The sequence below is a fragment of the Dasypus novemcinctus genome, chromosome 4 (assembly GCF_030445035.2).
Source record: "Dasypus novemcinctus isolate mDasNov1 chromosome 4, mDasNov1.1.hap2, whole genome shotgun sequence".
In the NCBI taxonomy this organism is placed as follows: Eukaryota; Metazoa; Chordata; class Mammalia; order Cingulata; family Dasypodidae; genus Dasypus; species Dasypus novemcinctus.
The window spans coordinates 107,394,284-107,538,462 of NC_080676.1; the positions used below are offsets into that span (position 1 = coordinate 107,394,284).

At 35.8% G+C, this 144,179-nt stretch overlaps 1 pseudogene; it reads left to right on the forward strand.

Annotated features, from left to right (window-relative positions):
- The first annotated feature begins 10,711 nt into the window (after positions 1–10,711).
- Positions 10,712–101,885, forward strand: LOC101427238 (ubiquitin-conjugating enzyme E2 Q2 pseudogene; annotated as a pseudogene).
- The last annotated feature ends 42,294 nt before the right edge of the window (positions 101,886–144,179 follow it).

The window sequence follows — 144,179 nt, forward strand, 5'->3', positions numbered from 1 at the left end:
TCTGGTATAGGCTTTTGATTTCAGGTGAATACCAATGAGACTTTTTTTTTTAAAGTTCAATATAGATGTTCCATCGATAATTGAAAATTAAATCTGGAGCAAAAAGAGCGAGCACACAAAGAAATCTAGTCAAATAATCATAATGATTAGCTCTTAAACTTTTCTTGCTCACCAATAATCCCTTCATCAGGAAGAAAGACCAAAGTCTGAGAAATTGGAAGAGTAGAAAGAGCTGGGGAGAAAACCCTCCAACATCAGAGCATTAGAGTAAAGTAACCCATCATATAAAAATTGTAAGAAAACGTAAACAAATATTTGATTATTTGAGGAAAAACTGAGTCACATTGGCTCAGATATGAAGCCACCTCCAAGTGCATCCAATAGCAATTTTATAAATATTCACATCTCAAAGAATCTAAGCATAGCATAAAGCTTCCTGCTAATTTATCTATGCTATATAAAAAATCATGTCAATAATTACATAATTTTACAGCTCCAAGAAAGTTGTTATCATAGCCCTATTATCTCTTTGTTCTCCACTGCTGCCTCCTCCCCTCTGCTTCTCACTTCTAGCAAACGGTCTCTTTTTCTTCTTTTGGCAACTTCCCTAGCCTGCCTCCCAGATATAGTTTTCCCAGAGTCAGCTAGTTCCCCTTTAGAACAGATCTCCTCTGGCCTGACTTTATAAAAGAAACAAGCCAAATCCAAAAGCTGAGAGGTTTCAAAATCAAATCACAGGAAGGCCTCTTCCTTTTAATAGGGGGGAGAGAGAGAGAGAGAGAAACATAGACAGAGACAGAGAGACAGAGAGAGAGACAGAGAGAGAGAGCTACAATAATGCTACATGTCTTGAGTTCTTTTGCCATTGTGAGACCTTAGTGGAAGGAGATTCATAGTAAATAGCAAGAGAAACAAGGAAATCTTCAAGAACCTACTACTTTCATCAAATGGTAAGGAAAAGAATGGTGTCCACATCGAAATGGAAAAATGTAATGTTCCCAGATTTTTTGAACTTCTTAAAAGCAACCGAGAGACATTGTATGTCCTCCCATGGCCCACTGGGTGGACTGTGGGAGAGTGTGGGCTATGATGCGGACCATTGACCATGAGGTGCAGCGGTGCTCATAGATGTATTCACCAAATGCAATGAATGTCTCGTGATGATGGAGGAGGTTGTTGTTATGGGGGGAGGAGCGGGGGGAGGGGAGTGGTGGGTATATGGGGACCTCATATTTTTCGAATGTAATATTAAAAAAATAAATAAAGACAAAAAGAGAGCAACCGATAAACAGATGTTGAGTTGTGAACATTTAATATTACAATATAAGAACATTTTACTTTTTTAAAGAGTAATTTTTGTGGTATGGTGTCAAATATGTTTCAAAAAACCAAGGGTGCAGAAAAGAGAGGCAGTGAAATGTATGCTTATACCATATATATGCTCAGCAAAATCAAGGTGACAATTGTTCAAGTTGGGTGATATGTCTATACATTATATTTCCTTCATTTATTTTTGAACTTTTCCAGGATAGTTTTAAAACTATTTAATAAAGTACATTTTTTACATTTTTCAAGATATAATCTCAGAAAAGGACAAAGTTCTTTAAGTTAAATAAATTCTGCTTATAAAACATTCATTAGAGTTCACTATGGAAAATTAAACCTCAAGGTCTCAGGGAGGCCTTGCAGCCATGCTGTCAGTCAGCCATGTTGTCTGTTGAGTTTTTTTGTCTGTTGGCCATGTTGTCTCTCTGCCATGTTGTGGCTCATCTTCTCCTCATTTCCCTGACTAACCTGCCTCAACTCACCCCTCAAAGAGTTCCCACTCTTATTCTTAGTGGGGTGCTAAGGGTCATTGGTCATTCTTCTGTAGTTACTTCCTGCTTGTTAAGGCGGTAGTCTCTGTCTGAGAGGGCATTAACCTCTCTGGCTATTCTACTGAGGTTGAGGAAAGAAGGGTCCAACACTTTGGTTGAAATGGCTGAAATCCCCCTGTGACTAATACCTTCTTCTGGAATGCATTGAGTTTTGAAGAAATAAACTTAGAATTTTGAAGATACATAAGCCTACTAAAAGTATAAAGAAGACAGTGGTAAGTGGGCCTACATGGGGGCCAGATATGACATACTGGACCATGAGAGTGAGAAAGAACAGGTGCCTTCAGAAGCCGCATCCTCTCAAAGTTGATGGGAAAAGGCATTCTTTCTTGAGTTCTTTTATGCTGTCAGTTAATTCTAGGGAGGGATTGTGGTAGATCTGCTAGGTTTGGGTGTAAATTGTTAACTCCAGTTTTCACTATGGTGGTTATATTTAGGTCAGCTTACAGAGGTAGGAAGAGAGGCACTGTCCTAGGCATAAACTCACAAAACAGGATAGGTAACAAGACAGGCATATGGCAAGCAAATTAAAGATCATACTTAAGAGAGCCATTGCTTTATCTTAAAGGCACATTCACTAATTATTTAGAAAATGAATTAAATTTATCAGGACTTTTAACATGTTCAATATCCCTCTGCATATGATCTAGAAGAGATATCATCATAATCATCAGCCATAAAGATAAAGTAATTAATACTAACCAATGTCCAAGTTCCTCTTTTAGCTTCAATTAATGGATCTAAGCACCAGATTTGCAGTACCATACATGTTATCTCTCCATGGTAGCAGGCCATAATGCCAATTGCATTTAAGTTCTACTTACTTCACCCTAGTAATTATTCCTCCACTTGGTGTCCCCTTTGCACAGGTGGCATGCATCAGCACCATTGACTCAAGCTCGTATTTTAAAAATTGAATATTATAAGCATTTTTCTAAGCTAGTTCTCTCTTCAACAGCATTATTTTTAATGATTCTGTTTGCAAATAAAACTATTTTTGGTGCTGTAAAATATTGTTTCCCATTCTTACATTAGAAGTAAATTTCCCAAATTTTTTCTGCAGAAAATTTTTTGGTATTTAGGATTGAATCCTAATAGCATAGATTTCTGAGAGCTATGACAAGGATAAAGGAGAGGGATGTTTTCAATTTTTTGATGAATATGCTTTCCAAAATGCTTGAACCAAATGACACTTCAGTAACACATGGGAGTATATTTCATCTTTTTTTTTTGCAAGTATCTGCTTGTTGTTGATTTTTAAAAATAGGAATACATGCTGTAGCAGTTTGAAATGGTTATGAATCCCCAAAATAGATATTTGATTATGTTTGTAATCTGGTCTATACCTGCATGTGATTGAGTTATGTTTAGGGCTTTGATTGGGCCATGTCATTAGGGTGTTGAGTGCCTGCCCCTTGGTGGGTAGGAACTCACAGATAAAAGGCATGGTGGCAAAGGACAGAGTTGAGGGTTTTTGATGTTGGAGTTTTGATGTTGGAGTTTGATGCTGAAGCCTTAACCTGGAGCCCTGGGAAGTAAGCTCACATTGGAGAGAGTAGCCAACTGCCCCAGGAAGAGAGGAATGCTGAGTCCAGGAGGAAACAAACCCTGGGAGGAAAGGAACCCTGAAGCCAGAGAGAAGCAAGACCTTGGAAGGGAGGAACCCAGGAAGGCTGAACCCTCGCAGAAGTAAGCAGCCATCTTGCTCCAAATTGTGAAAATAGACTTTGGTGAGGGAAGTAACTTATGAATTAAGGCCTGGTATCTCTCAGCTCCTTCCCCAAATAAATACTCTTTATAAAACCAACCAATTTCTGGTATTTTGCATCAACACCCCTTTGGCTGACTAATACACCTGCACATGGTTTTTTAAATTCTTTGGTAGTGTTCTTCCTTTCAGTGAAAAGTCCCCCTCCCATTCTAGTCTCCAAAGGCTACTCGTTTTTTAATTATTATTTTAAAGATGCTTTAGATTATATAAATGGCATCCCATAATTAATATAGGGGGGGTTACCATAAGTAATATAGGGAGGTTACCATATGTTCCACACTCTCTCCCTCACTTTTACTCATTAACAATGTCTTTTATTCATGTGGTACATTTGTTACAATTGATGAACCCATATTGAAGAACTGCTACTAACCATAGATTATAGTTTATATTACAGTTTACACTTTGCACTGTACATTTTATATGTTTTGACAATATATGTAATGACCTGTAACCATCATTTCAATGCCATTCAGAACAATACCAATGTCCCAAAAATGCCCCATGCTACACCTATTCTCCCCACTCCCTCCCCTCAGAACTGCTGCTGACCACTGCCTTTATGTCAGTGTTATAAGTTCTTCCATTATTAGAATAATAGTAAGTCTGCTTTATTCCATAGTTGCATTACCACATTATGTTTGTTCATTCCTTAATCCTGAGGATTTTAGGATGTGATGTCCACTCTGTTTCTGACTGTGTCCCATGGGACAGATGGCTGGAATTGTAAGACTATCATTTTTATCAGTTAAAGTACATTGAAAATTTTAAGTTGTATATATGTTACTGGAATTAAAATTTAAAAACAAATAAACACAGGACTGTACAACAGAAACAATGAACCCTATAGTGACCAATGGACAATAGATAATAGTACTATTATAAAAATCTTCCTTCATGAAATGTAACAAATATACCACACTAATGTAATGTGTTAATAAAAGGGTAGAAAATGGAACTATGAATCTAATATATGATTTTTCTGTAAACCTACAACTTCTCTAAAAAATGTTTTAATTACAAAAAAAAAAATGGTGCTGGAAAACCTAGATATCCATTTTCAATAAAGGAGGACCCTACTAAATACCATCTGCAAAAATAATCTCAAAATGGGTCAAATACCAAACTATTAATTTAAGGTTAGAATTTTCAAGCTCCTGGAAGAAAACATATGAAAGTATCTTCAGGGACTTGTGTTAGGCAATGGTTTCTTAGAATTTACATCCAAAGTGGAAGAAACAAAAGAAAATAATAGATTAATGCAACCTCATTCTATCAGTCAGCCAAAGGGGTGCTGATGCAAAGTACCAGAATTCAGTTGGCTTTCATAAGGTGTATTTATTTGATGTAGAAGCTTACAGTTAGAAGGCCCTAAAGAGTCCAACTCAAGGTACCATAAAAGGTATTTTCTCACCAATGTTCATTGCCACATGTTCATGCAAGATGGTGGGCAATTTCTGCCAACGTTCAGTTTTCCTCTTCCCTCTTAAGACACCATGGGCCCAGCTTCTCCCAATATCAGCTGTATACTGTCATAGGGCTAATCTCTCTTCCTCTGGGGCTCATTCTATCTAGACTCAGCTGCTCTGTTCTCTTCACAAGATCAGCTGTACACTATCAGGATCATTTCCCTTCCTGGGGACTCTTCCATGCTTAATGATCAATGTCTTTTTCTGTATACTTTCCCTGTGAGAGTCTGTTTTATCATCCCAAGGGAACTGGGACTCAACTAATGAGTCACACTTTAATGATGTGGATGTGGTTGAATCAAAGCCCTAACCTTACCATAATTTAATCAGACATCTCAGCTGAATCTAATGCAATCAAAGAGTATCATGCCCAGAGAAACAGACCTATTTACAAATATAATCAATATCTCTTTTTGGAATTCATAAGTAATACCAAACTGTCATGCTCATCAAATGTATTTTTGAATAAAATGAAAAAGGGAAAAGAATGTTTAATTATATTCATATCTCATAAAACCAAACCCATATTCTTTTTTGACCTTTAGCACTAATAATTCTTTGCTTTTGCTACCAAAACTTTACAGTATTGTTAACTAAAGTCTATAAATTGCACTACTTGTATTTTTCCAATGTATCACCACATTCATAATACCTTGTAGTTGAAGAACATTTCTATATTAACCACAACCCTCTTTTACCACCAAAATTACATTTATATTTATATTTTCCCTATCTTACCCTCTTGCTGTCCTCCAATTGAATTAACTTCCATAGACTACTTGGCTCATCCATTAACACAACTATAAATCAATTTAGTTTGTTATACTTATTGGAACATGCTACTATCAACTCCACCCATTACCAAATATTAACAATTGACCTTACTACAAGCTGTGTACATCCAGGGTCAGCTTTCTCTTCTTAACCCACATTCTGTCTCTCACCAAACTACATTCCAAAATCCAACTCCATAATACTTCTCATTATATTTAGTTCGTATCAGTGAAACCATACACTATTTGTCCTTTTGTGTCTGACTATTTCACTCAACATAATGTCCTCAAGTTTCCTTCATTTTGTCATGTTCTTACCCAACTGCTTTGTTCTTAGACCTGACTAGTATTTCATTATATGTATATATCATATCTTATTTATCCATTCATTGGTTGGTGGACATTTAGATTCTTTCCATTTTTTAGCAATTGTGAATAATGCTGCTATGAATATCAGTGTGCAAATATCAGTTTTCATCCTTCCTTTTGTTCTTCTAAATATATTCTTAGTAGTGGGATTTTGTGATAACCTCATTAAAGTTAAAATCTTTATTACCTCAGAAGATTTTATCATGAAATAAAAAGACAACCTACACAATGGGAGAAAATATTTGGAAACCACTTATTGATAAAGGAATCATATCACATGCAGTGTATGTATGTATATATATATATATATATATATATATATATATATATATAAATTATTCAACTTTTTCTTCAAAGAATCGAACAGACATATCTCCAAAGAAATAAACAGATAGCTAGAAAGCACATGAATGGATGCTGAACATCATTGGCTACCAGGTAAATGCAAATTGAAACCTAGATGAGATACCATTTCACAGCCATTTAAATGGCTTGTTATTAAGGAAAAAAAATGAACATAAAGTGTTGGAGATCATGCAGAGAAATAGAGAAGCTCATTCATTGCTGGTGGCAATGAAAATCGTGCAGCCACTGTGGAATACAAATTGGCAGTTCCTCAGAAAATTAAGTATGGAACTATCTTATGACCCTACTATCACGTCACTACCAGGTATACATACAAAATAATTTAAAGCATGGACTGGAACAGATATTTGCACACCAAAGTTTATAGCAGTTTTTAGAACAATTGGCAAAAGATGGAAGCAAACCATGCGTCCATTAACCAATGAATGGATAAACAAAATGTGGTATATACATACTATGTAATATTATTCAAACCTAAAAAGTAATAAAGTTCTAATATATGCAACATTATGGATGAACCTTGAATATATTGTGAATGAAACACTACAGACATAAAAGGACAAACCTGTGTATGATCTCACTGATATGAAACAATTAGAATGACCAAATTTACAGAGTCAGAATCTAGAATATAGTTTACCAGAGGCGGGGTAGGAAGAGTGAATGGGATGTTAAGGCTTACAATGGACAGGGTTCCTATTTAGAATGATGGAAGTGCTTTGTTAATGGATGGCGAGGATGGGAACATAGCATTTTGAACACAATTAACAGAACTATATTATAGATTTGAATGTAACTAACAGGGTAAATGTTAGATTTGTATATATGATAACAGAATAACAATTTTAAAATTCAACTCATCCTGCAGTAGGCCCATAGTCCATGCTTCAGATCATGTACTTCCCTCATTTTCTTTTTCTTCATAAAATCTTTACCACCTTGCCTTTACTCCCTCCTCCCCACCTAAAAATAAGTGTATGGAATTATACTACACAAACAGGGAGCCTTAAGATAAAGTATAGTTTAATTAGTAGTACGGTTGGAAAAAATATACTATTATCAACTGTAAGAATGTTCCACACTAATGCAAGTTCCTATTGTTGGGTTTTATAAGGAATATTGTAATTTATGCATAATTGTTCTGTACCCACAGCATTTCGAATAAAGAAAAAAAAATATTCCCAAATACTCTTTTCCTCTGTAATATAGGAAACATCCATTACTTAATGTGTAATGACTCCCTAGGGCCACTAATCTCACATCTTAATTTGTTTGGTTAATTAACTAGCTTGATTTTCCTGAATAGTCATCATCTGTGCCCACTTTGTTTCCTTACATTCTTCGCTTCTACATACCATCCCAAAGCCAGGACTTTTTCTTTGTGCTTCTCTGAATGTCACTTCCGTTCTTTGTTTTGTGTCTTTTGCCTTATCTATAATACTTTTATCACGTCTCTCCACTGGGAGGGGAAATGGACCTTGCACAGCCTGTCACCTTTCCCATGGTTAACCCCGTGCTCAGAACCAGGTATGTCAGTCTGGCAGGATAGAGCAAATTCCCAAGGTAGATAAGGAGACTGAAGCAATAGTCCATACTGTATTCTCTGGAGCATATGTAAATATTCACTGGAGAGAGTCTGAATCTGGTGGGTATGTTTTATGACATTCAGTTTACTCACTGGTGGTATGTGTGTCCCTGATGGGGAGGGATTGGGATTCCTCTACTATGGTACTCACACAAAGAAAGGTGTGCTGCACATGAACTTCTACTACATTCAGCTACAGATTGAGACCTGCTGGCTATGGGGAAATAATAACACCCTTAGTGAAGCTGACTTCACTCTGTCTCTTCTCTATGTGCAAAATGCATATTTCCACAGGGCATTGTGTTTTATTTTTCTTTTGCTGGTGGCCCTTACACCTGAATTGGAATAGACTAATATCTCTCTGTATGCTTCCTCTTCTCACTGACAATTTGGCACAGTTGGCATGGTCACAAAAAAAGCATGGTATATAATGATATGAGTGTAAGGGATCATCAGTTTCTTAAACCTTGGGTTGTGCTGGTTCTCCAGGCAAGGATGGTCTAGCTGAGGTGATGGTGTAAATCTGGACACATGGGAATAGTTGGGATATGAGCAGTTTCATTGTTAACAGGGATGAATTGGAGCAGTGGATAAAGGCAAAGATAAAGAGGAGGGTTTCAGGAAGAGTAAGAAAACTATGCCCCAGCTCATGACTGCCTGAGTTCTCAAGTGATGCAGACAGCTCCAGAAGAGAACCTAGGACCTCTCTGCAGGGAGTTCTCCCTCATCTGGGTTGGTGATGGCCGCCGGCTTGTACCTCTATTCACTCAATGCACAACTACCAATGTTGTTGCTGCAAATCAAACTGGTAAAATGAGGTCTTTTTCCAAGATAAAATATGAAAAAGGGGAGAGTTATGTGGCTTGGTTGGTCTATCTGTTCAATGGAGGGACACTGCAGACTCAGAATTCTAGGGTGCAATTTGAGAAAGTTAACTTCTGACCCTTTGCTTCATAAGTGATAACTGACAAAATAGAGATATAAACACTCATGCCTCTTTTAGTGTGGTTTATTGGGAATACAAAGATTAACAAGAGGAAAGACAAAGAGGGTCAGGGACAACTTGCTAGTGAATGTAGCTTTAGTTACTAAAGCAAGGAATACATAAAGCAGAAATTGATGGGATTTCTATGATAAAACTCTGCCATAGTTATGGGACAGAAGTGGGTTTCTCTAAGCAAGGTGTTAAAGCCCTGTTACTAACCATAATGAACAGGAGGAAGAAGTCTCCAAAGATTGGAAAGATCTGTGCACTCTGAGTCCCATAACAGAGGAAGAGGGAACCAACAACTGGTAAGGCCTTCCTGCTACCTGACCAGGGCAATGAGGAAGACAATTCCAACCATGAATCTGATGTGATGGATAGGGAGGATAACTCCCCTCACCTGTACCCAGAAATTCTCCCTTGAAAAAGAATGATTAGGAGTGGGGCCAATATTCTTGGTCCCTATGTTTCAGTTCTGATGAGAAGCCTAGTCCAGACCTTCACGTGGCTCTTAGAAGCAGGTGCCCAAGTGACAGTAATTCCAGGCCCCCACAGAGGCAAGGGCAGATTGTTGGCATTGTGGGTTTTGGGGGTAGATGCAGTCCTCCATAGCATACCAATGTGCATATGTTTGTTCATGGCTTTCTTTGGAGCATTTGAGGTGCCTGATAGTGGTTCCCTCCACTGAGTGCATTGTAGGTATTGACATTTTGGCTGCCTGTGCCACTGAACATCTGAGGCAGTATGCCCCAACTTGAGCAATTAGAGCTTTAACCATGGGTTTGTCCACTCTTGACCATGAAAGAAATTACCAGAGCCTTTAAAAAAAAAAAGTAATTTGTTTCATTGAACACATTATGGGGCAAATTTATGAGTATGCAACAACCTTTCTTAGTTACTTATTCAACAAACATTTATTGATTGCTGAGCAGGCACTATTACAGTCCCTTGCGATAGAGCATAGAACAAAGGCGATACATTCCCTTCCCTAAAATTTTATAGTCTAAAGCAACTTGATTATTTCAGGTGAGGGCTATGTTTACATGATGACGACTGGCCGCAAGTGTGGGCTTATGTGTGTGCACTATGGGGAACCATTCTCCTATAATGAGAGCATGTTAGGATTTGCAGGAAGTATAGAAATTGTTCCTAGCTTGCTTATCTACTCTTACCCACAAAGGAATGTGGGGTCAGTGGAAAACTCATAACTGTCACTGAAAAGGATCATGTAGCTCAATTCTTACCTTTCCAATTTTTGTCCAAATTTATTAAAATTTTCATAACTACTTAAAACTGTAGAAAATTTCACCTGTTCAATACCACAAAAAATTTCCATTTATTTATTGTACCACTTATTCATGCATTCATGCAATACAAATTTTAGAGTGCTACTATGTGCCAGGCACTATTGTAGATTCTGGACTCATGAAGCTTACATTTTAGTAGAGGATTCTGTAGAGGCAGATTGAAATAAATACATAAACAAATACAAATATTGCAAAAATTAATAAGCGCTATGCTGAGGGAAATGGAGGATGATGTGATAAAAACCAAGAGTTACTTTAGAGTAGATGTTTGGGTAAGAACTGTAGAAAAGGTAAATGATCAAACTGAAGCACGAGCTGCAACATTCAGCCATAACAGATTGAGGAAGAGCGTGATAGGTACAGAGGAGAGGTAGTGAAAACATATTAAGGCAGAAATAAGACCAATAGAATAAAATTAAGAGCTCAGGAATCATGCTCACATTTATGGTCAACAGGTTTTGACAATGGAACAAAGACCGTTCAATAGAGAAAGAATAGTTTCTTCAACAAACGGTTCTGGGAAAATTGGATCTCCATTTTTAAAAGAATGAAGGTGGGATCATAACTCATACCACATACAAAAATCAACTCAAAATGAATGAAAGAACAACATATAACAGCTGGAATTAGCAAACCTCCAGGAGAAAACATAAAGAAGTATCTTCATGACCTTGTATTAAGGAAAGACTTCTTAGAATTTACACAAGCAACAATAACAAAAAATTAAGTAAATGGGACCTCATCAAAATTAAATAAATAAAAACTTTTGTTCCTTTAAAGGACATTATCATGAAAGTAAAACAAAAACCTACACGATGAGAGAATATACTTTGAAAACACATTTCTAATAATAGTTCAATATCCAGAATACATAAATAAATCCCTTCAACTCAACAACAAAGACACAAACAATTCAATTAAAAATGGGCAAAAAATTTGAATAAACTTTTCTCAAAAGAAGACATACAAGGAGCCAAAGCACACGACAAGATGTTCAACATCATTAGATATTAGGACATGCAAATTAAAACCACAATGAGATACTGTTTCATACCCACTACAGTGGCTATAATTAAAAAAACGGAAATTATAAGTGATGGAGTTGATGTGGAAATTGGAAACTTTTGGTGAGGTTACTGCATTAAGGTGTGCTCCACCTCAATCAGAATGAGACTTAAACATATTTTTGTAGTCCTTTCAAGTGGAAAAAAATCCAGACAGAGAAGATATGAAAGCCACAGGGAGCAAGATAAACAGAACCTGAGAGAAAGGAGAGGCCAGGTGAGGCTGGCATGTTTATTGCCATGTAACAGGGTAGCCCTCAGAAAGGACTACTGGTAGTCGGTCCCGGAACCACACTTTATGTGAAGAAACCCTCGTCTTGAGGATGCCTTGATTTTAAATGTCCTTAGGCTCAAAACTATGAGCTAAAAAATTCCCTTTATATAAGCAACCTAGTGCATGGTATCTGTTTGAACAGCAGAGAAACTAAAACACTCACTCATTGCTGGTCGGACAACCATTTGACCTGAAAATCCAACTTCTAGGTAAATACATAAAATAATTGGAAGCTGGGACTAGAAATTATATTTGTACACTGATGCTCATAGTGGTATTGTTCACAATTGTCAAAAAATGGAAGTAACTCAAGTAGCCATCAAGTAATGAATGGACAAAAATCAATAAGGTATATATACACACAACCGAATATTATTCAGTCATAAAAAGAATTAAACTCTGATATGTGAGATAACAAGGATGAACCTTGAAGATATCATGATAAGAAAAATAAGCCAGACACAAGGCAAATATTGTATTATCTCACTGATATGAAATAATAAGTAAACTTTTAGTCATAATCTAGAATATAGGCTACCAGGCAATGAAGTAGGGATTGGGGAAAAGGAGTAAGGCTAAAATGTACATAGCTCCCATTCAGAATGACAGAAATGTTTTGGTAATGGATGAAGATGATGTTAGCACAACTTTGTGAATATAATTAGCAGCACTAAAATATATATCTGGATGTGGTTAAAAGGGTTAAGGTTAGGATGTATCTATGGTACTAGAAAAATCCTTTTAAAAAATCATGTACCTGCACAACAGAAACCTGGAACTTTTAGTTAGACCATCAACAAAACACAAGCAACTATCTTTAATGTAAATTACTTTTAAAAAATTTTTCCATCTATTTTAACTAATATAACACAGCAACACATGGTTTAATAATAGGAGTTATATGGGACTCTTGTATTTTATGCAGCTTATTCTGTAAACTCACAACTGCTTAAAAAATAAGACAAAATAGAAAGTGTCAACATATCAATAACAAGTAAAGAGATTGAGTCTGAAATCAAAAACATTGCAATAAAGAAAATTTCAGGAGCAGATAGCTGCACTGGTCAAATGTTCTAAAAATTAGCATCAGTCCTTCTCAAACATTCAAACAATTGAGAAGAAGGGGACACTTAATAATTCTATGAGGCCACCACCACCCTAATACCAAAACCAGAATAAAGATCACAAGATAAAGAATTTACAAATATCACTTATGATTTTAGAGGTAGAAATCGTTAATAAAATACTAACAAACCGAACACAACAGTACATTAAATCGATTATGTGATTGACATTTACCTAAGAAATTCAAGGGTGATTCAACATAAGAAAACAAAACAACAACAACAAAAAAATATATATATGACCCTCTCAATCAATGCAGGAAATGTATTTGGCAAAATCCAGCAGTACTTGTTTGTTAAAACACTTAGAAAACTAGGAAGAGAAGGGAATTTCCTCAGCATGATAGTGTGCTTATGGAAAAAAAATGCAAAACTAACATCTTACTCCACGGAGGAAAACTGAAAGCTTTCCCGTAATAAAAGAAACAAGACAAAGATTCTTGCTTTCACCACCGTTATTCAACATTATACTGAAATTTTAACTAATGAAAATAGGATAAAAGAGAAATAAAATGCATGCAGTTTGGAAAAGAAGAAGTAAAACTATCCTTATTCACATTTAATATGGTCTTATGTGTAGATAATCTCAAAGAACCAACAACAGAACGACAGGAACCAATAAATGAATTCAGCAAAGTAGTGGGGTGAAAGATCAACTTAAAAAAGGGGGGTGGGAGTATTTCTAGACACAACCAATGAACAATCTGAAAAGGAAAGCAAGAAATTTTCATTTACAAAAGCATGTAAAAGAATAAAATAACTAGGAAAAATTTAGGCAAGGATATAAAGAACTATACTTGGAAAACCACAAAATATTGCTAAAAAAGTTTAAAGAAGACCTAAATAAATGGAATCAAATCCCATGTTCATCATTCTTGACAAAACACACAGAATGAGAAGAAAGACATATTACTGAAAGATTGTTGTGCACAATGTGATAAAAGGATATGTAACATATTATAGGAGGATATAGAAAAGGGATATTGTTTAAGAGGAAGCAGGAAAGCTTTTGCAATGCAAATGTCATTTAAGATGGACATTACTTGATTATTAATAACTTAATAGGCAGAAAACTGTAGAGGGGAAGCAATCTGAGGAAATCACAAAAGTAAAGATTTAGAAGCTTATAAAAACCATGTCTTATTAGAAAATGAATGGTAAACTAGTGTGGCTAATGTTTAAGTGTCTCTGATTGATATGAGAAGGCTTAAAAGAGATATAATGGGGAGTGTGGAGTTAGCCTGGATCTTGTACCACTTTTATTTTTCTGCCCCCACTATTTCACTGAACTTTCTCTTTTACTAAGTTCACAACAATCTCAAAATGTGAAGTCTAAAGGACATCTCTCAATTATCTTCATAACCAAGTTCCAGTGTTTTGTATTGTTAAATTGTCTGTGATAATGCTGACTTCTGTGACAATACTAACTGCTCCTGACTTCCTAATTGTCTCATCTCAGTGTTTCATACTGCCTTTTACATCCCTCTTTTCTCATAATGATACTTGTGTTCAACTCAGTTATATTCTTGGCCGCCTATTTTATTCTATAGCAGGGGTTCTTAGACTTTTTTTGTTCTATGCACACCTTTGCCAGTCAGGTGAAAACCATGGACCCCTTCTCATAATTAAGACAGTTTTATGACATTCAACATCAGCATGTCTTTAAATTAACTTTTCAGTTAATTTTTCCCTTGAAATCTTCACAGATCCCTGGTTAAGAACTCCTGTTCTAGAGTCATGCCGGAATTATTTCATCTCCTCCTGTGTTTTCAACTGCCATACAACTTCTGGTGGTTTAGAAGAGGATTCCAAACTTTTTTGGCTGCCATTCAAATAAGTAAATCATTTGAGGTATATTGAAAATTTATGTCATTTTAACCTATAAATTATAAATATGTACTACTATGCTAAAAAATTCTATATATTATAAATCATAAAAGTATGAATTAAAGAGAAAGATTAAATGGAGGGTGTCAAATGTTCTCATATTCATTATCTAATATATAATACTAATATATTATAATAATATAATAGTATTACTCTAACAGTATTATTAATTAAAATAATAAATATATTTTCTGAAAAAGAAATAAGATTATGTAGGCTTTAGTATTTTAACTTAGTTTAGCACTATGATACTGCAATTCAAGGACCTGTATAAATGTATAACACCATTTCTAAATGTCACACATAGGGAATAAAAATACCAAACAGATTCATCTGTCCTAATGGGAAAAGAATGCCAGAGGTGAGTGGTTCCCAGAAAAAGACTGCCCTGTTTGATGTATTCAAAAGCAAGCAGTTCTGACACTTATGCCGTAGGAATAGACCTAAAGTATTAATATATCTGCGAAAAGATTTGGAGTAAATAGAAAGTCCCAATATGGGAATCACTACGTACATTTTCACTGCAATTTTGGACCAAGTTCTTGCTGTCTTCAGCAGAGAATTATAAACTTTGTAATAATAACTCCCTGATGTGGAACAAACCTTCCTGGAGACAGAACTTCTGACTATGGCACATGTATTCAGAGTGAAGCTGAAACTGCCCTACATGGTTTGGGATTGTTCAGACTATAGAAACTTCCATTGGGATCAGGAGTAATTTATTACAATTTGAGAGTGGTATATCCAGAATCAGGCACAAGGAGGACTATAAGACTTGGTATACTACATAAGGAGGTGCCCAAACACTCATGTCACCCATCTCACTGAGCTCTCTGACTTATATATAGTAATTATGGCCTCATAGGGGTTATATTATGACAATTGTAGACAAGGAAAAAGATCAAGTATGTTTCTAAAATGGTCCATTGTGTATTTTGATGTAAGATGAAATGTATTGATGCAGATATATAGCTCCATCCAAAGGTGGTCTTGAAAGACATCAGTAAGGAAAAATCTCCCTTTAGGGTAGTGAATTGGTATTCCATTTCCATGGTATGGGAAGAGATGTAGTTCACAGTACAAAGGTATAAATTCAGAAAGGCATAAATGGCTTGGATGTTGACAGTGGCCTAGAGGGAGAAAGACTACAAGGCTGGGGATTAGAAGATCTCTTGAAAAATATGTGCATGGATCTATTGGCATGGATACAAGGTGTAGAGACAGTTATATCACATTTAATGCCCACCAAAGAGCATCTACAATGAAAGATATACTAAATGACCAAGTAGAATGATTCAGACAGTTGAGTGCATGCATCTGATTTCATCTCACTCTACTTCTGGATCATGAACAAAGTGTTTATAACATCCAGGGTAGAGGCATTCATGTGATTAAAAGCATGGACAATGCATTAGTTGGCCAGAGGAGTACTGATGCAAAGTACCAGAAATCTGTTGGATTTTATGAAGGGTATTTAATTGGGATGGCAGTTTACAGTTACAAGGCGGTAAAGAGTCCAACTCAAGGTTACTTCCTCACAAAGTCTGTTGCCACTTATGAAGCAAGATGGCAGGTGATATCTGTGAGGGTTCAGCCTTCCTCTTTTCTCTTAAGTCTCCATGTGCCCAGATTCTTCCAATTTCAACTGTAGGCTGGCATAGGACTCAGCTGCTCTGTTCTCTGTTCTCTCAGACTCTAAGGTGAATGTTTCATCTCTATTCCAGGGGTTGCAGGATAAAAGCACTCTCATCTTCCCTGTCTATGGAGCTCTCCCTTTGTGTATTTCTTTTGTGTTCTCCTTCAGTGAGTGTCTATTTTTATAGCCCACCAAGGAAATGAGAACTCAACTCTGCATGCCCTAATGACATGATCAGATCGAAACCCTAATCTTAACATAATCAAGAATATGTAAAACCTTTGAATATAATTCAATCAAAGTGTTTCACACCCAGAAGAACAGACCAATTTACAAACATAATCAATATCTCTTTTTGGAATTCATAAATAATGTCAAACTGCTACAGACAGTCACTTCAATGCTGATCTAGCTACTGTCACTGCCATGTTTGCAACTTGCCAAAAACAGACCAATATAGAATTGGAATTAACTTTCTATCAATCCATGAACCAGATTGGTTCTAGGAAACAGCATTGGAAAGAAGGAGAGATCAGAAATAGCAGCCACTATGAGAAGACTTGAAGAAAGAAACACACCTTTTTCTCTTGTTTGATTGAATCTCTTCCTCCCTCCCTCCCTCCCTCCCTCCCTCCCTCCCTTCCTTCCTCTGACAGGCCCTGTGGGAATATGGAAGGTACTGTTCTCAATTTCAGCTTTCTCATCTCTGTCTTCCTAATGTTGTCTTTGTGGTCTTTCTGTCAGATCCCTGAGAAAATGTCAAGGTAGGTCAGCTCCATCCATCAACTAATAAATATCAGAAAACTCTGAAAAATGAAAAGAGAGAACTAGATTTCCAGATGACCACAATATAATACTTGGAATGCATAGTTATCACAAAAAAAAAATAAAAAATAGAAAAGAAGATGGGAAAAGATAACCCAGCCAAAGGAAACACACACAATAAATCAACAGAAATTATTCCATAGAAAGCCGTCACTGGAATAACTAATGAAAGATTAACAATCATTTATCTTAAATTGCATCAATGAGTTAAAGGAAACATGCAGTAAAATTAAGTACTATTTCTCATTAGAAACCACGGATGGCAGAAGGCAATGCGAGGATATCTTTAAAGTGATGGAAAAATTATTATTTAACAAGAATTCCAAATTTAGAAAAAAATTCCTTCAATAATGGAGAATTTAGAACATTTCTCGATAAAGGAAACCTGTGGGAATTAATTTCCACTGATTTTCCCTACACAGCAATGTTAATGGGACACTTCATACTGAGAAAACGGATACTAGGTAGTGATTTAAATGTGTTGGAAAAAATAAATAGCTCTGTTATAGGTAATTACTTGGATAAATATAAAAGCATTATATCGTTTTTCTATTTTATTACTGATTTTTCTTTTTTACCCCTAGCATGATTTAAAAATCAAATGAATAAAGAACAATCAAAGACCTATGTAACTGAGCATCATATGGATAAAGATTGAACTTGTGCCAAGAACACTGTAAGGGGAGGCACAAAGAGATATATAGAAGCAGAGTGTGCATAAACATTCGACATTATTGCTATGAACATTGGTCTGCAAATGTCTGTTCACGTCCTTGCTTTCACTTCCTCTGAATTTTAGTGGCAGGTGTGTCAGATTATATAGCTGTTCCACATTTAGCTTCCTGAGGAATTGCCAATCTGTTCTTCATAGAGGCTCTACTATTTTACATCCCCACCAACAGCAAAAGAGACTACCTATTTCTCCACAACTTCTCCAGAACTTGAAGTTTTCTGTTTTTTCTTTTTACTTTTTTAATAATGGGAATTGGTTAAGGTGTGCATTTCCATAATAGTGATGTTGAGTATCTTTGCATGTGCTTTTCTGTTCATTTGTATTTCCCCTTTAGAAAAAGAAAAATGTCTACTCAAGTCTTTTGACCATTTTAAATTGCATTGCTTGGCTTTTTGTCATTGAGTTGTGTGATTTCTTTATACAACATGGAATGAAATCTCTGAATGGATATGTGACCATTGAAAATTTTCTCCCTTTGAGTAGACTGCCTTTTCACTTTCTTAAAGTCATTAGAAGTACAAAAGTGTTTAATTTTGAAGAGGTCCTATTTATTTATGATTTCTTTCATTGCTTGTTCTTTGGGTTTAAGGTTTAAGAAACCACCACTTGCCATAATATCTTACATATGTTTCCTTATATTTTCTTCTACAAGTTTTATGGTTCTAGCTTTTATATTTGACACATTTTATGTTAATTTTTTGCACACACTTGAGATAGGAGTTTTCTTTCTTTCTTTTAGATACAGATATGCAGTTCTCCCTGCACCATTTGTTGAATAGACTATTTTGACCCAGCTGAGTGGGTTCAAAATTTTTGTCAAAAATTACTTCACCATAGATATGAGGGTCTATTGCTGAAATCTCATTTCATTATGATTGGCCAGTATGCCTATCTTTATGCCAGTAACATGCTGTTTTTACCGCTGTAGCTAAGTAATATGCCTTAAATTAAGAAAGTGAGAGTCCACACATCATTCTTTTTTTTTTTAAGGTATCCTTGGTTATTTGAGAAAATTACACTTCCAAATAAATTTGATAATTGGTTTGACCACTTCAGCAAAAAATGTCTGGTGAAGTTTTTTTTTTGTTTGTTTGTTTTGATTTTTGCGGGGGAGGGTTGCACTGAATCTGTAAATCAGTTTGGGTAGAACTGATATTTTAGTATTTAGTTTTCCAATTGATGAAAACAGAATGTCCTTCCATTTATTTAGGCCTGCTTTGGTTTCTTTTAGCAATATTTTATGGTTTTATGAATAATAGTACTTTGTGTCCTTGGTTGTTTATTCCATAATATATTATTCTTTTAGTCACTATTGTTAATGGAATTTCCCCCTGAATTCCTCCTCAGGATTGCTTAATAGTGTATATATAATGCTACTAATTTTTGCATATTAATCTTGTATTCCACCAATTTTCTGAAGTGATCTATTAGTTCTAGTACCTTTGTTGTAGGTTTTTCTAGATATAGGATTATATCATCTGTGAATAGCAAAAATTTTCCTTTTCCCTTTCTTACTTGGGTGCATTTTATTTCTTTTTCTTGCCCAATTGCTCTAATTAGAACTTCTAGAACAAATTGATGAACTATGGTGAAAACAGGCATCATTACCTTGTTGCTGATCTCAGTGGGAAAGCTTTCAGTCTTTCATCATTGTGCACTATGTTCACTCTGGGTTTTCATTTATGCATTTTGTCATGTTGAGGGTGTCCTTATATTCCTTCTCTTTCAGAGTTTTTCTTAAGAAAGGATGCTGTGCTCTGTCAAATGCCTTTCTTTACAATCACAGCAATCCTCTGGTTTTTATTCTTCAATTTATTAATGTGATATATTACATTGATTGATTTTCCTGAGTTGAACCCTCCTGGATGTCAGGGATAAAACTCACATAATTGTGATATATAACTTGTTAATGTGCTTTTGGATTCAGTTAGGAAATTTTTGTTGAGAATTGTTCTGTAATTTTCTTTTCTTCACAGTATATTTATCTGGCTTGTGTTATGTTGGCTCCATAGGATAATTTTGTTAGCATGCCCTCTTCAGCTTTTTGGATGAGCTTGAGCAAGTTTGGATCATTTTGAATGATTGGTGGAATTCACTTGTGAAGCCATCTGACCCTGTGCATTTTATTTTGGAGAGGTTATTGATGACTGTTTTAATTCTATTTGTGTTTGGGTTGTTGAGATACTCTATTTCGTCTAGTTTGAGTTACTCATGTGTTTCAAGGAATTTTTCCATTTTGTCTATGTTGTCTAGTTTTTTTGGCATACTGTTGTTCATAGTGTACTCTTTTGATTTCTTTTATTTCTGTGGTATCAGTGATAATGTTCCCCTCTCATTTCTTATTTTATTTATTTGCATCTTCTATCTTTTTTTTTTCTTTGTTAGCCTAACTAGAGGTTTGTTGCTTTTGTTCATTTTCTCAAAGAACCAATCTAATTTCTATTGATTATCTTCATTGCTCTTTTTGGTCCTTGATTTCATTTAATTGTGCTCTAATCTTTGTATTAGTTCCTTTATGCTGCTTTGAAAGTAATTTGATGATCTTTTTCTAGTTTCTTTAGGTGTGCTGTTAGGTCTTTCATTTTAGCTCTTCATTCTTTCTTAATGTAATTATGTAGGGCTATAAATTGCCCTCTCAGTAATGCTTTCACTGTATCATACAGGTTTTGAAATGTTGTCTTTTTATTGTTTTTGTCTTGATGTACTTACTAATTTCTCTTGCAATTTCCTTTTTATTTTAGAATTTGCTTTTTAATCACCAATATTTGTGAATTTTCCCTCTTTTGCCTATTATTTCCTCCAAGTTTCATTCCATTGTGATCAAAGTGAGTGCTTTATATAATTTCAAGTTTTGAAATTTATAGAGAACAGTCTTGTAACCCAACATATGATCAATTCCATAAAAGCATATATGAGTACTTGAAAAGAATGTATATCCTGATCTTTTGGGGTGTAATGTGCTATGAATGCCTGTTATATCTATTTCATTTATCATTTTATTCAAGATCTCTGTTTCTTTATTTATACTCTATCCAATGCTGAGAGTGGTGTATTGAAATTTCCAACTATTATTGTGGAAACATTTATTTTTTCCAGTCTTTTATGCCAGAGTGTGTCTCATGATTTGGGGCACTCAGGTTACATTCATAAATATTTATTTTAATTATTTCTTGTTGATGAATTGCCCCTTTTAATAATATATAATGATTCTCTTCATTTCCTATAGCAATTTTGCATTTCAAATCTATTTTGTGTAATATTAGTATTACTACTAGTGATGTTTTTTGTTACTATTTGCATGGAATATCATTTTTTAACCTTTGATTTTCAGCCTGATTTGTCCTTGCATATAAAGTGAGACTCTTGTACATAGTATATAGGTTTTTTCATCCATTTTGTCAGTCTGCTTTTGATTGGGGATTTCAAACTATTAATGTTCAGTGTAAGTACTGTAAAGGCATTACTTGCTTTGTCTATTTCATCCTTTGGCTTTCCATTGTTATATCTTCCTATTCCTACCTTTTTACACTCTTAGATACCCTGACTAATAATCTTCATTTCTCTACTCTTCTCCGTGTCTCTTCCTGTTGATTTTTCCTTTCAGACTGCAGCACTGCCTTTAGTTTCTTTTATAAATCCAGTCTTTTCAAGACAAACTCTCTCAATTTTTGTCTATGAAGAATTTAAACTCACCCTCATTTTTTCCCAGTAAAAAATATTCAAGTATATCAATTATACATAAGCAATAAGTGTATAGCAAAAGTTGGAAATTTACAAAATAAACATGCATAACATCCTACAGCGCTCTCATACCTCATCCTACCACTAATATTTTGCATTATTGTGAAACAACTTTAACAAATTAGGAAACAGTATCCTCAAAATATTACTACTAACCAAAATATCTTACATTTGGTGAGTTTTCCCTCCAAACCACCCTTTTATTATATTACTATTATTATTATTTTATATCATTCATAAATGAACATACATTAACAATAAGCTTATAGTAAGAGTTGTGAACATACAAAGCAAACATACTAGCATCATATCGGTATCATACAGGGGTCCCATATATGAACCCACCACCAACACCTTGCATTGTTGTGAGACAATTATTACAAATTATAAAGAATATATTCAAAATATTTCTGCTAAGTATAGTCCATATCTTATATTTGGTGTATTTTCCCACAACTCACCCTATTACTATTTTTTAAATATATTTTTATTACAGAAATTCTGAACTTACAAAGTAATCATGCTCATGTGCATAATTCCATACAACACCCCTCCATCAACACACCACACCATGGTGGAACATTTGTTACAGACTATGTGATAATATCATCAAACTGGTACCAATAATCATGGTCGATACTGTACATTTGGCACACTTTTTCCATACTTCCTTATTATTAACACAGTACATCTTTGGTATAAATGCATGAACATTAGAGTATTGCTGTTAAGCACAGTCCATACATCACTCCAGGTTATTTTTTCCATGTTTCTCCCCATTCTTACCAGTCTGTAGTGTGACACACATCTGCTTTAGCAGAAAAAGGACACTCTTGTATTTGTACCATCTACCATGATTTTCATCCACTTCTGGAATTGCTATGTTATCCAGTACCTAGACTTTTCTCTAATTTCTCTCAATTAGCATTTACATTCATAGACTATCATTTTCAGCCATATTACAATTTATACAGCAGCTGTTACTCACTATAATGTGTTACCATCAAATCGATACATTTCCTCAAGAAAAGAGGCCCTGAATAGCCAAAGACATATTGAAAAAGAAAAACGAAATTGGAGGAATCATGCTACCTGACTTCAAAATATACTACAAAGCTACAGTAGTGAAAACAGCATGGTATTGGCACAAGGAAAGACACAGACCAATGGAACCAAATTGAGAGTTCTGATATAGATCCTCATATATATAGTTGTATAATATTTGTAAAAGCCACCAAACCCTCTCAACTGGGAGAGAATGGCCTATTCAACAAATGGAGCCTGTAGAACTGGATATCCATATGTAAAAGAATGAAAGAGGATTACCAACTTACACCTTATATAAAAATCAATTCAAGATGGATTAAAGACCTAAATATAAGAGCCAAGACCATAAAGACTTTGGAAGGCAGTATAGAGAAGCATATACAAGACCTTGTAATAATAAGAAATGGCTTCATGAACTTCACACCAAAAGCATGAATAGCAAAAGAACAAATAGATAACTGGGTCTTCCTCAAATTAAAGCCTTCTGCACCTCAAAGGAGTTTGTCAAGAAAGTAAAAAAAGAGCCTACACAATTGGAAAAAATATTTGGTAACCATATATCTGATAGGAGACATATATCCTGCATATATAAAGAATTCCTATATCATGACAATAAAGAGACAAGCAACCCGTTTAGAAAATAGGATGAAGATTTAAACAGACACTTCTCCAAAGAAGAAATAGAAATGGTTAAAAAGCACATGAAAAAATGCCCCAAATCTCTAGCTATCAGGGAAATACACATCAAAACTACAATGAGATACCATCTTACTCCCATCAGATTGGCAACTATGAAAAAAACAGAAGAGTACAAAGGTTAGAGAGGATGTGGAGGAATGGAAACACTCATCCACTGCTGGTGGGAATGCAGAAGGATCCAGCCATTCTGGAGTACATTTTGGAGGTTTCTCAAAAAACTAGCAATAGATTTACCATATGACCCAGCAATTCCACCGCTGCATATATACCCAGTAGAACTGAAAACAAGGACACAAACTGATATATGCTCAACAATGTTCATAGCAGCATTGTTCACTAATGCCAAAAGTTGGAGTCAACACAAATGCCCATCAACAGATGAACTGATAAATAAAATGTGGTATACACATACAATGGAATACTACTCAGCTTTAAGAACGAATACACTTCAACCACACGAGGTAATATGGATGAGTCTGGAGAACCTTATGTTGAGTGAAGCAACCCAGGCATTGAAGGACAAATACTACATGACATCAATGATATGAAATAAATAAACCATGCTGCCTCAGAGAGCTAGAGACTGGATGATAGGATTAAAGGAAAATAGGGGGTAGATGAAGGATGTAAGCTGAAACCTACATGGGTGAATCTATGATAAGCTGGAGGTAAGTATTTGTACAAGGAAAGGATAAAATGGGGGCTAGGGCTACCTGTGCTTAGAGCTTTGTGGGCTTGAGGGGGGCTAGGGATGGGAGGATGTGTAATATTGCCCAAGAAATTGGAGGAAGGGTGGGGCAACATACGAACATAGGAGATTGCCAGGTATTTGGTTGGGAGTATAATGCTGAGAAATTTTTTTCAAAAATATGATAAGGAAGGTTAACTATTTAAGATGCTTAAAGGGGATAATCCGACACAAGACAGGCTCTTAGGGAGAATGTGAATGCTCATTTTGCCATAGTGGGTTATGTCATTGGATAGAGACACATAAAATGAGAGTGAAGGTATACCCACATCCAGGGGAGGCCTGATATTCTCAAATAGAGGGAATTGGATCTCTTGAGATAAATGGTGGTTCCCAGTGCATTAGGGCAGTTGAGCATGTCAAGCCCTCAACACTGTTGCAAGTACCTCTGAACATGGCCCTTCAAGCAATGAAGATTGATTGTCACTGTGGGTCCTAAGGGCAGGGGGAAAGATGGAACCAATGTAACTGTGTGGGCAATAGAAGTGTTCCACAAGAGTTCGCAAGGATTGATATAAGACATGTTAAATTACACCAAAAATATATAGGGGCTGATAGGCTAAAATGTAAATCATAATGTAAAACATAAGATAACTAAAAATTTAGAAAATTGTATAGTCTAAAATAAAAACCACAATGTAAACCCAAACGTTACATTATTTGAAAGCTATTGTCAATATGGGTACATCAGTTTCAGTAAATAAAATATGAATATGTAAAACGATTATTGCTGTGGAAGGGAAAAGAGTTTTATGTTGGATATGTGGGAGTACTGTATATTGTATATATGAATTACTGTGATCTAAAACATTTATGAAAATAAGCTTAATAATTAAGGAAAAAAAGATAGAATGTAGAAACTGAGGTAAAGATGGATGTAGTTGCCTTGCCAATTTGCATACAGGGCAACACTTATTGCAGTGATGGAAGACAAAAAATCAAAATCAAAGTTTTTGCATTTTTAAATTTTTTGATACCCCAATTTATTTTTATCTTAATTTTTCTAAATTAATATGTAATCTATATCTAACCTTTAAACTCATAGCTATATTCCATTTTATATTAATGGAACCTGGCAATATATTGGGCTTCACTTTTAAAGAAGTTTTGGATCACAGAGAGGTTCAACAAGGGCAGGGGAGGAATACTGGTGTGGGATGTTATTGACAGGGGAGACATGGTTGGCGGGGAGTCTTAAAAGGCATATATCCACGGTACATAAAAATGTTTGGATATGTTCATAGTGGTTACAATTAAAAACAACAAGAGAGGGAGTGCTGAGTGCCTAGCCAGGGGACCTCTATCACAGGCCCTTAAGGAACAGCAACAATCCCCCAAGTCCAACGGCAAAGACCAAAAAAGAAGGATGGTCCAACAATTAGCCCTTGATGCTAATGACTATGCTTGTACGCCTGTGCACCTGAAATAAGAACAAGGCCTAGAGCTGCAGGGTGCCTAAGAGTTACCTCCTGAGAGCCTCCCTGTTGCTCAAATATTGCCAGTATCGAAGCCGAACTCAGCATGTAAATGTGTTGCCTTCCCCCCATCGTGGGACATGACTCCCAGGGATGAGCCTCCTGGGGATGAGTTTCCCAAGGAATTACTACCAAGTACGAGCTGATGAGATAACGAGAAAATGACCTTGAATAAAAGGGTCAACTTGGACCACCAGAATATCTCAGTCTACATATAATACCAGGAGTTTTCTTTTTGACCTGAAGAAAAGGGGGAAATGGAAAGGATAAATGAGTTTATATGGCTATGAGTCTCCAAAAAGAGCTGGGAGGTTATCAGATGGGTTGCCCTTATACACATCTGAGCAGAATCCCAGAGACAGATAAAGTAGATTCAACCCCAGGTATTGGTTCTTCTGAGGGCTACAGAGACCCACAGGATCTATGGTCATGGCAGATGGAGTTCAGGGCCATCTCAGTTGGCCCTACTTTGGAGTTTGTGTTTCTGTGCAGTGGAGCTGGACTTAGATGTGATCTTTGTCCAAAAGTCTCTCCTTTTACTTTTAGTGTAACTGTAGTTGGTGCTGGGGCTTAATGTATAACCAGGGGACCTGAGTTTCTGGACTGACCATGTCCTGAGCCTCAACAAACTTGCAACTCCTACACTCTGGTTTCTTGGACTTACCCCACTCATCTAACATGGAGGTGAAGAAGGTCAACCACCACATCAGGAAACCAAGACTGCCTGCAACTGAAAGCAAGAGAATTGCATCCAGAATACATTTGTATTCTAAGCCGTCTCTTGATAAAGATGTGCAGTGGACTCAACCATTCTAAGGTCCACAGGATGGAGGAATAGAGTATGGATTAGAGTGGGCTTACTGATCTTCTATTCATGAACTATTGCATTAGTAATCGAAGAAAATGTGGCATTAGTGTGGAGAATGAGGCCATGGTGGCTGCTGGGGATAGGGAGTTGGAGGAACAGATGTGATGTAGGGGTGTTTTCAGGAGTTGGAGTTGTCCTGGGTGGTGCTGCAGGGACAGTTACCAGACATTGTATGTCCTCCCATGGCCCACTGAGTGGACTGTGGGAGAGTGTGGGCTATGATGTGGACCATTGACCATGAGGTGCAGCGGTGCTCAGAGATGAATTCACCAAATGCAATGAATGTCTCATGATGATTGAGGAGGTTGTTGTTATAGGGGGAGGAGTGGAGTGAGGGGGTGGTGGTATATGGGGACCACATATTTTGAATGTATCATTAAAAAAGTAAATAAAGACAAAAAATGAAGCAATGTTAGTTAAAACTTCTACGTATATCAAATATCAGTAGTCCATCTCAGTCCTCCTCTTGTATCCTTTAAGAATCCGCCACATACCACCATGTCCTGAAGATGATTTTCTTCATTTTTTACTAGAAGTTTTATGTTTCTTGCATTTAGATTGAGGTGTTTTTATTTTTAATCCATTCTGAGTTAATGTTTTAATAAGATATGAAATAGGGGTTACCATTCTTCTTTTCCCTATGGATATCCAGTTCTTCCAGCACCATTTGTTCAATGAACCATCCTGCTCAAGTTGTGTGGATCTGACTGACTTGCCAAAAATCACTTGACCATAAACGTGAGAATTTGCTTCTCAACCATTAGTTTGGTTCCGTTGGTCTATGTGTCCGTCTTTATGCCAGTACCATGCTGTTTTTACCATGATAGCTAGGTTATATGGTTTAAAGTCCAGAAGTGAGAGTCCTTCAATTTGTTCTTCATTTTTATTGTTTCTGGCAATTCAGAACCCTTTACCCTTCCAAATAAATTTGATAATCATGTTTTCCATTTATTCATTTATTTTTAATGTTGGTGGAACTGGTATTGGGATTGCATTGAATTTGTATTTTAATTTGAATATAATTGTCATCTTAATGTTAGTCTTCCAACTCATGAGCATGGAATGCTCTTCCAATTAGTTAGGTCTTTTTAAAATTTTCTTTTAGCAGTGCATTGTAGTTTTCTGAATACAAGTGCTTTACATCCTTGCTTAAATTTATTACTAAGTATTTGATTCTTTTAGTTGCTAATGGAATTATTTTCCTGACTTTCTCCTCAGATTGTGCATTACTTGTGTCATTTAAAGAATACTTTATCTGATATAAGTGTAGCTAATCCCTTTTTTTTTTTTGCTTACTGGAAGCATGAAATATCATTTTCCAGCCTTTCACTTTCAAACTATTGCTATCCTTGATCTAAGCTGAATCTCTGGCTGACAGCATATAGATGGCTCATATGTTCATATACATTCTTCCAGGCTGTGTCTTTTGATTGGGGAATTTAATCCATTAACATTCAATTTTATTACTGTAAAACCATTTTGTATTTCACCCATTCTGACCTTTGAGCTTTATCTGTCATATTTTATTTTCACCACTCTTTTGCTTATCTTTACTGATATAATCTTCATTCCTAGACTCTCTTCCAAGCCCCTCTCTGTCTTTTCAGACTGTAGCACACTCTTTAGTATTTTCTGCAAGGCCAGTCTCCCTCAGTTTCTGTTTATCTGTGAATATTCTAATTTTGCCCTCATTTTTGAAAGACAATCTTGCTTGATATAAAATTCTTGGCTAGAATTTTTCTACTGTTGTATTTTAAATATGTCATTCCCTGTCTTCTGGCCTCCATGTTCTTTGATGAGAAATTGGCACAATCTTATTGGATATTCCTTATATGTTATGCATTGCTTTTCTTTTGCTGCTTTCAGAATTCTCTCTTTACCTTTGTCATTCCCCATTCTGGTTATTGATGCCATGTGTCTCAAAACTGGTCTATTTGGATTTCTTCAGAAGGGAATATGTTGTGCTTCTTGAACATGGATATCGGTATCCTTAATAGCACTAGAACATTTTCTACCATTATTTCTTCAAATAGACCTTCTTCCCCTTTCCCATTTCTTCTCTTTCTTGGTCACCTGTGACATGTATGTTTGCACATCCCTTGCTGTCATTTAGTACTCTGAGACCTTGTTCATTTTTTCCCATTTTCTTCTATTCTTTTGAATCTTTGCTTTCAGAGTCCATGTCTTCAAGCTCACCAAATCCTTTCTTCTGCCTCTTCAAATCTGCCATTATACGACCCAAGTGTATTTTTATTTCATGTATTGCACCTGTCATTCCCATAAGATCTGCTATTTTTCTATGTATACTTTCAATATCTTCTTAATATCTTTAATCTCTTTATCCATCTCATTGAATTTATTAAGGAGATTTGTTTGAACATCTAAGACTAGTTGTCTCAACTCCTTTAGGTCACCTGTAGGCTTATCTTGTTCATTTTACTGGGCCATGTCTTCCTCTAACTTGGTATAGGTTGTAGTATTCTGTTGCTGTTTTGGCATCTGGCTTAATATGTGCATTTTATTCTGGGTGCAGTTTCTCCCTTTAATTTAGAGCTTTCTTGCCCTTGCTCCCTTTATGGTTGTGTAATAAGAGCCAAGGATATAGTTGGTACTATAAGCTATTGAGGCTCAAGCTGCCCACACTGCCCAAGGGAAAATGAAGCTTCTCCCACCTTTCTCCTTTGCCAGGTATAGAGACAGAACCACAACCATATGAAATAATCCAAGTCATGCAGGTCTAGACTGTAGTTGCCCAGAAATACTCATGAAGGCATGCATTTCCTCCCCTGCCTGGGGCAAGGATGGAGCTGTCCCAGATAGGGGAGGTACAAAATGACCACAGATGCCTCAGTAGACTTCCAACCATTCAGTCTTTGCCAGCTAAATGAACCTACAGTTGGCCAGAGAAGCTGGTTCAAGTCCTGCTACCTTCCTCCCTGCCAGAGGTGGAGCTGCTATGTGAGGGCTGCAGTCTGATCTGGGTGGAAAGCAGTCAGTCTCTACCATCATTGTGATTTTAAATCAGCCAGGCTTCCCCTTATACCAGGTGTTACAGTCAAAATAGCACCTACTGACCTCTTTCTGACATGGACAGGCTTAAACTTGAGCTATTCTCAGCATTACACTTTAGCCATTTGAATCCACTAATCAGTAGCCAAAGTCAGCGGCCAACCATCTCCCTCTAGTCCACTTCTGGGGAATGGAACTTCAAACTCCAGCCACAGGAAAGTTCTTGAGGCAGCTTGTGCAACCAGAGCAGGATGATCATCAGCCTTCACAGGACAACCCATAGTTTCCTAGAGAGGCTGGTGCAAGTTATCCCCACTTCCTCCCTACTGGAGTTGGTGCTGGGTGGACCTCATGCTAGAGCTGCAATTCAATCTTGGTGAAAGAAAACCGCCCCTATCATCACTGTGATTTTCGGTCTGCCCTACTTCCCCTCATGCCAGGGGTGGAGTTAAATTTTTGGCTAAGGTCCTCTTTCTGACTTGGACAGGTTTAAACTTCTGCTGTTCTTAGGTTTATAGTTAGGTCACTGAGTTTACTAATCAGTAGCTGAAGTTGGTGCTCAACTGTGTCTTCCTACACCATTTTTGGGAAATGGAACTTCCAACTCCAGCCATAGAAAAAGTCCCATGGCAGCAGTGAATAATGGGCACTGGCCTCCACAGTGTGGAGTGCTGTACTCATGAGTCTTCTCTGCAGATGGGCAGTCTCCTCCTTCCATTCTTTCAAGGGTATTTCAGGATGCTCTCCTGGTCTCCAGGAGCCCCTAAATAGGTGCTTTAGTTAGCTCTTGGTGATTACTACCTGCCCTGTACTGTGAGGTCACTCTAGGAGCTCCTTACTCTGCTGCCATCTTGCTAATTTTCCTCTCCCTTATTATTTTTTTAAAGACTTTTATTTATTCCCCCCTCCCCCCCGCCTTGTGGCTTGTTCTATTCTTTGCTGTCTCTTCTCTGTGTCCACTTGCTGTGTGCTTTTTCTATATCTGCTTATGTCTCTTTTGTTGCATCATCTTGCTATGCCAGCTCTCTGTGGTGCATGGGCTATCAGCTCTCCATGGTTTGTGGGCCATCAGCTCTCCATGGTGCATAGGGCCGCCAGCTCTCCATGGTGCATGGGCAAGCTTGTCTTCACAAGAAGGCCCTGGGATGCGAACCCAGGGCCTCCCATATGGTAGTCTTGAACCCAACTGATTGAGCCATAGCTGCTTCCACTCCCCCTTATTTGTGAAGGACAGTTTAGCATAATAAAGAATTCTTAGCTGTCAGTTTTGGTTTTTTTTTAAGTCTTTCAGAGCCTTAAGAATGTTATACCACTGTCTCCTTGCCTTCATGGTTTTTCAAGAAAGATAGGCACTTAGTCTTACTGAGTTTCCCTTGTACTTGATGTATTGCTTTTCTCTTGATACTTGTAGAATCCTCTCTCTATCTCTGGCATTTAACATTCTAATAGTATGTGGTTCTGAGTAGGCCTATTCAGATTTAGCTTCTTGGTGTGCACAGTCCTTCTTCTACTAGTGTTGTGCCGTGCTTGACTTACTTAGATGCCATCTTCCCTGAACTCTTCATTTCATGCTTATACTAGGTATTTGAAGATTTGAGCTCATCCATTCATTTAACAACTCTGTACAGTGTATTTAGGTACAATCAATGAGCATGATTATATATTTTTTAACCCTACAAATCTCTGTTAAGGGACCAAATACACATTTGCTCATAAACATTTCTGTAACAGTATCAGTATTCAATGGTGATGTTTTGTATGTCTCTATTGCTAATTTACGCCATGGACTTCCAGTGCCATCATGGTAAATGGAAATAGAGTTTTTAGTGCTTTTGAATCTCATCAGATTAGAGAATCAATTTCTAAAACCCCAGAATCAACTCTAAAGTCTCGTTCTAAGATTTTATTTCTCAAGAACACAACTGGTCCATATTTTATTCCTTCATCCTGTGGACCCTGGGTTGATGATGTTCCCTCCACCTGTATATCGAGAGGGGGGTTACATCCCACATAGTTGATGGATGTGATTCTCCTGCTTGGAGTTGAAGGCACACTCAGTTCTCAACTATGGTGGATGACCATCTTCACCTTCCTGTTAGCTGACCTTTGCAAATCCAACAAACCAGACAATAGCAGTTGCAACTCTGCTGAGGCTCAGGGTCCAGCTGGTACATGGCCAATCCAAAGATGAAGTCTCCTGTGTATACACCAATCCCAGCACCAACCACAGGTTCAGTAAAGGTGACAAAAGAGACATATGTAGAAAGTTCACATCTAAGTTCATCTCTGTCACACTCAGGAACACAAATTTCGAATAGGGCCCACTGACAAGGCACTGAACTCCAGAGCCAACTGCCATGATCATAGAACCTGTGTGTCTGTTTCTGCAGCCCTCAGGAGCTCCAGTGCCTGGGGTTTGATCTGTCTCTGGTATAATGCTGAGTCATGCGTGCTACCCCTCTGATGGAGGAATAAAATACGAATTAGAGTGAATTTACTAGTATTCTACTGTAGAACTATTGTGACTAGCAAAGGAAGAAATTGTAGCATTGATGTGGAGAAAGTGGCCACAGTAGTTGCTAAGGGCAGGACGGGGGAAGAAGAGATGAGATGTGAGGGCATTTTTGGGACTTGGAGTTGTGCTAAATGATATTGCAGGGACAGATGCTGGACATTATATATCCTGCCATAACCCACTGAATGAACTGGGGAAGAGTGTAAACTATAATCCATGTGGTACAGCAGTGCTCCAAAATGAATTCACCATATGCAATGAATGTGCCACAATGAAGAAAGAGGTTTTTGATGTGGAGGTCTTCGGGGGTTGGGGTGTGGGGTATGAGGGAACCTCTTAAATTTTTTAATGAAACATTTTTTTGGGATCTGTGTACCTTATAAAAAAGACAATTTAATAATAATAATTTTTTTTTAAAGTACACTGCTGGAACCAAACTCGTTTAGTTTCCTGGCTGCTAAATCAAATACCAAGCAATGAATTTGACTTAAGCAATGGGAATATTGATTACAGTTTTGAAGTGAGGAGTAGTCCAAAATCAAAGTGTCATTAAGGTGATACTTTCTCTCAAGTGGCTGTTGTGTTTGGGGGTTGGCTGCCAGCAATCTTTGATCCTTGGCTTTTCTGCCACATGGCAATGCACATAATAGCCTATCCTGGCTCCTCAGTTCCATTGACTTCCACCTTCTTGCAACTCCTTGGGACTTTATTTCTCTCTATGACCTTGCCCATAATACCTTCTTTAATAGGGTCAAGAACCATTCTCCAGGGCATGTATATAGGGTCCATAAAAATGTTTGGATATTTTTACAATGGTTTCGGTTTAAAACGACAACTGAGAGAGTGCTGAGTTCCTATCCAGGGGAGTTCTATTACATTTCCCAATGGAACAGCAACAATTCCCCAAGTGCAATGACAAAGACCAATAAAGATGGATGGTCCAACAATGAGCCCTTGATATTGGTGACTCCAATTATGAGCCTGTGTACTTGAAATATGAACTAGGCCTGGAGCTGCTGAGTGCCTCTGCATTACATCCTGAGAGCCTCCATGTTGCCCAAATGTGGCCACTCTCTAAGTCAAATTCAGTATGTAAATGCATTACCTCCCCCCCAATGTGGAACATGACTCCTGGAGAAGAGACTCCCTGGCACTGAGGGATTACTACCAAATACCAGCTGAGGATGTAACTAGAAAAAGACCTTGAATAAAAGGGTCAACTCAGACCAGCAGAATATCTCAGCCTACATGTTATATTAGGTGTTAAAAACTGCTTTTTTCTTTCAATGAAAGGGGGAAATGGAAAGGACAAATGAGTTTATATGGCTATGGGTCTCCAAAAATATGTTGGGTGGTCATCAGAGGGGTAATGCTTATGCATGCCTCAGCAGGGTACCAGAGACAGCCAAAGTAGACAGAAACCCAGCTACTGGTTGTTCTGAGGGCTAAGAAGACCCACAGGTTCTATGGTCATGGCAGATGGCTTTGGAGTTCAGGGCCATGTCAGTTGGCCCTACTTTGGAGTTTATGCTCCTGAGTGTGGTGAACTTGGACTCAGATATGACCTTTCTGCACATGCCTCTTCTGTTACTTTTACCAGACTGGGGGTTGGTGTTTGGGTTGGTGTATACTCAGGAGACCTGAACCACTGAACTGTCCATTTGACAGCCAGGCCCTGAGCCTCAGCAGACTTGTAACTCCTACCCTCTGGTTTATTGGACTTACCCTGGCCAGCTAACAGGGAGGTGAAGAAGGCCAATCACCACACCAGGGAGCGAAGAGTGCCTACAACTGCAAGCAGGATAATTGCCTCCATCATCCATGTGGAATGTAAGCACCCTCTTGATGTAGGGATGGACTAGACTTAACCATCCCAGGGGCCACAGGATGGATGAATGGAGTATAATTTAGAGTGGACTTACTGGTGTTCTCCTGGGGAACTATTGTGATTAGTAAGGGAAGAAATTATAATACTAATATGGAGAAAGTGGCCATAGTAGCTGCTGCTGGTAGGGAGAGGAAAGAAGAGATATGATGTGGGCACATTTTCAGGATTTGGAGTTGTCCTGGGTGGTGCTGCAGGGATAGATGCTGGACATTGTGTGTCCTGCCATGGTCCACTTGGTATAATGGGAGAGAGTGTAGACTATAATGTAGACCACTGTCTATGTTTTGCAGCAGTGCTCCAAAATGTATTCACCAGGTGCAGTGAATGTGCCAGGATGATGGAAGAGGTTGTTGATGTAGGAGGAGTGGGGTGGGGGGGATGGGAGGTATACAGGGACCTCATATTTTTTTATGTAACTTTTAAAGGAAAACAAAGGAAAAAAAAAAAGGACCATCCAGTTACAGATGGGACACTCCTTACTGAAGTAACCTCACCAAAGGTCTTATTTACAAGGTTTCACATCCAAAGGAACAGATTATGTTTATGCTCAAGTTTCTCAGGGCTACTTAGCTCCACATCACCACACTGTTATGCAGTCTTACGTGGATTTTTTAAAAAATTATTTTAATTATATTTTAATGTATTATATATATTATACTACATTTTAAGAACATCTAAATATATAATTCACTGTTGTTAACTATATTCTAAATATGCTAACACCAACGTGATCAATTTTTTATATATTGAAACTCAGTTACATTCTTGGGATAAACCCTAACTGATCATTCTGTGTAACACTTTTAATATGCTGTCAATGACATTTTACTTTATATTTGAGAATTTTTTCACCTATATTCATAAGGAAATTTGAGTGTAATTTCCTATGCTCTTCTTGTCTGGCTTTGTTATTAGGGTAATGCAGGTCCCCCAACGAATTAGGCCTTGTTCCCCTATCATGTTTAATTTAGAAGAGTTTGTAGTGGCCTTGTTTTAACTTATTAAAATGGTTAGTAGAATTCACCCATGAAGTCATTTGGTCCTGATCTTTTCTATGTTGGGATGTTTTTGATTCAATCTCTTTACTCATAAGTCTTTTGAAAGTTTTTATTTCTGTGTAAGTCATTTAAATAATATATATTTCTAGAAATTTATCCATTTAATCTACATTATCTATTTTTGTATACAACTCCCAGTATTCTTTTATAATCAGTTTTATTTCTGTTAGATGAGTAGTGAGGTTGCTAGTATAACATGATTTTAGTTACTTGCTTATTTTTTCTTTGTTCACTCTCAATCTAGCTAAAAGTTATCAATTTTATTGATATTTTCAAATAATCAAATTTTAATTTCATGTTATCTCTGTTCTCTTTTATTCTCAATTTCATTTATCTCCACTCTAATATCAACTATGTTCTTCTTTCTATTTGCATTAGGTTTATTCGTTCTACTTTGTATAGCTCCTCTAACTGAGAAGTATTGTTATTAATTTGAGATCTTTCTTCCGTTTAAATATAGACCTTTACAGCTATAAATTTACCTTTCACAACTGCATTAGTTGTGACCCATAAGTTTGATATCTTGTGTATTCATTTTCATTCAACACTAAGAATTTTCTAATTTCCCTTGTGATTTCTTCCTTAACTCATTGGTTGTTTAAGAGTATGTTCTTTCTTCCATATATATGAAAATGTTTCACTTTAACTTCATTTAGTTATTTCTGGGTTCACTCCATTTTCTTTGGTGAAGATACTTTGTATTATTCAATATTTTCAAATTTATTGAGACTTGTCTAGTGCACTAATAGATGGTCTTTCCTGGAGAATGATCCATGCACGATAAAACGTGTATTTTGCTGTTCTTACATAGAGTGGTGTGTGTGTGTATGGGTGTACCTTAGATCTATTTGGTTGATAGCATTTTAGAGGTATTTTGTTTTTTGTTGTGCTTCTGTTTAGATGTTCTATCCAGTATTAAAAGGAGTATATGGAAGTCACAACTATTATTTTTGTGTAATTCTATTTTGTCAATCTTTGCTTCATATATTTTAGAACCTTGTTTTTAGTTGAACACGTGTTCAAAATAATTATGTTTTCTTGTTGAATTTATCCTGCTACCTATCTACTCACCCTCTATGTCTCGTAACAGTTTTTAACGTAAACCATTTTGTGTCTGGTATTAGTCTTATCACCATGTGTCTTTTGCCCATTATTTGCATGAAATATTTTCTTTCCTATCAATTTCAGTACTGCTTTGTGTTTGGATCTAAAGCAAGTCTCTTATAAACAGAGCATAGATGAATCATACTTCTTGATCCATTTTTCCAGACTCTGCCTTTGGATTAGAAAGTTTAATATTTAAAGTAATATTAAGTTTAAAATTTGTGCAATTGTTGTTGTATGATATACTAATTTTTGTTCCACCTTTCTTTCCATACTACCTCCATTTTTATTAGATGATGTTTTGTAATATGCAATTTTGTACATATGCCATATCCTCTTGTGTAAATATTTTCTATATTTACTTTGTGGTTAATTTTGAGGTTACACTTAACATCCTAAATGTATTACTATTTAATTTTGATTGATACTAAAGCATTATTCACAGCTGCTAAAATATGGAAACATTGCAAGTGTTCATCAACTAATGAATGGTTGAACAAAAGATGGTGTGTGTATATATATATGTATATATACATGATTGAGTACTATTCAGCTGTAAAAATGAATGAACTTGGGATGTATATGACAACATGGATGAAACTTGAGGACATTATGTTTAATGAAATAAACCAGACACAAGAAGACAAATATCATATGTTGTGGGTGTGAGTCTCTTAAGTGGACTACATCAGTAAGGTGTGACTCAGATTGAATCTCCAATATCTTTTTGGTTATGATAAAAATGGAGACACAGGAAATGGTGCCACCATATTTGATCCTGCCATGTGAGAAAAATGCCTTCAGTTTCATTCACAACTGTGCTTTAAGGAGAGAAGTCCCCAAGAAGTTCACAGAGCTGAGGCAGAGGGAAATATGAACCATATGCCTGATAGCTTGCAGCTAAGCTCAGGAAGAAAGCAGGGAAGCCAAGACTGAGAGAACACAAAGTAAGTTATAAGCCCTATGTCTGGTTGCCCATAGCTGAACTCCAAATATAGATACCTTGGCAGAGATTAGAAACCACCTTGATTTGTCACCTGGCAGCTGAATTCAGTAATGCCTTAACATGGGTAGTTCATGTTCTTGGGACTATAAGCTTTTAACACCCTCCCCCCAAAAGCAAAACACTATAAAACCCAAACCATTTCTGGTACTTTGCATCAGCAGCCCTGTGGCAAACTAAAATATATTATTTCACTGATACAAGCTACACATGCTGAGTAAACTTGTGGAGGTAAACTTTAATGTATAGGTTAATAGGAGATAGAATGTGGATTGAGAATGGGAGCTGATGTAGAATTTTTAATAAGGTGATCGTAAAAGTGTAGAAATGTGTAGAGTTGATGGTAACACATTATATTGAGTATAACTAACACTGCTGATTTATAAATGTGTGGCTGAAAGGGGTAATTTGTGGATGTAAACATCAATTGAAAGTAAACTAGAGAATAATCTAGGGACTGTATAACAGTTATTACAGTGGTGGATTGAAGATTGTGGTTAATAGTATAAATATATTTGTAATAGTATAAATATATTTGTATTTATTACAAATTATTCTTCTATTCCAAATTGTTAAGAATATGGTAAACAGGGAAATGTTACAATTAATATAACTTATGGGTGACAGAAGACAGTAATATGTGATGATTTTGCAACAATGGCAAAGAAGATACTAAACCAATTCTAAGGGCCAACAAAAGGCCGGCAAAAAAGAGTATGTGAATATTTCTTTTGGAGAAAGGAAAATGTTCTAAAATTGACTGAGGTAATAACAGAACAACTCTGTGATGAAAATGAGAATCTCTGAGTGTACACTGAATAGATTGTACAAGATAAGGACTGTGTAACACAATGAATCCTGTGGTGGGTAATGGATTTTGGTTAATAGAATATATGAAAATGTTATTTTATGAACTATAACAAGTATATAATACTAATACAAGGCATTAATAATTTGGTGACTGTGGGAAATACACCAAATGTAAAATATGGACTATAGCTAGTAAGAATATTTTGATGCTGTTCTTTCATCATTTGTAACAAATGTTCCATATCAATGCAAGGTATTGGTGGGTGGTGAGAAGACGCGTGGGAACCATGTAGGTTATGCATGATTGTTTTGTAAGTTAATAACTTTTACTATACACTTATTTTTATTTATGTTCATGTATGAATATATCTCAAAATACTTTAAAATTTTTAAAAAACCTTATTTCTACATGAAAACATCTTTCTTTCAGGTTATCAAGACCCACCCTCAATGAATGTCAGACTGTCTTAGCAGTTTTACAAGGTAGGAGAGTCTCAGATAATTAGTCTAATAGATAACTTGTTTTAGGTATGTGTGGGTGATTACAAAATGAACAGGTAAGTTTTGACTTAGACATGTACCAACAAGTTGTCTCCAGGCCCTTGACAATTAAGAACATGAGAAGGAGCTCAATATCATTTGTCATTAAGAAATTGCACATTAAAACAATAATGTGATACCTACTAGAATGCTGAAAAACCCATAATACTAATTGCTGGTGATCATATAGAGCAACAGGAGCACCTACAGATTCTTGCTCTGTTAGCTCAGAGTTAAGAAGCCTTGATATTCCATAGGAGTTGGCACATCTCCCACACAGACCTTGGTTTCTAATACCATTACCTATTGAAAGGAGCCAAAACCTGGAGAAATGACTGATTATAGAACTTGGGCAGGAAATGTACAATATGAGCCTGGTGCATTTAACAGTGCCAGACTTTAGGGATGTGTTTTAAAAATGCACAAAATGAATCACGTCTGCTGAAAAGACATAGTAGAAAACTGAAGTAGCTTCCAATAGACAAAGCTGGAAAAATTGATCAAATAAATTAATAGGGCAATTTATAAGTCAAGGTATAGAAAAAACAGTCATAAATTAATACTTATATAAATAAAGGATTGAATACACAAATAAGTTGGAAAGAAATGATAAATAATCCCTGCAGAAGAATTCTACATAATTTATGTGGAAACAATGCTTACATAATGTGGAAAATAGCTTTCCCCTCCTTTTCTGGAGTCACAAAATTACCTCTTCCAAAGATTGTAGCATGGACAGGTAGAAAAAAGTATCTTTCCAGTGAAGAAGCTTGAAAAATACTACCTCAAGCAACTGGTCAAAGTCACAATCAATATTAATCTCTTATGATGTTAATGTGTACTGACATATTATGTTATGAAAATGGTCTTCTTGAACAAAACAAAACCCCATGATAATCTGGAGAAAAACATTGGAAAAATCCCAATTGAGAAACATTCTACAAAATAAAAATGAGTAGTCCTCAAACTTGCAAGGTCATAAAAAAAGAAAAATCTGAGAAAGCATATGTTTTACATCAGTGTTTACTATTTTTATCAATTTCATTGAAATGTATTCACAAGTCATACAACCCATCCAAAGCTTACAATCAATTCCTTTTGATATAATCATAGAATTGTGAATTCTTTACTGCAAACAACACTAGAGAATTTGTAATCCCCAAAACTATACCCCCTACCTCTTAGTAGTCACTTCTCAATCCTTCTATCCTTCCTTTGCCTTATTTAACTGTTATCCTATTTCCATCTCTACAATTTTATTTGTATTTACTTTTTGTATAGATGGAGTCAAACAATCTGTAATTCTTTTTATCTGATTTCTTTCACTTAGCATATCTCTTTTTTCTTTTTTTAACTATTGATGGAAGAATATTAACCTATTACTATTCCCTACAGACAATAGTTTGCTTTAGTTGCATTTTTGGCCACATTTTACCCTATTATTCACATCTTGTAATAATAATATACATTTATTCCATTTCAGAGAAAAAGATTCTTATAGATGTAATATTAACCATACTCATTGTTCACAAGAAGGTTTGCCATGCTATACAGTCCCATGTCTTATCTTTTAGCTTTCCTTTTAGTGATAGAGACAAACTTAAACTTTCCCTGACAACTACTGTCATGTCTTTATATTAGTACTGCTAATTACAAACACAAACACTGTAATATTCTCTCATCACTTCTATCTCTTTGCAACATTTACAATCAATCTGTTTATACATTCTGCACAAACTAAGCCTTGGCCTTCCATTATCTATCCTCGTTCTACCTTCTGTTGACCTATATTCTAGGAATATGACAACATGAATGAACCTTGAGGGCATTATGTTGAATGAAACAAGTCAGACACAAAGGGATAGATATTTTATGATTTCACTAATATGAACTAACTATAATGAGCAAACTCATGGAGATAATAGCTAAAAGTTTTTCACATGGCCTTAGGAAAAATCTTTTCTTTTTTCAGAAGCAAGGCAGATAGATATCAGGTGAGGCACATTTTTCTACCCCCAATGTCATAATTGATTCATGTGAGGATTGTCAATAAACCTCTGAGGAAGACAGTAGATATCAGGAAATTCACACAGTTTCCATGTTTTATCTGATTGAGTTCATTTTAATTTTAAAAAGATACAGATCATAGAAAGTTAAGACATTGCCTTAATCAAGTCATCAAAGTTAGCATCACCAGTAAAAACACAAGTGCAAATTATGGTCTATTTACAATGCAAAAAGCAAACATAACATACTTATCCTATCAAATTTTTAAAAATGTATCTAATTGTGAGGAAATATCAGAAAAATACAGGTTGTGTGATATCCGTGTCACATAATATGAAAAATTAAATGTCATGAAAGGAGCAAAAAAATCAAAAGAATTCTTATAGCTTAAAAGACAGAGGGAAGACAAATAAATACTGTATTAATAAGAAAAAAAAAGTGTCTCGAGAGTCCTTATAATGAATTGTAAATAGTGACATTTAATTGAATCCTTGATGAAAAATAAATAAATATAGTGGAAAATGTTGAGATATTTGGGAAAAACTTGAACATAAGTTGTGTATTTTATGGTGTAGCATTGCTAGTAAGTTTCTTGGATATTATCATATGATCATGTGAGGGAAGGCTATCTAGGCGAGCTGCAGTGGGCCAAGGAAACCAGTAGAACGGACGGGCTTCTTGCTCTCCGCAGGGGCATGGGCGAGTCCCGCCCTCCCTGTCTGGCGAACAGGCCGCCCACTCTTCGCCGACCACACCCTCTCGACCATTCCTGCCTAACCGCGAGCCCGACCTACTGCCTCCCCCTTCTTCCCCCTCGTGGGGGCCATGCCATCCAACGACCACCGGCCAATCCCCGCCGGCCAACTTTCACATCGCCTAACTCCCACCAGCTTCAACTGACCAATGCCCCACACGCCATCTCCTGCCTGCCCCGTCCCCTCACCCCACAATATATATTGTCCAACACTTCCTGAATAAAGCAGACTGCACATTGCCACCATTTGCCGTCTCCGCAGCATTCTTTGCGCCCGCTGTGCGTCCACCTAGCCCCCCCCACCTCGAGCAGCCTGGGCAAAGCCAGAGGAACCCCAACATCAATCATGGATAAATCAAAATGATATTATGATTAGGTAGGAAATGTTTTTGTTAGTTTGAGATATATGTTGGAATATTCCAGGGCAATATACCAATATAGCCTGAATTGTAAACTATAGTTGCTTGTAGTGTGTACGTATATATATATATGTATATACTTATATTTAGCCTGACACACAAGGGGAGAGAGAAAAAGGCAAATTGTTAACAATGCTAAATCTTGTTTAAAATATATGGGCATTAATTGTATAGTTTAAAAAAATTTCTGTAAGTTTAAGATTTTTTCAGAACACACTTTGGGGGAAATGTCATTGAGTTACATTTCTCTTAAAATTCTGTCCCATTTCTTTGTGCACATTATACTTTATTTCATGAAGACTTTTCCTCTCATGCTACTTTTATATCCTCATGCTCTGTATATAATAGCTTAGTGGTAAAAATAACTTCGATTCTGGAGCTGGATGTCTGGGTTGATTCCTGAGCAACACCTTAGTCTTTTCTGTGCAAAAATTAAAACACGTCTCTGTTCCTTAATCTTTTATAAAGGTGACATTATCCAAAAGTAAAATATGATAATAAAAGTAAATAAAATAATACATGCTAATTTATGAATACAAATAATACAGGCTGTGATTTCAAAATGAAAACTAATGAAAACTCGTTTGTAAGATAAAAGTTGAAGCTTAATTGTAAGTAGGACATAAATGAATCAATCTACAAGGTAAATGAGAAATGAATATATCAGAAAATTCTCATTGGGTTACAAATAAAACATCTTTCCCAATAAGTTTAAAAAGTATGAAATTCAACTAGATTTCAAAACCAGAGCAGGTATTTTATAACAATTTTTCTGGGGCTGTTTCTCAGTGATTCTTTTGGTTATATCTTCCATTTTGAGTTGACTCCCTGCCTAAACTGGATCCAGTCTTGATGACAAAACAGATGAAGGCAGTGTCAGCCTTCACATACACATGCAATGAATTCAGAGGAAAATAAATACCATTTTTGTGGATTTTTTAAAATAAAGAAAATGTATTTGTCATAAACTTCCATCATTTTTATATCTAACTGGACACAAACAAACCACATACTTATTCTTAACAACTTCTGGTATCCACTGTTGATTCTGGATGGAGTCATGGATGCAGATAATACATAAACAAAATCAGTACCTTTATGAAAGCAGATCAAGGAATGCAAAGCCTACAACTAGCAATATTCATCAAATAGGAGGTGAAACCAAGAGGTACAGCATCCACCTAAAATACTTTTTAAAAGTGAGAGATTAAAAAATAGCTACTTACTAATTCATTCAAAAATGAAAATAATAAACTTATTACATACTAACTTTAAAACTATTAAAATTTGCTGACAATTGGTTATTGGAACATGGAGAATCATATTATGTACATTTGTCCTTTTTCATAATAAAAAATTCAACTTAACAATGTAATGTAAAATACAAAGTAAGTAGATCTAAATAGCAAAGAAAGAGCCTTAGGACAGGACATGAAAGAATTATAGTTTTCGTTATTAATTTGTGATGTTATTCTTACCATATCACTCAATTGACTTCTGGATGATATTTTGTTTTACATAATCTGAATATTGACACTGGAACTAATACAAAGTGTTTAAATTATTGTATATTTACCATACATTTTAATATTTGATAGCTGATAGTGTCACTCAATATATCCATGTCTTATCTACCTGACAGAGTTTAGCATCTGTTCACATAGTTCTTCATAAGCAGTCTCTGATATTTTGATTAGAATCACATCACACTCCCACTTAAATGATAAAAACATTATCAAAATATTATTAGAGACTTATTCCATATCATTAAACAAAAGCTATATCCTGACATAATTCAATAATTAAGGTAAAATTTGGACTACTATGTAAATATCAACGAATAGATTTCAACATAAGAACTTTCCAAGTATCAAGAGAATCAAAGCAGTTTTAAAGGGAATGATCAATAGATATGAAACCTAAAACAAAAGTTGCTGTCCTTCACAAAATATCATAAGCAAAATGAGGGGCAAACGTTATTTAGAATAAAATGAACCACAATTACATATAAAATATCAAAATTCTTTTGATGTAAAATATATAGAGAGATAAGAAGGAAAACATAAACCTCAATCAAAAAGTAGGCAAAGGACATGAACAGGTGATAGGTGAAATTAATGCATGGAAAAAATGTTTAAATTCACTAACTGAAGAAAAGAAAATCATGTTACTTTGTACAATGCATACTCAGGAAATGTTTACTGAATGACCAAATGTCTGAAGCATTGTATTCAATAGGGTAATATGTTATCAAATATGACATCACTGATTATTAAAGAAGACAATGAGCCTTCATTTTATTATCCATAATTTACAGTTCTTGATTTATCGTTCTTTAAAATATGCTGCATCTATGTACTTCTCGATTTTAACAGTTTCCTCCAGTTCTTCCCTTGAATTGTTGTGGTTCCGCTCATTGATTTTGGTCTCTCTTCCCAAACAAATGCCAGACTGGTTTTCTGAAAACATAATCATATTTCTCTGCTTCCAGGGAGACTTTAAAGTTTGTTGTTTCTATGATAAATTCAGATTCCTTAGGGTTGCATTAAGACTTTCAGTAATCTGATGCATTTCCATCATTATTTGCCACTTTAAGCAGCTTTACTCACTTGTCAATTCTGCCAACTTTCTCACTCTGTCCTTCTATTTTTTATCTACCTCATTCTCCACCCCAGGGTCAAAATCTTTACCATAATATTGACTCTACTCATAATATTATTCCTGTTATCACCCACATATCAAATTATTTTCAATCTTTAGGCACATTTAGTTGTAATGTTACCTTCACTAATACCAGGCTAGATTGATTGCCATTGTCTGAACTCCCAAGCATATTATATACAATTCCAAACAATCTGGAATTGCTTGTGATATTCTGTTTTGATTTTTCTTCATATATGCTAGTTCATTTTTCTTATTACATTCTAAAATTTTTGAAATTAACTTAAGCTATTATTATTGGAGCTGTGAAATTCTAGGAGCAAAAGGAAGTAGCCTTATTAGTGATGACCTTGATGAACTTGGGTAATTTACCAATATTTCATATTGTGAGTTCTTACTCTCAAAATTCCTTAACTATAATGTTTCACTCATTGGTATATAACATATGAAAGTTCTAGTTTAGCAGATAGTAGGGTATTAGTTATTTTTTCTTTCATTTTGCACTTTGCTGTGACCAAGACATACTTTTTCTTCAAAACCATGTACAACACTTCCCTCTATCTGCTAATGATATGAATATAACAATTATTTACATTGGAAACAGGGGAAGGTAAATATATTCCTAATAACACACAAGATAAGTAATTACATCAGGGTAACATCCCATTGACTTAATTGTTGTATACGGGAAATGCACTGGTGTGGATCATAGACAACTAATTGAACTATATGAAAATATGGAAACCCATAGGCATTTCAATATAATTCACAGTATTTTCAATAGCATAGTGATAAATGCCAATTATTAAGAGTTTTTTTCAGATAGCTTGAGACTAGAGATGAAAATGGTCTTAATGTGAGAATAGGCATTATGAATGAAGGCATATTTAAACATACTCTCTACAGCAAAAACAAAGTTGAGAATAAAATTCTTTGAATGTAACATTTGAAAGAAAATAAAGAAGAAAAAAAGTGTTTACATCTGTAGATGGTGCTGCTAATGAAGGGATTAATATTTGAGAACATTGGATGTGTCAGATATGTTAAGATTAATGACATCATACATGTGCCAAAAATATTAAATTTATATACTCCCCTCACTTCTTAGCATATATTGAATTTGTTGAGCATTGAAAGTAATTAACACATGGCACAATGTGCACATTTAGGAGTAATCATTTACTCATACCTGGTGGTCTCAATTAACACAGAATTTGAAATGTATTGCAGTAGAAGCCCTCTTTCCAAACGTATTAGATACATTCATATATTATTTGGCTTAAACAGCATCATATTTTCTGATTTAATTTTTTACATAAAAATATCCATTTATGTTTATTTCCTATCCCTTGACTTTTCAAAAGGTTGCTGCTTTATTAATATCACATTGTTAAATTTGCTGATATTTGTTTCAGAATTTCTCAGATTTATATTTTAAAATTCTTTTCACGGCATTTATTACTTCCTTATTTCTTAGACTATAAATAAAAGGGTTTAATATAGGAATTACTTGAGTATAAAAAACAGCAACAGCTATATCTTTCTCTTTACTTTTAGATGAACTTGGTTGAACATACCCAAATAAAAGTGAACCATAGAATATTGAGACAGAGAGAAAGTGGGACGCACAAGTTGATAAGGCTTTGCCTTTTCCCTGTTTGGATTTCATTTTGAAAACAGTGAAAAGGATGAAGAAATAAGAGATTAGGACAACAATAATAGTAAATATTTCAACCGCCCCTGCCAAGATATTTAGCATTAGTCCATTGATATAGGGGTCAACACAAGAAAGTCTGTACATTGCAAAGAAATCACAAAAAAAGTGATTGATTTGATGAGATCCACAGAATGTTAACCTAAAAAGTAAGGCTACATGGACGATGGAATGCACATTACCAGCTATATAGGCCCCTGTGGTCATCTGAATGCAGAGTTTCTTCGACATCTTGGTGTGGTACTGCAGTGGGCTGCATATTGCCACATATCTGTCAAAGGACATTGATGCCAGAATAAAGCAATCTGCAGTTTCAGCAAAGCAGAAAAAATAAAATTGTGTTACGCATTCATAGAGAGAAATCATTCTGTCTTTTGAAAAAAAGTTCTCTAACATCTTCGGGGTAACAGTGCAGGAGCAGCAGGAATCCAACAGAGCCAGGTTGCCCAGAAAGAAGTACATTGGTTTGTGAAGACGACGGTCCATATAGATCAATGCCACCAAACCAAGATTTCCCAACATAGTGATCAGGAATATGGGAAAGAGCACCACAAACAGAACAAGCTTCAGCTGTGGCCGCTCAGTAAATCCCGTGAGGGTAAATTCAGTTGTCACAGAGTGGTTATCAGTGGTCATCTCCATCTTGTCTGTTGTGGTAGAAATTATGAAAAAATAAAATTGTAATTTAGAATATGTCTTATTTTCCCTTCAAGTTTCCCTTTGTACAAGAGACAGAGGAATTTCTTCAATTATCCTCTTGAATACAGCACTCATACTTTAGGGGACATTATTTCCCCTAAAGTTTTGCTCTATGACATCAAGATATGAGGTCAGGATTCATAAGAATATTTTTTATAATTACAAGGTGAATGCATATAGCAGTAAATCTCTACTGTGTAAATTTATGCAAAATTGATACCTTGCATAAAAACAGAATGACCGTATTTAGTTTAGTATTTCCAAATAATTTTAATGTGCGAATTTGTATTGTGATATCTTTTTAGTACACTTAAAAGCATTTTGACTATATATATTTTCTTCTGATAAACATTTTGTGTCTACTGACCCATTGAAATTATGTTTGTAATATGCCTATAGGCATATTAATTTATAAACTAGGAAAAAATAAAATAAAATAAACTAGGAAGTGCATAAGACGATTAAACATGAAGTAGAGGGCCATTCAATTTTAATGAAACATACTGAACAACTTAGAGTTAAATAACCACATAATTATTTAATAAGTAATTTGTATTTTTAACCTCATAATTATATCAGTCATTGGGTAACCAATACTTACATGTGCAGAGCAAATTCTCTGAGAACACTTGTAAATACAATATCATTTTTCCCCCATTTAGCTCAATTCATCCTTTCTTGCTTTAAGGTTCATCTTGATATTCTAATATTATTACCCTTGTGGCAACACCCTCAAAATTGTGAAAAAATCATAAATATTTATAAATACTTATTATATACCCTATCCAACTTTTTTCACATTGATTCCTCCTAACATTTTTAGCTTATCATAAAATCACCCCATTATCTATGCTTTTAAGTTCACAATCCCTTGATCATTTTCAGATTTTTACCTTTGTTATTGTTCAGTGGCCATAATTTCTTGATATTGACAGATGCAACAGCCTGCTTCCAAAAATAATTTAAACTTTAGTACGTCTAAGATACTGCATATTCCTTAGGGTGGCATTTAAAGTTTTCTCTAACTTCATATACCACCATCCTCATTTCCAACATCCACCAACACATCTGACAGCTTTGTTACTCTATCTACCCATTGCTCGCCTACCAACTCCTTCCAACTCAAGTAACACTCCTTTTTTCCACTAACACTGATTATGCTTGTGCTATTATTCTTGTTGTTCTTGTTTGCTATCCAAATACATTATTTAAGGCAGAGCCTACATTTAATACTACTTATAAAAATTTTAACTAAATACCATAGAACACACTTATCTCCAATTCCCAAAGCATCAAGTATGTTTTATGTACTCTGAACAATCTAGTCTAACATACATTGAATTATCTTATACATTCATACACCATTTTTTATTATACTATAGCATTTGAATTAAATAGCGGCATGCTTTGAAAATGCACATAAAATGCCAAGAAACCCTAATGATTCAAGTCCTACTTCTACCCTGATCACCCGTGACGAGTTAACTTGTATTTTGGATCCTACCAACAATACTAGGTCACCTCTTTGGTATCCGCAAATTTAGATTTTTAATTTTGAAGAAGGGTGTACCACGGAATTTATTTAAAATACATATTTTGTTAAAATGTAGATGTCTTTCCATTACCTGTATGATTCATTCTACTATTTTTCTTCTTGAATATATATAAATTTTTCTAAAGTGTATCTCTATGGTCTAAAAACTAACATATAACTAAACTTGCCATTATTCTTAGTTTTCCAATACTTAGAAAAAGAGAAAATCTTTAATTTTAGTAGCCAATTTAAGAACGTATTTTGGTTTGCTGTACAGGAGTGTCTTCTCTGATGATTAAATGAGACATTAAGAGGTATTATATGAAGATATAAATTATGTAAAATCTATTCTTAATGCTGTTAAGTTTTCCATAATGACAATGCCAATATAAACATTCTGGCCGAAATTTTATGTAATACTTATTTTGAAACATTAAATATAAATGAATTAATCATTCAGACAACTTGTAGATAAGTTTCTTTACACATTCCTCTCCTATTAAGCAAAATTATTTAGTGGCCTTGTTTTGAAAGTCTATCATGTAATCAAAAAGTCATCGTAGTATGAATTCACACTCTAGTCTTCAAAGTGTCAATTTAGAGAAAAACTAGGAAGAGAACCAAGGAAATATGCTCAATGAAAAGGTGAAAAATAATTGAGAGAAATAAATATTCATGTATGATATTATGTAAAGCAAAAATAACAAAAATATTTCTCTTACCTAGATTTCATAGACAAGGTTTTTGTTATAGCTTGGTCTTGCCTTATGATATTAGGACTTACAGAATTTTGAAATATAAACATTTTTCTCTAAAACCTCTGGGATTAAAGAGTGAATATCTAGGAGACAACTAATGGGTCAGTGTTAATAATTATATTCCTTACAGTGCAAAATATGTTTTCCATCAAATCCTAAAGGGGTTCACTTCATTGTCATCCATTTATTTCTATGGGAGATTTGGTTCTTAAACCAATAAACCATGGGGTATTAATTAAATATGTTCTGTGGGGCACTGAGTTTAATGGAAATGACCCTCACTAAAATCTGTTTGATGATTATATTGCTGATATTTTTATGTAACTGATTTCATTACTATACTGCTTATCACCTTTCTGTTTATAATCTATAAAAGGAGAAGAAAAAGTTCTTAAGCAGGGTTATTTATTTACTGTAGGAATTTGGATTAATATGGTCTATGAAAGACAAGATTTGTGGAGAGAAGACTAAAATATGACATGGGTTCAGCCAGGGTTGCTGACTTCTTCACCCTATATGTGAATCAGTCCCTATGTCCTTCAAAACCCTCTCTATAGTACCTCATTATTTTTAAACAAACCTGTTTTATTATTTTAGTGTTCCAAATAATCCACAGTCAGTCTGCAATTTACTTATCACCTTGATTTCATACTCTCACCTCAAGGCACTTGCCATGTGCTTTACTTCACTATTTCTGTAAGCATTTGCTTCAGCATGGGGTCAATTAATTGCTTCATAATATTTCCTTCATTTAATACATCTCTTTCTCTCTCTCCTTCCACTCAGTCCTACTCTCTCTGAACTGAAATTGGAACTCTTTAAGAGTACTTTGTCAGGTTGATTAGATCAATTGATTTTCCCCGACTTCAGAATTCATTGGACAATATATGAGCTTTGACCTGTATGTCCCTCCCAACTGTATATAGGTTTTCACTAAATATCATTCATTAAGCATCCTGCCATATATCATTTGGGTGCCTCACAGCAACCTGAGCCAGGTCTTCAATACTTACATAATTCATTGCTAATATTTAAGTTAATTTCAACCATTATCAATTATTTAACACATATCGGGCTTTGAACAAGACAATGAGTAATGCAGATACAGTGTGTGAGAAAGGTGTGCCTGAAATTTCTTTATATATTAGAGATGGCTCATGACAATAAGCTCATCATTTATAGTGAAAAGTAACACGTAGATTCCTAATAAGAATGCACTACAAGATGATAAAATTATAAAGATATGTAATCATGTTATTTGGGAATACGCATATAGCACATCAGAGTGAACAGGAGAAAGGAGGGATGATTTTCAAAGGAAGTGTCATTTTAGAAGGATCCTTCAGTTTTGTGATATTTCAATAGGTTTATAGCAATTGACAGGGCAGTTTCCTAAAGGAACCATAAGAATAAAGAAAGACCTGAATTCTTATAGGAGAAAGGATTAATCAGGAAATATATATTTTTTTAATTTTACCAATGTTGCTATGATAAATACCACACAGTGGTTGGTTTAACAACTTGAATTTATTGGCTTACTGTTTAGAAAAGTAGTATCCAATATTAAGTCCTTGACAGGACATGCTTCCTCTCTGAATCAGTAGTGTTCTTATGCTGGCTTGCCAAAACCTTGGAGTTCCTTGCCTTCTATATTTGCTTCCATGAGATGATTCTCTCTTTCAGCTTTCTCTGACTGGCTGGCTTCTAAGATTTCTGCCTCTAGCTGTGTCTTACCTGACACTTTCTCACCATTTTTTATTAGAGAATTTGTGAATTATAGAATAATCATGTATGAAGTACAGTGTTCCCCAATGCCACCCAATGCCTTGGAGTGGAACCTTTGTTAAAATTCATGAAAATGCATTTTTATAATTGTACAGTTAACTACGGACCACCGTTTCACTTGGGTTCACATTCCAAACTTTCTTCCATAGTAGCCTCATTTTACATGTTGAAAGCTGTAAGAGAAAAGCAGTATGGCACAATGTAGTCCCAATTAGACTGGATGCTGATTTCTAATCACAAACCATTGAGGCAAGAAGGAAGTGGGTTGAAATATTAAAGAACTGAAAGAAAATAATTTCTAACCAAGAACCTTATATCTAGTGAGATTTTCTTTCAAAAATGAAGATAAGACACCACCGATAAGCAATAGCTGAAAAAGTTCATAACCACCAATTTGCCCTAAAAGCAATGCTTAAGGGAGTTCTTTAGACTGAAAAATAAGGACACTGGACAATTCTTCCAAGTGATATAAAGACATCAAGACCTCTAATAAATGTAATATATGGGTAATTATAAATGCCAAGAATTGCATTTTATAATGTGGTGTATTAGTGGTCTTCTTTCTTCCTATAGGTGCTAAATGCAAATGCATTAATTGCAATGATAAATCAATGGTTTTGAAATACAATATACAAATATGCAGTTTACATTAATAACATATACAAAGAAGCTGGGCGGCTGAGTTATATAGGAATAGTGTATATGTATACTATTGAAGTAAAGTTGGTTTCAAAAAAAATATGCATGTTATATATTTAAGAGGTTAAATTTTAACCCACAGTAATCACAAGGAAAACATATGAAAAATATATCCAGATAGAAATGACAAGGGATTCAGTCTATTACAATACAAAATCAAGTAAATATGAAAGTAGGTATAAAGAAAAAATTGAGGGAAAATAATTATAGGTGGAACACAGAATAGCAAAACGACTGTAGAGAGTCCTGTATTGTCAGGACTTAATATGGAAATGGATCAATCTCTCCACTCAAAGACAGAGATTGACAGAATAGACAAAACAGCATGACCTAAGCATATGCTCTCTAGAAAAGACTCACCTTAATTTCAAAGAGATAAATAGTTTGAAAGAGAAAGGATGGAAAAACTATATGTTACAATTTGTAATCAAAAGAAAGCTGGGACAGATAAAATAGGCTTAATGTTAAAAAATGTTATGAAGGACAGAGACGGTCATTATATACTGGCAGTAGGTCAATTCAACAAGAATATGTAACAATTATAAGTATGTATGCACCTAGAATTATAACCCTAACATATATAAATCAAATACTGACAGCTGTGAAGGAAGGAAGTGTTAATTCTACAATAAGAGTAGGAGAATTTAACATATCACTTTCAATAGTGGATAGAACATATATACAGAACATCAAAAAGGAAATAACTTTGGATATACCAAATCTTTGTTCATAAAAATACACAAACAATTCAAAATTATTTGAATCACATAATGTATTTCTCCCACCACAACATAATGAAAGTAGAAATCTGTGAGAGTAAGAAATGGAAAACTCACAAATATGTGGAAATTAAGCACTGTACTTTTTTATAAATCGATAGGTTAAAAAGGAAATCACAAGGTAAATTAGGAGATATCTTGAGGCAAATTAAATGAAAATACAACACAACAAAACTTATGGGATGAAACAAAGGCAGAGTTGAGAACAAAATGTATAGCTCTCAATGCTTACATCAAAAACGATGAAAGATTTCAAGCCAGAGACCTAACCTCAGAAATGGAAGTACTCAGAAAAATAAGAACAAACTAAACCCAGTGATCAGAAGGAAAGAAATAATAAGGTTAGAGTGAGGAGAGATGAAATAGAGAATAAGAAAAAGCAATGGAGAGAAACAATAAAGCAAAAGATGGTTCTTTGAAAAGATGGATAAGATTGACAAACCTGCTCATCTGGCAACAAGGGCACAAATAGTTGAAATAATAATGAAAAGAGGATACTACTATTGATGTTGGGGTTCCTTTGGCTTTGCCCAGGATGCTCGAGGTGGGGGGGGGGGGGGCTAGGTGGATGCACAGCGGGCGTGAAGAATGCTGCGGAGAGGGCAAGTGGTGGCAATGTGCAGTTTGCTTTATTCAGGAAGTGCTGGACAATATATATTGTGGGGTGAGGGGACGGGGCAGGCAGGAGACGGCGTGTGGGGCATTGGTCAGTTGAAGCTGGTGGGAGTTAGGCGATGTGAAAGTTGGCCGGCGGGGATTGGCCGGTGGTCATTGGATGGCATGGCCCCCGCGAGGGGGAAGAAGGGGGAGGCAGTAGGTCGGGCTCGCGGTTAGGCAGGAATGGTCGAGAGGGCGTGGCTCACCCGTACCTCGGTGAAGAGCGGGCGGCCCGTTTGCCCAACAGGGAGGGCGGGACTCGCCCATGCCCCTGCAGAGAGCAGGAAGCCCATCCGTTCTACCGGTTTCCTTGGCCCATCGTTGCTCGCCTAGATAGCCTTCCCTCATACTATGAACTGCACAGAAATAAAAAAGGACTCTAAGAGAATACTATGAATAGCTGGACAACAAAAAGTTAGATCACATAGATAAACAGTGGACAAATTTTTAGAAACACACAAGCTACTCAGACTGACTCAAGAGAAATAGAATTTGTCAACAAACTAATAACTAAAGGTCTTGAATTAATATTCAAAAACCTCCAAATAAAAGACCAGGACAAGTTGACTTCACAGGGTAATTTGCCTAACATTCCAAGATAAACTAATATTAATTGTGTACAAACTCTTCTAAAAATTTGAAGACAAGAAAATACTCACTAACTCATTCTATGAGGCAAATATCATCCTCATTCCAAACCTATGTTATGATACTATAGGTAAAGAAAATTACAGGCCACTACCTCGTAAATACAGATGTGATAATCCTCAACAAAATACTACCATTCAGAATCTAACATTATAATGAAAGTATGATACTGCATGGCCCAGTTGGATTTACCCAAGGCATGCAAGGTTTGTTCAACATAAAAAAATCAGTTAATGTAATATACCACATTAACAGAGTACATAGTAAAAACAACACCAATAACAACAAAAAAACACATGGTAATCTCAATTGATGCAGAAAAGGCATTTAAAAACATCCAGCACCCATTCTTGAAAAAAAATACTTAGAATAAAGGATAGATGGAAACATCCTAAACATGATAAAGGTGAAAGACCCACAGATAACATATTACTAAATTTTGAGTAACTTTAATCTTTCTTTCTAAGATAAGGAACATGACAAGTATGCCCAGGGTCACCATCATTATTTAACATTAATTGGAAGTTCTATCTACTGCAATTAGGCAAGGGACAGAGAAAAAAACATATCCAAATTGGAGAGGAAGAAGTAAAATTTTTCTATATGCAGATGATATGATTCAATATATTGAAAAATTATGAAACATTCACAACAAAGCTATTAGAGCTAAAGAATGAATTAAGCAATGTGACGAGGTACAAGATCAACACTCAAAATTCAGTGGTGTTTGTATACATTATCAATGTCCAATTGGAAGATGAAATCAAGGAAAAAAATCCACTCACAATAGCAATTAAAAGAATCAAATATCTAGGAATAAATATATCCAAGGATGTAAAAAACTTGTACATGGAAGACTAAAAAACTTTGCTAAAAAAATTAAATATCTAAAAAAAAGAAAAATATTCCATTTTCTTGGATTGAAAGACTAAATACTTTTAACATCTCAAATTTACCTAAAGCAATTTACAGAGTTTACATTCCTAGTCAGAATTCCAACCACCTTCTTTGCAGAAATGGAAAAGGCACTCATCAATTTTTTATGGAAGGACAAGATATGCCAAATAGCCAAAGCTATATGAGAAAAAAAAAAAAAAGAATGAAATTGGAACATTCACATTTTGTGATCTTAAAAGCTAGTAGAAAGCCAAAGTAATGAATTCAGCATTGGCACTAACAAAAGGACAGACATATTGATCAAGGGAGTCAAATTGAGAGCTCAGAAATCAATTTGACAAAAGTACATTTGTAACCAACTGATTTTTGATAAAGGGACAAAGATGACTCAATTGGGGAAGTATAGTCTCTTCAATAAATATTGTTGAGAAAACTGGATCTTCATTTGGAAAAAAAATATATTTATATTTGGTGGAACCCTACCTCCAACAATATATAAAAGTCAACTCAAAATGGATCATGGAAATATAATGAATATATGAGCCAGAACTATCATATTCCTAGAAGAAAATATAGGGAAGAATCTTCAAGACTTTGAGTTAGGCAATTGTTTCTTAGCTGTTACACCCAAAGCACAAGCAAAAAAAGAAAAAAATAGATAAATAAAACCTCATCAAATTAAATCTTTTGTACTTTAACAGTGTTCCAGCCTTACTCCTGAATGGTACAAGTTGGTTTGGCCATGAAAACAAAGACACACTTGGTACTGAGTCAGGCATATGATTTACTAGGACTTGTGAACAGTAGAGGCTCTCTAATGGCTGTCAGTTGGAGAATGAAGATGGCTCTCCATGAAGAGATGGGAAAATGAGGGGTGATATAACAGGTTTCAGAATAAGGACATTCTATAGGGTATGAGAACAGAGTTTCAGCTAGGGTCACATAAAGTACACATATGGGGTCTGGTAATTTTTCATTAGGCTGGAAGGAAGGAAAGGACGTTAACAGCTGTGGGAAGATTTTAGTTGATGATTATCTCTATACTCTCTCTCTTCTGGGGATGGTTTGTTAGACTTTAACTTATGTCTAGGTCATGCAGGCAGCTACATTCTGAGGATTTAGGGGGGCATAGGTCTCCAAAATCCACCCCATAGAGCAGCCTTGTTTGACAATAGGACAAAATTGCATTCACATTCCACAGAATCTTATGGGAGTGATCAGGAATGTATACACAACACTGAACATTAATGAGGGAACAGGTTCCAAAATGTGATGCAATAAGAATATCTAAAGCCATTGTATTTTGCAAAACTACCTTTTGTAGTTGGGTAGTTTCTTAGTTTAGTAAGGAAATTGCTACTTTGGAGTCATTAAGGGCTTGAGTAGTGTGATTGGCTAAAGCTGTTACGAGTTTTTCAGTGACAATTGCAGTTCCATGTGGCACAAAAATGGTCAATGCATAGAATCATCAGGGATCATGCCTTACTGTATATCTAGCCTTGATAGTAAAATTTCACAACTTTGGGTATACACCCCATTTATGGATTCCCTCTAGTCATTTCATGTAGACAGGGGTGATGTGATCTAGAGTGAAAGACTCAGCCATTAACCATCCTAAACCATTATTTACGGCATATTCTAATAAAGGCATGGATTTATTCACCTGTTCCATTACAAAAGAAAAAATATAATTTTGAGTCTCATTGAAACATGACAGCTGAATCTCAGTCTTAAATGAGGAGTCTTGTTCCAAATTTGTTGATGGGTCATATTCTACAATGCCTGTAAAGTGTTCCATGCTGTTCGATTTGCAAGGATTACAGTCCAAGGAAGACCAGTAGCACCTGAAGACTGTCAGTCTTCACAAACCAAACATTGATATGATTGTGGACATGGGTTAGTGCTAACCTGTAGAAAGGTATTCAGTAGTATACTATGAGTGAAAAGAAGGATGTTTAAGAGGAACAAATAGGGGTAGAATATACTGGTCTAACAGTATACAAGCAACATTTCCATTAGTAGATAATAAAGTATCAAGTTGGGGAGCCCAAAGAAAAGGCTTCCAATACCTTACATTTTCCCCTTCTAAATTCTCTGAGTTTTTTATGGTGACCTCAAAAACTAGTTTAGGCATAATGAGAATACTCATAGACACATATAGGGCCCCAGCTATTTGCTGTCTTGCATGGTTGCCTTTCTACCTTCACCTGTCAGGTTTTAAGGAACCATGGGAAGGCCTTTCTTTCTGGAGACATCCAGGACTTCTTTTGAGTCAGGGACTCATGACCAGAGTCTTTGGCAGGCTTTTTTCTGACCAACAGCATTCCCTGTTTTTCTTTACTAATCTGCCTCAAATTACCCCCTCAGAGAGTTTACATCCTTCATCTTAAGGGGGAGCTGAAAGGTGAAGGTCATTCTTCTGTAGCTGCTTCTTTCTGGTTATGGGCAGTAGTCCCTGCCTGATGCAGTGTAAAACACTCTGGCTATTCTATTGATGGTACCACAAAATTGGAACTGGATGAAATCCCTATAAGAATAATACTTTGTTCTGCAAGTCATTGATTCAGGAAGAAATAAACTTAGAATTTTTAAGATACATGATCCTTCTGAAAGGATAAAGAAAATGGTGTTAAGTGGCCCCCAAAAGGGAGACAGCTATGACATTCTGGCCTGGGAATGAGAAAGGCCAGGTGCCTCCAGAGGCTACATACTCTCAAAGGAGAGAGATTTGATCTTGTAGGTTTCAAATGCTGCCTGGGAAACTGAAACCCTCTGTTTCCACAGCAGTGGTTATGCCTAGAACAGCTAGGAGAGGTAGGAAGAAAGACACTGTGATAGACATAAACTCACAAAGACAGTATAGGCAACAACAAGATAAGCATATGGCAAGCAAAATAAAGACAATACTTAAGAGAGCCATTCTTTTATCTTATAGGCACATTCAGTAATTATTTTTAAAAATGAATTATGTTCAACCAAGTCTTTTAACATATTCAATATTCCTCTGTGTAGGCGCTAGAATAGAAGAGATATTATTATACTCATCAGATGTATAGGTATGGCATAAATATTAATCAATGCGTAAGTTCCTCTTTGACCTGCAGTTAATAAAATTTCCAGGTTTGCAATACCATGCATATTGTATCTTCATGTGAGCAGGTCATAATTCCAATTTGGTCTGTTTAGGTTCTATTCACATTACTCTGGTAATTATTGCTCCATTTGGTGTATCATTCACATAGCCAGCATGCTGCAGCACTGTTAGCCCTTGGAGGAAAGCTCCAATGTTTCACTGGCCTGGTGTGTAGCAACTTTCAGCATTGTGAAACAGAGCCAGTTTGGAGGTGATGCCTATTGTAAATCTGGCCATATCGAGCCATTGCCAGATGCTGCAGAAGTCTGAAAAAGAAACGTACTTTCCATTTACTTCAGGTACATGTCCAGAGATCTGGTAGTTCCTTTAACTTTGTTAGTGGTTGTAGTGACCAACTTAATCAGTAACTCAAATGAAGAGACACCAAACACAGCACTGGGGCCCTAGTTTAAATGCTCAAGAAAGTCTAACAACACTGAAGTCCATTCCCTTAGTGTGTGGCTTTATGGATATGTCCCTTCTGTATGATACCATTCATAGCTGAAGCCAATAACAGTCCTCAAAATCTTGTATGATATGACCTAGGTAAGAATATTTAAGAAGGATGCCTCTTGTCTTAACCAGGTATCATTCCATGGCAACCCATCTATGAACTGTCTTTGTGTATAGTCATAAAGTCTGCTTCTTTATTACTTCTGGAGATGTTCAAATTTAACAGTGGGTTTCAGTTGTCATACAGGTACTTTTTACAATTCTAGGTAGCTATCAGGTTATACATAAAAAAGAAATAATCTCAGGATTTAGAAATAACTATTAAAGATTAGAGCTCAGGGATCAATATGACTGCAGTAAGAGCTCAAAATCAAGACCTTAATTTCTTTAAATAAAACTTTTTCTAGAGATCATTAGCTACAACTTATAGTAGAAGTTTTGTTTTATTTTACTTTAACTCTTTTATCATGATTATGTTAATTAAAAGTTATTTAATTTCAGCAATATAGGAAAAACTACTTTCTCCATTATTTTATGAAAACGCAAGATTCCCAATGAAATTAAGATTCTCTTCCCTACCACCCCCACTTTAATATGCAGACTGAGGTGGTCTTTGACAGGATTCCCAGTTATAAAGTTACTTTTTGTTATCAACATCAATTCAGGTTTCTATTTAATAATGGTTTCCTGGAATTAGCCATTTAAATATTTCAGTGTAGAAAATGCTTTTGTAAACACCCTATAATCAACTGTAACCACATATAAATTATATTTACTTCATCCCAAGACAAATTTCAGCTTCATAAAAACATACTTTCTTACTTAATGCTACTTTCTACAACTTACATTCATTCAAACCATGTCTTACATATTTCCATCCTGATTTTTATGAAAACCAACCATCTTATCTTAGGACAAAATACATTCTTTAAAAAAAATTATCAAATTTTAGTCAGTATGGACTGAATTCACTTCCACAATCTTTTTACTTCTTTCTATATGCATGTAATTCTCATATTTCTCATTCTGTTCTTTGAATAAAAATAAAACTATTCAATTAAATTTAGGCAAAACATTTTTAAAAGAGGTTTGTAATAATTTCAATAAACTAAAACTTACAACTTTCATCCTATTAAAGGTTTAACAGTCTTAATACTACCTTATATTTTTAGCATCCATACAACTTAGGGAAATTACACCCAAAAGAAATAAAATTTAACCCATTATACTTTATGTGAGAAATATTCTTTTTTCATCTTTTCTTCACAAGAAGCTAAAACTACTTTTTCTGTAATAAAATTCTAAAATTGTGAATAACTTTAAAAGTATACTGACTGACAGTTTCTGGAATATATTATAATTGTTTAATTTGTTTCAATCATAATTAGAAAGCTCTTTCCACAGCTTTCAAGGACTTTATGTACACATAATTGGTAATTGGATTACTAACTACCCTCATTTCAAGGTCGTTAGAGTTTTAAACTGCAGAACTTCCATATCCAAACACAGAAAGACACAAAAACACAACTCACTAACAACACTGGTAATTTTCATTTCTCTTACAAAACAAGTTTAACCATAAAATAACACTATATCCAAAAGATCTCTTTGAAAGTTGTTTCCAATTATTCTAATCCACACTGTGACTATGCAGTTTAGCACAAGAATTTCATTCTTTTTAATTATTGGCTTATAAGAAAATTGTTAACAATGGTTTAAAATACAATCAACATCCTTTACTTGAGAGCTTTGCCTATTTCCCATTTCAATTTTGAACAGGTCTCAGATGAGCAACACTTATTCCTGTATGTACTCACTGAGGTCATTGAAGTCTAAAGGAAAACTGGTTTTACTCATGACCTGATGCTTTTCGGAATCTTGGGAGATATCAGAACCCTGGTGGCTGCTGGACTGGAAGAGTGGATGTCCAACCCTGAAGATCAATGATTCCATCAAACAGCAATCTCCTCAAAAGTACATGGGGTCCCTTTGGCTGCCCAAAATAGTTAACCTGGAGGCCATAACTCGGTAGTCATGAGAGAAAGCTGGGTCCTTAACACCAGTGGAAGGGAGGACCAGAGACAGGCATGTCTCGAATTTGCCTTCCCCCATGCCCGGGGAGCAAATGTTTCCATGGACACAAACTGGGGCAAATAGAGTATTTACCAGTACAATGGTGAGGTTGTCCTGAAATAACCATAAGCAAAGGTTAAAATCAGTTTAGAATTGTCATTACTATAGCAAGGATACACAAGGGTGAGGCTAGACTTTGAAGTAACCTTAAAAAAAATAAATAATATAAAATACCATTGCAATATAGTAGGTCTAGGCTAACTCTACCCAGTTATAGCAATTTCAGATATTATCCTATAGCAGTTTCATAATATAAAATCTTCTGTATAATGATCTTAATGCTTAGTTACAGTTTCTAGTAAGTTTTTACTTCAAAACAAATGGGACACTTTCATTTATTAGCTAAGTAACTAAATTATTTATTAGTAACATTAATATTGCTAAGTTTTCCCACTTTCCCAGCACTTGAACTAATTCCACTTGTGTTGTATTATAGGGCACACCTTTGGTGGCTCCTCATCTTCCATCTCTTATTCTTCCTCTTTCTTCTCATCTGAGGATGAGTTCATAGGATCCCATGCCTTATGATCTCACCTTGGGTTGTTATTATCCTCTGGATCTGGACTGAGGCAGCCTAAGGCCCCTAGCTCAAGCATATCTCAAGTCAGGTTTTCTAATTAATTATCAACTCATGTCAGGCAATTGGTTAAAGAGTTTGTCATCTCTGCCTGTGCTAGGTGCATTTCTCTTCCTAATTTTAACTTTCCTTCTAGCTGCACATAAAGGCCTTTGCCACTTATTCTGCCTTGGTAGCCACATGTAAGGCATATAATAGGGGCCATACTACAGCTGCAACCATCTGGCGGTCTCTTTTTTCCTTATTTATGTACAGATGTTCTGCTACCTGCTGTAGCACAGCCAGAATACTTGTTGGCATTTTTAGGGCATACCCATATTTTCTCAAAGGTCCCTGCTCATCCAGGAGGGCAGGTACCCTTCCCTACATGGATGTTATAGGCCAACCCAGGATTTCCCCCATGTATTCTCCTTTCCCAGAGCCATGCCTGCTAGTAGAGGTGATCCTTCAGTCTCCTGGCTCATGGCTCACCAGTAGTTCCAACCCGAATCCTGATGGACATGAGTTGGTATGGCTGTAAGAACAAAGAAAACACCTGGTACTGAGTCAAGCATAAGTACAGATGGGAGAGGCTCTCTGATGTTGACTAGTCAGAGAATGAAGATATCATTCAGCAAAGAGATGGGAGAAATCAGGGTTGGTATAAGGGGATTCAGAACAATGACATTCCATACGGTATGAGAACAGAGTTTCCAATAAGGTCATGTGAAGCATACATATGGGGTCTGGTGATGTCCTCACTACCCCCAAAGAAAGGATGTTTACTGCTTTGGAAAGATTATAGTTTATAATACCATATATGCATTCTCTTCCCTCCAGGAAGGGTTGTTAACTTTTAACTTATGTCTAGATCTCAAAGTGGCTACATGCTGAGGATGTAGGTGGGGGCCCTAAGTCCCTGCAAACAGTCTTTTTCATGAAAATAAATCAACATACTAAACCATGGGAGAAAATACTTAGAAATCACATATCTGATAAGGGTTTAATCTCTATAATTATAAAGAAATCCTAAAACTCAGCAGCAGATATTCATAAAAAATGGGAAAAGATTCGAAAAGACATCTTTCAAAGAAAATGGGCTAGTGGACAAAAAAACATGAAATAAATACTCAACATTTGGGAAATGCAAGTTGAAATCATAGTGAGATACCATTTCACACTCTATAGAATCACTATTATTAATGAAACAAAAACTGACAAGTGTTGGAGAAATAGGAATACACATTCATTGCTTATGGGAATGTAAAATGCTGCTTCTCTTTTAAAGGTCTCAGGTAAATGAGATTAATGATCAACCTAATTGAGTTTGGTCACAACTGAGTAAGATTATAACCAAAATGGGACTACTTAGAAATCAGTCCACACCTTAACTGATAATATATCTTCAAAGATATTATTTACAAATGGGATCAAGTGGGTTTTATACCTAGTATCCAAGGGTGATTAAATTTAGAAAAATAATCAGTGTAACATATCATATTAATAAATTGAAGAAGAAAATTACACGATCATCTTGATTCATGCAGAGAAGGCATTTGACAAAACCCAACATTCTTACGTGATAAAAAAAACTCCAAAGATCACAATAGAAGTAAAATTTCTTAATATGATTAAGTGTATGTAAGGAAAATCCACAGATAGTATCGTAATCAATGGTGAAAGACTGAAAGTTTTCCTATTCAGATCCAGAACAAGACAAGGATGCCAAATATCTCCACTGTTATTCAATACTGTAGTAGAATTTCCATCTAGAGCACTTCAAAGGCAAGAATAAGAAAGAAAAGACTCCCAGAAAGGAAGAGAAGAAGTAAAACTTGCTAATATGATCTTAAACCTAGAAAATACTGAAAAGTCCACAATCAAGCTAACAGACAACTTCAGAAAAGGGGCGGGATACACCATTATTACATCCAAAAAAATAGCATTTCTGTATGTAGTTAGTGAGGAAAGTGAGGAGGAAGTCAGAAAAAATATTTAAGATAATGACTAAAGGAAACAAATATGTAAAAAATGTAACCACAGTATTAAAAGACCTATATACAGAAAACTATAAAATATTGCCAGAAACAGAAACAAAGAAGATCTAAATAAATAGAAGGACCTTCTGTGTTCATGGATCAGAAGACTAAATATCATTATGTTGTAATTCTACATGAAGTGATTTATAGATTCAATGCACCGCCAATAAAATTCCAACAGCCTTTTTTTGCTGAAATTGAAAAGCCATTTATCAAATTTATCTGGAAGAGTAAGGGCCCAAGTATAGCCAAAACTATTTTTAAAAAGATGAATGAATGCGGAGGTCTCTCATTTCTCAACTTCAAAGTATTTTACTTAGCTACAGTGATAAAAACAGCATGGTACTGGCATATGATAGATTGACCAATGGAATAAAATCGAGAGCTAAGAAAGAGACTTTCACATCTCTAATCAAGTGATTTTTAACAAGACTGTCCAACCCACCCAGGTAAGTCAGAACAGTCTTTTCAACAACAGGGTGTGGGAAAATTGGGTATCCATATCTGAAAGAAAGAAAGAGGACCCCTACCTAACACCTTATATATACAAATTATTTCAATTTAGAATAAGGTCCTAAATATAAAAGGTAAAACTTTAAAACTTCTAGAAGAAAATACAGGGAAATATCTTCAAGGACCTGTGGTCATTGGTGGTTTCTTAAACTTATAACCAAAGAATTAACAATTAAAGAAAAAATAGATTAATGGAACCTCCTCAAAATTAAACACTTTTGTGCTTCAAATGAATTTAAGGAGGTAAAAAGGCAACCTACTCAATGGGAGAAAATCTTTCAAAAGTACATATCCTAAAAGGGTTTATTTCCATGTTATAAAAAGAGATTACATGATTCAATTATAAAATGACAACTCAATTAAAAAATGTTTTTGGAAATGTTGAACAAAACTACATTCTATAGAATGACGATTATTAACAAAATACAGAACTACAAATGCTGGAGAGAATGTGGAAAAAGAGGAACATTCCATAACCATTGGTGGTAGTGTAGAATGCTGCAGCCTCTTTGAAAGACAGTTTAGTGGTTCCTCAAGAAGCTAAGTATAAAACTCCAATCTCACTGCTTCAAATATGTTCAGAAGTACTGAAAACAAGGACATGAACGGATATTTACAGACGGATGTTTATAGCAGCCTTATTCAAAATTGGTAATAAATGCAAGCCACCTAAGTGTCTGTTAACTGATGAATGGATAAACAAAATGTGGTATATACAAACACTGAAATACTATTCAGATGTAAGAAGAAATGGACTTGGGAAGCATATGACAACATGGATAAACCTTGCAGACATTATGTTTAGTGAAATAAGTTTGACATAAAAAGATGGATATTGTATGGTCTCATTGATGTTAAGTCAATAAGATGGGTGAATTTATGGAGTTAAATTATAGAATGCAGGTTGGGAGGAGACAGACCTGGGTTAAAGTAGGGAGAACTGATCCTGAAAGTATATAGAATGTTTAATTAGGTTGATTGTAAATATGCGGAAATTTGTAGTTTTAGTAACATTATAATGAGTATAAGCAACACTGCTGATTTATAAATGTGATTGTGGCTGAAAGGGGTAGTCTAGGGAGGTTAATGTTAATTGAAAGACAGAAGATGATCTACAGACTGTATAATACAGCAATTTTGGTGGCAGATGAGAATAATGGTTGATAATATAAATAAAAGGATGTTCCACCTTACAGGTGTTAAGAATATGGTGATTTATGAGAAAAATATAACTAATGAAACTTATAAACTGGAATTAGCACAATATTGCAATATTAATGTGCTAAAGGCAAAGAAGGTACTATATTAATGATAAAGGTAAAAAATAATATGAGATTTAGTTTTATGAGAAATGAATATAGTTAAACATTTTTTTCATATTCCTTACTAGGAAGGAGACCATGGTCATATCAGCTGAGCATTCTGTGCTCATTTATTTGTATTTCAGAACACTGGAGACACAATTGAATTTGTCATTAAGATTGAATAAGATGAATGTGTCTTGACAGTATATTTTTAAAGTAATGCCTCAATGATTTGTTAAACTTCCTTTTGTCTGTTATTTTATATTTAGAAGTTGGACTAAAGTTAAAAACAAACAAAAATAGGGTGGCTATTATCTAAGAGTCCATGATACAAGGGTTCCCCAGAAGAGATATAAGAAGTGTAGTTAGCTTAGAAATTGTTTTATTTGGTTGACTCTCTTTTTTTTCTTCCTGCTCCCAACATTTCACTGAAACTGCTCTCTCAATAAGGTCATAACCAAATTCTATATGCTAACTCCAATATTCTTATTTTATTTAACTTCCTAACAAAACTGTAGGTATTGGTACTATTGAAAGTCTCTGTAGTAATCTTGGTTGTATGATAACCCTCAGTTATTCTATAATCCTAACTGTTCCACCTCAATCTTTTTCACTGTTTTTTTTTTATTTTTTCTTCCTTTGCCCTATTGATGTCTATGTTCACCTTAGTTCTATCATGCCCTCACTTTTTTGCATTTAGATCTTTCTTTATATTATCTGATCTACTTTGTGTTTTCAACTGTCATCCATTTGCTTTTGGCTTCACTGGAGGTGGGAATCTAAGTTTTTTGGTTACAAGAACATATCAGTAAATCATTTAGTGTATATTCCAAATTTATGCATTTTTACCTACATATTGACTAGATGATAGGCTATAATAAGATATTATGTATATCACAATAGTTACTATTTTTATGTTATGCTATAGTGTTATGAAAGTAGGTTTGGTCTCAATAAAATGATAATTAATTAATTTAGCAATAATATAACTAAGATTAAAGATATATCATGTTAAATGCCTTAACAGTTTTGAACTCTTAGTTTATTTACTACTGTGATAGTGCAATTGTGTTTACTTATAAATTTGCATTTTTTAATAACTGACATAGTTGAAAAAGATTCCCCTCACAGTTACATCATTCCAAACGGGATAAGAATGCCAGTTTTGAGTGCATAGCAGAATATGAAAGGGCTCTTCAATGGTTCTAGTGGTGGTGCAGGTCTGTGTTCATCCTTGGGCCATAGAACCAAACGGATATATGGAAGGACCCAGCTGACATATGGAGTTAAAATATCTGGTAAGAGAGAGGGAGTTTAGGGAAAATTATGGAAAGCCATAATAGGAGAAAAAAAACTGACCTATATGATTTTGGGGCATGAAATGACTATGTAAACAATAACCCCGAATGTACTATGAATCCTGATAGAGCCAGAGTACCTGAGCAATGGAAATCAGTTGACCATCAGGCTAGAAATCACTATCATAAGCTGGAATATGTCTGACTAAGAAAGTCTCATGAGGCCCAGGAGCAATCCATTTTAAAACTTAAGTGGTATATCTAGGGTAAGGCATGAACTAGGCCAGAGGAAACAGCAAACAGCACAACCAAGTAGATCAGTACTCCATATCATCCACCATGTTGCTCTTATGTTCCGCTCAGGTGATATTTCTGACATTATGGAGTTTCCCATATGGTCATCTGACAGAAGGGAAAAAAGGCCACCATAGTTAGGTTGGTATGTTGATACAAGCAAAAATGTAATGGGCTTAAATATAGCTCAAACCAGGATTCACTTGAAAGGCATCAATAAGGGGGAATCCTCCTTTTGGGCAAGGTACTGATCATCCATTTCCATTGTAGAGAAGACATATGTTCTAAGGTAAAGATATACAGATTCATTGTGAGATGAGTGGCTTTGATGTTTGTCAGTGACCTAAGGGAGGAAAATTGTAAGGTTAAGCACCAGGAGAGGTGTGGAGTATGTATATGTATCTATTGGAGTTGATGTAAAGGATGTAGAACTTTGTAGGATGTGATAATGCCCACAAAGGTATATATGGCAAGTAAGATACACTGTATAAAAAAATGGCTAAGGAAATTGAAATCATCCAGCTTCGTTTCTCTGCCATCCCAATAATGGCTCAAAGAACACATGAATAAAATGGCTATATTGGCTTGGATAAAATAATACATGTGTGTAACAGCATCTACCTCTTATTTTTCAAAACTGATCTAACTTCTGTTGCTGACCGTTGTCCAACTTGCCAGCATCAGAGACCACTATGCAGATAATAATACAAGAGAAATTCACAAGAACCATCAGCCCCTCAGTGGAAAGTTTGCTTCTGCAAATGCATTTTGTCCAGAATGAGGCAGAAATTCATTTGGGTGGAAATAATCCAGGTATGGGTTATCTATCCTATATAAAAAGCTTCAGAGTATAAAACTACCTGAAAGCTGACATAGTGTGCATAATATTTCTTTAATCAGGAAACTTATATTACAGCAAAGGCCACATGGTATTGGCAATGACAGATCCACTGGACCTAGCATAGTCCCTGTCCTCCAGATACTGCTGGCTTAAAAATTGATGGAATGGTCTTTAGAGGATACATGTGTGATGTCTTTTTGGAATGGATGTCCTGTGATTATGGGCCTTCATCCACCATAATGTGTTACATTCCAAAATTCAATGGACATTATATGGTGCCACATCCAAATTAAGTTTCTACTCTGAAGTTTTAATTTGTTACCCTGACTGAAACTTGTCTTCCTGTTTCTTAGTATGTCTTGTAATTTATTTTGCTGATGATTATGGATGGGATCTGATTACTATGATGTTTTAACTCTGAAGGTGACTTTCTCTCTCTTGTCTAGGGTTTTATTATTAATTGGCTTTGGGTTAAGGCTATTCATTCATTGATGCTTAGTCCAACTTCTTCTGGACCTTTATAGTAGTCCATGTATAATTGTTCTAATTTTTTCAGCTCTTCTGCAAGGGATTCCTGCCCTGGATATGTGGTACAATTTTTAAGATTGCCTTTTTGCATGTGATTGTTTCACCTTCAGGAGAAAGCTTCCTTTCTTCTCTTCCTTCTCTGGAAATTTTAATCTTTTCTGTTTGCTTTCATACAAAATTTTTTTCTCCAGTTGGTATGATTTGTTTGAATTGTCTCCCATACTAAGTGTCCCTTTTTGGTATACTTTTCAGTTCTCAACCCTTCCTGTCTTACAGTAGTTTAGTTCCCACTTCTATTTTTCCTTGAGGTTTTCCTGACTCTGGTTTCTTCCCCACTAATGTATTCCTTCCCCAGACATAAATGGGGGCATTCCAAACTGTCTATTTTTCATTTAGGTGGCCCAGCCAACATAGTCTGAATTGAGTGTGTGCCCCCTTCCTGATACTTCTTCCATGGTTTCTTTTTCCTTGGGGGCATTTTGTTTGTGGCACCTCTCAGTTTAGTCTCTGCATATCTTGGTCCCTGTACCTGTTTATGCATGGAGTTCTAAGTTGCTGCTCTTAGAGACTTTATGTTCTTCAACTGCAGCAGAAAGCACCTGGGAAGTTTTGCCTCTGTTTGATTCCCAAGCATCATGGGACAAAGTGAGGAGGAGAGGTACAAACTGGTGGTTCTGGTACAGAAATCTCTACCTGATTTTGGAGTTTGTTTTTCTTTTTCTTTGATTCATTATTTGTGGAGTCCTGCACCAGTATCTATCATATTCCTGAGATCCAAGCAAGTGGGACTTATCGGTTTATTAGTTGATCCTGAGGGTAGGTATTTCAAAAGTATGTCTTAAATCACCATGTTGATAAGGTCACTCCTTCATACTGTTTTAAATAAATGATTACATAAATAAAGGAAGAAGATATAAATATTCCCTTCAGAAAAAGCTAAACTCTTTTTAAGATACTCTGATCTTAAAGAGCTGGGTCTTAACTCCTCATGCCTTTTGTTGTATTTCCAAAGAGTACACTATGGAAAGGCAAAAACAGAAGTTTACAGTGGGGAAACTCCACAAATATTATCTCAGGCAGGTGTTCAAGGTTTTTATGAAAAGTTATGTCATATAGATTGAATATACTTTTTTTTAAAAGGGCTGAATAATCTTTCTTCCCTCCCTTCCTCCCTCCCTCCCTCCCTCCCTCCCTTCCTTCCTCCCTCACTCCCCCCCCCCCCCACTTGAGGCTTGTTTTGCTGTCTGTTCTCTGTGTCCATTTGCTGTGTGTTTTCTCTGTGTTTGCGTGTCTCCCTTTGTTGGGTCATCTTCCTGAATCAGCTCTCTGTGGCACAGGTACAGACCATCAGCTCTGCATGGCATACACAGGCCAGCTTGCCTTCACAAGGAGGCCTGGGGACATGAACCCAGTTTCTCCCATATGGTAGATGGGAGCGCAACTGATTGGGTCATAGCCTCTTCCCTGAATATACTTTTGATATAATGGTTTTATGGTTTAATGCCAATTGTATGATGATGACCAACATCATTCTTGATTCTCCATCCTATATATCTATGTCTCATCTTAATTTCTTTAAAGATTTTTTCATATCACACTACTTCCTCATTCTATGTGTAGTATGGTAAAATGGCTAAGAACATGGATTCTAGAGACAGATGGCCTGGGTTTGATTTCTAAGCATCATCTTAGCATTTCTATGCATATATTTAAAAAATTGAGATTTTTTTAAAAAAGAGACTGATATCTCTTTAAAAAATATGGAAGGAAAATAGAGTAGTGAGAGTAAGATTCTAAGTTGTACTATAATTATAAAAAGCATATAACTGAAAATTTATGTGTTGTTAGATGTTTGCCTGAGACGTAATTTAAAACAGAACATAGAAATAAAAGAAAAAAGACATATCAGATAGTATTCACTGAATTTAAGATAAAGCATACTAACAGTGTTATATGCAGACAATGAAATGTGATGATATGAACCTTATTTTTGATGAACACTTAGTTTAGCACCATGATACAGCAATTAAAAGACTTGTATATATCTATAACCTAATTTTTCTAAAGAAAAGTTTTAGTTCTGCTCCTCAGGTTGCACAGTTTACACAGTCTCATTTCAAGTATGGAGATTTTTTTTTTAAGATTTATTTATTTATCTTTTTCCCCTTTCCCCCCTTCTCCACCCCAGTTGTCTGTTCTCTGTGTCTATTTGTTGCATCTTCTTTGTCCGCTTCTGTTGTTGTCAGCGGCACTGGAATCTGTGTTTCTTTTTGTTGTGTCATATTGTTGTGTCAGCTCTCCGTGTGTGCGGCACCATTACTGGGCAGGCTGCACTTTCTTTCACTCTGGGCAGCTCTCCTTATGGGGCGCACTCTTTGCGCGTGGGGCTCCCCTACGCAGGGGACACCCCTGCGTGGCAAGGCACTCCTTGCGTGCATCAGCACTGCACATGGGCCAGCTCCACACAGGTCAAGGAGGCCCAGGGTTTGAACCATGGACCTCCCATGTGGTAGACGGACTCCCTCACGACTGGGCCAAGTCCTCTGCCAAGTGTGGAGATCTTTTCTTCTGCTTGCTCCCATCTACTGTTCATGATTTTTATTGAATTTTTCACTTCAGTTATTGTACTTCTCAACTGCAGAATGTACACTTGGTTGCTATTTATAATTTCTATCTCATTATTGAAATTCTCTTCTTTACATATATTATTTTCCTTACTTCCTTTATTTTTTATTCATATTTTCTTTGATTTCACATATACTATTTAAGAGAATTGATTGAAAATTATTAATAGGTTATTCAAGTTACTGGCCTTCCTCCTGGATAGTTCCTGTTGTACTGTTGTTTTTTTGTACTGTGACTGAGCCATCATTTTTTCTCCTTTTATGTTTTGTACTTTTTTTCTTGAATATTGGACATTCTGAATATACATTGTTGTGTCCCTCTCTTCAATACTCAAGGATTTTTTTTTTTTTTTAACTTGTTGAGAGCTGGATCCACCTCTGCTGACTTTTCCTCAGGGATCACCTTATATGCCCCTAATACACACACAAAGTCACATCACCTACCAAAGACGACAGTGGAAGACACTGCTAATTAGATGACTAAAACTGAACACAGCACATTTTAAACTATAAACACCATGAACCAAGGAAAACAAAAGAAGTCATATTGGCAGAACTAAAAAATATTGAAGTAAATTCAACAGTGTCTGAGGGGCCAGTGGGACATAGGAGTCTCAGAAGGATAAAAGAAAGGAACAGAAAATAATTCAGTAATGGTGGTTGCAAACTTCAGAAATATGGTAAAAAAAAAAATTAATATACATATTGAAATATTCCAACAAACTCTATGCAGGAGAAAACCAAAGTTATTCACAATGAGTCATGTTATAGTTCAGTTGCTAAAATCCAAACACAGAGAGGATCTTGAAAACAGCACAGGATAAGCCACATGTTATGTAGATGTGGTCCTCAATAAGATTAAGTTCTGATTTCTCATCAGAAAACATCAGTGACAGAAAGCAATGGGAGGATATATTTAAAGTGATGAAATAAAAATAACTATTAAGCAAGAACTCTATATGCAGAAAATATATCCTTCAAAACTGAGAGTGCATTTAAGAAATTTCTGGGTTAATTAAAACCGTGGGAGTTCATTTCTATTGGCCTGCCTTACAAAGCTAATCAAATGGCAGCAATTCACATGAATAAAAAGGGATACTAGAATGTAACTAATGTGTAGGAAAAAGTAAAGTCCTCTATTTTAACTAACTCTATGTGTTACTTATAACCCATGACACGATGAACACTCAAAAAACTAGAAGAAGCGCACTCCAAAACAAAACAAAAGTCATTTACAAAGAAATCTCAGCTAACATTAAACTCAGTAATGTAAGACTGAAAGTTTGCTCTTTAAAATCAAGTAAAATAGGAATGACTGATTTCACAACTACTATTAAATAATGGAAGTTTTAGCTAGCCAAATTTGGCAAATAAATAAATAAATAAATAAATAAATGAAAGGAATCCAAATAGGAAGAGAAGTAAAATCATCTCTACTCCCAGATGATATAATCCTGTATAACAGAAAATTCCCAATGAATACACAAGAAAGCTAACAGTACTGATTAAAAAGTTTGGGTTAAATTGCCAAGTACATAATGAACAGTACCATGTGGCATTTTGATATTATTTATGAATTCCAATAAGAAATATAGATTATGTGTGTAAAACTGGTTTGTTCCTCTGGGCATGATACCCTTTGATTATAGTAGATTCAGCTGAGATGACTTTTATTAAATTATGTTAAGATTAAGCTTTTGATAGGTGCTAAGGACAGGGAGAGGGAAGAACAGATTGATGTGGGGGTATTTTGGGGACTTGGAGTAGTCCTAAATGATATTGCAGGGACAGATGATGGACATTAAATATCCATCCACAACCCACTGAATGTGCTGTGGAAGAGTGTAAGCTATAGTGTAAACTATTATCCATGTGGTCCAGCAGTGTTCTAACATGTATTCACCAAATGCAATGAATGTGCCACAAAGATGAAAGAGGTTGTTGAGGTGGGAGGAGTGTGTTTGGGGGGTATGGGGTATATGGGAACCTCTTATATTTTTTAATGTAACATTTTTTTGTGATCGATGTATCTTCAAAAAATACAATTAAAAAAAGAATAAAAATATTAAAAATTTAAAAATTTTAAAAAAGATTAGCATTTTGATTTGACCAAGTCATTAAGGCAACTCAGTTTGAATCCCCACCCCTCTTTGTGGACTGTATATATGTACACTCATTCAAGGAGAACACAGAAGTAGATAAAGAGGAGAAGATAACCAGAGGAATAGAGAGAGCTCCATAGACACAGAAGAGGAAAGAACTTGATACTGGGGCCCCTGGGAGAGGAGACATTCACCTGATAGTTTTCAGCTGAAGCGAACACAGCTATTGAGCCTTATGCCAGCATACAGCTGAGATCGGAAGAAGGTAGGCCCATGGTGCCTTAACAGGAAAGAGGAAAGCTGAACCCTCGCCAATATCGCCCACCTGCCATTTTGCCTGAACATGTGGCATCTGACTTTGGGTAAGGAAGTAAACTTGAGTTGTACTCTTTAGGGCCTTGTAACTGTAAACCTTTACCCCAAATAAATAACCTTTATAAAAGCCAACAGATTTCTAGTACTTTGCATCAGCACCCTTTGGTTGCCTAATACATACCAATAACCAATGAATTACAGTTTGTAATGGACTTCATACCAAATAAGATATTGATGGCAAATAGTATGTTGTCAAATAAAAGGCAAATTTTAAGAATTCAGGAAAGGGGTACTGTTTGTTTATTACAATTAGACAATTGGAAAAAAGAGGACTGCTCAATATTGAAACAATCACACTCCATTTTCTCCCAAGGAAAAATGGAAGCTTATATAGTAAATACAATGAGGTAAAACAAGGAAATATCATTGAGAAAGCAAAAGCATTAAGAAAAACAATACTTTAAGGGAATGGGCATTACCAACCCAGAATCCTCAGGATTGGGGAAAGAATGATTGACTGAAGTAAACTTATGGTTATCCTACTATAGACTTATTGTTATTCAAGCAATGGAAGAACTTTTATCATTGTTCTGAAGGCAGTGGCCACTAGAGGTTCTGAGGAGAGGGAGAGGGAAAACAGGAATAATATGGGGGCATTAGGGGACATTAAAATTGTCCTGACTGATGTTGGAATGATGGATACAGGCCATTATTTATTTTGTCATAACTTACAATATTGTGTGGGACAGAGTGTAAACTGTAATTTAAAGTATAATCCATAATTTGTGGAAATGTTCTGCTATGTGTTCATCAATTATAAGAAATGTACCACACTAATGAAGGATGTCGTTAATGTGGGGCAGTGTGGGAGGGGTAGGGAGTGTGCCAAATGGAAATCTCCTATATTTTTTATATAGCATTATGTAATCTAAAGCATTTAAAAAAAATAAAAAAAGTATTTTTTAAAAAAGAATGAATACTTATTAAAAAAACTACACCAAATGACAGTTCTGGTTTTGGGAAATCAAGACAATTTGAATGAATGTCAGAACATCTTAGGAGTTGGTCAAGGTCAGAGTCTTAGGCAATTTGTCTCACCCATAATTGTTTTCAGTATGTCTGGGTGATTTCAGCATGTTCAGATAGGTTTTGCTTCATACATTTATGGAAGAGTTGCCTCCAGGACCTTGCCAATTCATTTAACAATATGAAAAGGAGCTCAATATCTTTTGTCATTATATAATTGCAAATTAAAACATAATGATAAATGTACTAGAGTACTGAAAAAAATGTAGACAATATCAATTGGTGACACATATGTGGAGTTAGCAGGAATACTTAAATCTTCTTGCTCTGTTGAGAAAGTCTAGAAGCAGTGACACACTGTAGTGGTTTGCAGCTGTATGTGCCTAGAAAAATCATGTTCTTAAAATTAATCTATTTCTGTGGGTTTAAAACCATTGCAGGTTGGAATTTTTAATGGGATTACTTCAGGTAAGGTGTATCTCGCTTCCATCAAAATGGTTCTTAATCCTATTACTGGAATCCATTATAAGATAATTAAAATCATACAGAAAGAGAAGAAGCATCAGGAACCAAGAAGCTAAAACAGAACCTAAAGGTTCTGGGCCATTTTGCCTGGCCATGTGAGAGAGGAACAAATGACCACTGGCAGCCAGCCCCAGAACACAACTCATAGTCTTCAGGGAGAAAGTGTTACCTTCATGATTACTTGATTTGGACACTTTTCCAACCTTGAGTGAATAAATTCCCATTGTTTAAGATGGATCATTTCATTATATTTACTTGAGCAGCCTAGGCAACTCAAAAAAAAATAATAAACCTAAAAGAATGAGCACATCTATTTCACAGATACTGGTTACTAAGGCCATTACCCATTAAAAGAAACACAACTCTTAGAGAAATGGCTGATTTCAGGACTTGGACAAGAAATGTACAAGATTAACCTGGAGCATCTTGTAGTGCCAGAAATTAAGGAAAATCTAAGGGAAAAAGAAAAACACAAAATGTATGGTGTATCTCAAAGTGACACAACAGAAAACTGAAATGTTCCCAATAGTTAGAACTGCAAAAATTTGATCATCTAAATTAATAAACTAGTTTTGGATAAAAAGTCAAAGCAAGCAATAAATATCCATGAATACTTCCTGATATAAAAAAGTGAATACATAAGTAAAAAGGAGAAAGGTTTTGAGTAATGATGTTAGTATTACAATTGATGTGATGTGATGGAAATTGCAATTAACATTTGTTGAATTCTTTCCCCACACATAAATCCTGTATAATCACGAAAAAAAAATTAGACAATTTCGATTTGAGATCCTTTTTCAATGTACTATACAGATACCCTCAAACTGGCAAGGTTATCAAAAACATGGAAAATTTGAGAAACATTCACAGTCAAGATGAGCCTAAAAAGACATGTTGATTAAATATAATGTGGTATCCTGGATGGGATCCTGGAACAGAACAAGAATATTGGGTACAAATTAAGGAAATCAGAAAAAATTAATGGCTTAGTTAATAGTGGCTTGGTTCTGGTTATTAACTGCAGCAAATGTAACAAAGTGATGAGTGAGTATTGCTAATGATAGGAGAAAATGGTGTGTCATATGTGGGATATTCTGTACTACCATAAAATTTTTCTGTCAAACTACAACTGTGTTTATTTTTTCAAGTTTATTTTTTTTTCTTAAATTACCTTGAAAATAAGTTGTTCTTTTCAGAATGAATCCGTGTGGAAGTCAGATAAAGCACTATTTTTATACCTCTAATGTAATAATTGATTCATGTAAGGATGGTCAATGGAAATTAAAATCATTGAGGAAGACATTGGGTATCTGGGAATTCATATGGTTTCCATGTACTACCAGATTGATTTTATTTTAATTATAGATGAAAACATCATCTTTACTATGGAATGATTTAGTGAATATGACTTTACCAAGTTATCAATGTTGGCATCACCAGTAATCAGACATATTGACATTATGGTATCTTACTGTGATGGTAAAAGGAAAACACAGAACATCTATTCTGCCAAAAAATTTAAACTGTAAATTTATTGAAGTTACTTGATAGGAGCATGACAATTCAGTTTGTCCATATTCATTATTTTCGATTATAAAATGTTAAGTGAGCAATGTAAAACAGATGCAAGGAAAGAAGCTCCCAATATTTAAACAAGAGTCCTAGGACAGGATATAAAAGAATCATTTTACAGGTTGATCTGTGATGTTATTCTTACCATATCTTTAGGTTGGATTCAGGACAATAATTTGTTTCCTGTGATTTGTACATTGATTCTTGAATTAATATGAAGCTACTAAAGTTATTGTAGGTTTACCACACTTACTCCTTCTGATATCTGATACCATTCTCTTTCAATGTTTTCTTGGTACCTCTACCTGACAGATTTTAGAATCTGTTTACCTAGTTCTTTATAAGATGCCTCTGATATTTTGATTTGAATTTAAAAAACTCTCAATTTATAAAAAATCATCTACCATAGAGACTTATTTTAAATCATTGAAAATATATATCTCAGAATGATACAAAAATTAAATATGACAAATGGAGGCATTAAAAAATACAAATGAATATGAGATTTTACAATAGGAAGTTTCTAAGCAAAAAAGGATCAAAGAAATTACAGAAGGAATAATGTATAGATATGAACACCTAAATAGAAAACTATACATCATAAAACACCGTAAGGAAAATTAGAACACAACAATTTATTGAAAATAAAATGATCCACATCTACATATAAAATTAGATAGGCTTTTGATGTATAATATGTGTCAGAAATATCAGGAAAATCATAACTCTCAATGTGTAAGCAAGCAAAGAACATGAATAAGTGATATGCAGGACAGTAAAAATAGTCAATAAATGTATGAAAAATGTTTATACTCATTAGCAATCAAAGGTATAAAAATCACATTAATATATACATCATGTACTCATGGAAATATTTACTGAATGTCCAAATGTGGCAGCCACTGTATAAAACACTGGTAGTATAATATTAGATAAGACATCATCAATATGCCAAAGAACAAAATAAACCTCCATTTTATTATCCAAAATTTTCAATTTACTATTTGTTCCTCTTTAAACTTTTCTTGTATCGATACACCCTTCTCATTTCATTGAATCTACTCTAGTTTCAGCTTTCTTCACTTATTATGCAAATTGACGTGGTTAGTCTCATTTATTTTATTTGCTCTGGCCAATCAAGAGTCAGATCAGGTTTCTGAAAATACAATCTTATTACTCTGCTGCCAAGAAGACTTCAATGTTTTATTCTTCTAAGATAAATTCAGATACTATGGTATTATTAAGATCCTCAGTAACCTGATCTACTTCCACCTTTTATCACCACATTCACCATCAGTTCTCAGCAACAGCTCTGCTAGCTTCTTACACCATCCAGTGATTATTTAACTCCCTCATTCCCCAAACCTAGATCCAAACACATTCCCATAAACATTAACTCTACTCATGCTGTTTCCCCCAAATATCAAAAATTTTTCCATTCTTTAACTCACATTTACTTCTAATGCTACTTTCATCAAATAACCCAACTATTGATCTCCATTGTCTGAACAGTTAACCACATAATATACACCCAACAAAACCTAGAGTTGCTTGTGTATCATCTGCTTTGCTTTCTTTTCATATTTGGTCAATACTCTTATTATATTTTCAATATTTTGTGATTACACTACTGTGAGTGGAGCTGTAAAATGCTAGGAGCAAAAGGCAGTATGAAGTTGGGTAATCTACTTAAATATTTCACAGTGTGCATTTTTACCCAGGAAAAGCATGAGCAAAAATGCTTAACTTATTGGTACATAACATATGTGAAAGTTTTAGTTTAATGCCTAGCAGATAGTAGAGTCTCAATATGTATTTTTAAATGATCAAATAAATTTTTGTCACATGATTGCACAGCATATTCCTCTTTCTGTTAGTGGTAAGATTATAAATCTTGATTATAAACAGTGTAGTAGTATTCTTAATAACACCAAGACATGTTAATGACAATGAGAGGACAAACTATTGTTTTAATTGACATCAGGAATTGCTCTATCATGCATCATGCAAAGCAAATCAAACTACTTGAAAATATTTAAATCCATAGAGATTTCACTATGTCATATCTTTTTTAATGACAGAGTCACAAATTCTCATTATAAAAATACTCTATTTCAGAAAACTTAAAAGACAGTTAATATGAGATAGAAAATACTCTTAACTTGTGAATACATATCATGCATGAATTCATATCCCAACATAAAATCTAAAACAAAAAAAAAAGTTGAAAATGAAATTCAAAAGTACAGTTTATATCTGATGGGTGGTACTGCATACGAAAGGATTGATATTTGAGTACTTGGAATGTGCCTGAGTTTGAGAGATTAGGGATTCCAGATATTAATTAATAATATCAAGTTTATGTAAGGTCTTGTCTTTTTAGCATTTACTTACTTTGTTGAATAATGAAACTAATTATACTCTGGAAAAATTTATGAACTCAGGCGTAATATTTTACATGTGGCTTATGATCTCTCAGGTTAGATTTTGAAATATATCTTGGTAGAAACCCTCTTATGTGAACATATATATCCATTTTTATATTACTTGACTACCACGGCACCATATATTACTGATTTATTATGTGTACATATAAAATGACCATTTTATATTTTCTCAATTGTCCTTGACTTAGATAAAAGTTGAAATCATCTTAAAAACAGTTTGCTGCAGGAACTGGCTATGTTTTAGAATGTTAAGAGAATTATTCTTCATAATTCTTTACATGGAATTTTTCACATACTAATTTTTAAAATATGAATAAAAAGGATGAATAAAGGAATCCTGCTATGCAAGTTTTCAGCTATATACACTATTATGATCATCTGGATGCAATGTTTCTTTGACATGTTGGTGTGGTGCCATGGCAGGCTGCTGTGACAATTTGAAGCTTTTGTGGACCCTAGAAAATCCCGTTCTTAGTGCTAACCCATTCCTGTGCATTTAAACCTATTGTAGGTGGGACCTTATATTAGATTGTGAGGGCCTTTGATTAGATTGTATGGGCCAGGGTGGTCTTAATTCTCTTACTGGGGTGTTTTATAAACAGAGGAATAAAAAGCCACAGACAGATAAAAGCTTCAGAGACAGAGAAGAATTCAGACACTGAGAGAAAAGTCCTTGAGAACCAGAGCAGGAATCAACAGAACAAAGATATTGAGAGGAAACTGCTCTAGCCAGAAAGAGAAAGCAGTGAGGCCCAGAGGACAGGGGAGAAGGGAGCAGATGCCACCATATGCCTGGTCACGCCTGAGTTGTAGCTGGGGGGAAAGCATACCTTGATTTGGATACTTTCAATGGACTCAGGATTGAAAACCTTTAACCAAATAAATCCCCATTGTAAAGCCAACTCATTTTTAGTATATTGCTTTGGCAGCATTCAGCAAACAAACTGCATATTACAACATACCGGTCATAGGGCATTGCCATCAGAAGAAAGTAGTCTGCAGTTTCAGGAAGACAGAAAAAATGTAATTTTGCCAAACATTCATAGAGGTAAACCATTCTGTCATCTGAAAAGAAGTTCTACAACATCTTGTGAGTAATAGCACAGGAACAGCAGGAATCCATGAGAGCCAGCTTTTCCCAAAAAATGTACATTGGTTTGTGACAACAATGCTTTCTTTAGATCAATGTCAAATTACCAAAATTCCCCACCATAGTAATAAGATAGATGACAAAAAACACCAGAAAAAGAATAGGCCTCTGCTTTTAAACATCTGTAATACCAATTCAGTTTCACAGAGTCGTTCTCACTGTTCATCTCCTTCTCTGTTGAGACAGGAATTATGGAAAAAGAAGATTTAAGTTTAGAAAACATCTCATTTTCTCTTCAGATTTCTCTTTATACCACAGGCAGAGTGGCTTCTTCAATCATCCTATCTTGTCTTTTGAATGAAGCACATATACATCTAGGGATCATTATTTCCTCTAAATTTCAGCTGTATTACCTCAAGCTATGAGGCCAGGATTCATAGGAATATTTTGATAATTGCTGGGTGTTCTTACAGTAGTAAAGCTTTTTTGAATAAATAAATGCAAGGATAAAGTACAAATCTAGTGCATCCATTTTATGTTCGGTATTTCCAAATAATTTCAATGCCCATTTTTATATTGAATATCTTTTTAGCTTTCTTAAAAGATATTTTCCTGTAAGTGCAGTTTTTCTACTCTGATAAACAGTTTTCATCTACTATCACTTTGGAATTATATTTGAAAACGTTATACAATAAATAATTAATTTATATATTTAGTGTATATAAGGATAACTAATGATGGATTGGACTGTTTATCTTTAATGAAAATACTGAAAAGCTCAGAAGTAAATATGCCCATGTATTAGTCAGCCAAAGGGCTACTGAAGCAAAATACAAGAAATCTGTTGGATTTTATAAAGGGTATTTATTTGGGGTAGAAGCTTACAGTTACCAAGCTATAAAGTGTAAGTTACTTCCTCCACCAAAATCTGTTGCCACATGTTGCCACAAGATGGTTGCCAAGATTTCAGGCTTCTTGGGTTCCTCTCTTCCTGGTTCCATTTCTCTCTGGGCCCAGCTGCTGTGCTCTCTCCACAAAGCCAGCTGTAGACTGTCAGGCAAATGGCTTTGTCTCTCTCCCTGCTGCTCCTGCTGTGCCTAAGGAGCTGTCTCTATTCTGTGTTCTCCTGTGTGTTCATTTCCCAACCTTCTGCTAAAAACACCAACATCTCTTCTTTGTGGTGCAGTTTCTCTGTGAGTCCACACCAACCAAGGGGGTGGGAACTCAACACCCTACTGTCATACCCCAATCAAAGCTTCAATCATTATTTAATCAAGTAAAAGTAAAATCGCAGAATCCAATAAACTCTAATATGCCCAGAGGAAAAGACCAGTTTACTAACATAATACAATATTTCTTTTTTGGAATTCATCAATAATATCAAACTCCAATAGCCCATATTTATTTAATATATAATTTCACTTTCAAGTTTATATCAACCAATTGTGGAACCTATTCATGGCTGTTTATAGCAAATTCTCTGAGACTGCTTGCAAATAAAATATTTTTCCCTCCATTTTCTGAATACATTAATTTCTTCCTTTAATGATCTCCTCAGTATTTTAATATTATTAGGATTGTTTACCACAACTCACAATAGTGACCAAATTATGAGCTTTCAAATTAACCATTGTACATTCATTCCTACTATAATTTGTACATCTATACCAATTGATTCATTCCTGCTACATTTCTGCTTTCTTGACTATATGACTTTCTGAAATATATCTCTTTAATTTATAAATTAGAATATAAAATAAGTTTTTTATTCTCAGTTTTCCTTTTACTTACAAAAAATAAAATACTTTAAATCTTGTTAGTATTTTTGAAACCAAATTTTGTATGCTTTGCAAGGCTATCTTTGTTGATTATTAAGTGATTCATTAATAGGTATTATCTGAAGATATGAATCATATAAATTCTATAGCGAAGCCTGGATAATTTTCCCTAATGATAAATCTATATAACTGCTATGGCTGAAATTTTATTTATTATTTACTTGAAAATATTAAATATAAAATAGTAATAATTTATATAAGTTAAAAATACCCCTCAATGCACATACATATAGCTATTAAAACCATTAGTGTGACAAATTTTTTAATTCAGAAAAAAACATGTCATTATAGTATTATATATAATCCTAGACTCCACTGTCTTCAATTTAGAGGAAAAAACTAAGAAGATAATAAATAAGGAGTTTTAACGTAAGAACAATAAAAAGATACAAATTGAGAGAAATAAATATCCTTGGATGTTATTTTGAAAAGCCAAAATTAAAAAAAGTTATCTTACCTATATTTCACAGAGAAGGAATTTGTTAGAGCTTCTTATTTGCCTCATGATATTAGGACTAATATAATTTCAATATGTAAACCTTGATCTGTAAAATATCTGGGATTAAAGAATGAATATCTGGTAGATTACTAATATGTCAGTATTAATAGTTCCATTTCTTACAGTGGAAATGTGTTTTTCATCAAATCCTTAAGGGGTTTATCTACATTGCCATCATTTTATTTTTTGTGTGGAGTTTTGGCCCCCCTATAAACTATGGGACATTAAATTATGGAGATCCATTTAAAAAAAAAGGGAGGGCCAGTACATCATACGATACACAAAAATTATCACAAAATGGATCAAAGACCTAAAACTAAGGGCTAGAACTACCAAATTCTAAAAGAGAACAAAGGGAAGCAAGCATCTTTAGAACATTGTGTTAGACAATGATTTCCTAGACTTTAAAGCCAACGTGCAAACAATAAATATAAATAAATGGCACTTCATCAAAATTAAAACTTTTGTTCCTCAGAGTAATTTATCATGAAAGTAAAACGACAACCTACATAATGGGAGAAAATATTTGGAAACCCAATAACTGATAAATGATTAATATATGGAATATATAAAGAAATTTCTCAATGTAACAAGAAAAAAACAAATTACTGGATTTAAATATGGAAAAAAATCTGAGCAGATATCTCTTTAAAGATAATAGACAAGAGGCCAGAAAGCACAGGAAAAGATGCTCAACATCATTAGCCATAAAGGAAATACAAATAAAAACCACAATGAGATATAATTTTCTAGTCATTAGAATGGCTGTGAATAATAAATCGGAAAATAAAAAAGGGAGAGGATGCAGAGCAATAGGAACACTCATTCTTTGCTGGTTACAATGTAAAATGACGCAGCCACTATGGAAGGCAGATTGGCAGTTCCTGAGAAAGCTCAGAACTACCATATGACTTGGCAATCCCACTTCTTAATATATATCCAAAAGAACTGAAAGCAGGCACTCGAACACATGTTTGCATACCAATGTTCATAGCACCGTTATTTCCAATTGCCAGATATGGAAGCAATCCAAGTGACCATCACCCAAAGAATGGATAAATAAAATGTGCTATATACATACAATGGAATATTATACAGCTGCAAAAAGAAACAAAGTTCTGATACATGTGACAGCATGGGAGAAACTTGAAGACATCACATTGAGTAAAAAATAAACCAGACAGTGAAGGACACAAATATCGTATGATCTCACTGATTTGTGACAACTGGAATAAGTGAACCCATAGAGTCAGAAGCTAGATTATAGGTTAGAAGGACAAGATAGGGATTGGAGGGGAATGGAAAGATAAGTCTTAAAAGGGTTCCAATTTGGAGTTGATGAAATGTTTTGGTAATGAATGGTCAAAATGGGAACACAACATTTTAAACAGAATTAATGGCAATGAAAATAAATGCGTATATCTGAATATGATTTAAAGTCAAAATGTTAACTTGTATATATGGTAACAGAGCAAAAACTTTTTGAAAAGTCATTGGAAAACACTACACAGTGAACCCTAAATTAAAACATGGACATCAGTTGACTTAACAATGTGAATTAATTGATTCATTGCTTGACGACTGGAAGTTCACCATCTAGGTCTTGAGGAGTTACTCTTTCTCCATGAATCAGAAGTGTTCTTGTGATGGCTTGCCACAATCTTCCAATCCCTTGGCTCCCATATTGAATTCTATGATGTGGTTGCCTCTTGTATCTTTCTCTGACTTATTGTACTCTAAGTGTTCTTGCTTCTTTGACTATGTCCCAAATGCCTCTTTGTTTAATCTTCTAGTAATTAAGATTAAGATATATTCTGATTTGGTTTTGCCACAACCAAGTAGGATTTAAACCAAAGAAAAGAACTATTCATAAATGAATGCACAGTTTAACTCACAATACAACTTTAAAGATCTTATTTATAAACAGCATCACATTGAAGAAAATGTGGATTCAGATATAGAATGACTTATTTTTCTACTTGATTTTTTTCCCTCAAACTATCAAAGATGTTAATAGAGGGTGGCTAAACCTGAGGGGTCCATGATATAAGAGAATGCTTAAAAGAAATATAGAGTGAATGTGGAGGCAGAATGGCAACTGTTCCATTGATTCTCTCCCATTTATTTTTTTCAATGAATTTATTGAAGTGTACCACTCATAAATAAACATACATAAACAATAAATGTATAATAATAGTTGTGAACTTGCAAAAAATATATATATACAACATTATAAGGACTCTCATAACTCACCCTACAGCAATAACTTGCATTGTTCTTAAACCTTTTTAACTAATGATTAAAGAGCATTGTCAAAATATTACTACTAACCAAAGTATTTTTCCCCCACTAACCCCATTATTGTTACCTTTATATCATTTATATATGAACAAATGTATTAGTCAGGAAAGGGGTTCTGATGCAAAATACCAGAAATTGGTTGGTTTTTATAAACGGTATTTATTTGAGGTAGGAGCTTACAAATACCAGGCCATAAAGCATGTTACTTCCCTCACCAAAGTCTATTTGGAGCAAGATGGCTGCTGATCTTTGTGAGGGTTCAGACTTCCTGGGTTCCTACATTCCTGGGGCTTCCTTTTCTCTGGGTTCAAGGTTTCTTTCTTCCAAGGGCTGCTTCTCTTTCCTCTGCGTGCTGATGTCCCAGGGCTCCAGCTTAAGTCTTCAGCATCAAACTCCAACAACAGAAATCCCTCAGCTCTGTTCTTCGCCATGACTTTTATCTGTGAGTCTCCACCTACCAAGGGGTGGGGACTCAATGCCTTAATCATAACTCAATCATGCCCAGGTACAGATCAGATTACAAACATAATCCATTATTTCTTTTTGGAATTCATAAAAAATATCAACCTGATACAACATACATAAACAATTAAGTGTATAGTAAAAGTTGTGAACTTACAAAGCAAACATGCATAACATCATACAGGGGTCCCATACATCAATCCCCTAACAGCACCTTGCATTGTCATGAATCATTTATTACAAAGTATGAAAGAATATTGTCAAAAACTTACTACTAATCATAGTCCTTATTTTACATTTGAAGTGTTGTTTCCCCAACAAACTCTATTATTATTATTTAAATATTTTTTTATGACAGAAGTTGTAAAATTACAAAACAATCATGCACATGGGCAGAATTGCCAAACACTCCTTCATCAACACACCACGCTGTAGTGGAACATTTGCTACAGATAAGATAATATCATCTGATATTATCGTCCTTATCATCTGATATATACGTTCTTAGTGTACATATGGTTCACATTTTCCATACTCCCTCATTATCAACACAGTATATCTTGTGCATAGATGCCAGAATATTATATTATTACTGCTAACCACAGTTCATAGGTCACTCCAGCTGTATTTTTCCCATGCTTTGCCACATTCTCAACACCCTGCAGTAGTGATGAACATTTGCTCTAGCTCACAAAGGACACTCTTGCATCTGTACTATCAACCACAATTGTCATGAAACTCTTGGTTTACTGTGCTATTCAGTTCCTAGATTATTCTCTAGCATTCTGCCAATTGGCATTTACATACCTAGACTACCATTTTCAGCCATATCCCCATTTATAAACTGACTGTTACTCACTGTGTGTTACCATCCACTCTATACATTTCCACACAATAAAGCTAATTAAAATGTCTACATACATTATACATCAGTAGTCCACTTCAGTCCTCCTCTTATATCTTTAAGAATCCACCACTTACCAACAAGTCTTGAAGATATTTTTCTACAATTTCTTCTAGAAGAGTTATGTTTCTTGCTTTTATTTTTAGGTTTTGGATTCATTTTGAGTTGATTTTTGGATAAGGTGTGAGCTAGGGATTCTTTTTCCTTCTTTCAGCTATGGATATTCAATTATTTCAGCACAATTTGCTGAACGGACTATTCTACCTGAGCTGTGTAGTTTCGACAGGCTAGTCAAAAATCACTTGGCCCTACTTTGGAATTTGTGTTCCTGAATGTGATGGAGTTAGACCCAGATGTGTCTTTCCTATACATGCCTTTTCTGTGCTTTTACTGAATCTGTGGTTGGTGATAGAGTTGGTGTATACTCAGGAGACTTGAATCTCTTGACTGTCCATATGCCAGCTGGACCCTGAACCTCAGCAGAGTTGCACTCCTACCCTCTGGTTCATTGGTCTTACCCAGGTCAGCTAACCAGGAGGTGAAGATGATCAACCACCACACCAGAGAACTGAGAGTGCCTACAACTGCAAGCAGAATTGTATCCACCATCCACGTGGAATCTAAGCCCCCTCTCAATATAGAGGTGAAGTGGACATCACCATCCCAGGATCCAAGGATGTAGGAATAAAATATGGATTAGAGTAGCCTAACTGTTATTCCAATATGGAACTATTGTGATTCTTAATGGAACAAATCGTAGCATTGATGTGGAGAAAGTGGCCAGGGTAGTTGCTGAGGGGAGGGAGAGGGAAGAAGAGATGTGATGTGAGGGCATTTTCGGGACCTGGAGTTGTCTTAAATGATGTTGCAGGGACAGAAGCTAGACATTATATATCCTGCCATAACCCACTGAATGTACTGGGGAAGAGTGTAAACTACAATGTAAACTATTATTATCCATGTGGTGCAGCAGTGCTCCAAAATGTATTCACCAAATTCAAAGAATGTGCCACATTGATGAAAGAGGTTGTTGATGTGGGAGGAGAGGAGTGAGGAGGGTGGGAGGTATATGGGAACCTCATAATTTTTGAATTTAACATCTAAAAACAAATAAAGAGATCATAGAACCAAAAAGAAAAAAAGAGAGAACCACACACAGAAAAAACAAAAACACCTTGGTAAATGTGGGAGGGCTTGCTGGGGATGGGGCAGGGGTGGGATTGGTTAAGGTTTCTGGGCCTACAGGAAAAACTCAGACCACATTATTGACCTCATTGCTTCAGAATTTTCCATTCACAGGATTATTCCATACTTACTGAGGTTTAGGGGATGGCAAGTTTAGCAAAGCTTTAGAGATGTTGAACATCTGTGGTATGGATCAAAAAATCTATTTGCATATTACCAGATGAACCAAAAAGTTTTTTCAAATGTTGTGAAACTGAAGGAATACCATGCTATAATAATAAGTTTCTCTGTTGTAGCACTTCTAAATATTGCTTATTTAAATATTTCATTAACAGTTTATAAAATGAATAGTTTTTTCATTTAAAATTTGTATTAGGGAAGTGTTTGAAAGTATGGAATGTTTCAACTGAGTTAGTCATCATATTGAAAATTGCCTGTATGGACATTTTGAAATTGTACCCTAATTAACTCATTAAAAGTTGAAAAAAAAATCGCCTGACCGTATATGTGAGGGTCTATTTCTGAACCATAATTTCGGTTCCATTGGTTTATGTGTCTGTCTTTATGCCAGCACAGTGCTGTTTTTACCATTATTGATAGGTAATATGCTTTAAAGTATGGAGATGAGGGTTTGCTTTTCCTTTTACGATGTTTATGATGTTTCTCGCTATTCAGGACCCCTTACCCTTCCAAATAAATTTGATGATCATGTTTTCAGTTTTTTTTTTTTTTGCTTAATCCTATTGGAATTTTTATTGGCATTGCATTGAATCTATATATAAATTTGAATAGAATTGACTTCTTAATGATATTTAGTCTTCCAATCCATGAGCATGGAATGTTCTTCCAGTTATTTAGGACTTTTTTGATTTCTTTTAACATTGAGTTGCAGTTTTCTGAATACAAGTGCTTTACATCATCAGTTAAGTTTTTTCCTGATTATTTGAGTTTTATCTGTCATTTTTTCTTTTTATCACTCTTTTGACAATTTTAGTTATTTTTATTGCTATAATCTTCTTTCTAGACTCCCTTCCAGGCCTCTCTCTCCTGTCTTTTCTTTTCAGGCTCCAGCACACCTTTCTGTATTTCCTGAATCTCTTGCTTAGAAATTTTACAAAAAAAAAATTCTCTAAAACTCAAATGCTCTAAGTTTTTCTCTTGTAGTTTCTTAAATATATCAGACCACTGTCTTCTTGCCTCCATGGTTTCTGGTGAGAAATTGACACTTAATCTTATTGGGTATCTCTTATATGGTATGCATTGCTTTTCTCTTGCTGTTCTTACAATTTTCTCTTTGTCCTTGGCCTTTGGCATTCTAATGAGTATGTGTCTTGGAGTTGTTCTATTTGGATTTTTCGGATGAGAGTACATTGTGCTTCCTGGACAGGGATATCTATGTTCTTCAACAGGTTTGGGAAATTTTCTAATATTATTTCTTTAAATATTCCTTCTGCCCCCTTTCCCTACTCTTCTTCTGGGACACCCATGAGATACATGTTTGCACATCTCAGACTGCTGTTTAGTTCCCTGAGAACTTGTTCAATTTGTTTCCATTCTTTTCTTCATCTATTCTTTTTTATGTTCACATTCAGAGGCCATTTTTCAAGCTCACAAATCCTTTCTCAAATCTGCTATTACGTGATTCCAATGTTTTTTTTAATTTCATTGATTTCACCTTTCATTCCCATAAGAGCTGCTGTTTTTCTAAGTATGCTTTCAAATTCTTATTTGTGCTCATCCAGTTTCTTCTTAATATCTTTAATCCTTTTAGCTATCTCATTGAATTTATTAAAGAGATTTGTTTGAAAATCTATGGTTAGGTGTCTCAACTCCTTTATATCATCTGGAGGCTTATCTCTGTCCTTTAACTGTGCCATAGCTTCCTGTTGCTTGGTGTGGATTGTAATATTTTGGTGATGTCTTGGCATCTTGCTTACTAAAGTATTTATTCTGGGTGCAGTTTTTCTCTTTAGATTATGGCTTCCTGCCCTTTCGCCCTTTCTGATTGTGCAGTAGGAGCCAAGATTGTAATTGGTGCCATAACCTGTGGGGGTTCAAGCTGCCCTCCTTGCACCAGAGACCAATGAAGCTTCTTCTGACTTTCTCCTTTGCCAGGAATGGGGACAGAGTCACTGCTGTGAGGAATAATCGAAGTTGTGCAGGCCTAGACTCTAGTGGCACAGAGAGACTGATGACACTTCATGCCCCCTTCTCCCCTGCCAGGGGAAGGTATGGAGCTGCAGGTGTGGGCAGCAATCTATGCAGTGTGGGTCCAACATGACCACAGTTGCCCCAGTAGACTTCCAATTTTCAGTCTGTGCCAGCCAAAGGTACCAGCGTTACCTGGTAGACTGCTCCAGGTCTCTCCATCCTCCTCCCTGCCAGAGGTTGGGCTGAAGCTTAGCCTAGAGCTGCAGGCCAATCTGGGTGAATTAAACTGGTTCCTACCATCACTGTGATTTTCAGTTGGTTCAGCTTCCCCTCATGATGGGGGCAGAGTCAAAATTGTGGCCAATCACCTCTTTCCAACTTGGGCAGATTCACACCGTAGCAGTTCCCAGGGTTTTATCTTAGCCAGCCAAGCCTACCAATCAGTAGCTTAAATCTGCAGCCAACCATCTCCTCCTCCCATTTTTGGAAAATGGAGCTTCCAATTACAGTCACAGAATAGCTCCTGGGGCAGCTCTTGCCACCAAAGTAAGATGATCACTGCCCTCCGCAACTTCTCTGGTAACTTCCCAGAGAGGCTGGCACAGGTCCCTGCAGCCTCCTCCCTGCTGGAGGTGGCACTGGATCATAAGATAGCTCAATCTGATCTGGATGGGAAGAAGCCAGTCCCCACCAGCACTGTCATTTTCATTCCACTGTGCTTCACCTGTGCCAGGTGTGGAGTTTAGTTGGTGGCTACCAGCCTCTTTCTGACTTGGACAAGCTCAAACTTTAGCTGTTCTCAGAATTATATATTAGCCTGATGCATTTACTCATCAGTAGCTGAAGATGGTGCCCTACTGTCTCTTCCTCCCCTGTATTTGGGAAGTGGAGCTTTCAATTCCAACTGCAGAACAGCTTTTGATGTGGCTTGTGCCTCCAGGGGAGGATGAGCACCTGCCTCCATGGTGTGGAATGCTCTACTTACGAGTCTTCTCTGCAAATGGGCACTCTCCTCATTCCATTCCTTCAAGGATGTTGAAGGGTGCTCTTCTGGTCTCCCAGAGCCCCCAAACAGGTGCTTCAGTAGGTCCAGATAGCTCTGGGTATTTACTAACGGCCCTGTGACAGGAGCTGAACTCTAGGAGCTCCTTACTCCTCAGCCATCGTATAGTTTCTCCTCTCCCATTTTTTTTATGCTTACACCATTTCCTGAACCAACATTCTCACTAATTTTACAACCAAACTCTACATGTTAACTCTAATGTTTATTTTTCAATTATTTCCCTAACCAAGCTGTTGTGTTTGATAGCATTGAAAATTTCTGATAAAACTGGTTTGTATGGTAACACTCACTTTTCCTATACTACTGATTCTCCTTTCTCAGTCTTTTTCACTGAGTTATGTTTTTCTCTTTGCTCTTGTGATGATGTGTTCCCCTTATTTCTGTCTCGGCCCCACATTTTCCAATCTTATGTCTCCAAAAATTATTTCAGAAACTCTTGTGTTTTCAATAGCCAGCCATTTTTGTTTGTGGGTTCACCAGAGGAGAACTCCAAACTTTTTTGGTTATACATGCTGAATAGAAAATAATTTAGCATATAATCTAAATATATGCACCTTTATCTATCAATTGGCTAAAAAATCCCCTGTAATAACACATGTATATTATAAAACATAAAAAGATAATCAAAAAGATATTAAGTAAAACAAGTGGTATTAAAATACTTTTATTTTACATTATAATGATATGGAACAAGTTTGGTTCTCAATAAATTGAAGATTAAATCAATCAATAAAATTAATGTTATTTTCAGAAGAAAGCACATGATTATATATCCTATATAATTTTGAACCCTTAGTTTCCACTATATCAATTCCTTTATATGGGTAAATTTATAAGGTAACATTTCTAAATACCTGACTGTTGAAAAATATAGCCCACACTTATACTTCTTTACAGATAGGAGAACAATGACAATTTGAATATGTCCCCAGAACATGAAAGGTTCTTTGGTGGGTTTAAGTGGTGGTGCAAGCATTTCTGTCACTTTGGCCATAAGACCTAACATACCTATGTTAGCAAGGTATCTGGAAACAGATGTGGCATTTATGAAAATGTTATTCAACTCCTCAATAGTAGAATCATAGCATTGACTTATATGGTTTTGGAGATGGCCTTGTTTTCTGCAAAAGATTTGAAAATATTTTGGAAAAATAACCCTGTCTTGAACTACAAATCCTGACAAAGCCAGAGTACCTAAACACGGCACATCAAGAGAACATTAGATTGGAATTGCCAGGAATGAGTTGGAGTATGCCACACTAACAAAGTATAAGAATCATTAGGCCAGGAGCAATCCATTTTAAGATAAAAGTGGTATATTCAGGATCAAGAATGAACTAGGCCAGAAGACATAGCAAGCAGCACAACACCCACGTCATTCACTTTTTTTGTACTGCCTCCGGTCATACTTCTACAATCATGGCGTTTCCTGTATAAGCAGGTGTCAGCTGAGGGAAAAATTCTAACTTGGTTCTTGGTTGGCCAGGTTTATATTTCAGTACCAGCAAAAAAGTAATGCTGCTGAATTTAGCTCTATTTACAGTATCTTGAAAGTCACCAATAAATTAATCCTCTTTTTGTGTAGTAAAAGGATCATCCATTTCCATTGTATAGGGGGGATGTGGTACAAAATATGTACATACAGATTCACACTGAGGAAAATGGTTTGGATGTTTGCAGTGGCCTGGAAGGAGAAATATTTAAAGGTCAGAGACCAGGAGATGTGTGGAAGAGCATATGGGTGGATTTATTGGAGTGAATATGAAGGGTGACAAACTTTATATCACTTGATAAGGCCAATAAGAGTACGTCTTTCAAGTGACAAACACCAAGGATCAAATGTCTAAGCTGGTTCAGTTTGATAAGCTCATTCATCTGCCACTCCGGTATTGGCTCAGATGGAAGCATGCATGTGTGTAACAACATGATCTCCCACTTTCCCAAATGATCAAACTGCTGTTGCTGTCAACTGCCTAAACTTCCAACAATAGAGACCACTATTGAGCTCCCAATATGACAAAATCCCTCATGGAGAAAAATAAGCATGTCAGTGGAAATTTGGTTATTGTAAACTAATTCTACTGTGAATGAGGCAGAAATTCATCTTAATTTAAATCAGCACATAATTCAGGTGTGGGTTATCTTTCACCTGTGCAAGGACCCAGGAAGTACCTTTACCTGAGGGATGACAGAGTGTGGATTACATTGCCTTGGATGAAGAAAACTACTTTACAGCAAGGGCATGTGGCACTGGCAATAACTGTTCCACTGTTCCTATCATATTCCACATCATCCAGATACTGCTAGCTTATAAAGATGGTGGAATGGGTTTTAGGAGATAAAAGTGCTTTGTCTTCTGGGAGTTAATGCCCTGTGATGATGGGGCTTTATCCTTTATGGTACAGTTTATTAAAAAATCAGTGGATGCTATATGTTGCATGCCCTTAGTTCATTGACTACATTGGGTCAGTAAATTCCCACACCACACAAGTGGGAAATTATGTAGTATTTCTTTCTTGATATCTTTGAGCCATATGAGTTTAATGATCCTGACACTCAGAAGTTAATGGGCTTTACCAGGAAAAACAGTGAGAATCTCTATGTACTTACAGCCACAGATTAAGTAAAAGGGTTTTTATAGACAAAACTGTTACAATAGAAAATGAAGAATTTTCATATTAATAAATTTGTCCATCCTTCACAAATATATAACAATTACAAACATTTTTGCATTGAGCAAGATAATCCCAAATACATGAAGAATATATTGACAAAATTAAAAATTATAACAATAGTTCTACAATAATAGTTGGTAGTAGTTAGTTCCCCATTTCCAATAATGGGTAAGGCATCCTAACAGAAGATTAAGAAGGAACCAGAGGACTTAAACAATGCTACAATCCAGATAGATCTAATAGACATATCTAGAGCATTCTACTACCAACAGAAGAATTCATGTTCTTTTGAATGCACATGGATTATAGTCAAGGATAGGTCCTCTATGTCAGGTCACAAAACAATTCACATTAAATTTTAATCAGTTGATTAATCTTTACCAACCACCCTGGAATGTACCTGGAAATAAATAACAGAAGGACAAATGGAATGTTCACAAATATGTGTAAATTAAGTAATATAATCCTAATTATTGGATTATAGAACAAGCAAAAGTGAAATCAGAAATTTCTTGGATAGAGTGAAGATGCAAACATAACTTTAACAATATTTAGATGGCACAGCAATAACATTTCACAGAGGGACTTTATTTGTGTAAATGCCCAATTTAAAAATGAAGAAAGATTGAAAATCAATAATTTTACTATACATCTTAAGAAACAAGAAAAAGAGGAGAATATTTAGTTTATTATTAGTGGACATATGATATAAAACATTAAAAAGAAAATTAATGAAATGGGGATAGAAAGCAATTGAAAGAATCACTGAAAGTAGAAGTTGCTTCTCGGAAAAGGTCAATAAATTTGATGAACTTTATCTAGACTGAAAATAGAAAGAAAACGATTCAAATAACTGAAATAAAAATTGAAGGTTGGGATATTAACACTGATACTTTAGAAATTAAAAGCATTCTACAAGAATACTTGCAACAAATTTTATTCAACACAAAATAGTTAGTATGAACATTTTTAAATTATATACCATGACCAAATGTGTTTCATCCCTCGTATACAAGGATGGGTCAACATAAGAAAATCTGTCAAAGTAATACACCACATAAACAGATTGAAAGAAATAAACATGATCATTTCTATAGAAGCAGAAAAAATATTCAACAAAATACAGCACCCTTTCCTGATTAAAAGACAAACAAACAAACAAACTACAAAAGATAGGAATAGAAGGAAACTTCCTCAACTTGATAAAAGGAATATATGAAAAACCCACAGCTAACATCATATTCAATAGTGAAATCCTAAATTATTTCCCTCTAAGATTGTGAACAAGAAAAGAATGCCCAGTTTCACTGCTTCTATTTAACACTGTTACAACTACTTACTTAAGATCTTAGGCAAGAAATAGACATAAAATATACCAAATTTAAGGAAGAAGTAAAAATTTCACTATCTGCAGATGACATGATCCTATACATAGAAAGCCCTGAGAATTCTACAAAAAAAAAGCTTCTAGAGTTTATAAATGAGTTCAGAGTCGCAGGTTAAAAGATTAACATGCAAAAATCTGTAGCATTTCTGTACACCAATAGTGAGCAACCTGAAGAGAAAAAAAATCCTATTTACAATAGCAACTAAAAGAATCAAATACCTAATAATAAATTTAACTAAAATTTATTTAAAGATGTAAATTACTTATATGTAGAAAATTGGCACAACACTTTTAAGGAAATCAGAGAAGACTTAAATAAATGCAAGAATAGTCCCTTATCATGGATTGGTAGACTAAGCATCAGTAAGATGCCTATCCTATGCAAACTGATCTACAGATTTAATGTAATCCCAATATAAATTGCCACAGCATTTTTTACTGAATTGCCAAAAAAAAAAAGTAACTATGAAATTTATTTGGAAGGGCAAGAGGCCCCAAAAAGCCAAAGACATATTGAAAAAGTAAAATGAAATTAGAGGAATCACACTACCTGACTTTAAAACATACTATAAAGGTACAGTGCTCAAAACTGCATGGTATTGACATAAGGACAGACATCCTGACCAATGCAACTGAATTGAGAGTTTTGATATAGAGCCTCACATATACAGTCAACTGACATTCAACAACATCACCAAGCCCATTCAACTGGGAGAGAATGGCCTCTTCAACAAATGGTGCTTGGAGAAATGGAAATTCATATCCAAAAGATTGAGAGAGGAGCACCATTTCACACCTTACACAAAAATTAACTCAAGATGGATCAAAGATCTAAAAAAAGAGCAACAGCTACAAAGACTTTGAAAGATAATGGAGGGAAGCATCTACAGGATCTTGTATTAGAAAATGATCTCATAAAATTCCCATGCAAAGCACAAGCAATGAAAGAAAAATAGATAAATGGGACCTCCTTAAAATAAGAAAAAATTTCCTCCTCAAAGGAATTTATCAATAAAACGAAAAGGCAGTCTACCCCATGGGAGAAAATATTCAGTAATCTTATATCTGATAGGGACCTAATATCTAGCATATATAAAGAAATCCTACACATTGGAGATAAAAAGACAAACAACCCATTTGAAAAATGGTCAAGTGATTTAAATAGACACTTCTCCAAAGAAAAAAATGTAACTGGCTAAAAACCACATGAAAAAAATGCTCAACATCACTAGTTATTAGGGCAATGAAAATAAAAACTACAATGAGATATCATCTTACATGCATTAGACTGGTAGCTATTAAAATACAGGGCGACAAGATTTGGAGAGGATGTGGAGGAATGGGAACACCCATACACTGCTGGTGGGAATGCAGAATGGTGCAGCTACTGTGGAGAACAGTTTGGAACTTCCTCAGAAAACTAACTATAGAACCTCCATACAATCCTACAATCCACTGCTGAATGTATACCCAGAAAAATTTAAAGCAAGGACACAGACAGATATATGCACACCAGTGTTCATAGGGGCATTATTCACTATTGCCAAAGGTTGGAATCAACCCAGATGTCATTCAACAGATGAGTGGATGGATAGATTATGGTGTATGCATACAGTGGCATATTGCTCAGGGGTGGAAAGTAGTACAGTATCAACATACCAGATAGAATGGATGAATATTGAGGACCTTGTGTTGAGTGAAGCAGGCCAGGCACTGAAGGACAAAGGTTATTTGATCTCACTGATAAGAATTAAGGAAATTGAGCAGACTTACAGAGCTAGAGTCTGGAAGAGAGGTTTACAGGAAATAGATAGGGAGAAGAAGGTTGTGAGCCAATGTCCATATAAGCAAAATCTAGGATAATGTGGAAGTATGTAGTTGTATAGTGGAGGGGCATGACAGTGGTATAATGATACTGTTGGGTTGGTGGGTGCTGGTTTGTCAGGGGAATGGGGTGGGGAGTGTGGGTTGGACTGTCCATGGAAGTGGGGGAAGGGTTAAGAGAGTTGGCAGGAGAACACTAGGGATTAGCGTGTACATGGTTGAAACTACAATGCTCTTTTGGCAATATGGCAAGTGAGATTTGCTGGATTGGGGTGCTGAATGTGGGGAAATTTGGGACAGGGCACGCCTGGGCCAGGTTTCTAGGAAGTGTGTGTGTGTTCATCTTGCCATAGTGTGTTCTATCTATGGGTGGAGACCCACAATAAATGGCAAGGTGGTAGGCTCCCATCCTGGGCAGGACCTCTAAGTTCTCAAATAGAAGGGCAGGAGTCTCTTGAGAGCATGAAAATATTTTAGAATCATACACTTAGCCAAATTTACTTATGAATAAAGAGAAATCAAATGGTAAGAAAAGAGGTTGAAATAGTAATGAATATCTTTCCAAAAATGGAACTCAAAGTCCAGTGGCCTCCCAGTATATTTTACTAAACATTCAAAGAAAAATTAACATTAATGATTCACAAACTTTTCTTATAAATTGAAGAAGACAAATTAAAACTGATTGAATATGTTACCAAAAGACCAGATTACAAGAGATACTAAAGGGATTGATGCAGCCTGAATGGAAAAAACAAGAATGAGAGACTTGGAGAAGAGTTCAGGAATGAAGATTATTTGGGAGGGTAAATTAAAGGGTGAAAAGACAAATAATAGTGGGATATAACAACATAAAGCCAAAGAACAAAATGGATGAATTAAGTAATTGAACTTTAATGGCTTGAACTCCCCAATCAAAAGAAATAGAATGAGAATGGATTAAAAAATATAAGCCATCTATATGTTGTGAAAAGAGATTCACCTCAGATGTAAGTACACAGTCAGGTTAAAAATGAAAGGTTGAAAAAAGATATTCCATGCAAAGTCTTACCAAAAAAAAAAAATAGCTGGACTAGTAATACTAACATCAGAAAAAAAAAGATTTTAAATGCAATTCTATTATATGTTGGGCCACAAGACAATTGTTAATGAATTTTAAAAGATTAAAATCATATAAGACAAACCATAATCATATCTCTAATCATAACAGAATGAAGCTGGAAATCAGTAATGGACAGAAAAAGCAAAAAGTCATAAATTTATGGAGATGAAATAACATACACTTAAATGATCAGTGGGTCAAAGAAAAATTGCAAGAGAATTCAGCAAAATCTTGAGACAAATGAAAATGAGAACACAACATATCTAAACCTATGGGACACTGCCAAGGTAGTGCTGAAAAGGAAATGTATAACCTCAATGTTTAGATTAAGAAAGAATAAAGAAGTTGTTGATGTGGGAGGAATGGAGGGTATGGGGAGTGGGGTATATGGGAACCTCTTATATTTTTAATGTAACATTTTGTGTGATCTATGTATCTTTTTCTAAAAAAAAGAGAAAAAAATGTACCACACTAATGAAAGATGTTGTTAGTGGGGGATGTTGTGGGAGGAGGAGGGGTGGGATATATGGGAATCCCCTATATTTTCAATGTGACATTTATGTAATCTAAAGTTCCTTTAAAAATAAAGAAAAAAATGCACATTAAAAAAAGGAATTAAGAGTTAAAATTAAGATCTAACTGCATACCTGGAGGAACTAGAAAAGAAAATGCAAAATAATATTAAACCAAGGTAAAGGAAAGAATTATAAAAGATCAGAGCAGAAAAAAATGACATTGAAAACAGTAAAATAATAGAAAGAATCAACAAAACCAAAGTCTGTTCTTTGAGAAGACTGACAAAATCTACAAAAGCATAGCTAGATGGACAAAGGAAAATAGGGAGAAGATGCAAATAAATAAAATCAGAAATAAAAGGGGGATCATTACCACTCACCCCACAGAAATGAGAGCTCAATAGAGTTGTTCATACAATGCCTACTGTATGCAAAAATACTAGAAAATATAAATGAGAAGGACAAATTCCTGGAAACACGTGAACCACCTAAATTGACCCTAGAAGAAACAGAAGACCTCAGCAAACTAATCACAAGTGAAGAGATTGAAACACTCATCAAAAACCTGTTAAAGTTGAAAAACCTGACTACATGATTAGAAATGAGGAATTTATGTGTGAAATGGAATATTCAACTTAGTACTTTTTATAAATTAATACTTATTGAAATGCAGAAATGTTCAATAATAGCCAGATGATTAAGTGAATTAGATAAATCATTATTACTTCATCATAATAAAATATTGTTTATTTAAAAAATGATGTTTAGAAATATTGAATAAAATCTAAAGTGAAAGCAACACAAACTAACACTATGTTGTGAGTATTTCCCCATAAGAAAATTCTTCATAAACACAATTATTAATGGCTAGTAACATAGCATAATTCATTCAACCATTTCCCTTTTATTATTAGTGATAAACATTGCTTCAAAGATTTCAATAAATAAAGCTGTTTGAAAAACATTAAAAAAAAACAGATGTAAAACCTTGGACCAGATAACTTCAGAGTTGAATTTACCAATGATTCAAAGATAATCTAATTCCAAATTTGCTCAAAATCTTCCCAAAAACTCAACAGGAAAGGACACTACTAAACTCATTGTATGAAGCCAACATCACTATAATACTAAAATGAGATAATGATACTACAAGAAAAAGAATATTACAGACCAATAATTCTAATGAATATAGATGTAAAAGTCATCAATAAAATACTTGCAAACAGAACCCAAAGACACATTAAAAGAATTATGCCACAATCAAGTGAGTTTCATCCCAGGTATACAATGATGGTTATTCAAGATTGCCAAAAGTTGGAGACAACCCAGGTGTCCATCAGCAGATGAATGGATTAACATATTGTAGTGTATGCAGCAAAAAGAAGAAATGAATTCATTGAGCATGTGACAACATGGGTGAACCTGGAGGACATTAAGGTGAGTGAAGCACACAAGACACAAAAGGACAAATACCATATGACTGAGCTATTATGAACTAAATATATTAGGGAAACTCAGGAATTACTAATTAGAACATAGGTCACTAGAAAATAGAATGAGGGTAGAGAATGGAAAGCTGATGGTTAATCTGTGCAGAATGAATTAGAAGGGTGTTTGCAAATCTTTGGAAATGAATGGAAATGGTGAGAGCACATTATAGTGTTGTGACTAGCAGAGCTATTATATTGGCATTACAGAAGTTGAAAGAGAAAGTGTAAGGAATGTATATTACTAGAAGGAAAGCTAAAAATTGTAACAATGGACTGTTTAACATAGTGAAACCTCATGTAAAATACAAATATGGGTGATATTGCATATGTAAGCCTGTTTTTACAAAAATAAATACAAATAAACTAGAAAGAAGGAAACAGCGTAACAACTATGTACTGCAGACTAACCATAAAGAGATTGAGAAGTGATAAGTTTTGTTTGCTTAGCTGATTGGGTTTTGTTTATTATTATTATTATGATTATTACGGGAATAATGAAAATCCTTTAAAAATGACTGGAGTGATGAATGCATAACTATATGATTATACCAAATACCATTGATTGTACACTTTGAATGGATTTATGCTTTATTAATATGTATCAATAAAACTGATTTGTTAAAAAATAAATGAAATAAAATCAAGTGTAAAAAAAATTCCTCACTGACAGCAGATTCAAATAGTTTAAAAACTTTCCCACCGTAATGGACAGAGGGATCTTACCTTTCTTATCATTTGTGATGTCTTTGCTTTCCTCATCATATACTTTTTTGGACTTCTGGACAAAATATTTTTTTACCATACTTCTAAAAGTGAATCTTGAACTAATATGAATTTGTTCTAAGTTTTGAAGGTTTATCACACACCTTAATACTGTCAATCTCTTTCAGTATTTATTAGTTTAACTCTGAGCATGTTTAGAATCTTTTACCAAATTCTGCAAAGCCTCTCTGACATTTTTAATGGAAAATTATTAAAATCTTAATGTATGAAATAGTCATCAAAATAAAGTTACTAACTTTTAGATCATTCATCAAACTATACCCTAAGAATGATTGATAAGTAAAAGTCAAAAATGGAAGTATATGAAAATATCAGTGATTAAAAGATTTAATGTGAGATTGCCAAGCAGCAATGGTAGAAACTAAGAAATAGAGAAACCGGGTAGATTTGAGTACTTTAAAATGAATATTTCTGGTCATTACAAAGCATCATAACACAAATTAGAAGAGAAATAAATTACTGAATAAGAAATTTAGTCTTTCAATGTAATATGTATATATAAATAACATGAAAAAGAATAAGGCTCTTTGAAAAGTAGGAAAATTATACTATCAAGTGATTTTTACAAAATAAAAATGGTCAATAAATATTAAAAAAATGCCTAAATTCACTAAAAATCAAGATATTAAAAATTACCATAGTTTATACCTCCTGCACTCAGGAAATGTTGATAGATGACCAAATACATCAGGCACTCTATTAAGTACTGGTAATAAAAGGTCAGCTATGAAATGATTTCTACTCACAAAATTATGCAAACGTTATAATTTATTTATTTGTCCTCTTTTATTTTTTAAACTTTGTTTTTAAAGAAACTTTACAGAAAAGTTACATCAAAAGTATAGGTGGTTCCCATATAACTCACTTCCTTTCCCTTATTAATGGCATCTTATACCAGTGTGGTACATGTATCACAACTGATGAACCAATATTTGTTCTTAAAGGGTTGCTTTTACCTTGGGAGCGCCTGGACAGGGAAGGGATGAATGCGGGTGGAGGCAGCCTTTTCCCAGGAGGTAGTACTGGAAAGTCATTGCTGCCTTTTCAAGTCCTAGGGTAGCCGCAGCCTCCACTTTCTCCTCTGGGTAGAGTCGGTTACAAAGGATGCAGGTGAAGAAGACCTGGCACACCCTGCCATTTTCCAGTCCGCTTTTGACGTGGGCTGCGGCAGCCGAAAGAAGTGGAACCAGGAGAGTGTGTCCAAGGGCCCACACTGCGTGGTGGTGGGGACCAAGACCAAGAAGGCGGCTCCCCACCTGGCTCTCCTTTTGCATCCCTTCCATGAGAGATGAAGGGAAGATGCCGGTGCCAGGACTCAAGGCCGGACGGAGGTCCCTGACGTCACTAGCGATTTCGCATCTTTAGTGGAGGCTGGACAAGCTGCACTGCCATTTCCTGGTGTCAAGGCCACTCATCCTCTTAACTGTAACAACCTGGAATATTATCTATCTTCTTCACCAATATGGCTTGTGGATTCCGATGATCCAAATTTGACATCAGTGCTGAAATGTCTAGAATATACTAAAAATTCCCTTCGTCAGCAACTAAAGCGGTGGATATGTGAAATCCGCAGATTATACAACCTTCGTGAGCATCTTTCCTGGATATTGAGATGCTAGACCCACCACTACCATCAGGTCAGAATGGACAACGGAAGAAATAACTTCCAAAAAGGAGAAGGAAGAGATGACTGAAGATATAGAAGGCTTAGATCACTATGAGTTGAAGGAAGAAAAGCCTATTAGTGGAAAAAAGTCAGAGGATAAAGGAATTTAGAAAGAAAATTTGGCCATATTACAGAAAATTACAAAGACCCAAAGGCAAGATCATCTAAATGGTGCAGTGTCTGGGTCAGTGCAAGTTTCAGATAGACTTACGAAAGAGATAATAGAGTTATGAAACAGGGATTTATTCAGTGGAATTCATAAATGACAGTTTATGTGCTTGGTATGCTAAACTGCAGAAGGTTGATCCTGATAGTACCCTTTACACAGTAATTTTCAGCTCTTAAAAGAAAAAGAAGGTATAGAACATATTTTGCTTAACTTCTCCTTTGAGGATAATTTTCCATTTGATCATCCTTTGAATGGTATTGTCTATTCTCTCAGGAGGGTAATTCTTGGGTGGAGAAGTATTATATATGGAACTTCTCACACACAAAGAAAGGGCTGGAGCAGTACATAATATAATCTGTCATCATGTAAATCAATGTCACCTTAGTCAAAGGCAAGTCAGAGTGCAGTTTGACTCAATTAAGAATCAATATACTCTAGCAAGAGCCCAACAATTTACAATTCCTTTGTACAGATACATGAGAAAAATGGCTGGTACACCCCTCCAAAGGAAGTCAGATAATGTGTTGACTATTGTATGTTCGGACCGTACGACAGAACCATATTAAAGAAAATATTTCCAACATGCAGACACAAGCTTTGAGTGCCCCTGTAGCAGCAGTTACCAAAGACATTAGCTAATAGATATTTTAGTGAATAATCTGTCAACTGACATCTAGAATAAATTACAGCCTTTTCAGTTTGCTTAACTTATCTTGAACTAAGCATTGGGATTTGACTCTATTTTTCCTCAGAAATACACACACTGGTTACTCCTTACCATCTCTCTTTCTTGAAAACTGAAACCTTCTAGGCAGGCAAGTCAGCATGAAATTAGTAAAGTTGTGACCCATTTTGGGTAATTTTCCTATGTTGAGCCCACAGATTATGAGGATTTGCGATATATTTTTTCATTTAGAGTGAGTAAAAGTTCAATTGTTTAATATTGGCTTAGAAAATTTAAAGTCCTCTAAATCACAGAAACTTTTTCAGGTCTAAATATAAAACCATTTTATGATATTGCCAAGATAATGACAGGGAATCTACTCATTAAAATCAGCCCAAAGTTGTACTTACCAAATGCAATGGATGTGTCATGATGATGGGAACGAGTGTTGCTGGTGGGGGGAGAGGTGGGGTGGGAGGGTGGGGTTGAATGGGACCTCATATATATATTTTTAATGTAATATTATTACAAAGTCAATTTAAAAAAATCAGCATTTTTTATGACTGACGATTTGAACTGTCTTTTGAAAATATACTCTTAATTGGTTTGTATTGTACTTTTTAAGTAAGCAAGGCTTGTAAGCAGTAATTTCTACTAGGGCATTAGAATCTTGTTGGGCTGACTCTTGTTTCAATATTCTTTATAAGGAAGCACTGAAATAAAAAACTTGAAGTTATTTAAAATATTAAGGAATTTTATGTGTCCATTTTATAAATGAGATGTTACAATCATTTATACATGATTAAACTTTTATAAGTTTATTCATAAACTCATAAAGTTATTGGTACAAAGACAGACTCCTCGAGCAAAAGCTGCAAAGGTAAATAAAGAAGACATATAATTTGAAAACTCTTAAGATTTATTGCTAGAGTCGTAACAATGGCTTTTAAATTGAAAGACTAATGAGAAATCTACTTATGTTAATTATTTTATAAAACCTGATTCAAATCAATGTACTCTTCATTTTATTGCCTTACCTGAATCAGTCCTGTTGGGTTCTTAGCAAGGTTTTATCCGTTTACTACCCATTTGATTTAAAAGTAAATTCTAGATAATTTTTTTTTTAAATTCAGAAGCACATTATTTTTCCTGCACAAACCAGTTACAAAGTTCAAAGTGTTTCTAATGCATTTGCTTTAACTTTCAGTTTTTAAATTTTAAACCACATCAGAGAGACTTGAGACTTCTGCATTATCGTGTGTTCTTTATTTCTTTTGGTTTTATTTCTTTTACTTAATGTAAAGATTAAGTAAAGATTTTCTGGCATTTTTGTTCACTTGGTTACATTTATATAAAGTTCTGATAGCAAGTTGGGCAAAGAACAAGTGACAAGGCAGAACTCTTTAAAACATTAAAGTTCCTTAAACTTAAGGCTAAGTCTTGAATAAATTATTATTATCCTAATGTATAGCAGATTTGGCATACATTGTTTTTTTGGATTTTATTTTTCATTGCAGATTTATTTGACAATGTATAGTAAATTTTGTAAATTTCCATCATGTTTATTGATAAAGAACCATTTAAAAATGTTGCTTATATCTTCCTCTCTCAAATTCTCCCCAAGTTTCAAATCTTATCACCAATTATATATTAAAGATTGCAATTAGTCTCATTGCTTCCAGTCTCTTTCCAATAAAATGTCAGATTAGTTTTCTGAAAGATACAATCATAATAGTCTACTACTAGGAAGACTTCAATGTTTGATGTACCTAAGATAAATTCACATTCCTCAGGGTGGCCTTAAGATTCTCAGTAACCTAATGCACTTCCATCCTTATTTCCCACATTCACCAATACCTTTCACCAAGAGCTCTGCCAGCTTTCTCACCTTGTTCATCCATCATTCACTTCCTTCATCACAACCCTCAGTGTCCCACTCATTTCTGTAAATATTGATCAGCTTATGATAGTATAGCTATTTTTCCCCAAATAAAATTTTTCCCATTTTTTATGTCACAGTTTACTTTTGATGATATGTAATAATCACCCAAGGCTAGACTGATCTTAATTGTTTGAACATCCAAACATATTTTATATACTCAACCCAATCTGGAATTTCTTGTCTATAATCTGCATTATTTCTTACATGTGTATGTCCAACATTATTATAAATATTGTGGGAGTAATGCTGTCTTAAGCATCTGTGAAAGGAGTAGTAAAATGCTATGAGGAAAAAAACAATATTGATCCCAAGATGGCTCAAACCTGTAGGAACTTGATCAGGCTACTTAATATTTCAAAATATTTTTGAATATTTTGCATAAAGTCATACAAAGAAAATGTTTTTTACTCTTGAAAAGTATAAAAAATGTCAAATTCATTAGCAGATATTATACATGTAAGTTCTAGTTCACGACCTAGTAGGTAGTAGTTTCTCAGTGAATTTTCTTTCTTTTATATTTATTTAAATCATCAATGCCTATATGTATATTTTTAATTTTCACTATTCTATGCCTCATTTAAGCCTCACAGTATTTCCAGTTTCTGTAATGCCATGATTATATAAACCTTTGATTTAATTGATATAGAGAAGAATTCCACATCATGTACCACAGGTTATAGTAATTTACATGAGACATTGAAATCCAGAGATTTCAAGATACAGTATAATTTTCTAATAAAGAGAGATAAAATCCTCCATGTCAGAGAACTTGAGAGAAAAAATGATTAATGCTAAGATGAAAATATTCTTGTTACAAGGATACATATTCTTCATGAATCCATATTCAATCATAATCTCTTGGAAAGCCTCAAAGAAACTTGAGAATCAAATTTATATTCACAGTTACATCAGATAGATGCTGTTTCTTAGGAGGAGATTAATATTTGAGTACTTGGAATGATCCTAGATTTGAAGATTGTCTTTAGGATTTCCAAAAATTAGGTATTATATTAATATTGAATGGAACCTGTTTGTACCTACTGACTTCTGTAACTACTATTATTAGGAGGTTGAGAATTGTAACTAAATACCCATTGAACAATTTATGACCTCAGGAATAACTGTATATCCATTGAAGATGGACTCTAGTGGCTTAGGTAATAACACATTTTAGCAGAATCCCTGCTTTTGGAACTTATTTACACATTTTTTGATGATTGGATTTAGGCGTAATTATATTTTAGTGACTTAATTTTTATATACAAAGTAGCCATTTTCTATTTTCTCAGTATCCCTTGCTTTGAGAATCAACCAGTTTGTCACAGTGAATAATATTTATTTCAAAATCTTATGAATTTTTCCTCTTTTCATAATTCTCTTGGTAACTTTATAACTTCCTTATTGATTAGAATATAAATAAAAGGATTTAATATAGAAATTACTAGAGTATAAAATTGACAACTGGTATTCATTTCATCTTTAAACGTACTTGTTAGGGCATACATGGAGAGAAAACAATAATTTTTGAGACGGAGAAAAAGTAGGTGCACAAGGTGATAATGCTTTGCCTCTTCATTTTATGATGCCGTTTTGAAATCACTGAAAGGAAAGCATAGAAAAAAAAAAGATTAGGACTATGTTAATAGTGAAGGCTTGAATTGTCCCTTAAAAGATAATTATCTCACTTCACTGATAAAAGGATGGACACAGGAGTGTCTACACAATGGAAGAGTATCAGAAAAAAATAATTAATTTAATGAGATCCACTCAAAGTTAAGCTAAACAGAAACCCGATACGGATCATGAAATGCAGATTTCCAGGTATGGAGGCCTTTGCAGTCATCTGAATGTAGAGTTCCTTCAACATCCTGGCACGGTACTGCAGTGGAGAGCATATTGCCACACAATAGTCATAGGGCATCACTTCCAGAAGAAAGCAGTCAACATATCAGTAAAGCAGAGAAAGTAAATTTGTGTATTCATAGAGGGAAGTAATTCTGTCTTTTTAATAAAGTTCTCTTAATATTTTGGAGGTAATGGCACAAGAACAGCAGTAATCTATCAGAGGCAGGTTGCCCATAGTGATAACATTTGTGTATGAAGAGCACTCAACATAAAAGTTAATGCCAGCTATTCAAGATTCCCCAGCATGGTGGTGAAATAGATGACAAAGACCACCACAGACAGAAGCAGCTAAAGGTCTGGTTGATCCCTAACTCCTACGAGGATAAATTAAACTGTCAAGGTGTGATTATCCTTAGTCATCTCTGCCTTCTCTGTTGAGTTATAACTCATGGAGAAATAAGATTTTAATTTGGAATGTGCTAATTTTCCCTAAAGTTTCTCTTTTTACACAGTAAATAGAATGGCTTCTTCTTCAAGCTTCCTCAGTTCTACATGGAACACAGGCATACAAAGCTCTGGGGATATTAGGTTCTGTAATATGACAGCTTTTATTCCCTGAAGTTTTGAAGCCATGATTCACAAGAATATTTTAATAATTCCAAGGAGAATACTTATAGTAGTAAAGAGTAAAGGAATTTCTATATGAATTTAAGGATAGAATGCAAATCTAGGTTATTCATACTTCATTCATTGTTTCAAATATCAATGCCAGTCTTTATCAACAATTCTTAATATTTTCTTAGGATCAATTTTCCAGTATATATAGATACAAAATTTATTTAAAGTTATATGTCTTTTTTTTCACTGAACAGTTTTTTCATGTTATCTTAGTACAGTGTGTAACTTAAAATAGCACACTTTTGGTATGCTAAATTTATATTAGGAAATGCACAATAGCACTAAGAATGAAGGAATGTTGATTTATGCTTTAAAGTAAATTACGTCACAGGGCTTCAGAGAAATAGCAATAAATTTTATTAATAAGTAATTTGAATATATCATCTCCATAGTTATATCAATACATGAGGAATCCATTCCTGCCTTGGTAGAGAAAAGTTTTGAGGTTATGGTAAATAAAATATGTATTCTTTTCATTTTTCTGAATACTTTCCATTTGTAGCTTGAAAGGGCTCCTCAATGTTCTAATATTATGTGCCCTGGTGTACAAACAGTTATAATGAAAACCATATTATTTCATTATCAGACATCCATCATATACCTCTCCAAGTTGTTTCACAGTGACTCCTACTAACATTTTATTTTGTTTATGGCAACCTTGCCTTTGTTATTACCAGGTCTATTTATCTTTATTGAGGTTCAGTGGACATAACTCCCTGACCCTGAGCAAAGCAACAGTTTGCTTCCAGGAAGATGTCCATCTTTGCTATCTCTAAGATCAATTCAAATTCCTTAAGGTGGTGTTTAAGTTTCTCTCTAACCAGGGGAGTGGATGTGGCTGGGGAGCAGATGTGGCTCAAGCATTTGGGTGCCCTCCTCCCACGTGGGAAGTTCCGAGTTCAGTTCTCAGGGCTTCCTAAAGAAGACAAGCAAGACTGCGAGTTCACATGATGGGCTGGTGCAGCGAGGTGCTACAACGAGATGATGCAAGAAGATGATATAACAAGATGATGCCACAAGGAGACATAATTAAAGACACAACAAGCAGGAAGCAGACGTGGCTCAAGCAATTGGGCACCTCCCCCCCCCCATATGGGAGATCCTGGGTTTGGGTTCTGGTGCCTCCTAAGCAAACAAACAAAAAAAGTTGAGCAAACACAGAGAGCCCACACAAAGGAACAGACACTGAGAGTAAACAGCGAGTTCAAACAATGGGGGAGGGGGCAGTAAATAAATAAATCTTTAAAAAAAAAATTCTCTGTAACTAGATAACCTCTGACCTTATTTCAAACAGCTCTTCCGATTTTGTTATTCTGTCTGCTCATCCCCATCTCCTGTCGTTGCCCACACTGCTAGTGCCACACTTAAATCCATAAACAGTGCCCCTACCCATGCTATTATTACTGTTGTTCTTTGCTCAAATAATTAGTCATTTCATTCTTTATAAGGCATAGCTTACATATAATGCTGCATAATAACATTTTAAGTAATTACACTATGAGCACATTGATCTCCATTTCTAAAACCTCAAGCATGTTTTATATAACATGTTTTATATAATATGTTGAGCATATTGTGCATTGCTTTTTATTGTATGTATGTGTGTATATGTGTGTGTGTGTGTGTATATATATATATGCCCATGTTTTCCTATTATATTTTATTTTGTGATTCACTTTGATTTATACTCCAATAAAAAGATTCAAATCCTAGGGCCAATCTGGGAGAGATTAACTTATTTTCTGTCTCTGACCACTGATACTGAGTGAACACTTTGATGTTTGAAAATTGAAATTGTATACATAGAATGAAATTATTCAAGTCACAGCATTTTTTAAAATGTAGGTATACATATTTTACTTGAATTGGCACTTCTAATATTTTTGCTTCTTCAGAAATTATAAGAATTTTTAAAGTATATAAAAATAGCCTATGGATTAATTTTAAAATGAATTTTTTTTTAAACTTCAGATTCCTAGTATGCAAATAAGAACACAATGAATCTTCTGAAGATTTTTGAGAAAAAATGGTGCACTTTAAAATATATCGTCTAAAGCAGATACAACCCCCAGATATTGGTTCCTTTGAGGGCTAAAGAGACCCATGGGAGTTATGGTCATGGCCGATGGGGTTAACTACCAGGGCAGATGGCCCCTCTTTGGAAATGGTGTTTATGTGTGATGAATCTGGACTCAGATGGGATCTCCCTTCATAAGACTTTCATGCTAATGTGCTGGAGGTGCAGTTAATGTTGGGGTTTAAGATATATTTAGGGGATTTGAATCTCTGGACTGACAATGTGATAGCCAGATCCTGAGCCTCAACAGACTCCAGCACCTACAATCTGATTTATTGGACTTACCACACTCAGCTAAGATGGAGGTGAAGAAGGACAACCACCACACCATGGAGCCTAGAGTGATTACAACTGAAAATGGGAGGATTGCATCCAGCATCCAGGTGGAATCTGAGCCTCCTCTTGACATAAAGGTGCAATGGACACAACCAATCCAGTGTCCACATAGAAGAGGTGGCATTGGATTGGGAAAAGTGGACATAATGGACAAAGGGTATGGGGAAAGGCAGGAAGAGATGAGAGGTGGAGGCGTCTTCGGGACATGGAGCTGCCCTGGATGGTGCTTCAGAGGTAATCACCGGACATTGTAAATCCTCACAGGGCCTACATGATGGAATAGAGGAGAGTATGGGCCATGATGTGAACCAATGTATATGAGGTGCAGAGGTGCCCAAAGATGTACTTACCAAATCCAATGGATGTGTCATGATGATGGGAACGAGTGTTGTTGGGGGTGGGGGAGAGGGGGGGTGGGGGGGTGGGGTTGAATGGGACCTCACATATATATTTTTAATGTAATATTATTACAAAGTCAATAAAAAATAAAAAAATAAAAAAAAAATATATCGTCTTTCATTATTAAAGATGCACTAGGACACATTGACAAAAGATATAAACAAGTAAATTCTATGATCACAAAGGGTTTATTTTTCTATGATCAAAATATCAGAAGAAAGGTACTGCCTGATTATATATTTATTTTTATTTAAAAACATTGAATATGTGCTACTTGCTTATTCAGTAAATTAGAAATTACTTTCAAGCACATACCTGTATTATATATAGCATTATTTTGTAACTTATGTGAATGCTTTGAAATTCTATATTATACTAAGAAAAAGTCATGATGAATTGCAGTCTTTATTTATCCTAGTTCCCCAAAGGCTTCAATTTAGAGAAAAATTACAAAGATAAATAGGGAGTTAAAACCTAAAATCAAATAAGTTTAGAGAAATAAAAGGAAACAAAATTCATTTATGTTATTATTAAGGGTAAAAATAAATTAGAACACTTCCCTTACCTCGTTTTCACTGAGAAGGACTTTTGTACAACAGGTAATTTCATTATGGTATTAGGACTTATAGGAGTTTTGAATATAAACCATTGTCTCTGAAACATATTGGGTGGAAATAGTAAACATCAATTAGGCAACTAATAGGTCGTTGCCAATAATTATGTTCTTTACAGTGCAGAGTTTATTTCCATCAGATCCTAAAGTGATTTTCTTGCATTGACAACAACAGTGTTTTTCTGTGGGGAGCTTCAGTCCCCAAAAGATATAATTGAAGACACTATGGAGAAAGCACATGCCCTTCACTAAAGTCTGTGTAATGATCATCTTGACAATTCTAATGTAACTGACCTAATGTTTGCAATCCTCTTCACGATTCTGTGCATATCAAAAAAGGGTAGAACAAGTTTCAGGCTGTTTGAGTACTTATAGGAGAAAGTGGTCTCATTAACAATTAATAATATGGTTTATTAAAAAATAATTAGTGTAATATAGGCCTGAGGAAGAAATGCTAAGTGGTGTAGAGTCTTTTTTTGGCGTAATGAAATTTTTCTAACATTTTTGAGATGATGAATGTACAACATTGTGATTATACTAAATGTCATTGATTATACACTTTGGATAGAATAGCCAGAAGCAGCAGCTATGTACAGTAGGGGAGGCATAGAGAGATTGAGAGGCGAGGAATTTTCTTGCTCGTTTTTTGTTGTTCATTATTATTATTGAAATAATGAAAATGCTTTAATAATGATTGAAGTGATAAACACATAACTATGTGATTACAGCAAATGCCATTTATAGTACAGTTTGAATTAACTGTATGCTTTATTAATATGTATCAATACAACTGTTTTAAAAAATAAAAGCAACAATAAAATAAAATAAAAGAACCTGAAGAAAAAAAATTAAGATTTGGTAAAGAGGAGACTGAAAAGTGGGATGGTTCAACCAGAAACAGTGACTTCTCTTGTGAGTTGAATCTGTCTCCACATTCTACAAAGTCCTCATGAGAAAAACATTAATAATATTATTTTGACCAATATATGAATTGCAGGATTATCTTATATTTTCATCTAGGATGCCCTTTAATAATATACCTTGTTTTGTTTTCTTCATACACCTAATCCCTTCTCAACATACTATATACTTTTCTTTTTTTATGTGTAATTTATCTCCACCTCCTCATTATCCCCATTACCATATGATCTTAAAAAGAAAGGGACTTTATTTGTTTCATTACTCTATTCCCAACACCTTAATAGTATCTGGTACTTTGTGATGTTTCATTAATGCTCATTAAATGAATAAAAAGGAATACTCAAGAATTCTCTGTTCAAGAATTCTTAATGATCTTTCATTCCTTTCAAATGAAATCCAAGCTTTATTTTCCTATTCTAGATACACCACAGTCTGTGTCTTTCCTATTACTTCACTTTCTTCCTCTCACGTCAGGGCATGTGGCTATGTGCATCATTTAACTGTTTCTCTATTCACTTGTCTCAACTTTCATTCAAATAATTTGTTTGAGTGCATATTTCCTTCAACTAAAACACCCCTTTCTGCCTCTCCTTCAAACAAATTCTACTCATCTGACTTCCTGCATGAGAACTTTTCCAGGTCCTCAGATCAAATTGATTTTCCCTTTTCCTGATCTACATGGTACTTATCTGTCTTTATAACACATTTGTCTTTAAATCAGGTGTGACTTAAATGACCAGCTAAATTATACATATTGATTAAAATGCTTGTGAAGATTCTTCTGTGTCCTGATGGAATACTGAACTATTTAGTCCATACTTACTGCATCGATTGCTAAAATTTCAATTCTGCTAAACATTATCAAGTACTTACAATATGCATACAGGGCATTGGACAATACACTGGATAGAGGCAGAACAGTGTGTGATCAGATTTGGGTGAAAAATTCTTAGTTATTAGAAATGGTCCCTTGAAAATGCTTAAAATCTAATTGGGGAGGGAAATATATTATATTGTGGACATAAGTACAGTACAGAATATGATAAAAGGAAGTGTAAACATGTTAAATGGGAATGTAGAGAAAGAAGTGCTGGATGACCAAGAGCAAAAGGTAAGATTTCTCAATGGAGGTGTCATTTCAGATTAACCTTACAGGATTATTAGGATTTTAATATGCAAATAGCTTCTGGAAGGGCAATAAGTAGCCTTAGGTAACAACATGAGTAAAGAGCTGGAGGTTTGAGGAGCAAAGTCTTATTAGAAAATGTAGAGCACACTGAGTTTGCTGTAGTTTAAGTTTCCCTCATATAAGGGAGTGCATAAAAGAGATACAAGGGAGAGGGTGGAGTTGGATTAAAAATTGCTTAATTTTGTTCCCTGATATTTGTGTTTACTCTCTCTACCATTTCACTGAATCTTCTCTTTCACTAACTTTACAATAAAATTCAAAATGTTAATTTTAAAGGACATTTCTTGATTTTCTAAGCTCTAGTGTTTGGTGACATTAAAGTCTATGTATGACTCTCACTGCCCCATCTCAGTCTTTTATGCTGTGCTATGGTGTCCCTATCTCCTCCCCCCCTTTTTAGTTGTTTTGGTTATCTGGTTGTGTCAGGAAAGTGTTAATACACTGGATAGATAGAAAATCAAGGACAGTAGGACATCTTATTTTAACTCTTGAGGTAATAAAACAATATAGAGGGAAGCGGACTTGGCCCAGTGGTTAGGGCGTCTGTCTACCACATGGGAAGTCGGGGTTCAAACCCCGGACCTCCCTGACCCATGTGGAGCTGGTCCATGCACAGTGCTGATGTGCGCAAGGAGTGCCCTGCCACACAGGGGAGCCCCATGCACAAGGAGTGCGCCCTGTAAGGCGAGCCATCCAGCACAAAAGAAAGTGCAGCCTGCCCAGGAATGGCACAGCACACAAGGAGAGATAGCACAACAAGATGATGCAACAAAAAGAAACACAGATTCCTGATGCCACTAACAACAACAGAAGCGGACAAAGAAGAATACACAGCAAATAGATACAGAGAACAGACAACTGGAGTGGGGGTGGGGATAGGAAAACCCATGAATATTTTAAATACTTTATATTGGTGATACACTGTAAGGTTTAAAAAATAAAATAAGCAAGAGAGGTTAATAATGTACTTAAAATAAGAAAGGCTGTACTGTAACCTTTACAGGCCTGGGTTTCCTTCAAACAAGTCTGATTAAACTCTCCTTAATTATCAGGAGTACTTCAAATGGGCCAGCTTGCAAACAAGCAGCCCTTTATAGGTTCTCACCTAGGATACATGACTTAGGATAAACCTATTTATTCTTTGACTGAATAGTCATGTAAAGACTACAATGGTGGTAATTGTGCATCACTAGTTGGTGAATTTTCTTGCATTCTTTCTCAATTTCTTTGTGGTGAACCAGGCTGCCTCTGTAAGGGCTTAATAAGTCAGCTGAGATAGCTAATCCTGTTGGAGAATGTGGTGTAAAAAGACAGAAAAATTGTATCAGGAAGTCAGGGTTACGATGATGTAAATACCTTTGTGAGATGGCTTGTGACACTAAGTCCAATTCAGCTTTGGCTTCAGTAGTTAGCACATATTTGGAAGTCAGATTTGTATCTCCTTTAAGAGTGTTAAACAGATGTTGTTGTTGCTATGTAGGAATAGCTAATGTGGGTCTTATGCAGTTTATGACTCCCAAAAATGCTATATTTCAAAGTAAGTTCAGAGGGCATGGTTAACTTAAAGGCTGACAGTCACACATTTCTGTTGGCTAAAATATAATCTAAATACTGCCACGGTTCAACTCTCTGAATTTTTTCTTGAGCAGTAATTAACTTATTAATTTGGATGATGTGAAGGGTTTCATGTAAAAGAATCTTTAAGCTTTTCTCTGTATTAGCTGAGAGTAAAATATCACCCATATAATGATAGAGAATAACTTTTGTATATTTTTCATGAATAGGCTATATAATTTGATGAAGCAGATATTGACAAATGGTGGGACTATTAACCATACCTTGAGGAAGCACAGTCCATTGATATCTCTGCATGGGAGGAGCACTGTTAATAGCTGGCAAGGAAAAAGCAAACTGAAGGTGGTCTTGCACAGCTAAGGGAATAGTAAAGAAACAATCTTTCAAGTCAATAATAATTAGAGACCAATTTTCAGGGATTAAAGCAGGGTTAGGGAGACCTAGTTGTAGGGCTCCCACAGGTAAATAATTTTGTTAATTTGTCTAAGATCATAAATAATTCTCCATTTTCCAGATTATTTTGGAATAACAAAAATAGGAGTGTTTCAAGGATTGTAGAACACTTCTGGGTGAGCAAGGGCTAATTGCTCTTTCACCAGTTGAAGTGCATGATAAAGTTTCTCCTCTAATAAAGGCCACTGATCAACCCGTACTGGCTTGTTAGAGATCTGTGTAAGGGACAGAGAAGTTAAATGATCAGTGACCATTACCAAAAACTTGGAATGGTGATTTTGGCATTCCACTGGGATAGTAAGTCTCTTTCCCACAGATTAATAGGGATGGGAGCAACATAAAGTTGAAAATGTCCTTGCTGTCCCTTTGGCCCATTTACCTGTAGCAGCATAGAAACATGCTATGTAGTTGTTGAGCATCTGATTCCTTGAAAAGGAAAGGAGCAGGATTCTTTAGTCCAGGCAGATGGCCAAAAGGACTTTGAAATAACCAATACATCAGCTCCCATGTCAAGTATCCAGGAAACTCTATTCCATTTACGGATATTAGCACAAGTTCATTCTGCTGTAGGGCTTGAATCCAGAATTGTTGGACAATGGTATTGCCAAAGCCCCCAGCTCGATCTTTAGATTCTGATTTGATAGGAGGCATAGGAAGCAGCAAAAGTTGCATGACATGCTGCTCCTTTGGAACAATTTGAAACACATCGGAACTAAACATAATTTTTATTTCTCCTATATAATCATCATCAATAACACCAGGGTGTACAGTGAGCCCATTAATAGTAGCAATGGATCATCCTAAAAGAAAACCAAAGGTATTTTTGGGTAGGGAGCCCCAAACACCTGTTAGAACCAATTCAATCTTATTCTGTTCTTTTAAAATTATTTCTTGGGTGGAGCAAAGATCAAGTCCAGCACTTCGTCGGGTGCTTGCTCTAAGGATAGAGATTAAAGACTGGGCATTTCCCAAAATGCCTTAAGTTTGCTCCAGTATGTTTTGGGAGCCCTGGGAGTCCTGCTTCTCTGAGCATTTCCCGATAGGGGTCACCCTTGACTGTCAAATCTGGATTTGCATTGATTAGCCCCATGCTTTCCATTTTTACATTTAGGACAGACTTGAGTAAACAAATGTTCAAAGGGAGAAGAATTTTTAACACTACAATTCCTCTGAACATGTCCTCTTTTTCCACATTTAAAACAAGTGACATTGGTATTAATAAGAGCAACAGGAAATTTTGCTTTATGGATCTCAGTACCCAAGTTGATAAGCCTTCAGATAATCTCCTTTGGAAACTGTGGTGGATTTGATAGGTAACAGAACCTGTTGACAATCAGCATTAGCATTTTCATAAGCTAATTGCATAAGCAATGTATCAGAAGCCTGAATATTGTCTTTTTGCCTATCAATAGCCTCTTTAAGCCAATCTATGAAATCCATATAAGGTTCATGGTTACCCTGTCTGATGGAGATGAAAGATTTCTGAAGGCAGTTACCTTCTGGTGTAGCCTTCCATGCCTTTTGAGCATTAAGTAACATTGAGTAAATAACCTCTGATCTGCTTAAGTCTGAGTCTGAGGATTAGCAAATTGACCTATACCAAGAAGAGCGTCAAGAGTAATAGGCATTTGGTGATTAAGATTTTGAATATGCTGTTGTTCACTTCACTCATGATATTCAGTTAGCCAAATGCTGTATTGAGTCAGTGTAGTGAGAGAATGGATTAGCATTTTCCAATCTACTGATATCATAGCATGAGTATTTGCCAAGGCTCCAAGGCGTTCCTCCATATATGGAGTGCATTCCATTGTCTTTCACACTCCTTTTTAATTCTTTAAACACTTTATAAGGAAAGGGCTCATGAACAGGCTATTGGTCAAGATTTAGTATCACTGGATACAAACTAGCTGATATATCCCATCCTTTAAGACTTTTTAAAAATATTTTTACATTGGGGGAACAAAATTATGATCACATTCAGAGATATCTCTCTCAAGTACATAGGCTTTAGGAAGTACTTCTTTGGAAGTCTCAGGGACCAAAGGTGCCAATAAAGGCTCATATGGTTCATGATCAGAATCCAATTGTACTAGCTCAAGGGCAGATTTAATTAAGCTCCAGAGAGCTAAATGCTCAAACATAACCTGTTCTCCTGCCTCATGATGACAGTTCAATTTCTCACCTACCTTTTTCCAGTCTCACAAATCTAGGCTCCCCTCACTGGGAAACCAAGGACAATAATCAAAGAAACACTGGAAAAAAGACACAAGTGCTCCATGCTACCTTTGCTCCTGCAGTTTTGAGTAACTGCTGCAAAATTTAAGAAATTTTGACTATTCCTTAGATAACGGTGTTCCCATAATTACAATGAATCATGAATGTGAATTGACCTGCTTCCCTTACCAGGAATGTATGACTGGTCAGTATCCCTCCTTGTCCTGTTTGGGTGCCAGTTGGTGGGGTTCAGAAGTGGGAAGAGTCTTGTCCATCAAGACTCAGATGCATGGAGAAAGCACATGCATACACAGTCGCTGTATGCTTAAAGAAGAAGCTCTCTTTATTCATTTTTTCCCATTATATATTTCTCTTGGTTCTAACCTCGATGCAGACTTAACAATGAAATCATAACTCATGAATCTATTTTTCTCATTATTCATACACACATTTAACCTAGTACAGCTCGTGATTAAATGTCTCATTGTGTGTTTCAAACAGGCTATGTTCTGAACATTACAGTTGCTTTTATACCCTTGTGTACTCAATAAATTTTCCTGGGTACTATGTGCCTTACAAGGCTTCTTATGATGGCACCAGTATGTTCTAGGCTTTTCCAGCAGTCAGGATTAGCTATCTCAGCCAAGCTGTTATGTCCTTACAGAGGCAACCTGGTATGCCACATTTCTTCAGTCTTTTTTTCAGTGGATAAATGTTTTTCTAACTAGTCTAAATCTTCCACATATAGCTCATAGTCTGGCAAAAGCTGAAGCATCCCATCAGCAATTAGTAATATAATCTGCAGCCATCTTTCCCTTCCTCCTATTCCATTATCCAAATTTAATTTATTTCATAAAACCATGGGGGTATCAACAAAATTTCTTTTGTTTTGAAATTTTCAGTTCCCTCTGTTAGAGATGGCCACTGGCTGTCCAAAAATTTGGTCAAGTCTGGGCAGGCCTTGGTTCCTCCAGCAGGCAGCAGAGGAAGAAGGCTATGTCAAAGTGTGGCCAATGGTTGCACAAAGAGAGTGAGCCAGGCACTTCAGTTATGCAATGCCCAGATGTAAGGCATGCAGTCCAGGTGCAAGCACAGGTGAAGGAAGTAGTGTGCATCTCAGGGGAGGTGGGCATGTGGCCAGGTGGCCAGGCTGGGCAGCAGATAGAGGGCATGGTCAGCTTCCAGCCCGGACCCCATGGTGGTCCCTATTTTCCATTAATGATGTTTGTGTTCAATTCCCTCTTTCACGTTCTAGAATTTTCCTGGAATATTTTAACTATTCCTGTGTTTTTAATTGGCATCCCTATTCTAGCACTTTGACTAGAAGAGGATTCCAAAATTTTTGGTTCTCATGCAAATCAGGAAATCTTTTTATGTATATTTCAAATATACACCATTATTGCCTAAAAGTTATAACAGTATACCACTATAAGATATTTTTATATTATAAATCACAAAAATATAGATTTAAAAGAATGAGATTAAAAAAGAAGTTGTATTAAATATTTTTATATCCTATGTCCTCTAGTATACACCATTATTCATAAAAATGTGTTTATATCCAGGGAAAGAAAAATATTATAATATTAATAAAAACTTTAATATTATGGAACTTTTAGTTTAGCAGTATGGTACAACACTCCAAGAACTTGTGTAAATTTGTAACCTAACATTTCTAAATATTTGACATAGTTGAAAAGTTACCACACAGATTAATCCGTCCAAATGGGAGAAGAATGTCAATTTGGAGTTTGTTCCAGAAGATGAATGGACACTTTGGTGGGTTCAAGCTGTAGTGTAAAGTCCTGCTATTTGGATCATAGGACCTGCCAGACTTATCATATTAAGATATCTAGGATGAGAGGTGGTGTTTATGGAAAGTTTATGGAAAATCCCAATAAGAGAATTTCAACAAATGACCCTATGGTTTTTGAACAAGGCCCTGTGTCTAGAACAGAGAATTATAAACTATGCAAAAATAACTCTGATGCTCTCTGGAACTCTACAAGAGTCAGAGCTCCTGACCATGGAATATATATTGACAGTAAAGACAGAGCTTCTCTACATAATCTGAGATTTGTCAGACTATCAAAATATACATTTTATTGCCCCAATAAACAATCCATTTTAAGTGGTACAGGATTAGGGACAAGGGGAAGCATAAGTCAGAGTAAACTGCATAAATTGGTGCCCAGAAACCCATGTCTTTCACCTTGTTGCACCGATATCTCTTTCTAAGATCACAAGTCTGTTCTCAGAGGAGTTCCTTTATGACAGATGGTAGAGAGAAAAAAGTTGAAGCCTGGTTACAAAATGGCCTATTGGGTAATTTGCTATATGCTGAAATGTATTGCTATAGATCTATAATACCATGGAGGGGTGACTTTTGAGGTATCAGTAATGGAAAAACCTACTTTGGGACAGTGGATTGATCATCAATTTCTATTAATATACTGAGATGTAGAGCAAAGTAAGAAGGTATAATTTCATGAAGAGGCAATTGGCTTGGATGTTTTTTATAGCCTGGGAAGAGAAAGATTAAAATGTTAGGGATTAGGAGATTTGTAGATATGTGGATACATCTATTGGGGTCAATAAAATGTATGGAGATATATATATATGACATGTTAATATCTACCATGAAAGAGACACTAAACAACCAAGTAAATAGAGAGACTCACCTAGTCGAGGTCATCCAGCTTCATACAGTTTGTTTCTTTGTAAGAAACAAGCTACACAAGTAGCTTCTAAATGAACACATGAACAAAGTTGTTGTATTGGCTGGGATGGATGACTTTCTCTCCTCTTATCTCTATCTGGAAGTATTTAGAGTTCCTGGTTCTAAGAGTGGAAGTGAATTTACCAGAGAACAGAGAAAGAGCTAAAGCTTCTGTCTCTTCAGTTGGTTGTAGTTAAGAGACCAGTAGGCAATGAAATGTTTGTGTGGGCTATCTACCCAGAAAATCAGTAAGAGGAAATTATGCTGTTAAGTAATGGGGTTAGTAAAGAATATATTTGGAATTAAGGTGAGCCATAGACATCTTTGGCTCTGAGCTGAGGTCAGTCTGATGAAACCCTGAGAGTCCAGTGTAAATGCTAGCCTTAGGTTTTGGGCTTTCATAAAAGAACACTTACTGGATTCTCACTGTAACTCTTACCAAGATACTTGAAGAGGCCATACACTTATTTTGCTTGGCTCAATGTTTGTGTTCCTCTCTTCTCTTTCTCTCTCTCTTTCTCTTTTATTTTCTTTGGTCTGGAGGCAGTTGTAGGAAAAGGGAAGTGCTGGCCTTTCAGCCCTCTCCAAATTGCCTCTTGGGGAGACAATTGAATGTTAATTTGGGGGGATGGTTTATAATGGATTTGTGAAGAAATTTCAAAATAGGTCAATTCCAGCCTTCAATAAGTAAAATTCAGGAAGTCTTGAGAACTGAGAATATAGAGCAAGGGATTTCCAGTATTACCACAATATAACACTCAGAATATTCAGTTTTCAAGAAAAAAAAATTGCAAAACATAGAAATAGATAGGAGAAAATATTCCAATCATAGGGAAATAGAAACAATTCATAGGAAATTTTTCCTGAGAAAACACATTTACGTAATTAACTAGTTAAACATCTCCAATCAATTCACTTCAATAGGTTAAATTTACTAAAGGAAAATGTTGACACAAAGTTAAAGGAATGAAGAAAATGATACATGAATAAAATGAGAAGTACAATAATGGAGCAGAAACTATAAAGAGGAAGAAAGAAACAATTCTATAGCTGAAAATCATAGCTGAAATGAAAAATTCAATAGGGAAAATGAACAGAACATTTGAGCAGACAATTAAAAGCTTTCTAAATTTGAACATAAGACAACTGAACTTGTACAGTCTGAGAAGCAGAAAAAACGGCTGAGGGATATGCAACAGAATCTGAAGAACTTGTGGGATACCATCAAATGTATCAGTGTATGCATCATAGGAGACTCAGAAAAAGGAGAGAAAGAAACTGAAAGAAAATTTGAAGAAATAATAACTGAAAACTTCCTAAATATGACTGAAGACATTAATATAAACATTCATACAGTCCAACAAAGGACAAATTCAAAGTGATATACACTGTGACACAATAGTTAAATTGTCAAAACACAAAGAGAAAATCTTGAAAGCAGCAAAGCAGAAGTGATGTGTCATATGCAAGGTTTTTGATAAATTTTCCAGAGAAGCTGGCTAGCTAAAGTAGAGATGGAAATTCTTCCTTCTGACTGTTGAATCATCACTTCTACTTTTAAGATCTTCAATAGATGAGATGAAGTTTTCTCATTGTTGAACAGAATCTCTTTCATTTACTGTACATGTTATCAGAAATAGAAATCAACTTACTGATGATTTAAATCCTTCACAGTAACAATTAAACCAATGTGTTTTGTTTTGTTTTGTTTTGTTTTACCAAACTAGTGGACACCATAGCCAAAGTAAGTTGACTCATGAACCCAACCATCACAGTACGTTTATGAATAAATATAATTGACTGCAAAATTTCATTTTTAATTTCTGTTACTTTTTTCCCTTTTTAAATGGATAAAATACAAAAAAAAAAACAACCAAAATATGCCTATTTTATTTGGATCACAATGTGTAAACATTTAGTTTGTGTCAAGAACAACATAAGAGGACAGAGGGATATAGAAGAGAGTAGACTAAGTTATTTTTGTAACAATACAAATTACATTTTAATAGATTTGTTATTAAATATCATGCCCAGTAAACACAAAGAAAAATATAAAAAATCTATACAAAAGATTATGAAAAGAGATGCAAAATGATTCACTGCAAAATGTCATCTAAAGAAAATGAATATAAAATTTGAAGAAACCTACAGCTAACATTGTAGTCAATAGTGAAAGCCTGAAAGTTTTCCCACTGAGATCCGAAACAAGACAAGGATGCCTACTGGCACCAGTGTTATTCAATAATGTGCTAGAAGTTCTAGCTAGAGCAATTAGACTGGATAAAAAAATAAAAGCTAACCAAATAGGAAAGGAAGAAGTAAAACTTTCACTATTTGCTGATATTTTATCCTATATATATATATAAAATCCTGAAAAGTCCAAAACAAAACTACTAGACAACTGCAACAATGTGGTTCAATGTAAGTTTAATAAGTAAAAATCAATAACATTTCCACAAACTAAATAATGTAAGGACGTCATTTCTACCCAAACTGATTTACAGGTTCAATTCAATCACAACAAAAATAACAACAGTCTTTTTTGCAGAAAAGGAAAAGTCAATTATCAAATTTAGTTGGAAGGGTAAGGGGCTCCAAGTAGCCAAATATGTCTTAGAAAAAGGAAGACAAATTTGGAGGCTTCTCATTTCCAGACTTTAAATCATATTACTTTGGTATGGTGGTAAAAACAGAATGGCATTGGCATAAAGATAGGCATATTGATCAATGGGAGCAAATTGAGAATTCAGAAATAGATCCTCATATCTATGTTCAAGTGATGTTTGGCAAGGTTGTCAATCCCACACAACTGGACCCGGACAGTCTATTCAACAAATGGTTCTAAGAGAACTGATATCCATATCTGAAAGTCAGAGAGAGGAACCCTATCTCGCAGCTTAAAAATTTTACCTTGAGGAATTGTGAGAAGATGGCCTTCGACATGCAGGCAGAGCTCAATGCTGTCACAATAACAATGGAGAAAGAGTCAAACCCTGTCATATTCCTTCAATGCACACTGCTCATTTCCACCTTACCATAGATTTCCTGAGGGGAAAGGGAGGAAGGAATACAATAGGTGGGAGCAAAGGACGTTTTCTGCATGATGTTGCAAGCTGCCTGGGCTGGAAGCTCTCTCTGCAGTGTGCCGGTGAGCCTACCTTCACAAGGAGGCATCGTGACATGAACCCAGGGCCTCCCATATGGTAGATGGGAGCCCAACGGATTGAGATACCACCGCTTCCTGAAAGTGGAGCACTTTTGTCTCACCACTGAGTATTTCTCAATTTACAAATCATTTCCTTTTATCTTTTAAAAATTTATTTGTGTATCATTCATACATGATCATAAAAAGAAGTATATAAGATGTGAACTTTCAAAATAAACATGCTTATTATCATACAGGGTTTCCATGTATCACCCCATGTTACAAGGATAGATGAATGCCATGTTAAATTTCACCAAAAATTTATAAATGTGCATGTGGAGACAATGGCCACAGGAGTTGCAGAGGGCAGGGAGAGGTAAGAAGTGTGATATCAGGGCATTTTCAGGATTTGGAGTTATTCTGAATGATATTGCAGGGATAGATGCAGGACTTTGTATATCCACCATAACCCACTGGATGGCCTGGGAGATAGTGTAAACTACAACATAAACTATAATCCATGCTGTGTAGCAGTGCTCCAATATGTATTCATCAAATGCAATGAATGTACCACACTAATGAAAGAAGTTGCTGATGTGGGTGTAGTGGGGGTGGGGGTGGGGAATGGGGTGTACAGGAACCTCATATTTTTTTATGTAATATTTTTTGTGATCTATATCTTTAAAAAAAGACAAAATAAAAAATTTTTAAAAAAGAGGAAAATTTTTTTTTAAAAAGCATGTGGTCTAAAATGTAAACCATAATGTAAACTACTGACCATGGTTAGTAGTTATATTTTAATATTGGTAAATCAATTGTAACAAATGTACCAATCACATGTAAAAAGTTTATTAATAGGGAAAGGGGAAAAGGGAGAGGATATTGGGCATATGGGAGTCCCCTATATTCTGTACGTGACTTTACTGTGACCTAAAATATCTTTGAAGACATAATGAAAAAAAAAAAGGAAGACACAGAGCAAGAAATGGAAGAAATTGCTACTGTACATACAGGAAAACAGTTTTTATAGAGATGAAAGGTAAAACATCAAAAAATTTGTTTAATAGTTTTCATTTTTAATATCTTGTTTTTTTACTTTATTTTAGCTTTTCTAAATTATTATGCACTTTATTTTTTATGCTTAAATCTATCATTACAATCTCATTTTCCTGTAAACTGAATTTGGCAATATATTTGGCTTCATATTTGAAGCAGTTTTGAATCACAGAGGGTTTCAACTATGTCAGGGGAGGAGCATTGGTGTGGGGTGTCCTTGATGGGGAATGCATGGGAAAGAGTCCACCTAGGCATGCTTATAGGGTATATAGATATGTTTGGATGTTCCTTTGGGTATAGGCAGAGTGGGTAGAGATTCACATGACAACTAAGGGAGTGCTGGGTTCCCATCTTGGGGATCTCTTTGCATTCTACAATGGAACAGCAACAATCTCCAAGTGCAGGGGAAATGACCAGTGAAGAAGGATGGTCCAATGATGGGCTGATGACTACATTTATGGACCTTTTGGGCTTGAAATTTCAAAGTGGCCTAGTGTTGCAGGGTGTCTAAGAGTTACCTCCCGAGACCCTCATTGTTACTCAAATGCGGCCTCTCTCTAAGCTAAACTCAATATATAAATGCATTACCTTCCCTCTATCATGGGACATGACTCCCGGGAATGAGCCTCCCTGGCACCAAGGAATTACTACCAAGCAATGGCTGGTGATGTAATTGGAAAAAGACTTTGAATAAAAGGGGGAAATGATACAGACAAATGAGTTTATGTGGCTAAGAGACTTCAGAATGAGTTGGGAAGTCACCAGAGGGATGGCATTTATGCACATTTCAGCAAGATCTCATAGACAGACAAAATAGATACTACCCCAGGTGGTGGTTCTCCTGAGATCTATGGAGATACCCAGGTCCTATGGTCATGGCAGACAGCTCCAGAGTTTGTTGCCTTACCAGTGGGCCCTACTTTGGTATTTGTTCTCCTGAGTGTGGTAGAGTTGGACTCAGATGTGACTTCTCTACATGTGCCTCTTCTGTTCTTTTATTGTACCTGTGGTTGATGCTGGGTTTAGTGGGTGTATGTCCAGGAGACTTGAATCCCTGAGCTGTTCATGTGCCAGCCAGGCCCTGAGCCTCAGCAGAGTTGCAAAACCTACTCTCCAGTTCATTGAAATCACCCACAACAGGTAAAAAGGGGGTGAAGATGGACAACCATTACACCAAGGAACTGGGAGACTTTACAACTGCAAGCAGGAGAGTCCCATTCATCATCCATGTGGAATCAAAACCCCCTCTCTTAATTAAGAGATGGCATCACCATCCCAGAGTCCTCAGAATTGGGGACCAAAATATGGACTAGAGTGGACTTACTGGTATTCTACCATAAAATTATGATTCTAGCAATGGAAGAAATTATATCATTGATGTGGAGACAGTGACCATGGGAGTTGCTGAAGGCAGGGAGAGGGAAAAAGAGGTGTAAATGGGGGCACTTTTGAGACTTGGAGCTGTCCTGAATGATATTGTAGGGACAGACACATGACATTATATATCCTGCCATAACCCACTGAATAGACTGGGACAGAGTATAAACACCATGTAAACTATAATCCAAGCTGCGAAGCAGTGCTATAAACTGTATTCATCAATTGCAATGAATATATCACACTAACGAAAGAAGTTGTAGATGTGGGAAAAATGGGGGTTGTGAGGAGTGGGGCATATGGGAATCCCCTATATTTTTTTTAATGTAACACTTAGTGTGATCCATGTTTCTTTTAAAAATAAATTTAAAAAATTTTAAAGTGAGAAAATCCAATGGATTAGGAAACCAGATGAAATATTTGATTCCTGTGAGTTTGGACATGTTTCTCAGTGATTCCCTTAGTTATATGAACCATTGTTTGTTTACTTCATCCCAGACTGGATTCAGAGTTGATAGCAGAGTTGAACGTGGTACCACCTTTCACATTGACACACAATATATTCAGTGAGAGAAATACTATCCATCTTGTGCATCTTTCAAAATAAAGGAAATATATACAGATATATATATAAGACCCACATTAGATATTTCTATGTATTAACTACAACATCCGTTTAACACTCTTAAGGGAGATACAAATCTGACTCACAAATGTGTGCTAGCTGATGAAGCTGAAGCTAAAATGAACTTAGTGTCCCAAGCCATCTCACCAAGGTATTTACATTGTCTTAACACTGACTTCCTGATAAATTTTTTTTTGTCTTTTTACACCACATTTTCCAGCGGGATTAATAGGCCAATTGACTTCAGCACTTTTTATTCTCCAGTGGGTTTATTTATCCCATACCGCAAAAAAAAAAAAAGGCACTTAGTCCATATGTTCAACTTGTTGCCTCTTTGATCATAAAGGGATGGGTTTGCTGCTTGCAGGTAAGTGGAAAAGAACCTTCATCATTACTCATTCCTTTGACCACCTCACAGTTCAATGCTTTGCTACAGCATTTCTCATGACTTACAGAGTGCTTTAATAGATATCTATGGGAATGTTACCTTCTCTCTTCCTGCTGATAAGTTCCTCCAACACTTGCATACCTTGCTCTTTACTCTCCCTGCTGTTATTTCTCATTAGCCCCTTCCTCACAGTCTTACTGTTTTTGTCGACAAATCTGGAAAAGCTGATATGTCTGCTCTTACCTGGAAAATGCCTGAAGGTTGGCAAACATTTATTTTATGGGGCTATTCATTCATTCAAAAGGCCGAACTCGCAGCAGTCATCACATCCTTACAATATTTTTCTTTACAGCTTCTAAATATTATTTATATAATATTTATATTATATAAATATTATTTATATAATATAAATATAAATAATATTATATTATTATATAAATATTATTTGCTGCTTATACTGTCTACGTGGTTCACATTATTCAAGCTGCACTTATGAAACCTTTGAATGGCAAAGTTTTACACATGCTTTTTCTTACCCTCCAATCTCTCTTGATGCTCAAATTAGCCATGTTTATATCACTCACATCCGTTCTCACACTTTTCTACCAGGACCATTGACAGAAGGGAATGCTGAAGCTGACTGCTTAATCATGACTTCTACCCTTGCTTTTCAACAGGCTCATTTATGTCATGATTTCTTTCACCAGAATACCAGAGCTCTCTTGAAACAGTTTCATTTGTCCCTAGCTGAAGCTAAACAAATTGTCCACAGCTGTGCTGATTGCCAAGCTGTCACTTCACCGCAACCTGCAACAGCTGTTAACCCATGTGGCTTATAGTCTAATGACTTATGGCAGATGGATGTAACTCACTATCCCTCATTCTGTCGACTGAAGTATATTCATTTTATGATTGATTCATTCTCACATTATTTATCTGCTTCCTTACACACTGGAGAAAGCTCTTCTCACATGCATTCACATCCTCTTCAAGGTTTCTCTGTCATGGGACATAACCACACTTTAAAAATGGATAATGATTCCACTTATACTTCATAGGCTCTTTGATGTTTTTTACAGGATTGGAATGCTCAACATATTACTGAATTCCTCATTATCCATGAGGACAAGCTATTGTAGAATGTTCACACCATCTCTTAAAAGACCTACCTTAAAAAAAAAAAAAAAAAAAGGAGGAATATGGATCTCCCTCCATGGGATCAGTTACAAAAAGTCTTATATACCTTAAATTTGTTGAACCATGATGCTCATTCTCATTCTGCCATAGAAAGACATTTTTCTAGCCCCTCACATCCTCATACACATCCATTGGTTTGGTATAAAGGTCCTAACTTGGGTCCTGAATAGCAGGGACTTGCCTCTCTCATTACATGGGGATGGGAGTATGCTTGTATTCCTACTTCTATAGGAACCTGCTGGTTGCCAGCCCAGAATGTAAAACCATATAATGGACCTCTCCAAGAAGGGTCTCCAACCTCCTACCTTCAAGGTGAAGATGACCATGACCCCAGATGAATTGAACTTTCTCTGCTTGCTGAAGCTTTTGAAAAATTAAGTGTCAAACACTTTCTTGGCATAGCTGTAATGATTTCCATTGCTGCACTGGCTATCACTACTGCTATTACTCTAATTGCTTCAATTCAAACTGCTGAAGAATTAGATTCATTTATGGGCAATGTGACAAATGAACTATTAATTCAAACAAGTATAGATAGCAAAATTATGTCTAGATTAGATGCTTTAGAAGCCACTGTTATGTGGATAGGATAATGCCAAGAAGCTTTAACTGTGCGATTTAAATTGTCATATGATTATAACTTTTCTCATATCTGTGTAACCCCCCCTTTTACAAGATTTATGGAATGAAAGCTGGCAATCTGTCCAGAATAACCTTAATACTGCTTTCTCCCATAATGTTTCACAAGAGCTAGCATTATTATAAACATGTTTGTTTCATAATTGCCACAAGCATAGTCAAAGATATATTATTGTAATCATGTCCAAGTTACAATGCTTCTCCCCTTGTAATTGGCTTCCGAATCTCAACCTACACAATTGGATACAATCTGCTTTCATTATATTATTGATTGCAGCCATTCTTTATCTATGCTACATGTTTGTAAAGAGAAAATCAAAAGATGATGTATTTCTTATGTTTCTATAAAAAAAAAAGAAAAGGGGGAACTGTAGAAAACTGGGCTACCTCTTTGAGACCCTGAGGAACTTGAACTTGAACACAGATGGTTGAAGATAACAATCGCTATCATGTCTGGCTGAGGAGCCTTGTAAGTCAAGTAGTACCCATAGAAATTTGTTGAGAACATAAGGGGATGAAAGTGACTGTGATGTTCAGAACATAGCCTGCTCGAAACACACAGTGAGAACTTAACCATGAGCTGTACTTGGTAAGATATGCTTATGATTAACCAGGAAAGTAAATTCATGAGTTACAATTCGTTTTTTTATTTAACCTTTTTAAATTGAAATATATCACTCATATACAAATATACATAAACAATAAATATGTAATAGTTGTGAACCTAAAAAACAAACATATAACATCGACCAAACACATATAACATCTCACCCTACCACCAGTTCTATTTCTAGGTTAGAAACAGGGGAAATATATATGGGACCAAAAAATCAAAAAACAAAAACAAAAAAAAACTAAGCATACAACTGCTGTGTATGCATGTACTTTCTTCATGCATCTGAGTCTTGCTGGACAAGATTATTCCCACTTCTGAACCCCAACAGATAGATAGAGATAGAGATAGAGATAGATTTACCAGTAACTTCCAGGAAAAAAAAAAACTTATTTTTTTTTCTCATTGGCTCCAAACAAGTGATATATTTATCCCTCAACAGCACTTGGTAATAACTGTTGATAAGGGTCAGGGATGCAGAAGTATACACAAAATCATGGTGTCTTTGAAAAGGGAAAGCAGATCAATGGATACAAGACTTGCAAGAAACAATACTCACCAAGTAGAGGATGGAACCAAGCATTATTGGAGATTTGGACCCGAAGGTATCGGGAAAGAAAGAAAGTTAAAGAAAGAAAAAGAAAGAATGAGAGAGCTGGGATCAGGGGGTCTGCAAGTAATGACTCCTCAGACAACTTTATTGTTTCCAAGGGGCTCTTTATATACTGCAGTGTACATGCCAAGAAACAGGCATACGTAGACTATGTGCCAATAAGCATAAACATAGAGTACATGACATTAAGCAGCAACAGATATTAACTATCAGCATTACCCATAGTCTAAGGAATTTTAAAAAATCTTATCTCAAAGTACAAAGTCTAAGTGTTCTATTCACTAAAAAAAGTATGTGTTCATCTTTTCTTTCAGCCTTTAACAGCTTCATTCCATCTGCCAGGAACTCTTAATTACCATATTCCTTAGGTTGCAAGAGTAGCCATGGAGACAGCACTAGCATGGAGACAGCACCTCTCTCCTTGAGGGGCCACTGTGCCTCAGTTTCCAATGCATTATGACAGCTATCTAACTCAGAGCTGCTAAAAATTTTTATTCTCTGGATTCCTTTATTCTCTAAAAATCATTTAGGACACAAGAATATTTATGAACATTTTGTCAATCCTTTTCTATATTAGTCATAATAAATGAGAAATTTAAGCATTATTTATTAATTCATTTGAAATTTAAAAAGTATTACATGCTTATTTATAAAACAGTATAAAAATTATTGAAGTTTGATGATGAGTGCATGGAGATTCATTTGTCTATACATATCATTTTCCATAATTAAACTTTAAATGAACAGTGTATAAAAATTACCATGAAAGATCAAAATAATGAAACAAGAGCCCTAGGTGAGGAAATAAAACAATCCTTTATTAAATGGCTGTCATGATATTACCATATCCTTCGGTTGACTACCAGACAATATTTTGTTATCAATAACCTGTATATTGATTTTTTAGCTAATGTAAAGTTGTATAAATTGTGGACTTATTACACATTTTAATGTCTGATATCTGATAATAGTCTCTTTCAATATTTTTTGGCTTATTTTACTGACAAATTTTAGAGTCTGTTTGCCTAGATTTTCTTAAGCCCCATCTGATATTGTGATGGTAATTACATTACATTCTCAATTAATTTAAGAAAAAAAATTATTTAACTTGTGTTAGAGGTGTATTCTAGATAATTCTTCAAAAATAAGTGCTAAAATGATTCAAGATATAAAGGTTAAAAGTGGAAATATGCTTGATATGCTCAACTGCCCTAATGCATTGGGAGCCACCATTTCTCTCAAGAGATACAATTCCCTCTTTTTGAGAACATCAGTCCTCCCCAGGATGTGGGTATAACTTCACTCTCATTATATGGGTCTCTATCCAATGATATAACCCACTATGGCAAAATGAGCACTCACACGCTCCCTAGAAGACTGTCCTGCATCAGATTATCCCCTTTAAGCATCTTAAACAGGTAACCTTCCTTATTATATTTTTGAAAAAATTTTCTCAGCATTACACTCTCAACCAAATACCTGACAATCTCCTATGTTCTATGTTCATATGTTCCCCCACCCTCCCCCTAATTTCTTAGGCAATATTACCCATCCTCCCATCTCTAGCCCCCCTCAAGCCCACAAAGCCCCACCCAAAGGTAACCTTATGCCCCCATTTTATCCCTCCCTTGTACAAATACTTACCTCCAGCTATCATAGATTTCAACCATGTAGGTGTCAGCTTACGTCCTTCCTCTACCCCCCAATTTCCTTTAAGCCTATCATCCAGTCTCTAGCTCTCTGAGGCAGCTTGGTTTGCTTATTTCATATCATTGAAGTCATGTAGTATTTGTCCTTCAATGCCTGGGTTGCTTCACTCAACATAAGGATCTCAAGATTCATCCATGTTATCACGTGTGTTTGCAGTGTATTTGCTCTTAAAGTGGAGTAATATTCCATTGTATGTATATACCACATTTTACCTATCCATTCATCTGTTGATGGGCATTTGTGTTGATTCCAACTTCAGCAATAGTGAACAATGCTGCTATGAACATTGGTGTGCATATATCGGTTTGTGTCCTTGTTTTCAGTTCTACTGGGTATATAACCAGGAGTGGAATTGCTGGGTCATATGGCAAATCTATAGCTAGTTTTTTGAGAAACCACCAAAACTGTCCTTGAGAATGGTTGGATTGTTCTGTATTCCCACCAGCAGTGGATGAGTGTTCCCATTCCTCCACATCCTCTCCAGCATTTGTAGTCTTCTGTTTTTTTCATAGCTGCCAATCTTATGGGAGTAAGATGGTATCTTATTGTAGTTTTGATTTGCATTTCCCTATGCTAGAGCATTTTCTCATGTGCTTTTTAGCCATTTGTATTTCTTCTTTGGAGAAGTATCTGTTTAAATCTTTTTCCCATTTTTAAAATGGGTTGTTTGTCTTTTCATTTTCAAGATATAGGAGGACTTTATATATGCAGGTTATAAGTCTCCTATCAGATATATGGTTATGAAATATTTTCTCCCATTGTGCAGGCTTTCTTTTCACTTTCTTGGCAAACTCTTTTAAGGTGAAGGGTGCCTAAGAGTTACCTCCTGAGAACCTCTGTGTTACTTAAATGTGGCCAGTCTCGAAGCCAAACTCAGTATGTAAATGTGTTGCCTTCCCCCCAATGTGGGAAATGACTCCAAGAGATGAGCCTCCTTCACACTGAGGGTTTACTACCAAGTACCAGCTAATAATGTAACTAGAAAATGACCTTGAATAAAAGGGTCAACTCGGACCAGCAGAATATCTCAGTCTACATATAATATCAGGAGGTAAAAATGCTTTTTGACCTGAATAAAAGGGGGAAATGGAAAGAACAAATGAGTTTTTATGGCTATGAGTCCCCAAAAAGAGCTGGGAGGTTATCAGACGGGTTGCCCTAATGCACACCTGAGCAGAGTCCCAGAGACAGATAAAGTAGATACAACCCCAGATATTGGTTCTTCCGAAGGCTACAGAGAGCCACAGGTTCTATGGTCATGGCAGATGGAGTTCAGGGCCATGTCAGTTGGCCCTACTTTGGAGTTTGTGTTTCTGTGTGATGGAGCTGGACTCAGATGTGATCTTTGTCCACAAGTCTCTCCTGTTACTTTTACCTGTACTGTAGTTGGTGCTGGGGTTTAGTGTATACCCAGGGGACCTGAATCTCTGGACTGACTATGTGATAGCCAGGCCCTAAGCTTCAACAAACTTGCAACTCCTACACTCTGGTTTATTGGACTTACTCACTCAGCTGTGGGGAGCCACCCACTGTAAAACCTATTTACAACCTCCAACAACATGGTGGTTTTCACAACCCTGCCCTGCCATTTCCTCCTTCTTCTTCCTCTTTGTTTCTTTGTTCTCCCCTTCCCGCCACAAACTCTGGTGACCACAGCAATACGCATGCGCAAGGTGCAAAACTCTGCAGACCTGGCGCAAACTTTCAGTCAATTTCCTTCCTGGATGTCTGCCACATGCAAGACCAACCTATCACCTGTGGACATGTTCACTTCCCTCAGTATAAATTGTACTGCCCTACCCCCAATAAACGAGGCTTGATCAGAATCCTGTCTTGCCTCCATTCTTCTCGTCCCCTACCCCTGCTCCTTCCCACAGGTCCTAGAACTCGCCCCCACCGGTTCGGAGCAAGTGGCGCCCCACGTGGCTGGGACCCAGGACAGGGGCAAGTCAACACTGCAAAAAAAGCCAGCGCTGGTGATCTGAGACTACACTGAAGACGTGGGAATTCTTGGGCTGAAGACCTGAGCAACCGCCTAGGACAGAGGCCCTGCACGACTGACTTGGGCAGAAGACCTGAGCAACTGACGGGCAGAAGACCTGAGCTTCAGCTTGGGCAGATGTGATAGAGACCCTCGGGAGACCGGCGTGTATCCCTTGCGGTGATTAAAAAAAAAAACCCTTTTTTGCATAACCGGTCACCAGAGGCAAACCGAGGGGCAAAACAATGAGGCAGATAATGAGGCAGATGGTGAGGTGAAGGTACTTTGTGTGCATTCCACTTTCCCCTTTAAATCTTTAAAAGAGCTTAAAACCACCGCCTCCACCTAGGGGCCCACTGCTCTGTAACAGCCTCGGGAGATTATGAAGGCACTGTACAGCATATGAATTATAACCCTGGCCTATTCGCCCAAATTCAAACTGCAGCCCTTAGGGCCTGCAAAAGGTTGCCCACAAAAGAACGCCCTGCCTCCTCCTTCACTAATATTAAGCAGGGGCCAGAGGAACCCTTTTCAAATTTTGTAGGCAGATTGTGCACAGCTGCAGAAAGACTGTTTGGCGATATCAACACAGAAACAGACTATGTAAAGCAAATTGCCTTTGAAAATGCAAATGCAGCTTGTCAGGCCATGGTTAGACCTTATAGAAAGAAGGAGGACTTCTCTGGTTACATCAGGCTTTGTCCTGAAATTAGCCCTGCCTACCAACAAGGCCTTGCTATGGCAGCCACTTTAAAAGAGGTTTTACAGCCGCAGCAAAAAAGAGCTTGTTTTAAGTGCGGTAATCCCAGCCATTTCGCCTGAGACTGTCCCACCTCTGGTATTTAACAAAAAGCCTAGTAGTGCCCCTAGAGTCAGTCCTCGTTGCCGACATGCAGGGTCAACCTCTCCCTCCCCATCAGGGAAACGGGAGGCAGGGCCAGCTACAGGCCCTGAAACCAAAACTAGCTTATGAGGCAATCAACTTCCTTCCGGCAAACGCCAGACCCTTTCACAACTTTTCAAACTCCCTGCTGTCTGCATGACAATGTAGCTCTGGGCTGGTGGGGGCTAGTATAGTTAGGCCACTGGATGGAGAGAGAACTGTGGCAACATTTGTGTTTTGTTTTGTTTCCATGCTAATTCTGATTGGGCTTATTTAACCAAGATAATAAAATGAGTACAAAATTTTTATCAAGGTCTAAAAGGAATTTTCAGTTTTAAGTCAATAGTTTTCTCCAGAACTTCAAGTCTCCGTATAGTCTTACAGTAATAATCCAAAAATGTGTGTTAATGGTCTGTCTAAACTGCAAAATAAAAACTTAACTACATTTATGCTGCTCAAGTTATTTTAACTAATTGCTGATAACTAATAATGTTTCCAAGCACAAGCTTGCATATTACAAGCGACGTGACTTCCAGAAGAGATCTTAAAAGGCACAATCTAAGATGTGATATATAACAGAGGATTTAAAATCAGCTATACCAAGAAAGTAAGAATTATGAGTCGATTGTAAATAAATTGTATGTTTCTGTTAATGTGTTGTAATTGTTTTGTGTTTGTCTGTCTGTTCATTCAGTGTCAATGTATATTGTGATACCTCCGGATGGTAAATATAAATTAGTAGAAATTTTTAAAAGAGCTCTCTTCAAATGGCCAAAAATTAAATAAGCGCTTATATTAATACTTAAGTTTATTATATTAATACATAAGTTTAAATGTTAATAAGATATCTACAATGATAAAAATTGTAAATCTTGATTAAAATAATTACTATGCCTTTTCATAAAAAATGGTTCTTGCCTAGATTGAAATGAATAACTTATTTTTCTTCACAGGATAATATGAAGGATGCAAAACTTAAATGGATATTTGGTTAAAAGTTTGTGAAAATGCTAACTGAAATTTAATAAGTTTTGCAAAAAGGCGTATTTTGTTCTAAAGTAGGATGGCTAATTTTCATAAACTCTTGGAACTTAATTTGCATGTGGCAAATTGTAGAAGGTATTGTAATAACTTTAAGTAAGGGAATGTGTTCTGTAAAGGTAAAATTTGTCTTAAAATGATATAATTATAGTCTATATGGTTATAAATAATTATAAAAGCTCCTATGAACCATCGTTTACATTGAAGTGTTTAAGTGGCTAATTCCAAAAGGTCATTATTAAACAAACCTGAATTAATAATAATAATATAATAATAATAATAAAAGGTAATTTTATTACAGGAAAGATTGGCAGCAACCAGCCTCCCCTGCCAACTTGCTTCTAGAAAACTGTTTCTGATATTGCATGCTACTAAGTATTTAAAGTAAAGAAAAGTTCATTATTTTAATAAGCTTGTTTAGTGTTCACGGTATGATGTTATAACAAGTTTGCTTGATAACTTCGTATGTGGGCTTTATGAAATGTGTTTTTATTATTAAGGAAACAGGAAATAATTTTGTCCTAAGATAAAATGATTGGTTATTAAGAAAGAGTAAAATATGGAACAAAACCTGAGTGAATACTAAAAGTGCAGAAGGTTCGTGAAAAAAGGAATTTTTATAGTTAAAGTTGAATAAGATTTGATGGGTCTATCTATAAAATTTTAAAGGCTTTAATATCAAGTAGTATGCTGATGCAAAGTTGAAAATTTTTATTCTTTCTCAAGGCCTCTCATCATTAATCTGTTTTGGTAAAAGTTCTTATCCTCAATAATCAGTATACAAAGAAAGTCTGTTTTGTCAAGATAGCTTCTCGTGCTTCTTGTGCTTATCGTTTCCTCGGTGTTCCAACAGGGGAAGGTTTTGTCTCTTTTGAAGGAATGTAATGTTCAGAACTGCTTTCTCAAAACCTAATCCTGAACAGTAGCCTTTTATTCCAAACTAATTATAAGAGATTTGTTCTTTTACCTTGAAAGAAAAATTAAAGTAATAATTGAGTTCATTTAATATGTTATAAGTTACATAAAAGGTGTTTTACAGTGTTATAAAATTAACAAGGTTTTCTTTCCTTAAACCCTCTATTAATTAAAGTCATATGAATAAAAGTTTTCCATAAATGCTTAAGAGTGTATAAAGTTACCAATATTTCAGCATAATATTAAAGAAAAGTACAATGTGGTTAATTATGGTTTTAATTATTATGAAAGAATATGTGTCACAGAAACAACTTCTTATCATAGATTAAAGTGACAACACTAGTATGCAGCAATCCCAAACACTGCTAGTTTGTTGCAAAAAGTTAAAGTCCAGCTGTATTGCTATCACTTTGTTTTAAAACTTGCTGAGACTTTCTTTAGTGTCTTCTTAGACAAATCAAGCCAGCTGCATTCCCCTATCTGTAAAAAAAACCAACAATAGACTTTTGCAGTGCTTTTCAGGGCTGTGTGCATAGCCCAATCATCTTGTAAAGTATTTACTGATGGTAATAGTAATAAAAAAGCAGCATATGTTATTTCTCAAAAAGAACAGGTTTAGCAAACTCCTTATTCATCTGCTCAATGCACAGAGCTTTCAGCCATCATTAAAGTTTTACAAATATTTTAAGAGCCCTTGAATGTTGTCTCTGATTCTAAATATTTAAGTCTTACTGTCAAGCATATTGAAACAGCTCATATCTTTGCTACTAATGAGTTACCTCAACTTTTCGCTGACTTGCAACTTGTCATTAGGTTAAGACCTATTTACATTATCATATATCTCTCATACCTCTTTGCCTAGTGCTATGACAGCAAATAATGCTCAAGCTGATTTATTAGTAGAGTGTTTACAAGGTGCTCATGCTCTAACTCACATTAATGCTAAAAGCCTGTGAAATAAATATCAAAAGTTAATAAAACTACAGGCACAAACAATTATTCATGCTTGTCTTACTTGTGGACCACTAACAGCGGTGCCTTTTCAGGCTGGAACTAATCCCAGAGGCCTGACTCCTAATCAACTAAGGTAGATGGATGTTACTCACATATCATCCTTTGGCAAACTACAATATGTTCATGTTTATATTGACACTTATTCTCATTTTATGTGGGCTACTGCTCAAAGTGGGGAACGGTTTCATCATGTTCACTCACACCTCTGGTCTGCTTTTGCTGTAATGGGATGCCCTTTGAAAATTAAAACTAATAATAGACCTTCCTACATTAGTAAATCCTTTGAATCTTTCTGTTTAAAATATGGTATTGAACATGTTACCAGCATTCCTTATAATCCTACAGGTCAAGCCATAGTTGAATGCAGCCATCATACCCTAAAAACTATGCTTTTAAAACAAAAAGGGGGAGATGATAGTATTATAACAGCAAAAGATCAATTGGCAAAAGCTTTATTTACTTTAAATTTTCTTAATGTTTATAATTCATTAACACCTGTGGAATGTCAGTTAGAAAATGTCAAACATCTACAGTAGACACAGGAAATGAAGATCAACCAATATTCTAGAAAGATATTTTAAGCAATGAATGGAAAAAAAGGCAGGATTAAAGTAAAGGGGTGAGGCTATGCTCTTATCGTTTCAGAAAATGGAGAACAAATTTAGTTATCTGTGAAAAGGATTAAACCCCAGAATGAAAAGATGGAGTCTTCTACAACTTCTGATGATGGTGATCGTAAGTAATAAGGAAGCTGCCAGTAATTACACTTATTAGGCCTATATACCTAACCCCCCCCATTACTTAGAGTGTTAACCTGGAAAAATCCATTCTTTCATATATATCTGAATAAAACCCATATATTCCCTATACCAATTGATAATCAATTGCCAATTAAACCCTATAAAGAATAAGAATCAATAATCTCATATTACCATTTGATTATCAACTCTTATGCATTGATAACCATCCTTCCTGTATGTAGGTTAAAAATCGGGCCATAACTATCTTTAAAAATAATAATACTCAGTTTATTGTGACTTTATTTCCCTCTTACGATTTAATCATGACTAAAAATCCTACTTACGATTGTCCGCAAAAAGACAGTAGGGATAAAGAAGGATGGCAAGAATGCCATATAGGAAGAAAATCTGTCATTTTTAATGATTCCTATGGAATAGTGTGGGAAAGTGCCCCTGTGGGGAGTCCCATTGAATATAATGACAGATTTATTTGGCATGGTCTAAATAGTAAAGGACAACAAAAAATAATTTTTACTAAAAATAATAGTGTTTGGAAACAGAAAGGGAAATGGATCCCTTCTCCATGGTGTAATATTACATCTATACACAAGCAGAAGAATCTGTGGAAAGTTTTTCTAGGAATAGCTCCTACTATAGAATGGATTGGGAATAATAGTAAGAGTGGTCAATATCTGCATTTAAATCAAATTCATCTTCAGGCATGTGTAAGAGATCCTTATGTGTTTGTGGTTGGAAAATTAACTATAACCCAAAAATGCTCTATTCTATAAAAATGAGGCCTTGCATCCTAGTAGCCATTACCCCACAAATAACATACTATGGAGAAGGCAAACTAAAAATTTTTACTATCCCCATCTGTGTCAAAGAGAGCCGCCTTCCTCCCTATATTGGTAAAAAATTAGCCTCACAGGTTTAGTCTCTGCAACTGCCACAGCAGGTGGTGCTCTTGGTCATGGCCTCATCAGCTTGCAATACTTTAAACAACAACGACAAATTAGCCTAGAATCCAGTGCGCAGTCTCTTGACTCTGCAGCGGCAACTAACATCCCTCGCCCAAGTAGCCCTTCAAAACCGCAGGGCCCTTAACTTACTCACAGCTGAAAAAAAGGGGAACCTGCCTTTTCCTCCAGGAGGAATGCTGCTACTATATAAATGAATCTGGTATTGTTGAGCAAAATGTTAAGAAATTGCGAGAATTGTGGGAAGGAATACTGCCCTCCCAATCAACCTCCTCCTTATCCGCCTGGCTCAATTCCCCTCTTGTGACCTGGCTAGGTCCCCTCTTCAGCCCCCTAATCACTTTCCTTTTAATCTGTGCATTTGCACCTTGCCTCCTTAAATTTCTCCAAGAAAGGATGAAGCAAATCTCTACCCACATGATGTATCTTGTCGCTGTTCATCAATACCAGTTTATCTGGACCTAAGAACAAACAACCAATCTTTGAAAATGCAAATTTCTTATGTTACCTTATCACCAACCTGTATTCTAACAGTGTTTCCTTTCCTTGCCTGTTTTCCCCACCCATGAACACCATGGCCCCTATCATGGCTTAGCCTTCTCTGTTTAATTGATATTACTGAACAGCTTCAGTAAGGGATTTTGCAGCTCATAAGGGCAGCGGGCACCCTGGCTTAAACAGACCAGGGTGGGTGTGGCCTCACCCACTAATCTCAGTATGTCATGCATGTCATGCATGGTATAGAGCTCCCTGTTATAGCTTGCTATATTTGCAAGTCGTTTGTCGCTGAGGCGCTGGTCTGGTTAGCCAATGATGGGCAACTGGGCTGACCCATCAGTCAACCTAAGACAGGGATGTGGCCTTTCACTGCTATGATTCCCAATGATGGGTAAGACTGATCACTTAACGGGTGCAGCCCCGACCTAAGACAGGCACAGCCCCCCCCCCCCAGTACAGGAGCACCTTGCAGCCACATGTCACCACTGAGTATAAGCTCTACCCTAACTGAGCCATCGCCAGCTGTTCTTTTCTTCAGTTAATAGCACATTAAAAGAGAAGGGGAACCTGTGGGGAGCCACCTGCTGTAAAACCTATTCACAGCCTCCAATAACATGGTGGATTTCACAACCCTGCCCCGCCATTTCCTCCTTCTTCTTCCTCTTTGTTTCTTTGTTCTCCCCTTCCCACCACAAACTCTGGTGACCACAGTGATATGCATGTGCAAGGTGTGAAACTCTGCAGACCCGGTGCAAACTTTCAGCCAATTCCCTTCCTGGACGTCTGCCACACGCAAGACCAACCTATCACCTGTGGACATGTTCCCTTCCCTCAGTATAAGTTGTACTGCCCTACCCCCAATAAATGAGGCTTGATCAGAATCCTGTCTTGCCTCCATTCTTCTCATCCCCTACCCCTGGTCCTTCCCACAGGTCCTAGAACTCACCCCCGCCGGTTTGGAGCACTCAGCTAACATGGAGGTGAAGAAGGTCAACCACCACACCAGGGAGCCAAGAGTGCCTACAACTGAAAGCAGGAGAATTGCATCCAACATCCATGTGGAATCTAAGCCCCCTTTTGATATAGATGTGCAGTGGACACAACCATTCTAAGGTCCACAGGATGGAGGAATAGAGTATGGATTAGAGTGGATTTACTGATATTCTATTCATGAAATATTGTGATTAGTAATCAAAGAAAATGTGGCATTGGTGTGGAGAAAGTACCTATGGTGGCAGCTTGGGGTAGGGTGTGGGAGGAAGAGATGTGATGTGGGGCATTTTCAGGACTTGGAGTTGTCCTGGGTGGTGCTGCAGGGACAGTTACTGTACATTGTATGTCCTCCCATGGCCCACTGGGTGGACTGTGGGAGAGTGTGGGCTATGATGTGGACCATTGACCATGAGATACAGCAGTGCTCAGAGATGTATTCACCAAATGCAATAAATGTCTCATGATGATGGAGGCGGTTGTTGTTATGGGGGGAGGAGTGGGGAAAGGGGAGTGGGGGGTATATGGGGACCTCATATTTTTTGAATGTAACATTAAAAAATAAGTAAAGGCCAAAAAAAAGTGGACGTATGTGAAAATGTCAATGATTAAGTGATCTTGGTAAAAGAAGTTTCTAAGTGGGAAAAGAATAAAACAAATTACAAAGGGAATAATAAATAGATGTGAATACCTTGAAAGGAAAAAATTCTGTATATCACAAAACAACATAAGCAAATTTAGAAGGGGCAGCAATTATTGAAAATGAATGAACCATAGCTATGCATAACAGTGGGGCAGACCTTTGAGGTAAGTTCTGCGTATAAAGAGCAACCCTCTGGTTTATTGGACTTAACCCAGCCAGATAGCAGGTAGGTGAATAAGGTCAGCCACCACACCAGGAAGCCAAGAGTGCCTACAACTGCAAGCAGGAGAATTGCATCCATCATCCATGTGGAATCTAAACCCCCTCTTGATATAGAGTTGGAGAGGACATAACCATCTTGATATAGAGGATGGAGGAGTAGAGTATGGATTAGAATGGACTTACTGATATTCTATTCTAGAACTATTGCAATTAGTAATGGAAGAAAATGTAGCATTGATGTGAAGAAAGTACCCCATGGTAGCTGCTGAGGGTAGGGAGAGGGAAGAAGAAATATGATGTGGGAGCACTTTCAGGACTTGGAGTTGTCCTGGGTTGTAATGTAGGGACAGTTGCTGGACATTGTATATCCTGCCATGGCCCACTGGGTGGACTGATGGAGAGTATAAACTACAAGGTAAACCACTATCCATGTGGTGCAGCAGTGTTCCAAAATGTATTTACCAAAAGCAATGAACATGCTGCGATGATGAAAGAGGTTGCTGATGTGGGGGGAGGGGGGTGAAGGGGGGTATATGGGGACCTCATAGTTTTTGAATGCAACATTAAAAAAATAAAGATGAAAAAACGCAATAACATACATGATTCACAAGCTCTTCTAATAAATTGAAGAAGAGAATCCTATCTAACTCCTATGATGCCATAACCTTATTCCAAAGCCATACAATGTCCAACAACTGCTGACAAGAATATAAGCAGACACAGAAGGACACACAGCAAATGGACATAGAAAGCAGACAACTGGGGGGGGGTAAGGGGAGAGAAATAATTTTAAAAAGATTCTCAGTAACGTGATACATTTCCATCTTTATTTTTCACATCCATCAAGAGCTCTCACTCACAGCTCTGCCAACTTTCTCAATCTCTCCTCCTATTGTTCATTGCCTTATCCCCAACACCAAAGCTGAACTCTTCTATTAATATAGACTCTCATGCTATTATTCCTGTTTTTGGTCCACATACTAAAAAAAAATTTCCATTCTTTAAACTATATTTATTTATTTATTTTTATTATCTTTTTTTACATACATAAATAACACAAAATGTGACATTAAAAAGTATAACACGATCTCATATATCCCACTATCCACAGTCCCACTCCACAAAAATCAACTTCTTTCATTGGTATGGTACATTCACTGCATTTTATGAATACATTTTGAAGCACTGCTACACAGCATGGATTATGGTTACTTTGTAATTTACACTCTCTCCCAGTCCATTCAGTGGGTTATGGCTGGATATATAACGTCCTGAAGCTATCCCTGCAATATCCTTCAGGACAATTCCAAGACCAGAAAATGCCCTCATATCACACCTTTTTTCCTCCCCCTCTTTCAGCAACTCCCATGCCCACTGTCTCCACATCAGTGACATAATTTCTTTCATTGCTAGAGTCACAATAATTCTATAGTAGAATACCAGTGCATCTACTCTAATCCATATTTTATTCTTCCATCCTGAAGACACTCTGATGATGATGCCCATTCCATCTCTAAATTGAGAGGGGGGTTGGATTGCACATGGCTGATGGATGAGATTCTCCTGCTTGCAGTTGTAGACTCTCTCAGTTCCTTGGTATGGTGGTTGACCATCCTCACCTCCGTAAGTAAGTCCAATGAACTGGAGAGTAGGTGTTGCAACACTACTGAGGCTCAGGGCCCAGCCTACACATGGACTGTCCAGAGAGTCAATTCTCCTGGGCATATACCAACCCCATCACCAACCACAGTTTCAGTAAAAGTGACAGAAGAGGTATGTGTAGAGAAGTACCATTTGAGTCCAACTCCATCAGACTCAGGAGCACAAATTCCAATGTAGGACCCACTGGAAAGGCACTGGACTCCAGAGCCATCTGCCATGACTGTAGGATTTGGGTGTCTCCTTTTTGTCAAGAGCACAACTACCTGGGTTTGCGTCTACTTTGGCTGTCACTGAGCTCCTGCTGAGACATGTGTATGTGTGATCCTTCTGACTCCAGACTCATTTTGAAGTCTCTTAGCCATAGAAACTCATTTGTCTTTACTGTATCCCCCTTTTATTCAAGATCTTTTTCTAGTGACATTACGTGCTGATCCCATGCTAGGGGGAATGTAGTGCATTTATATGCTGAGTTTAGTTTAGAGAGTGGCCACAGTTGAGCAACATGGAGGCCCTCAGGAGGTAACTCTTAGGCCCCCTACAGCTCTAGGCCAAAATGAAATTTCAAGCATACAGGCTTATAAGCATAGTTATCAGAATCAAGGGCCCATCCTTGGACCATCCTTCTTCACAGATCTTTGCCCTTACATGTGGGATTGTTGTTCTTCCCTTGGAGATTGTGACGGAGCTTCTCAGAATATGAACTCATCACTCCCTCAGTTGTCGTGTGAAACTCTACCTGCTATGTCAATACCCAACAAACATCAGAACATATCTATAAACCTTACATGCATTCCCTAGAGAAACCCTGCCCGTCAATGCATACCCCATCAATGACACCCCACACCAGTGATCCTCCCCTGGCAGAGTTGAACCCCTCTGTGATTCATAACTTCTTCAAAAATGAAAACTAATATATTGCCAAATTCAATTAATAGGGAAATGAAATGGTAATGGTAGATTTAAAGATAAGAAATAACATACATAATAATTTAGAAAAACTAAAATAAGGTAAAATATAAATTGGGGTATTAAAAAAATGACAAATATCCTAAAATTTTTTGATGTTTTGCTATTCTTCACTGTAATAGGTGTTGCCCTGTATGTACAGTGGCAATGCAATCTCTTCTATTTCTTCCTCAGTGTCCTACATCCTTTTTTTGTCTTCAAAAAAGTTTAGGTCACAGTAAAGTTACATATAGAATGTAGGGGCCTCCCATATACCCAATATTCTCCCCCTTGTCCCCCTTCCTTACAATGATATTTTTCTTGTGGATGTTACATTTGCTACAACTGATGTATAAATATTGAAATATAACTACCATGGTTACATTATGGTTTACATTATGGTTTACATTTTAGACTATACATTCTTATAAATTTTTGGTGAAATTTAACTAAGCCTGTATCCATCACTGCAGGATCATGCAGAATACTTCCATTGACCCCCAGTTACCCCTCTTCCATCTATACTATTCCTCTCACCCCTTTCCTTGGGTCCACAGCAATAACCAAGTTTCACAACTTGAAGGAAAAGATTCCTAGATACTTGCAATTATGCCAGGGGCTTGACAAACTAATCTGTCTTCCCCTATTGTGAGCCAAACATGCTCTCAAGAGACACCCTCCCCTCTCTTTGAGAACATGAGGTCTCCCCAAGAAGAGAGCATAACAAATTCCTGCTCATTGTATGCATCTCTATCCACTGATATAGCACACTATGACATGATGAGCACTCTCACAGTCCCTAGAAGGCTGCCTCAGGTGAACCCTTTGCCAGATGCCCCCCATCAAACACTTTAAATCAATAACCCTTCCATATTATATTTTCTTTATAGCTTTCTCAACATTATAGTTTCAACCTCATTCCTGACAACCTTCCATGTTTATCTGCTCCATCCTACCCTCCCCCCAATTCCGTGGATCATCTAACCCATCCTCCCAACCCTAGACCCCTCGAGCCTGTGAAGTTCAACCCAATAGAATCACTATATCCCCATCTTATCCCTTTACTGCACAACTTCTTACCTCCATTTTATCATAGATTTCACCCATGTGGGCAAATCTGCCTCCCCTCCCCCACTTATTCCTGGTGAATCATCCCTTTTATTAATATGTAATGTCCTTCCTTGTTTCTTGTAGCAGTTTGATATTATTGATGAATTCCAAAAGGGTATATTGGATTTTGTTTGTAAACTGCTCTTTTACTCTGGGTGTATTAGAATGTATTGGATTGAGAGATTTTACTTTTACTTGATTA